Source organism: Xenopus laevis, chromosome 4S (assembly GCF_017654675.1).
Source record: "Xenopus laevis strain J_2021 chromosome 4S, Xenopus_laevis_v10.1, whole genome shotgun sequence".
In the NCBI taxonomy this organism is placed as follows: domain Eukaryota; kingdom Metazoa; phylum Chordata; class Amphibia; order Anura; family Pipidae; genus Xenopus; species Xenopus laevis.
This window is the reverse complement of record NC_054378.1, coordinates 19,222,596-19,366,704: the sequence shown is the minus strand read 5'-3', so window position 1 is coordinate 19,366,704 and position 144,109 is coordinate 19,222,596. Positions and strand designations below refer to the sequence as shown.

Here is a 144,109-nt window from a genome sequence, read left to right as displayed (position 1 = left end):
AATAAACACAATACAAATATGTTCTGAGCTGTGAGCGGCCCCTGTCTGTATCTGAATGTTTTTTGTAGATCCCCATGACTATACTGTCTATTCAGGTTTAATTATTAATCCCCAGGTATTGACTCCATATGTCCCATAACAGCTGTGCAATTTCTCAGGCCCGAGTCCCAGGGTTTTCCTTGCAGTTATTATTTCATTCTGGTTGTTCTTTCACTGCTGTACTAATGCCGGTGTGCCCTGGGTACCCCTAGAACTATAGCAAGGTGACTGTTACCCCAATGTTTCTATATTTCTGTAACCTTGTTATGACCTAAGGGGCCAGCCTGAAGGCCCATTAGAGGGAAATTTGGGGTGAGTGTTTATTTGTTTCCTGGGTACCCCTGGAACTATAGCAGAGTGACGGTTACCCCAATGTTTCTATATATCTGTAACCTTGTTATGAGCTAAGGGGGCCTAGCCTGAAGGCCAGTTAGGTAGGAAATTTGGAGTGAGTGTTTATTTGTGCCCTGGGTACCCCTGGAACTATAGCAGGGTGACTATAGTCCAGCAATAAAACAATCTCTCCTGGGCTTAGTGAGAACAGTAACCACTTCTCAAGCCAAACACAAAAGTTAAAGGAACAGTAACGTCAAAAAATAAAAGTGTTTTAAAGTAATGAAAATATAATGCAGTGTTGCCCTGCACTGGTAAAACTACTGTGTTTGCTTAAGAAACAGTAGTATTGTTTATATAAATAAGGTGCTGTGTAGCAATGGTGGCAGCCATTCAAAGGAGAAAAGGCTCAGATTACACAGCAGATAGCAGATAAGCTCTATCTGTCTAATGGTGTTATCTATTATCCATTAGTTAACCTGTGCCATGTAGCCATTTTTCAATTTCCGCCATTGCTACACAGCAGCTTGTTTATATGAACTATAGTAGTGTTTCTGAAACAAACAGATCAGTTTTACCAGTGCAGGGCAACAGTACATGATATTTTCATTACTTTAAAACACTTTCATTTTTTGGTGTCACTGTTCCTTTAACAAAAGTAGTTCTAGTTCAGCCCCTTGTTTTATTTTATTTATTCTGTGTTCTCTTCCTTTCGTGTGAGAGCAAATTAAAAACTATAGTTTCCCTTTTAATTTCACCCACTTTCCCCACCTCTCCCTCTGTCTCTCTCGCCATCTCTCTATATTCTCTATATATAGTTATGTCCCAGCCTATCTGATCTTAGTTTTCCCCTAAGGTAAGGAGCCCGGAGCAAGCCTAGACTTGGAAGCACAGCTCATTTGGAAAATTACGTCCTAATTGCTTGACATGAAATATGATCGCTCTATTATAATGGATTCAAGATGGTCTGTACAGGATATGAGTAAAGAGCAGTGGATCCCTCACACTGAGAGAATTCCTTCCCATAAATTTCCCAGCCCTCGTTCTCTTCCAGTGCCGGCTCCTTCAACCTCCAAGCTTTTATTAGGGCTGAGCAAGACTTTCTGCACATTTTCCCTGGCATGCAGGGAGTTTGCTCATAGCCTGTACAGAGAAATCCCATAAAACTATGGCAGCATAGGTATTCCCATTGTACTAAACACAATTCAGCAGGAACAGCCCCCTAAAGCTCGCCACAGACGCAAAGATCCGATCGTACGAATCCTCGATTCATACAATTTTTGTACCGTGTGTGGAGAGTCCCGAAATTTTTCGTCCCATGGAGATCGGTCGTTTGGGCGATCGGCCAGATTAAAAGATTTCTGTCGGCGGATGATAATATCTCTGCATGTATTGCCGATCTGACGATTTTAAGTTGGAGACTGTCAACAGCTTTGTCGGACATAAACTTTCGTACAATTGCTGTTAGGGGAAGAACATCGGCTGATCTGTTCTTTTACTATTTAAACTGAAGTTTAGTGGCGGTTCGGGAGATGGGGGAAGTCTGATCGTTCGAGGATTCGAATGGTTGGATCTTTGCGTCTATAGCCAGCTTTAGTTTGCTCATAGCCTGTACAGAGAGATCCCATAAAACTATGGCAGTGAGGTATTCCTTGTACTAAGCACAATTCAGCAGGAACAGCCCCCTAAGTTTGCTCATAGCCTGTACAGAGAGATACTATCAAACTATGGCAGCATAGGTATTGCCCTGTACTAAGCACAATTCAGCAGGAACAGCCCCTAAGTTTGGTCAAAGTCTGTACAGAGATACCATAAAACTATGGCAGCATAGGTATTCCCCAGTACAGTGTCGGACTGGCCTGTCGGGAAACCAGGGAAAAACCCGGTGGGCCCCGACCCTCATGGGCCCCGACCCTCATGGGACCCCTCTTCTGATATAGAAATGGCACAGAAAAAAAAATTCCCGCTCCGCCCAGCAGCTGCCGTTCATGCATGTGTGCCAGTGCACATTCAAGTGTGTTCTCCTGAGCGGCGCCTAACAGCAGGGGGCTGGGGGGCCGGAGGGGGCCCTGGACAGCGGTCCTGGTGGGCCCCGGGCCCCCCAGTCTGACCCTGCCCCTGTACTAAGCACAATTCAGCAGGAAAAGCCCCTAAGTTTGCTCATAGCCTGTACAGAAAGATCCCATAGAAATATGGCAGCATAGGTATTCCCCTGTACTAAGCACAATTCAGCAGGAACAGTCCCTAAGTTTGCTCATAGTCTGGACAGAGAGATCCCATACAACTAAGGCAGCATAGGTATTCTCCTGTACTAAGCACAATTCAGCAGGGACAGCCCCCTAAGTTTGCTCATAACTTATACAAAAAGATAAAACTATGGGACTGTGTGCTTTCCCTTTTATTCAACACAACTTTCATGACGATCAAGAGAAGTAATGGCTTAAGTTCCCCCACAAGTGACAGCAATGTTTTGGGAAAGTCTTGGAGCCAGGAAGATTAATGGGATGTTCCTGAGAAAGTTTGGGAAAGTGCCACATTTCTATGGGAATGTCGGTGCAGGGCTTGTTTAGAAGCTCACAATGTGTTTGAGCTCTGGGCCGGAGTGCGGGTGACGCGCATGTGTCACCAAATGGACATTTGTCAACCCGGCAGAGCATAGTGGGACTTCCAGTATCTTCTATAGATAGATATATATAGGATGAAGTACTTTCTAAACCACAACCATATGCCTTCAAATCCCCTTCTTTTGGCCATGGGGTCATGGACAAGAAGTCAATTGCACAGTCCCATTGACCGTCTTCTCACAGACAAGCAATCTATACTGACAACATGTTCCCAACCAGATTCTCTAAGGGAGTGACCCACTAGACAGCCCCAGTCACATGGCTGACTCCCTAGGGTGCTATTGAAATCAATTTGAATGGTGTAAAAGTTGCCCATGTGACCCCCTCAACCTACAGCAGTAAGACAGGGACCATACACTGTAAGTGGCTGCTCTTTGCTATTTGAGATAATGAAGAAGAAAAACACCCAAGGCCTCTCTCTCTCTCTCTCTCTCTCTTTCTCTCTGATCTTCTCCTGCAATAAGGAGGAAACCGTTGGGCCGCAGCCAAGTCTTGTATAAAAATAAATGTTTCCGAGAACTTTTCGTTTTATTCAGCAAAAAACCCACATCTGGAACGTTCTTATTTGCTAATGCAGCGCCGTCCAACTGGGAAAGCTCAGCAGAAACACATTTTAATGAAACTAAATTGCCCCCCTCCACCCCCATCGCTGTAAATAGAGTGTGTTGTAAATAATCACGGAGCAAGAAATAAACGGAGAAAGGTGTTTTGTGGCATTGACAACTACAGACGGAAAAAGGAGATAACCCTGTGTCTTGGATATAATCCTGTGGGTAATTATTTAAAGGTGCACCTTGGGGGCCGAGCAAAGAAGCATATGAAACACTCACACAATGGGGTTCCATGAGGAAATATTGTATATAAACATGCAAGCTCCATCAGTCTAATATTTTGTCCTGCTCATGCTGTGAGGCCTGGGCTGCAGGTACCATTGGTTGTGCCAGGGGAATCTAGTAGGGTGAGCTTTGGCATGGGGCCCTATATATATAAAAATATGACTCTGATGGCTGCTAGCTGCAGTATTGTTATTAATCGTGATTATACAAAACTGTATTGAACAGTGTACAGAACATAACAAATGTCTCAATACACTCTGCCTAATAGATACCTTGACTCCCCAAAGACCCCGATTTTCCTTGGATGGGGAACTAAGAATGGCCTTTCTGGTACCTTTTTGCAGGTAAACAATGCTGCGACAAGGATTCACCTTCTTATTCACCATTCTTTTACTCAAGGTTCATATATCTTTCTTACAAATGTATTTGCTGAAATGTGCTAGGAACCAGCTAAGGTAAACTATATCCTCTTGTTACATATATAAATATATTTTCCTTTAAACTTGCAAATAAAGTATGCACAGCCTATCTGAAGTTATACAGATGATAAGGGGCTGCCGTATTGCTTGTTGCTTCTGCTGAGCATTTCTAATTGTTACAAATTAGTTGTATTTGTCACCTGTTTTATGTGTTAAAGGGGCTTTCTCATGGAAAGATTTGGTGTGTCCATTTGTTGCCCTGGATACTTCTGATCCTTACCTATAAGTCTTTACCTGTAAAACCTCCTAAAATAGCTTGAGCTTAGGGGCAGGCTGGAGGAACAGGTTAATCCCTACATATAAGACTTTACCTATAAGACCTCCTACATTAGCTTGAGCTTGGTGGCAGGCTGGAGGACCAGGCTTATCCCTGTCTACACAAATATAACTATAAGCCCACCTACACTATATTGTGTATAAGGCAGGTTGGAGAACCAGGCTATTCCTAAGTCTTTAACTAGAAGACCTCTAATATTACCTTATTATAGGGCAGGCTGGAGAAATAGGTTGATCCCTACTTATAATACTTGTACTTATAAGACCTACTACATAAACTTGTGCTTGGGCGAGCTGGAGGACCAGGCTGATCCCTACCTATAAATCGTAACCTATAAGACTTCCTACAGCAACTTGAGCTTAAATGCAGACTGGAGGATCAGGCTAATTCCTACCTATAAGACTTTTACTTATATGACCTCCTACTCTAGCTTGAGCTTTGGGCAGGCTGGAGGACTACTCCCTACTCACTACCCAGACCCACTACCCAGTCTTATGACCCCCTGATACCAGGGATCACTCTGTTAGTGGATCAACCAATTAAAGGAAAAAATTTGCCAGATCATCGAGGGTGAGAAGGGGGCACTTAGACCTGCAGCTGAACCCAGGCAGGGTATCTGTGAACCACCTGCTGGTTGGTGAACCAGGAACCTTCTATACAGAACATGACTGCTTTGCAGGTATTCCGTGGGTACCTGACCTGCTGCAGGTTTATACCAGAATGTGATATTTTATATGAGAGAGATTTTCATTCTACAGTTCTTTAGGGAGGCATGAATCACATTTTGACCTATTTATTCCTCTGACCCCCTGATACCAGGGATCACTCTGTAAGTGGATCAACCAATTAAAGGAAAAAATTTGCCAGATCATCGAGGGTGAGACGGGGGCACTTAGACCTGCAGAGAGAGATTTTCATTCTACAGTTCTTTAGGGAGGCATGAATCACATTTTGACCTATTTATCCCTCTGGTTACGTTTTGAAGCACTGTATTCTACACAGCAGCTTCATTGCCTGCACCATTTCTGTCCCCGTGGCTACACGGCAGTTTATATATGTCAACTATATTCACGTTTCTGAAGCAAACACAGTGAAAGGTAACCGTACGTTATATTTCAATTCTCAGAAAGCCATTTCATTGTTCATTGTTACTTGTCCTTTAAAAGGCACAATGACCCAGGGCTCGGCGACAGACAAATCAGTGGGCCACCGATACATATTCTCCAGATCCAACTTGCCATTGTAGTTATTGGGAATCGGTTTCTCGAATTCAATACAAGCCCATTTCCTTTATAGGAGATGAAAAGATGCTTCTCTTATACTTATGTATTGTAGGCTTTCAGGCTGCTTGTTGCAGTGTTGTTATTAGTTGTGATCAAACAATATTGTATTGTACAGTGTACAGAACATAACAAATGTCTCAATACAATAGATACCTTGACTCCCCAAAGACCCCGATTTTCTTTGGGTGGGGAACTAAGAATGGCCTTTCTGGTACCTTATTGCGGGGGAACAATGGTGCTGCAAGGATTCTGCTGGCAGACTTATTCACCATTCTTTTACTCAAGGTTCATATAACTTTCTTAGGAATATGTTTGCTGAAATGCGCTAGGAACCAGCTAACGTAAAGTATATCCTCTTGTTACACACATATATATATAGAGATATAGATACAGTATATATATATATATATATATATATATATATATATATATATATATATATATATATATATATAAATATATATATGTATATATATAACAATACTGCACAAAATGACAGCACTCCAAGGAAGTTCACAGCGAGTCGATGTTGCTAAAGTGGAGGTTTTTATTGAAGATCCAACATTTCGGTTCCTTACTGGAACCTTCGTCAGGGATAATAACACACAGTGCACAAACAAACAAACATTTAAAGGCCAGAAAATGGCGCCAAAGGGGCTGTCTTAGAGCGCCCATCAATCATCATTAACTGTACATTACAGAGTAACACACAACCGCTTTAGTGCCGAAATGCGGAAATCAGTATGATATGTAGGAGTGATCCTGGTGCTTAACGTCCGTGCAGCTAACCCCCAGATGGTGTTGGGCAACAGAGCGATATACAGTGAGAACCTGTCCATCGTACAGTCTCAATGGGCCGGAAGTGAATCACCCTGTGGAACTACAGAGCAGAGAGACGCTCGCTGCGTTGCTAGGCAACGCGCCTAGAGTCAGCGTATCTCAGCGCCTGCGTGGATAGCAACCGATAGAAGCTCGCTGTCACTCCTGCCCTGTGAGGTGGAGTGAGCTAGGAACCTGGTACTAGGCGGGGACACAGGTGGACCACGATACGGAGCCCAGTCGCTCCCGACCGGGCCCCGTCATAGTCCACCCCCATCACCGCCGTCATTGGCGACGGGCTGAGCGAGGGCATTATGCGTGCAGGCAGCACTTGCGGATACTCCTGCCATATGAGGTGGAGTGTGATAAGAGTCTCAGGTGGGGCTACAATGCAGGCCGGATCATGCTGCACGACCCAGTCGCTTCCGACCGGGCCCCACAACAGTCCGGCCATGCCCCCACCGTCACAGACTACAGGCTATGTTCAACCGTGCTTTGCGGTATTGCCCAGGTTTGGTGCCAGTACACGTGTAGCGCAGCCATCTCGCTCCTGAGTCCGCTACCCACAGACTGCACTAGGTAAAACACTGTAAGGAAAGTAATTGTAACCTATGGGGGATTAGCGATATGCACACACCAGTAAAGCAATGCACAAGAAGTGTGCAGAAAGATACTCTTCCAATTGGCACAAATGTAAGTAGGGTTAAGGTGTTACACCCACCTGTGTTGTTACAGTATCAAATCTGAAGGGCTTACACGCTACAACAATAGTATCGATAAAGAACCTTAAAAGTTACAATACTATTGTTGTAGTGTGTAAACCCTTCAGATTACATTTGATGCAATGTACGTTTAATGAATTTCTAATAAATTAATTTTAATATTAACATCGGTGTGCGTGTAACCACTGGACTTCTATATATATATATATATATATATATATATATATATATATATATATACATATATATATATATATACATATATATATATATATATACATATATAGAGTAGAGGGAGTGGAGTGCACAACCATAAGAAAAAATCGATACCTGGGTGCTAGTCCATAACATATAGAACAATACTGCACAAAATGACAGCACTCCAAGGAAGTTCACAGCGAGTCGATGTTGCTAAAGTTGAGGTTTTTATTGAAGATCCAATGTTTAATGAATTTCTAATAAATTAATTTTAATATTAACATCGGTGTGCGTGTAACCACTGGACTTCTGGATTCACGATCTACACACAGCACCCGAGTTTGGATCCATAACGACGAGTGCGGTCCTTAATGGTGGATATATATATATATATATATATATATATATATATATATATATATATATATATATATAAAGGGAAAATAGCTGCAGTTACTTACTGGAGAAAAAGCCTGGGTGCACACTGCAGAAAAGTCATTTAGAATATAATTTATTAAGCAAGGCACTCACAGGTCTTAAAATATGGTGAAAAAGAGATAACGGTCTCAAGGAAGACCTAAACTTTGGAATAACAAATAAACTTTATCTCTTTTCACCATATTATAAGACCTGTGAGTGCCTTTCTTTACATGATATATATATATATATATATATATATATATATATATATAAATCACTGACTCAAGTTAAGGCTGAGACTTGAGGCTACTGGAGAAGACACATGAGAAGACAAGACCAAGACAGGATAGAACACCTGATGCACCTGATGAGACAAGATCAAGACAGGACAATACATGTGATGAGACAAGATCAATACAGGACATATGATGAGACAAGACTGTACATATGGGAAAAGAAGATTAAACCAGACAGTAATCATCACAAGGCACACAACAAGACATGACAAGTCCAAGGGAAAACAGCACATATGCAGTGCAAGACGCTTGAGGAAACAAACCCAAGACATATGTGAAGCAAGACCAAGACAACACAGTACTCATGAGGAGACAAGAGCAGGGCAAGTGCACATCAAAAGAAGAGCCTAAAATAACACAAGAAGACAAGATCAATATGGACTATTACACAAGCGACTCATGCCTGTCCTGAACATAATCTGAAGGTGCAAGCTGTGGCCAGAAACCACTGACCTATCACTAGAGGCTGATAAAAGTTGCTGACTTTGCCCTAAAGACAAAGGCAGCTTTATACCCCATCTATCGGGCCATGGCCTGTCCAACCAATATTGAACCTCCTGTTTTCTATTGAATGGGTGAGAAAATGCCATAGCATGAGGACCACTCTCTGAACAATGAACAATGATAGAGAGCTGGAGGGAGAGGACTGCGTGTTTGCACAGAGCATTTCTGGAAAACTGTAAAGAATTAATAAGACTTCAGAAAAATCATGATGGTTTTCATTAGCTTTTTGGACGCCTTCCACTTGTGAATCTTTCCATGCGGGATCTAATTATCTGCAGCATGAGTGAGCTTACTCTGTGTTTAGTGCTGAGAGTATGGAAATAATAAAAGGGGGTTTCTGTAAAAACAGGCCAGCCAAAGGCTCCATCCCATTGGTCCATCCAACATGTTGGAGCAGAAGCTCAGTATCGTCTCCCCCCAGAACCTTCGTGTTTCTTGAATGTTCCTGTCACTAGTGTTTCAGTCTGGCAGCTCAGTGATCCAGGAGCATCTGAACTGTTACAATTTGCTACATTTAGTTGATACATTTCTCAGCAGTATCTGTGGAATATTAGCAACTATTGTATCAATTCTAACAGCTGCCTGTAATGAAACTCAGGGATTCTGCACAGCAGGGAAAAAGATAAGAAATGTATCGACTAAATGTATCAATTTAGAACAGTTCAAGAGTCAGCGACTCCCCTCCCTGTCTTAGAAGGTGAAAAATGAATCTCTACACTTCAATAATAGAAAAACAGTCACAAATTGTTGGTATTTTCTGGTTGTTCTTGTGGGATCAAAAGAAAGGACATTACCTTGCAACCTCTAAACTGATTATTATCCACTGTTACTATATCTCTCCCTACTATACCTGCTATCCCACAGTCACACTCCCTTCCCAGAGACTATTATCCCACTGTTACTATAGGCACCATCTCTCCCTACTATACCTGCTATCCCACAGCCACACTCCCTTCCCAGAGACTATTATCCACTGTTACTATAGACACCATCTCTCCCTACTATATCTGCTATCCCACAGTCACACTCCCTTCCCAGAGACTATTATCCACTGTTACTATAGGCACCATCTCTCCCTACTATACCTGCTATCCCACAGTCACACTCCCTTCCCAGAGACTATTATCCACTGTTACTATAGGCACCATCTCTCCCTACTATACCTGCTATCCCACAGTCACACTCCCTTCCCAGAGACTATTATCCCCACTGTTACTATAGACACCATCTCTCCCTACTATACCTGCTATCCCACAGTCACACTCCCTTCCCAGAGACTATTATCCCACTGTTACTATAGGCACCATCTCTCCCTACTATACCTGCTATCCCACAGTCACACTCCCTTCCCAGAGACTATTATCCCACTGTTACTATAGCCACAATCCCTCCCTACTATACCTGCTATCCCACAGCCACACTCCCTTCCCAGAGACTATTATCCCACTGTTACTATAGGCACCATCTCTCCCTACCTGCTATCCCACAGTCACACTCCTTTCCCAGAAACTATTATCCCACTTACCCATCATTATTTATTTCAGTTAACTGAATCTGTAAAAGCAAAGCCAGCTAGGTTTAAAGAAGGCCACATAAAAATTACTTTATAGTTCATGCAGTGAACTCAGTGCTCCATGTTGAGGAGTTCTTTTCCCTGTAAACTGCCATCCAAACATGAAATAACTAAGGACAAGCCCAGACATCTTTCAGATGACAGAAATCAGGGCCACTTCGTAAGACGAACTGCAGGAAGAGATTTTAAATTGAAGAAAATTGAATTGAAGAGAAACTATTTAATATCCCATTGATAAAACCAGGCTGCATTGCATCATCCCTCAACCAATTTGTGCAGCCAAACTCTCTTCTGATCGCTCCATTTTGCCCCATTACAATGTCTTATTAAATAAAAAGGGACCTGACAAAAGATTCTATTTACTGGAATTAGCCGGTAGGGAAAGACAGAATATGCAAGGATAATAGAAAGAACGTCTGCTCTGTGACAGTTACATGGAATTGGTATAATAGCCCCCGTGATTCTGTCCATGGCCTGAGTTCTGTTCCAATATGGTTGTCAATAATGTTTAACGGGACTGTACCATTGAATGCATAGGGTTATTTAATGTGTTAGGCTATTGAGCCATTTAGAATTTCTAAAATTCTCAATTTTTGTTGGGAATCCCTGTGCCATTTAATGTTGAGGCTCTCCCACTAAATGGAAGGGGCTATAGTCAATAAATGATGTGTGTCAGTAGGCTGACTATGAGCAAAAGAACAAGGGTACTGACCCAATATAAAAACCAAATACTCTCTAAAGCTACAAATACATTTTTACTGATACTTCAGATTATGTACAGTATCTTTCTATTTAGGCCTCTCCTATTCATATCCAGTTTCTTATTCAAATCAAGGCATGGTTGCTAGGGCATTTTGGAGCCTAGCAACCAGCTGGCTGAAATTGCAAACTGGAGAGCTGCGAATAAAAAGCTAAATAACTCAGAAACCACAAATCATACTAACAGTTAACTTAAAGGTGAACAACCCCTTTAAAGAAAACATACAACATTCCACATCTAGGATTAATTCTCTCTTTTTCTCGGATGGAGAAAATATATGTGGGACCCTTTTAATGAGCTGGACCTAAGTAGCTGATTGGAAAACTTTTTATTAAGGAGTAAATTATTTCATCACAAGTCACGCATCATCATGACCACAAATGAGTCAAAGTATCAAACAGAGAGTGAGGCTTTATCAGTGAGTAATGAGGAAGGTGATGTCATTGGGGAGAGTTAACCATTAACTTTGCCTGGAAAAACACAGGACACTCTGGTGTTTATGTTAGAGGTTTCTAAACGCACACACTCCTTCTTAGTCAGCACTAGTGGCCCTACAGGAAGCATCTGTATACCTGTATTTATACATATGGGAGGAGGTGCCATATTGTTTCCCTTAGACAGTACAGTATGAGGGTATAGCTTATTGTGTGCCCAGAACATTCCTTCTCTGTATATTTGTATTTATACATATGGGAGAAGGGAGGTGCCATATTGATTCCCTTAGACAGTACAGTAAGAGGGTATAGCTTATTGTGTAAACAGAACATTCCTTCTCTGTATATTTGTATTTATACATATTGGAGGAGGGAGGTGCCATATTGATTCCCTGAGACCAGGGATCCCCAACCTTTTGAACCCTTGAGCAACATTCAGAAGTAAGAAGAGTTGGGGAGCAACAGTAGCATGAAAAATGTTCTTGGGTGCCAAAGAAGGGTTGTGATTGGCTATTTAGAAGCCCCTATGTGGATTGTCAACCTACATTGAGGTTCTGTTTGGCAGTACACCTGGTTTTTATGTAGTCAAAACTTGCCTCAAAGCCTGGAATTCAAAAATAAGCACCTGCTTTGAGGCCACTGGGAGCAACATCAAACGGGTTGGAAAGCAACATGTTGCGCACAAGCTACTGGTTGGGGATCACTGCCTTAGACAATGCAGTATGAGGGTATAGCTTAGTGTGTGCCCAGAAAATTCCATCTCTGTATATTTGTATTTATATATCTATAGGTAGAAGGTGCCATATTGACTCCCTTAGACAGTACAGTATGATGCTATAGCTTATTGTGTTCCCAGAACATTCCATCTCTGTATATTTGTATTTATACATATGGGAGAAGGGAGGTGCCGTGTTGTTTCTTTTATACAGTATAGTATGTGTGAATAGATTATTGTGTGGACAGAAGACATTCTCTAAAGAATTTAACAGACCAGTACATGAAAAGTGAGAGTATTCCTTTAAGACCAGAAAAGCAGTATATGGCAGTTAAAAACAGCCCCTTCTGCTGGTCAAAGACACAAATTGCAGCTTGCAGAAAGCAAGGAACACGGGCACTTTAAATCTCTCTGTGCCCCTGTAGCCAGTTCTTCCTTGTCCTTGGCAATGGCAGCTTTTCTTCGGTTTCCTTCTGTGGCTCCGGGTCTTTTCGTGGCTTTGGGTCTTCGTTGCTTCAGGTCATAGTGGTCTTCAGTATTTCAGGTCTTCGGCTCCTCGGGTCATCGCCGATTCAGGACTTTGGCGCTTTGGGATTCAGCACTCATGCTGTTAAGGGGGTCATGGTTAATTCACAAAGTGTAGCACTGTAGAGTGGCAGCCAATTGCCAGCTTGGCGACCTGACAGGGAACCGCATCTTATCTTTCAGTGTGTGAAAACAGGGCTTTTTAAAAAATGAAATGTGACTCCTTAACTCTAGGATTGTGTAGCGCTAAGCTCTTTGGTACCCTTCATGTGCTATTTTCTCAAAAGAGGTCTTCACCATGGACCAAAAGCACATATTAAAGCAATATTATTACTGGGTATCGCAAACTGCTGCTCACAGTTGGTTCATCTTAGATGTTTAAAAATAATCTGGAGGAACACTCTGCATGCCTTTGAGATGGTGAAGACAAACAAATTTAAAAGATATGCAAGTATTCACACACAGAAGGAATATAAGTTACTTTACTGCAAACCAGTCTGATCCCATAGGGCCTAAACCCTAATAACACATATAAATAACCCCTTAATACATGGCACCCTCCCTTTAAAAACATTAACCCTTCCATATCCAATCAAAAAAATATCTATAAATAGCTAAACCCCAAAGTAAAAAGTGTTATGGTCTGACACCCCTCTCACAAGAAAAGTCGTACAGTCCAACAGCCCCTCAAGAAAATTGCTATAGTCCGACACCCCCTCAAGAAAAGTGGTATGGTCGGAAACTCCTCAGTAAAAGTGGTAGTCTGACACCTCCCCATGAAAAAAGTGGTACAGTCCTGAACCCCCAAGAAAAAGTGGTACGGTCCGACACCCCCTCAGGAAGAGTGGCACTGTCTCACACCCCCCTCAAGAAAAAAGTGTATGGTCTGACACACCCCAAGGAAAAAGTGGTACAGTCCAATGCCTCTTCACGAAAATTGGTATGACTTGAAACCCCCAAGTAAAAAGTGGTACGGTCTGACACCCCTTTCAGGAAAATTGGTACAGTCCAACACCCCCCAGGAAAATTGGTATGGTCTGGCACCCCCATCAAGAAAAGTGGTACAGTAAAACACCCCCCCTCAAGAAAAGTGGTATCATCCAACACCCTCAGAAAAAAGTTGTACAGTCCAACACTCAATATAGAAAGAGGTACAGTCTGACACTTTTCTTTGGAGATTGTCTGACCATACCACTTTTCTGGAGGGGGTTTCAGACTTACCACTTTTATTGAGTGGGGTGTTGGACCATACCACTTTTCTTAAAGGGGTGTTGGACCATACCACTTTTCTTGAGGAGGGAGGGGGTGTGTCGGACTTTATTGATGGGGGTGTCAGACCGTACCACTTTTCTTGGAGGGGGGTGTCAGACTGTAACACTTTTCTTGAAGAGGGGGGTGTTGGAGCGTACCACTTTTCTTGAGGGGTGTGGGACCGTACCAATTTTCTTGAGGTGGTGTGTCGGACCGTATCATTTTCTTGAGGGGGGTCAGAACATACCAATTTTCTTCATGGGATGTCGGACCGTACCCCTTTTCTTGAAGGGGGGGGTCGGATGTACCACTTTTCTTGAGGGAGTGTGTAGGACCATTCCACGTTTCTTGACGGGGTGTCGGACCGTACCACTTTTCTTGAGGGGGATGTTGGAACGTACCAATTTTCTTCATGGGTGTGTCAGACTAAACCACTTTTCTTGAGGGGGATGTCGGACCGTACCAATTTTCTTGAGGGGGGTGTCGGAACGTACCAATTTTCTTCATGGATGTGTCGAACCATACCACTTTTCTTGAGGGGGGGTGTCGAAAAGTACCAATTTTCTTAATGGGGGTGTTGGAATGTACCACTTTTCTTGAGGATGGAGGGGGTGTCGGAACGTACCAATTTTCTTCAAGGGGGTGTCGGACCGTACCACTTTTCTTGAGGGTGGGGTGTCGAAGCGTACCAATTTTCTTCATGGGGGTGTCAGACCGTACCACTTTTCTTGAGGGTGGGGTGTGGGAATGTACCAATTTTCATCATCAGTGTGTCGGACCGTACCACTTTTCTTGAGGGGGGTGTCGGAACGTACCAATTTTCTTCATGGATGTGTCGAACCATACCACTTTTCTTGAGGGGGGGTGTCGGAAAGTACCAATTTTCTTAATGGGGGTGTTGGAATGTACCACTTTTCTTGAGGATGGAGGGGGTGTCGGAACGTACCAATTTTCTTCATGGGGGTGTCGGACCGTACCACTTTTCTTGAGGGTGGGGTGTCGAAGCGTACCAATTTTCTTCATGGGGGTGTCAGACCGTAGCCACTTATCTTGAGGGTGGGGTGTCATACCGTACCACTTCTCTTGAGGGGGGTTGTTGGACCGTACCACTTTTTTTGAGGGGGTGTCGGACCATACCAATTTCCGTTATGGGGCTGTTGGACCGTACCACTTTTTTTGAGGGGGGGTGTAGGAACGTACCAATTTCCTTCATGGGTGTGTAGGACCGAACCACATTTCTTGAGGGGGGTTTAAGACCATACCACTTTTCTTGAAGGGGGTTGTCGGAAAATACTAATTTTCTTAATGGGGGTGTCGGACCGTAGCCACTTATCTTGAGGGTGGGGTGTCATACCGTACCACTTCTCTTGAGGGGGGTTGTTGGACCGTACCACTTTTTTTGAGGGGGTGTCGGACCGTACCACTTTTCTTGAGGGGGGTTTCGGACCATACCATTTCTCTTGAGGGAGGTGTCGGACCGTACCACTTTTCTTGAGGGGGTGTCGGACCGTACCACTTTTCTTGATGGGGGGTGTCGGACTGTACCACTTTTCTTCATGGGGGTGTAGGACCATACCACTTTTCTTGGGGGGTGTCGGACCGTACCAATTTTATTGAGGGGGTGTTGGACCGTACCACTTTTTTTCATGGAGGTGTCGGACCGTACCACTTTTTTTGAGAGGGGTGTCGGACCATGTCCCTTTTCTAAAGGGGGGTGTTGGACTGTACCACTTTTTTGAGGGGGGTGTCGGACCGTACCACTTTTCTTGAAGGGGTGTTGGACTGTACCACTTTTCTTCATGGGGGTGTCGGACCGTACCACTTTTCTTAAGCGCGGTGTCGGACCTTACCACTTTTCTTGAGGGGGTGTCGGAACGTACCAATTTTCTTGAGGGGGGGTGTAGGACCGTACCACTTTTCTTAAGGGGCAGTCGGACCATACCACTTTTCTTGAGGGGGTGTCGGACCGTATCACTTTTCTTAAGGGGGTTGTTGGACCGTACCCCTTTTCTTGAGGGGGGGTGTCGGACCGTACCACTTTTCTTAAGGGGCAGTCGGACTGTACCACTTTTCTTGAGGGGGTGTCGGACTGTACCACTTTTCTTTAGGGGGTGTCGGACTGTACCACTTTTCTTGAGGGGGGTATCGGACCGTACCACTTTTCTTGAGGGGGGGGTGTCGGACCGTACCACTTCTCTTGAGGGAGGTGTCGGACCGTACCACTTTTTTTGAGGGGGTGTCGGACCGTACCACTTTTCTTGATGGGGGGTGTTGGACTGTACCACTTTTCTTCATGGGGGTGTAGGACCATACCACTTTTTTTGAGAGGGGTGTCGGACCATGTCCCTTTTCTAAAGGGGGGTGTTGGATTGTACCAATTTTTTGAGGGGGGTGTCGGACCGTACCACTTTTTTGAGGGGGGTGTCGGACCGTACCACTTTTCTTGAAGGGGTGTTGGACTGTACCACTTTTCTTCATGGGGGTGTCGGACCGTACCACTTTTCTTAAGCGGGGTGTCGGACCTTACCACTTTTCTTGAGGGGGGGTGTTGGAACGTACCAATTTCTTGAGGGGGTGTCGGACCGTACCATTTTTCTTGAGGGGGTGTCGGAACGTACCAATTTTCTTGAGGGGGGTGTAGGACCGTACCACTTTTCTTAAGGGGCAGTCGGACCATACCACTTTTCTTGAGGGGGTGTCGGACCGTATCACTTTTCTTAAGGGGGTTGTTGGACCGTACCCCTTTTCTTGAGGGGGGGTGTCGGACCGTACCACTTTTCTTAAGGGGCAGTCGGACTGTACCACTTTTCTTGAGGGGGTGTCGGACTGTACCACTTTTCTTGAGGGGGTGTCGGACTGTACCACTTTTCTTGAGGGGGGTGTCGGACCGTACCACTTTTCATGAGAGGGGGTGTCGGACTGTACCACTTTTCTTCATGGGGGTGTCGGACCATACCACTTTTCTTGAGGGGTGTGTTGGACCGTACCACTTCTCTTGAGGGAGGTGTCGGACCGTACCACTTTTCTTGAGGGGGTGTCGGACCGTACCACTTTTCTTGATGGGGGGTGTCGGACTGTACCACTTTTCTTCATGGGGGTGTAGGACCATACCACTTTTTTTGAGAGGGGTGTCGGACCATGTCCCTTTTCTAAAGGGGTGTGTTGGACTGTACCACTTTTTTGAGGGGGGTGTCGGACCGTACCACTTTTCTTGAAGGGGTGTTGGACTGTACCACTTTTCTTAATGGGGGTGTCGGACCGTACCACTTTTCTTAAGCGGGGTGTCGGACCTTACCACTTTTCTTGAGGGGGGGTGTTGGAACGTACCAATTTTCTTGAGGGGGTGTCGGACCGTACCATTTTTATTGAGGGGGTGTCGGAACGTACCAATTTTCTTGAGGGGGTGTAGGACCGTACCACTTTTCTTAAGGGGCAGTCAGACCATACCACTTTTCTTGAGGGGGTGTCGGACCGAATCACTTTTCTTAAGGGGGTTGTTGGACCGTGCCCCTTTTCTTGAGGGGGGGTGTCGGACCGTACCACTTTTCTTAAGGGGCAGTCGGACTGTACCACTTTTCTTGAGGGGGTGTCGGACTGTACCACTTTTCTTGAGGGGGTGTCGGACTGTACCACTTTTCTTGAGGGGGGTGTCGGACTGTACCACTTTTCTTGAGGGTGGTGTCGGACCGTACCACTTTTCTTGAGGGGGGGTGTCAGACCGTACCACTTTTCTTGAGGGGGGTGTCGGACCGTACCACTTTTCTTAAGGGGCAGTCGGACTGTACCACTTTTCTTGAGGGGGTGTCGGACCGTATCACTTTTCTTGAGGGGTGTCGGACTGTACCACTTTTCTTGAGGGGGTGTCGGACCGTACCACTTTTCTTGAGGGGGGTGTCGGACTGTACCACTTTTCTTCATGGGGGTGTCGGACCATACCACTTTTCTTAAGGGGGTTGTTGGACCGTACCATTTTCTTGAGGGGGTGTTGGACTGTACCACTTTTCTTCATGGGGGTGTCGGACCGTACCATTTTTCTTGGGGGGTGTCGAACTGTACCAATTTTATTGAGGGGGTGTCGGACCGTACCACTTTTCTTGAGGGGGTGTCGGACCATACCACTTTTCTTGAGGGTGTGTCGGACCGTATCACTTTTCTTGAGGGGTGTCGGACCGTACCATTTTTCTTGAGGGGGGTGTCGGAACGTACCAATTTTCTTGAGGGGGGGGTGTAGGACCGTAGCACTTTTCTTAAGGGGCAGTCGGACCGTACCACTTTTCTTGAGGGGGTGTCGGACCGTATCACTTTTCTTAAGGGGGTTGTTGGACCGTACCACTTTTCTTGAATGGGTGTCGGACTGTACCACTTTTCTTGAGGGGGTGTCGGACTGTACCACTTTTCTTGAGGGGGGTATCGGACCGTACCACTTTTCTTGAGGGGGGTGTCGGACTGTACCACTTTTCTTCATGGGGGTGTCGGACCATACCACTTTTCTTGAGGGGGGTGTTGGACCGTACCACTTCTCTTGAGGGAGGTGTCGGACCGTACCACTTTTTTTGAGGGGGTGTCGGACCGTACCACTTTTCTTGATGGGGGGTGTCGGACTGTACCACTTTTCTTCATGGGGGTGTAGGACCATACCACTTTTTTTGAGAGGGGTGTCGGACCATGTCCCTTTTCTAAAGGGGGGTGTTGGACTGTACCAATTTTTTGAGGGGGGTGTCGGACCGTACCACTTTTTTGAGGGGGGTGTCGGACCGTACCACTTTTCTTGAAGGGGTGTTGGACTGTACCACTTTTCTTCATGGGGGTGTCGGACCGTACCACTTTTCTTAAGCGGGGTGTCGGACCTTACCACTTTTCTTGAGGGGGGGGTGTTGGAATGTACCAATTTTCTTGAGGGGGTGTCGGACCGTACCATTTTTCTTCAGGGGGTGTCGGAACGTACCAATTTTCTTGAGGGGGGTGTAGGACCGTACCACTTTTCTTAAGGGGCAGTCGGACCATACCACTTTTCTTGAGGGGGTGTCGGACCGTATCACTTTTCTTAAGGGGGTTGTTGGACCGTACCCCTTTTCTTGAGGGGGGGTGTCGGACCGTACCACTTTTCTTAAGGGGCAGTCGGACTGTACCACTTTTCTTGAGGGGGTGTCGGACTTTACCACTTTTCTTGAGGGGGTGTCGGACTGTACCACTTTTCTTGAGGGGGGTGTCGGACCGTACCACTTTTCTTGAGGGGGGGTGTCGGACTGTACCACTTTTCTTCATGGGGGTGTCGGACCATACCACTTTTCTTGAGGGGGTGTTGGACCGTACCACTTCTCTTGAGGGAGGTGTCGGACCGTACCACTTTTCTTGAGGGGGTGTCGGACCGTACCACTTTTCTTGATGGGGGGTGTCGGACTGTACCACTTTTCTTCATGGGGGTGCAGGACCATACCACTTTTTTTGAGAGGGGTGTCGGACCATGTCCCTTTTCTAAAGGGGGGTGTTGGACTGTACCACTTTTCTTAAGGGGGGTGTCGGACCGTACCACTTTTCTTGAAGGGGTGTTGGACTGTACCACTTTTCTTCATGGGGGTGTCGGACCGTACCACTTTTCTTAAGCGGGGTGTCGGACCTTACCACTTTTCTTGAGGGGGGGGTGTTGGAACGTACCAATTTCTGAGGGGTGTCGGGACCGTACCATTTTTATTAAGGGCGTCGGAACGTACCAATTTCTTGAGGGGGTGTAGGACCGTACCACTTTTCTTAAGGGGCAGTCAGACCATACCACTTTTCTTGAGGGGTGTCTGACCGAATCACTTTTCTTAAGGGGGTTGTTGGACCGTACCCTTTTCTTGAGGGGGGTGTCGGACCGTACCAATTTTCTTAAGGGGCAGTCGGGACTGTACAACTTTTCTGAGGGGGGTGTCGGACTGTACCACTTTTCTTGAGGGGGTGTCGGACTGTACCACTTTTCTTGAGGGGGGTGTCGACCGTACCACTTTTCTTGAGGGGAGTGTCGGACGCGTACCACTTTTCTTTAAGGGGCAGTCGGGACTGTACCTTTTCTTGAGGGGAGTGTCGGACCGTATCACTTTTCTTGAGGGGGGTGGTCGGGACTGTACCACTTTTTCTTTGAGGGGGGTGTCGGACCTTACCACTTTTCTTGAGGGGGGTGTTGGAACGTACCAATTTTCTTGAGGGGGGTGTCGGACCGTACCATTTTTCTTGAGGGGGTGTCGGAACCGTTACCAATTTTCTTGAGGGGGGTGTAGGACCGTACCACTTTTCTTAAGGGGCAGTCGGACCATACCACTTTTCTTGAGGGGGTGTCGGACCGTATCACTTTTCTTAAGTGGGGTTGTTGGACCGTACCCCTTTTCTTGAGGGGGGGTGTCGACCGTACCACTTTTCTTAAGGGCAGTCCGGACTGTACCACTTTTCTGAGGGGGTGTCGGACTGTACCACTTTTCTTGAGGGGGTGTCGGACTGTACCACTTTTCTTGAGGGGGGTGTCGGACCATACCACTTATCTTGAGGGGGGGTGTCGGACTGTACCACTTTTCTTCATGAGGGTGTCGGACCATACCACTTTTCTTGGGGGGGGTGTTGGACCGTAACCACTTCTCTTGAGGGAGGTGTCGGACCGTACCACTTTTCTTGGAGGGGGTGTCGGACCGTACCACTTTTCTTGATGGGGGGTGTCGACTGTACACTTTTCTTCATGGGGGTGTAGGACCATACCACTTTTTTTGAGAGGGATGTCGGGACCATGTCCCTTTTCTAAAGGGGGGTGTTGGACTGTACCACTTTTTTGAGGGGGGTGTCGGACCGTACCACTTTTCTTGAAGGGGTGTTGGACTGTACCACTTTCTTCATGGGGGTGTCGGCACCGTACCACTTTTCTTAAAGCGGGGTGTCGGACCTTACCACTTTTCTTGAGGGGGGGTGTTTGGAACGTACCAATTTTCTTGAGGGGGTGTCGGACCAGTACCATTTTATTGAGGGGGTGGTCGGAATCGATACGCAATTTTCTTGAGGGGGTGTAGGACCGTACCACTTTTCTTAAGGGGCAGTCCAGACCATACCACTTTTCTTGAGGGGGTGTCGGACCGAATCACTTTTCTTAAGGGGGTTGTTGACCGTACCCCTTTTCTTGAGGGGGGGTTCGGACCGTACCACTTTTCTTAAGGGGCAGTCGGACTGTACCACCTTTTCTTGACGGGGTGTCGGACTGTACCACTTTTCTTGAGGGGGTGTCGGACTGTACCACTTTTCTTGAACGGGTGGTGGCGGACTGTAACCACTTTTCTTGAGGGGGGTGTCGGACCGTACCACTTTTTCTTGAGGGGAGGTTGTCGGACCCGTACCACTTTTCTTGAGGGGGGGTGTCGGGACCGTACCACTTTTCCCTTAAGGGGCAGTCGTAGTACTGTACCACTTTTCTTGAGCGGGGTGTCGGAGCCGTTATCACTTTTCTTGGAGGGGCGGTGTTCGGGACTGTACCACTTTCTTCATGGGGGTGTCGGACCATACCACCTTCTTCCTTGAGGGGTGCTCGGGAGCCGTACCACTTTTCTTGAGGGGGGCTGTCGGACTGTACCACTGTTTTCTTCATAGGGGCGTGTCGCGACCAATACCACTTTTCTTAAGGGGGTGTTGGACCGTACCATTTTCTTAAGCGGGGCTGTTGGAACTGTACACTTTTCTTCATGGGGGTGTCGGACTGTACACTTTTCTTGGGGAGGTGTCGAACTTACCAATTTTATTTGAGGGGGTGTCGGACCGTACCACTTTTCTTGAGGTGTGTTCGACCATACCACTTTTTTGAGGGCTGTGTCGGACCGTATCACTTTTCTTGAGGGGGGTCGGGACCGTACCATTTTTCTCTTGAGGGGGTGTCGGGACGTACCCAATTTTTCTTGAGGGGGGGGTGTAGGACCGTAGAACTTTTCTTAAGGGGGCAGTGGGACCGTCCACTTTTCTTTCAGGGGGTGTCGGATGTACCACTGTTTCTTCATGGGGGGTGTCGGACCTACCACTTTTCTTAAGGGGGTTCGTTGGACCGTACCATTTTCTTGAGGGGGTGTTGGACATGTACACTTTTTCTTTCATGGGGGTGTCGGGACCGTTAACCACTTTTCTTTGGGGTGTCGGATTGTACCAATTTTATTGAGGGGGTGATCGGACCGTAACCACTTTTTAAGGGGCATGTCGGACTGTTACCACTTTTCTGAGGGTGTGATCGGACCGCTACCATTTTTCTTGAGGGGGTGTCGGAAACGTACCCAATTTTCTTGAGGGGTGGTAGGACCGTAAGCACTTTTCCTTAAGGGGCAGTCGGACCGTCACACTTTCTTGAGGGTGTGTCGACAATGTACCACTTATTCTTGAGGGGTGTCGGACTGTACCCACTTTTCTTTGAGGGGTGTCGGACCGTACCACTTTTCTTGAGGGGTGTCGGACTGTACCAATTTTCTTCATGGGGGTGCGGACCATACCACTTTTCTTAGGGGTGTTGAGACCCGTACCATTTTCTTTGAGGGGGTGTTGGACTGTACCACTTTTCGTTGACGGGGTGTCGGACCGATATCACTTTTCTTGAAGCGGTGCGATCTACCATTTTAATTAGAGGGTGTGTCGGACCGTACCAACTCTTTCTTAAGGGCAGTCGTGACGTGTACCACTTTTTTGAGGTGTGTCGGACCCGTTATCACTTTTCTTTAAGGGGCAGTCGGACCGTATCACTTTTCTTAAGGGGGTTGTTGGACCGTACCCCTTTTCTTGAGGGGGGGTGTCGGACCGTACCACTTTTCTTAAGGGGCAGTCGGACTGTACCACTTTTCTTGAGGGGGTGTCGGACCGTTTCACTTTTCTTAAGGGGCAGTCGGACCGTACCACTTTTCTTGAGGGGGTGTCGGACCGTACAACTTTTCTTGAGGGGGGGGTGTCGGACTGTTTACACTTTTCTTTCATGGGGGGTGTCGGACCATACCAACTTTCTTAAGGGGTTGTTGGACCGTACATTTTCTTGAGGGGTGTTGGACCTGTAACCAACTTTTCTTCATGGGGGTGTCCGGACCGTACCACTTTTCTTGGGTTGGTGTCGGTCGTACCACTTTTCTTAAGGGGGGTGTCGGACCGTACCACTTTTCTTAAGGGGGCAGTCGGACTGTACCAATTTTTATTGAGGGGTTGTGTCGGAACCGTACCAACTTTTCTTGAGGGGGGTGTTCGGACGTACCCAATTTTTTGAGGGGAGGTGTCCGGACCGTAAACCCGACGTTTTCTTAAGGGGCAAGTCGGACTGGTAGACCACTTTTCTCTTGAGGGGCGTGGTCGGACCGGTAATCACTTTTCTTGAGGGGGTGTCGGACCGTAACCACTTTTCTTGAGTTGGGGTGTCGGCTGTTAAACCACTTTTCTTGAGGGGGTTGTCGGAACGTACCCCACCTTTTCGTTGAGGGGGGGTGGTCGGAACTGTAAAGCCGCACTTTTCTTCATGGGGTGTCGGACCATACCACTTTTCTTGAGGGGGTGTCGACTGTACGCACTTTTCCTTGAGGGGGTGTTCGGACTGTATAGCCCAACTTTTATTGAGGTGGGGGGGGTGTTCGGACTGTTACCACCTTTCTTGAGGGGGGTGTCGACTGTACCAACTTTTTCTTCTAGAGGGGGTGTCGGTACCGTACCACTTTTCTTTGAGGGGGGTGTCGGACTGTAACCACTTTTCTTCATGGGGGTGTCGGACCATAAACCACTTTTCTTGGGGGTGTCGGAATCGTACCACTTTTTTCTTGAGGGGGTGTCGGACCGTTTCATCTTGTTTCTTAAGGGGCAGTCCGGCCGTACCACTTTCTTGAGGGGGTGTCGGACCGTATCACTTTTCTTAAGGGGGTTGTTGGACCGTACCATTTTTCTTTAGGGGGTGATGGAACTGTACACACTTTTCTTACATTGGGGTTGTCGACCGTACACTTTTTCTTAAGGGGGTGCGGACCGTACCACTTTTCTTGAGGGGGTTGTTTTGGAACGGTAACCATTTTCTTGAGGGGTGTCGCGACCGCGTACCATTTTTCTTGAGGGGGTGTGTCAGAAATGTACCACTTTTCTTAAGGGGCCAGTTGGACTGTACCAGCTTTTCTTGAGGGGGTGTCGGACCTTACGTAACCATTTTTCTTTAGGGGGGTGTCGGAACCGTACCAATTTTCTGAGGGGTGTAGGCACGTAGCAAGCACTTTTCGTAAGGGGCAGTCGGACCGTACCACTTTTCTTGAGGGGGTGTCGGACCGTATCACTTTTCTTAAGGGGGTTGTTGGACCGTACCACTTTTCTTGAGGGGGGGTGTCGGACCGTACCACTTTTCTTAAGGGGCAGTCGGACTGTACCACTTTTCTTGAGGGGGTGTCGGACCGTACCACTTTTCTTGAGGGGGGGGGGGGTGTCGGACTGTACCACTTTTCTTGAGGGGGTGTCGGACTGTACCACTTTTCTTGAGGGGGGTGTCGGACTGTACCACTTTTCTTGAGGGGGTGTCGGACCGTACCACTTTTCTTGAGGGGGGGTGTCGGACTGTACCATTTTTCTTCATGGGGGTGTCGGACCATACCACTTTTCTTAAGGGGGTTGTTGGACCGTACCATTTTCTTGAGGGGGTGTTGGACTGTACCACTTTTCTTCATGGGGGTGTCGGACCGTACCACTTTTCTTGGGGGGGTGTCGGATAGTACCAATTTTATTGAGGGGGTGTCGGACCGTACCACTTTTCTTGAGGGGGGGTGTCGGACTGTACCACTTTTCTTCATGGGGGTGTCGGACCATACCACTTTTCTTAAGGGGGTTGTTGGACCGTACCATTTTCTTGAGGGGGTGTTGGAATGTACCACTTTTCTTCATGGGGGTGTCGACCATACCACTTTTCTTAAGGGGGGTGTCGGACCGTACCACTTTTCTTGAGGGGGGTGTCAGACTGTACCACTTTTCTTCATGGGGGTGTCGGACCGTACCACCTTTCTTGAGGGGGGGTGTCGGACTGTACCACTTTTCTTCATGGGGGTGTCGGACCATACCACTTTTCTTGAGGGGGGTGTCGGACTGTACCATTTTCTTTAGGGGGTGTTGGAATGTACCACTTTTCTTCATGGGGGTGTCGACCGTACCACTTTTCTTCATGGGGGTGTCGGACCATACCACTTTTCTTAAGGGGGTTGTTGGACCGTACCATTTTCTTGAGGGGGGTGTTGGACTGTACCACTTTTCTTCATGGGGGTGTCGACCGTACCACTTTTCTTAAGGGGGTGTCGGACCGTACCACTTTTCTTGAGGAGGGGGGTGTTGGAACGTACCAATTTTCTTGAGGGGGTGTCGGACCATATCATTTTTCTTGAGGGGGGGGTGTCAGAACATAACTCTTTTCTTGAGGGGCGGGGGGTGTCGGACCGTACCACTTTTCTTAAGGGGCAGTCGGACCGTATCACTTTTCTTAAGGGGGTTGTTGGACCGTACCACTTTTCTTGAGGGGGTGTCGGACTGTACCACTTTTCTTGAGGGGGTGTCGGACCGTACCACTTTTCTTGAGGGGGGGGGTGTCGGACTGTACCACTTTTCTTCATGGGGGTGTCGGACCATACCACTTTTCTTGAGGGGGGTGTCGGACTGTACCACTTTTCTTGAGGGGGTGTCGGACTGTACCACTTTTCTTGAGGTGGGGGGTGTCGGACTGTACCACCTTTCTTGAGGGGGGGTGTCGGACTGTACCACTTTTCTTGAGGGGGTGTCGGACCGTACCACTTTTCTTGAGGGGGGTGTCGGACTGTACCACTTTTCTTCATGGGGGTGTCGGACCATACCACTTTTCTTGGGGGTGTCGGATCGTACCACTTTTCTTGAGGGGGTGTCGGACCGTTTCACTTTTCTTAAGGGGCAGTCGGACCGTACCACTTTTCTTGAGGGGGTGTCGGACCGTATCACTTTTCTTAAGGGGGTTGTTGGACCGTACCATTTTCTTGAGGGGGTGTTGGACTGTACCACTTTTCTTCATGGGGGTGTCGACCGTACCACTTTTCTTAAGGGGGTGTCGGACCGTACCACTTTTCTTGAGGGGGTTGTTGGAACGTACCAATTTTCTTGAGGGGTGTCGGACCGTACCATTTTTCTTGAGGGGGGTGTCAGAATGTACCAATTTTCTTAAGGGGGTGTCAGACCGTACCACTTTTCTTGAGGGTGGTTGTTGGAACGTACCAATTTTCTTGAGGGGGTGTCGGACCGTACCATTTTTCTTGAGGGGGGTGTCAGAACATACCACTTTTCTTGAGGGGGTGTCGGACCGTATCACTTTTCTTAAGGGGGTTGTTGGACCGTACCATTTTCTTGAGGGGGTGTTGGACTGTACCACTTTTCTTCATGTGGGTGTCGACCGTACCACTTTTCTTAAGGGGGTGTCGGACCGTACCACTTTTCTTGAGGGGGTTGTTGGAACGTACCAATTTTCTTGAGGGGTGTCGGACCGTACCATTTTTCTTGAGGGGGGGTGTCAGAATGTTCCAATTTTTTGTTGGACCGTACCATTTTTCTTGAGGGGGGTGTCAGAACATACCAATTTTCTTAATGGGGTGTAGGACCGTACCACTTTTCTTGAGGGGCAGGGGGTGTCGGACCGTACCACTTTTCTTAAGGGGCAGTCGGACCGTACCACTTTTCTTGAAGGGGTGTCGGACCGTACCACTTTTCTTAAGGGGGTTGTTGGACCGTACCACTTTTCTTGAGGGGGGGGGTGTCGGACCGTACCACTTTTCTTAAGGGGCAGTCGGACTGTACCACTTTTCTTGAGGGGGTGTCGGACCGTATCACTTTTCTTAAGGGGGTTGTTAGATCGTACCACTTTTCTTGAGGGGGGGGGGTTTTTTGACCGCACCACTTTTCTTGAGGGGGTGTCGGACCGTACCACTTTTCTTGAGGGGGTGTCGGACTGTACCACTTTTCTTCATGGGGGTGTCGGACCCTACCACTTCTCTTGAGGGAGGTGTCGGACCGTAACACTTTTCTTGAGGGGGGTGTCGGACCGTACCACTTTTCTTGAGGGGGGGTGTCGGACTGTACCAATTTTCTTCATGGGGGTGTCGGACCATACCACTTTTCTTAAGGGGGTTGTTGGACCTTACCATTTTCTTGAGGGGGTGTTGGACTGTACCACTTTTCTTCATGGGGGTGTCGGACCATACCATTTTTCTTAAGGGGGTGTCGGACCATACCACTTTTTTTGAGGGGGGTGTCGGACTGTACCAATTTTTTTGAGGGGGTGTCGGACCATACCACTTCTCTTGAGGGGTTGTCAGACCATTCCACTTTTCTTGAGGGGGGTGTCAGAACGTAACAATTTTATTCATGGGGTGTCGACCGTGCCACTTTTCTTGAGGGGGGTGTCGGACCTTATCACTTTTCTTAAGTGGGGGTGTCGGACCGTACCACTTTTATTGAGGGGTGTCGGACCGTACCACTTTTCTTGAGGGGGGTGTCGGACCGTACCACTTCTCTTGAGGGGCGGGTGTTGGAAAGTACTAATTTTCTTCATGGGGTGTCGGACCATACCACTTTTCTTGAGGGGGTGTCAGACCGTACTACTTTTCTTGAGGGACGGGGGGTGTCGGACTGTACCACTTTTCTTAAGGGGTGTCGGACCGTACCACCTTTTAGAGGGGGGTGTTGGAACGTACCAATTTTCTTGAGGGGGTATCGGACAGTACCACTTTTCTTCATGGGGGTGTCAGACCATACCACTTTCTTCATGGTGGTGCCGTGCCGTACCACTTTTCTTAAGGGGGTGTCGGACCGTACCACGTTTCTTGAGTGGGGTGTTGGAACGTACCAATTTTCTTGAGGGGGTGTCGGGCCGTACCACTTTTCTTCATGGGGGTGTTGGACCGTACCACTTTTCTTGATGGGGTTGTCGGACCATACCACTTTTCTTTAGGGGGGGTCAGACCATACCAATTTTCTTGAGGGTGTGTGTTGGACCATACCACTTTTCTTGAGGGGGTGTCAGACCATAACACTTTTCCTGAGGGGGTGTCGGACCATACCACTTTTCTTGAGGGGGTGTCGGACCATTCCACTTTTCTTGAGGGGTTTTTAAAACATACCACTTTTTTTTGGTTTTTTTTGGATCGTACCACTTTTCTTGAGGGGTGTTAATAACATTGGTGGCCAGGGTTTCCCCATACTTTACTTACTTCATTAACAGCCCCCAGTGCTGTAAGGAAAATGCAGACTTCAGAAGGGAGGGTTAGAGCTTAGGTGCCTCTTTCTGTACTGCCGATTGGTCACTGAAGTCTAAGCTGGCCATAGACACACAGATCCGATCGTACGAATCGAGGATTCGTACGATTTTCGGATCGTGTGTGGCGTGTCCCGACTTCTTTCGTCCGGCGGAGATCGGTCGTTTGGTCGATCGGTCAGGTTTGATTTTGACCCGACCGATCCCGCCGGAACCCAGGGCACATCGTAATCGGATCGTTCGGCCATGCGGCCGAACAATCAGATTACACCCGATATAGCCATGTTTGTTAATGGCATATCGGGGAAAGATCCGCTCGTTTGGCAATGTTGCCAAACGAGCAGATCTTTGCATCTATGGCCACCTTAAGTCCCTGTACAGCTGCACAGGGATTGGATGGGTTAAGTTTGAACTTCCCCTCCAGCCTATACAATCTAGCTTCCCTGGACTTAGACTTTAGTGACCAATAATCAGTAAAGAAAAGTTGCTAGCATGAAAATGATGTTGACGTGTGAGCTCCTGCCCTTCCTTTCTTAAAGGGGAACTCCTCAAAAACATAACAAACTTTCTGAAAAGTAAACATAATTTCAAGCAACTTTGCAATATACATCAATTAAAAAATATGCAGACTTTTCATGATTTTTAATGGTCTCTGACAGTTCCCTAAGCATAGCCCCTGCTCTTCTGCTAATCTTTCTGACTACTTTGCTAAGCTGGCTGACTGACTACTGTTACTTTGTATCAACAGCCAGCTTTGGTCAGCCTGCAACCTCCAAACCCCACAATTCCCTGCACACGTGATTTCAATAAGGAAAGGAACATCACAGTGCAATGCATTGTGGGTTATGTAGTTCCTGCATGCTGTCTGTATGCTGTGGGGAAGTTGTTACAATTTATAACAGCAGTATTTTAGTCCATCCTTTCCTGTCAGGATTTCAAATGATGCAAAAAAAGAACTGTTAAACAGCTGGATTTCAGCATAGAAAATTGCATTTAATTACAGTTTTTTAAGAAACAGGTAACTGTGATGGGTATATTAGGGATTTCTGTGTTATGTGGGCATCTTTATCAAATTTTAGTTTGGAAGCCGGAGTTCCCCTTAAAGTCTGCAGCTCTATGACAGCAGGGGGGCCTGGCTGAACAAGTAAGTGTGGCAAGGCTGGGCCCCCCTAAACCACAAAAAATTCACAGGGCCCGGGACAGCTGTCCCCCCTGACGGCAGCCCTGCTGCAGCTGAGCTTGTTTTCATCTTTGTGAAGGGGTATCACACACATGTATGTAGAGCAGTATCCATGTGTGTAGGTGACTACACGTGTGCATATGAACACGTGAAGTGTGCGTACAAAGGCTGAGTCCTAATGAGGAAGAAACCAGAGATCTGCCCCTGGCTAATCTGATAAACACACAGGTGCTTGACTGTCAGCTACTGAACCTAGAGATAACACAGGAGCGAGTGAATGCCCTCTGGCCCCGCACACCCCCAGCCCGCATCTATATGAAGCAATGTGGCGTGCAAAGCTGTGAGTGTGAGCCTGGTATCACAGTGGGGGATCATATGAATGGAGGCGTCACATTGCACAACTCTACTTTACTCTCCTTTAGCTTAAAGGTATAGAAAGGGCCCTTTGTGTTCCTGATGTATGAGCACTTCCTGAGCAAACAGCAATGGCTTCCCGGCTGTTGTTAAACAAGTGACTGTATTGGAGCATGCTGGGAGAGAGGGAGTTGTGGCGCAGCAACAGATTAATTGTGCCTTATGTAATTAAAGTTCAGAGTAGAAACAACATTCCGGCTATAGGTTATGGGGCATCTTTCTGCCATAACCCCTTTATCTTAATTTCCTTTAGTTAATAATAATGCCGGCAAATACTGTTATCTGTATATAATGTACATCATTGCTTTTGTCTGTCCTTCTCTATCCTCTGCTTCTGTCACTTGAAACAATGTTGCAGAAATAATTTCTCCTCCGAGTCTATCACATGACTTTGCTATTTTGTTACAGGAGTTGGAACCAGCAGGGCAGAGAGTAACAGATGTTGCTTTCAATTGCAATTATATTTATGCATAACCTTCAAACAAATATAACATTATACTGTATATCAGGTGGTTCTTTGTTTAATTAGGCACAGGTAGTTATTGGGTGGATATCACCTTTAATTTGGGTTGGGAAAAAAAGAAACATTGGGGAAACAGTCACCACCCTGCTATAGTTCCAGGGGTACCCAGGGCACAAATAAGCACTCACCCCAAATCTCCCCCTAACTGGCCTTCAGGCTGGACCCCCTTAGCTCATAACAAGGTTACAGATATATAGAAACATTGGGGTGACGCTGTTATGGTCACAGAGATGCCAGTGTTACAGAGCTACAAGTTACACGCAGTCAGGAGGAGCAGTGCAGTAAACAGCAAGCACAAATTGAACGTTGGAAAATGACATAATAATAAAGTTACGTTCCTTAAGACAACTTATAAGGTTTCTATCCCATGTAGACATGAACATTCCCACTATGTTCCTCCGCAAGTCTCCCCAGTCTCTATATCTCCCCCAGATCCAAGCGCTCAGCCATTACCCCCTCTCCTTCCCCACCTGTTGCACAAAGTGAAAGAGTTTCCGCGACCCCCTCGCTTCCCGCCCAGACAGCTGCCGTCCCGCCCCCATAACGTCACCGGTCACGCCTCTCACTGGGAGGGAGCTGAGGGAAAGCCGCCGGACGTCATAGAGTCCCCGCTCCGCCCCTGCTGCTCCTCCCCCTCCCTCTCTGCTCCCTCCCTCCCTCCGCTAGTTCGGTCCTGACGTTCATTTCATTCCTCTCCTCATTCCGAGCATTCCTCGCATCGCTAGCGCCGTGCACACTCACCCTGAGCGGCCCAGCCCTGTCCTCCCCTCCCCCTGGGACCCCCTGAGTCTGCACAGCACCCCCAAGCTGCAACCCCCCACCCCACGCACCACCACCCAAAAATAAGCAGCTCCCTCCCCAACCCTATGGAACAATAGCACAGAGTGGTACAAGTGCTGCTGCCTGGCACTGGGGGCTCAGCTGACCTTGCTGGGTAAGTGACATGGGTGGGGTGGGGGGAGACTACTGGGGAGAGTGGGGGGATGTGGGGGTGCTGTTTTTGTTCTAACATGGGTGGGTGTTTTTTGGGGGAAAGGGTTAAATGGGAGAAGGAGTTTGGGGGCAGATCTGTTTGTACTTTTGTTTTGGGTGGGTGGAGGTGTAGTTGAAGCAACACTTTTGTCTCTCTGGTTTCAGGCTGAACTGGGGGTGCTCAGTAAGTTTGTGTGTTTGGGAGGGAATCAGTCCTAGGAAAGATCCCAGTGGAAGTTGTCAGGGCCGGAGTTAGAGGAGGGGGGGGGCTGGAAATGTGGGGCCACATGTTGCCTCCCCTGTGTCCCCCAGTAATGCAGAGACTTGCGGCAAATGTCCTTCCTGCCCCCCTAGAAGTTGTGCTGCTACAGACGCCTGCGCCCCCCCTTTGCACTCGCTCAGCTGCACTGACATTACCAGTCCCAAAAAAAAAAAAAAATGAACATTTTTCACATTTTTTCGAGAAGGAAGAACTTAGAACCGCCTGGGAGAGGGGGAAAGCCCCCCCCCTCATGCTGCAGTTGCCTCTGCATTCAAACTGGTCTCCCCAGTAATCTCCCGGGCACTTACTGCCCCCCCCTCCCCTGGGTGAGCCGGCGCGCACCCCTGCATTAGTGGAAGAATGAAAATCAAAGATACTTTCATGTCCCCCTTTTCCAGGGCCGTTCCTGCCGCTGCATCTTTACAAGTTCAAGTGGAACCTTCTCTGGAATCGGCACAATCGCTGGGTGCAGCAAGGGACCCGAAGAGGATTCCAGCCTGCAAACTTCCCTCTAGGTAGGAGAAAAAAAATCCCCTGAAAAATAAACAGCTGCTGAACTACAACTGGCCATCGGCGCATATTGGGAGTTGTAGTTCGGCAACAGAAACATCCCTGTGTTGCTTTATCTTTGGAATTTTCCACTGCCTGAGGTTTTATTGCCAACATAATCCGCAGCCCTGTGTCTAATAAGGCAATGTTAACCCCCGGCGTGCCTTTTCTGAGTGGATAACCAGAATTCCGGGGGCTCACTAGGGAATTCACAATAACCATAGAACTTTCAAAATGCCAAAATAATTATTCCTGGCTTTAAAATATTGATATGCTGTGGGCAGGTATTTGCTTTCTGTTTGTACAACGCCACTGCAGCTGTTGGCATAAAGTCATAAGGAAAATTACAAATAATAATACAGGCCGGCGGGCACCTCGTTAGATGATTCTGTGTCTAACGTGGCCTTTAAAGTAATTTTTTTGTCCTCTTAGGACTTAATGAGTCCCTTATTGATTGGTGTCATAATGAATCTTTCCATTGCTAATTATCACTGGTCTTTATCAACTCCCGGGAGGCTCGGCTCAATGAGTGTCCGTCTTGGAGACAAATTAGAGCGGGCCCTTGTGCCTTTAAATAGGCCCCCTGCAGAGGGGGGAAATATTTAACGTTGAAGGGGGTCGTAATTAACAAATGCCCTTAGAATTTCTTTGACAACTTGATGAAATCTGTATTAAAATTCAGCAAGTGTCGTCCAGTCCCCCCTCCAAATCCATCATGCGGGATAGGGAAATATTTCGCTTTCAGTTTCGCTAAATTAAGAATTCCAAGATTTTATCCCCCCCTTTTTTTATGATTGCATCAACATAATGTCGTTTTAAATTGCAAAAACTAATATAGTGTTCCCCTTAACAGCAATGCCCCCCCTCGTTAGCGGATGTGTTATTGGGATCTCCCGGTATAAGTGTTACTGGTTCCCGCCTCCGACTTTTTTGATCTTTTATCTCCTCCCCTCCCATTTATTTATTTAAATTTTTCTGAATTAGATGGAATATTTAGAATTTTTCTGAGGTTTTGCGTGATTCAATTAACCTCCCAATTCTCTAATAATGTGATGTTTCAGGTTACATTGTATCTGTGTGTCGACCGCTTCTGGGTTATAAGGTTAATGGATAATTTCAATATAAATCCTTGTGGATATTGTGTTAGTGCATTGCGTATTGTATCCGTGCTTGCGCTGCGTGTCCTTGTACGGGCTGAAATAAAAGAAAAAGTGCAGTTCCGCAGGGATTCCCAGCTTTTTTATTTTGTGCCATCGAAAAATGTGACATTTATAGACGAAAAGATAATTTCATGAAAGTATTTTTGGAGCTGTAGAATCAATGGATTTCACTTCCCTCTAACCATGTGTAGTGTGTCTAGTAAGGCAGAATAGTGGCTGGAAACTACACAACTTTGGTGTAGTTATGTGAGTAGTAAGGTGAAATAATGTCAGGGGTAGGGGGGCTGTAACTCTGCGATAGAACAAGCAAGGTGGTATCAAGGAAAAGGACTCTATTTGTAGGATCATCATCATTTATTTAGATAGCACAGTGCTTTACATTAGATATTGCATATAGTGGTATGGGACTTGTTATCCAGAATGCTCGGGACCCAGGACTTTCCAAATAACAGATCTTTCTGAAATTTGGATCTTCATACCTTAAGTCTACTAGAAAATCATGTAAACATTAAATAAACCCAAAATGCCGGTTTTGCTTCCATTTAGGATTAATTATATATAAATTGGGAATAAGTACAAGCTACTGTTTTATTACAGAGAAAAAGGAAATCATTTTTAAAAATTTGGATAAAATGGAGTCTATAGGACACTGCGTTTCCGCAATTTGGAGCTTTGTGGATAATGGGTTTCTGGATAACAGACCCCATACCTGTAGTTAAAGAGGGGTTGTAGGGAAAAGTAGCTGTAACTGTGGGATAGTGTGTATAGTCAGCGCTGTGAAACGTTTGCGCTATATAAATACATGTTAATAATGTTAATAATATAATAAGGCAAAAAGGGGGTGTAGAAGAAAGAGACTAAGTGTGGAATAGTGTGTATAGTAAGGCAACTGGGTGTAGGAGAAAGAGATTTATTGTGGGATAGTGTGTATAGTAAGGCAGGGGGTATAGGGGAAAGAGGCTGTAAATGTGGGATAGTGTGTATAGTAAAGCAATGGGTTGTAGGGGACAGAGGATGTAATTGTGGTATAGTGTGTGTAGTAAAGCAAGGGTTTTAGGAGAAAAAGGCTGTAATTGTGGGATAGTGTGTATAGTAAGGCAGTGGGCATAGGGGAAAGAGGCTGTAACTGTGGGATAGTGTGTATAGTAAAGCAATGGACATTTCAGGAAAAGAAGTGTTATTGTGGGATAGTATGTACAATACATCTCCCAGCACCCTCTGACAGCCCTGTGTCCTGGCTCATGTAAGGTAAGCCCTGCATAAAGAATGAAATTTAATTCTGATTGGATTCAGTTGGTTGGTAGAATCACCAATAAGATAGCTGGCATGAGCCCTTCAGGGGTCACACGTTGATATAGAATGGCCCAGTGATGTCACAATGATACTTGCTGTTTACAGAGCGGGTATTTAGGATGCCATTTGTCACTGCGATTCCTTGCTGCGCCGGCGGCTGATTGGCCAAACATTTACTTAAGGAGACTAATCTGTTTATTTGCAGCCAGGTCCGTGTCATGTTTGTGGTCACAGTCGTCACACGGGGCAGCCAAACCAATGAATTTCACTTTATTCCCCGTCTCCGTGTTTATCTGGCCAAGCGGAAGCGGCTGCTTGTGAGCGAGGCATTCCCACCAACGCTTCCATGATGCAATCTGTTTATTCCCCTATTCATCCCAGGCAGTGAGATGAGACACATGGGGCAGATGTGCAGTCTGCAATCTAGTTTCATTGCTAACCATGCAGGTTTAATATACAGGTATGGGATCCATTATCCAGAAACCTGGTATCCAGAAAGCTCAGAATTAAGGAAAGGCTGTCTTCCCTAGACTCCATTTTATACAGATAATCCACATTTTTAAAATGTATTTCCTATTTTTTGTAATAATAAAATAGTAGCTTGTACTTGATCTCAACTAAGATATAATTAATCCTTGTTGGAAGCAAAACCAGCCTATTGGGTTTATTTAATGCTTACATGATTTTCTAGTAGACTTAAGGTATGAAAATCCAAATTTTATAAAGATCCGTTATGCAGAAAGTCCTGGGTCCCGGGCATTCTGAGTAACAGGTCCCATACCTGTATATGTATTTATAAAATATAAAGGCGTTGTAGGTGCATGGAGCAGGATTCCAGTAGCTGTGGGATGGAATTTAATCGAGCAAGTCTATAGGAACTTGAGTAGAAACCTGTTGCTGCCAATCAGATCTAATTGATCTATTTCAATAAAGAAAATTTCTGATTGGTTGTTATGCTTTACAAAAGATTATTTTGTGACATGGCCAGTGTATCTGCTGTCAGAGCAATGCATTGGCCTCCTGGGGGTAATTTCCCCTACATGTGTCGTTATTTTTACAGGTTTTTTTTGTTTTCTTTTACAACAATCGAAACATGAAAGTCGAAACATGAAAGGTTTGAGCAAAAAAAAACAGAACAGAGAAAATATGTCAGTAATTCCATGGGAATGTAGTAGCTTTGCACATTAACCCAAAGATTTTGTGTTTTGTAGTATTTTGGGCTCATGGGGGGGGATGTAGAAATGAGTGCAGGGTTAACCCCGACGTGGCTGTGTTACAAGCCGTGAGAAAACAGAGCGGTCGCCTATGGCTTTGCTTATGAAACTGAGGCCTGTTGGGGTTTGAAGGGGAGATATCATATTTTAAAAAATTCTGACTCTCAAACAGCATTTTCTTGTACAGAGACGAAGGGTAGGGGGGTGCTGTGTGGCTGTTTCTATTGACCAGCTGGCTTGTCTCTGAATGGAAAAAGTGAAGCGGCAGATTTCGTTTGAATTGTGACCTTTCAAGTGCACTTTTTAGGACAGAGGGTGGGGGGGAGGGAAAGTAAAAAGAGCGCTGGTTCTGAAGGGGGAGTGATTAGACCTATGGATCAGTTGGCTCTTCAGTCTTTGAGTGTTTGGAAACCCGGGCAGCAGAGATTGCCGCAGTGACTGCGGTGCTGCTTTGCACTGAGATGGTAAAAAGCAGCCAATGCTTTGTAATCCCATAAATCTCGTTGTATTACTTTATGGATATGTGCAGCAGAATTCTCTGTTTTGCACCTGGGATCTGCCACCTGTAGAATCATATGTGACCCTAAGTAAGTTAGTGGCTTTATTATGGACATTGTCTTCCCCCCCCCCCAAGACAGCTGTTTCATGTTTGCACCATCAATTATTTTGGGGGCCAGTTCTCTGTGCAGTAAGTGTGGTTGCAGCGCAATGTGCTCCACTTCTCCGTCCCTAGATCTGTAAAGCAGGACCATGTTGCAGCAGAAAGGGCAGATAAAGCCGGGTAATTACATGCAGAGGCAGCCCAGCTGATGTCCTTATGTACTCGCAAACAGACTTATAGGAAGGAACAAGGGGATGGGATTCTTTTTTTGTTGCCTTCGCAACCCAAAGGCATTGTGATATACTCTCCTGTTGGCTTGCTGATAGTATAGTATTCCTTCTGCTATGCATTGGAGCTGCCATATTGCTTTGCTGGACTGAGCTGTTGCCCATTTGATTGTCTTCCCCGTTGACAGCCACAGTGATGGAGCAAATTGGGGGCATCTTTGGACAGCTTAAATTATGCAACTGCCTCTGTACTTGTCACTAAGTATATGACCTTGTGCGCTTGTCACCGTTTAGTGCCGTGGCTGTTGCACACCAGGTTACTTTCCATTAAATAACATTGCAAGCGGGGTCGATTTTCTGACAGATACTGATGGGGCAAGACTAGGGTTGCCACCTTTTCTTGAAAAAAATACCGGCCTTCCCATATACACTATGTATCTTTTTTCCCTATTAATAACATTGGGATCAACTAGGGATGCACAGAACCCAGGATTCAGCCAGGATTCTGTCTTTTTCAGCAGGATTCGGATTCGGCCGAATCCTTCTGCCCAGCCGAACCGAATCCAAAATCCTAATTTGCATATGCAAATTAGGGGCAGGGAGGCAAATTGCGTGACTTTTTGTCAGAAAACAATGGTTTCACCTTCCCACCCCTAATTTGCATATGCAAATTAGGGTTCAGTATTCGGCTAAATCTTTAGCAAAAGATTCGGCCGAATCCAAAATAGTAATGTTTTCCCCTTCCCACCCCTAATTTGCATATGCAAATTAGGGTTCGGTATTAGGCCGAATCTTTAGCAAAGGATTCGGGGGTTCGGCCGAATCCAAAATAGTGGATTTGGTGCATCCCTAAGATCAACCATCATTTTTACCGGCCAGGTGGCAACCCTAGGCAAGACCTCCCGAGGAACCCTATATGGGCCAGCAAGACTTTGTCTGCAGTTCTTTCATTGATCCCTGTAACTCTGGGTCCAGTGTGACATTCCCCTATTCCTCCTCCCTGTACCCACCTTCCCACCCAGGCCTTGGTTATTCTCCCCAGGATAAGAGCTTTGTTCCATTTCCTGTGTATTTGTGCAGCAGCCAATCACTGAAGAGATTACAGTGTAAAGGTTCTTTCTTGTTACAATGTATTGTTCTGTCTTTCCTCCCTGAGTGACACGGAGTACTGCAGAGATATTTGTCTCCTTTCCCTTGGGACGGGACCTACCCTGGGCCCCACAGGCAGGGCCACTGTCTGAAGTACAACTGAATGGTCAGGCCTCGCTGTGGGTGCCATTTTGCCTTGGCAGCCTATCAGGGAGCAGGAAGAACCCTGTTTAATAATAAATGCTAGCGTCACAATGCCCTGGACCTAAAATTCACTGGAACCCCTACAGTGTTCTCTAATTGATGGCAACCCCCTACCCTCTGTTGTTGTTGTTGTTGTTGTTGTTGTCGTCAAATTATAACTCCCAGCACTCCAACTCATTTTTCCCCTCCAAACTCCCTGATCTGTAACTCCAGCCCTGCCCCCCTTCTTTCTCATCCACCCTGTATTATTCGGACTGTGAAGAAAGGGAAAATGACTTCATCTGTGCTGGCACTCACGGGGCCGGGTGCACTCGCAGGCAGAAGGAATAAAGAGGCCAGGTGTTTTTACACAACCACCCCCCCACCCCGGGGCTGGGACTTTCATTGTCTAAAGCAGATTCTAGTTCTGGCAGGGCGGCTAGATCCATTAACTCTGTCAGTGACAGATTCCTGTAGCCTCAAGCAATTCCCCCCATCCCCCCCATGTTGTATTCTGGCGCCGAGCAGGTGCGAATGTTTGACAGAAATAACTAAGAAGGAACCCTCTTGTGCTGTCAGATACAATCTGAGATTCATGTATATTGGAAAGTTGTTTATAGTTACAGCTACAAAAGTAGTTGTTTTAAAGTTCCCCTTTAAAGGGGCGATTCATTCTAAGCAACTTTTCAATCCTTTAGTATGTTGTAGAATAATTAATTCTAAGCAACTTTTAAATTTTTTTGCTTTTTTTTTTTTTAAAATAGTTTTTAAATTATTTGCTTTCTTCTTGTGACGCTTTCCCGCTTTCAAATGGGGGTCACTGACCCCATCTTAAAAACAAGTGCTCTGTAAGGCTACACATTTATAGTTAGTACTACTTTCAATTGAATCATCTTTTTATTCAGGCCTCTCGTATTCATAGGCCAGTCGCTTATTCAAATCAATGCATGGTTGCTAGGGTCGTTTGGACCCTAGCAACCAGATGGCTGAAAAGGCAAACTGAAGAGCTGCTGAATAAAAAGCTAAACAACTCTAAAAACGCAAATAGTAAAAAATTAAAACCAATTGCAAATTGTCTCAGAATATCACTCTCTACATCGTACTAAAAGTTAAATTAAAGGTGAACAACCCCTTTAAGAATACTGCAAATTCTTAGGTCACAGTATTATTTAGGGCACATTTATCTTTCCATGTCTGTAGGTATCAGGAGCGGAATATTCACCAGTGCAAATATGTACTTAAAGACTAATGTTACACAGGGGCCAGTGTGGCCCTATATTAACCTATTGCTTGATGGTGCTGTCTTAAAGCAGGACGGGGTCCGGCTGGCCGTTCTCATAGCCACACTAATGACATCCCGGTATTTTAATTAGGGATGCACCAAATCCACTATTTGGGATTCATCCAAATCCTGAACCGAATCCTAATTTGCATATGCATTTTTTTACTTCCTTGTTTTGTGACAAAAAGTCACGTGATTTCCCTTCCTGACCCTAATTTGCATGTGCAAATTAGGATTCGTTTCAGCCAGACGCAAGGATTCGGCCGAATCCAAATCCTGCTGAAAAAGTCTGAATCCTGGCCAAATTCTGGATTTGCTGCATCCCTAATTTTAATTAGCTGCCTGCTTACTTACTAAAGTTTATCGTTACTTTCAGGACTTTAGGCTTAACCTGGAAAACCAAAAATAAGATTTGTAACCAGAGGTCAATTGTTTGGCTTTGCATAATTCATGCCATTTGGGTTTGGTGCCTCTGCTTGGCACAAGGAACTCTTCTCAATATTCTAGCAGGGAACGGTGGGTAGGACTGTACAATAAATAGACCCTGGCATCACAAGAAAGGTTGTTTAAAGTGACATTTTGCCGCTGTGTGTTTAAGATAACATTTATAAAGCATTTTTAATACCCCGGGAGACGAAAGCAAAGAAAACGAAACGTTTAGAAATGCGAAATTCCTGAAATCTGTGCCTGTAGAAATATGACATGAGAGTGGGTCTCGCTTTAAAAGAGCTAGGAATGTGTTAAACCCTCCATACCAGACAGCTGCTTCTGGGGCTGACATCTGCTTTTCTCTGCCTTCACCTGGGGAAGAAAGAAAATGCAGATTAGAGGGGCACGCCCCCTCACCCCAGAGCTCTAAAAAAAAAAAAATGCCACCGAGGACTTGTCAAACAGCGTTCCTGCTCAGCCTGTCGGTGGCGAGGGGCCATTGTCCGTGCAACAGTAGGCTCAGGAGCAGCGGGCAGCATATGGTCCCTATATTGTGCAGATAAGTTATCTGCTAATTGTTAGCATTGTGATAGGGTTCATGCTTGTCTCACTAGGCACCGTGCTGCCTCTGTCCTGCGCCTCTCTCCATCCTTCCTGCACGGACTTGCCTTTCCGAGCTGGATTTTTTTAAAAATTGTATTTGCATTAAAGTTTGTTTTCTCTTGATTTTTTAGGAGCCTGCACCCGATAACCTATATAGTCCATAATAAGTGTTTTTTTTTCATTATATATTACTATAAATAATACTCGAAGCGGTGCAAAGAAATCTTGCCTTGGTGCATTGGGTGCCCATTCCTGGTGCGTTGGCTTCCTTGTTTTGTGATGAAAACTCGCGTGATTTCCCTTCCCACCCCTAATTTGCATATGTAAATAAGGATTTGTATTCAGTTCGGCCAGGTATAAGGAATCATCTGAATCCTGCTGAAAAAGGCCAAATCCCAAACTGAATCCTAAATTCGTGCATCCCTTATATATGGTATATTTTTCCTTTTCCTTTTCTCCAGAGATTCTCTTTCTGTTCTACTGTACTTAAAGATCAAGTATCTGTTATTTCCCTTCCATAATGAATCACATTATAAATGCAAGTTGTTTATTTTCAATCGCTGGTGTCTGGTTTTTATTTTACAGTTATGCATCCAGGCGGCTTGTAAATAACAGGCAATAGAATGAATTATATTATAGGGTTATAAATATCTTGTCTCACTATCATTCTGATTTTTTAGTTGCCAAGAGTCAACTTCTCTAGCAACATGCAATATTGAAAAGAAATTCAAATTATTTCAAAAGACCCAGAGTCAACCCTGCATCATGCAACAGTTGGGTTTTGTCACTGTGTGGGTGCTGCCCTGCTGATCTACATCTTCTGCTGCTGTGTGAATAAAGCAAAGGGAGCACAGGGACCCCTGTAAACTATCAAAAACCTAGATAGTGAAGGAAGGTATTTATCTAAAAGAACTATATTATGGTTGGTCTCTGATCTACTGTGTTTGTACTCGGTGCAAGAAAGAGTTTATTAACAGCCGCCAACACCATCTTGGGGGCCTGTCAAAGAACCCATTATTGTCGGAAGATTGCTCAGCCTCCATAGAGGAACCTCACATCTTAGTTATGTGTGTTTACTAGAATTAGATGTTTATTGTTGTCTTGTTTCTATATATCTGTAACCTTGTTATGAGCTAAGGGGGCCCAGCCTGAAGGTCAGTTAGGGGGAGATTTGGGGTGAGTGCTTATTTGTGCCCTGGGTACCCTGGAACTAATAGCAGGTTGTCTGATACCCCAATGTTTCTATATATCTGTAACCTTGTTATGAGCTAAGGGGGCCTAGCCTGAAGGCCAGTTAGGGGGATTTGGGGTGAGTGCTTATTTGTGCCCCTGAAACTGTAGCAGGATGTATAGTAGTGTAACAAATTATCAGGAAAAACAGTAGTTTCAGAAACAAGCATCAAATTCATAAAAAATCATTCATTTTTCTTTTTAAAATTAAGTTGTTAAAAATTCATGTTTGGTTTAACCCCAGTTAATTTGGTAGTGTTGCCCAAGTAAAAAAAACAAACAAGGACCCTTTTTCAGAGCAGTAAATATTGTACTGTAAACATTTATTTTATTTTAATTCAAACCCCCCCCCCCCATTCCCCAGAAGAGCTTCCCAGCAGTGTAAAATTTTCTTGTCAATGTGTTTTCCATCCTTGGGCACAGACTCCCCCTTTTAGTTTCCATAGCGGTGACATCTGTTTTACAAGAATTCCGGAGTCTCGGAGGTCTCTGCCTTTTCACTGTCTCCCGAGACCAGGATTTTTTTTTTTTTTGTGAAAGCCAAGTTTGTTGTGGGGGGGGGGGGGTTATTTCTTTATTTCTCCTGCCTTTGACCTTGTTCTTCCTCTCTCAGTCTCACTGTCCCATGGCAAAACCTGTATTTTTCTTTAATAAAAGCACAGTGTAAAGATTTCCCAAGCCTCCTACCATCTGCTGGAATACTTATTACAGTCCGGCTCAGCAATAAATGTGCCCTTTATCAGGCCCATAAAAAGGTTGGATTCTTTAGTGTCCCTGAATCCTGCTGAATCACGCTGAATATATGGACTGGCGACACACAGTAGCGCAGGGTTTCTATGTTTTTTGGCTACTGGGAAAGTGCTATTTTTTTTCCCTTTGGTATCCTGGGCGACTGTCGGCATGCTTTTTGCCCTGTGGATTAGAAAGCAGAACTTGGAGATCGGTTTAGGGAAGGGGGACTGTCCTCCAACCTCAAACATGAGCTATAGCTTAAAAGGATTCCCCTTTCCTGTGCCCCAAAGTGAGTCTTGCTGTGTGTCAGTGCAGTAAAGCAGAGTCTCAGCACAGACTCTCTACTGAATACTCTTGAGCTCTCTGGGGAAGGCGGACAGCAAGGGCTGCAAATACTGTTACTCGTTTTCTGTTATGAGACAATTTGGCGCAGTCCTGGTAGTTCGACATCAGGAAACCAGGAGCAGTTTGTAATGGTGTAGAAAGGGAATTTGCTCCCAGTCGCCTGATATCCCTCCTGCCATCTTATTAAAGGGATTATTCACCTTTAAATTAGGGATGCACCGAATCCAGGATTCGGTTCGGGATTCGGCCAGAATTCAGCCTTTTCCAGCAGGATTCGGATTCAGCCCAAATCCTTGTGTGTGGCCGAACCAAATCCTAATTTACATATGTGTTACATAGGTGTTAGAAGGGAAATCACGTGATTTTTCGTCTCAAAACAAGGAAGTAAAACACTCTTCCCACTTTTTCCTTTCCCGCCTCTTAATTTGTATATACGGATTCGGTTCTTTCATAAAGGATTCAGGGATTTGGATTAGTGGATTTTGTGGATCCCTACTTTAAATTAACTTTTAGTATGAGGTAATTTGCAGTTTCAGCAATCTGGTTGCTAGGGTCTAAATGACCCCATCAATCCTGCATTGATTTGAATAAGAGACTGGAATATGAATAGGGGAGGCCTGAACAGAAAGATGAGCAATAAAAAGTAGCAATAACTATGTTGCCTCACAGAGCATTTGTTTTTTTTAGATGGGGTCAGTGACCCCCATTTGAAAACTGGGAAGAATCAGAAGAAGAAGGCAACTATAAAAAAAGAAATAACAATGGACAGTTGAAAGTTGCTTAGAATTAGCCATTCTATACCATATTTGGCCGAATACCAAACCAAATCCGAATCTTAATTTGCATTTGCAAATTAGAGGCGGGAAAGGAAAAAGTGGAAAAAGAATGTTTTACTTCCTTGTTTTGAGTCACGTGATTTCCCTTCCCACACCTAATTTACATATGCAAATTTGGTTTGGCCACAAAGAAGGATTCGGCTGACTCCTGCTGAAAAAAAGGCAGAATCCTGGCCAAATCCCAAACCGAATCCTGGATTCGGTGCATCCAATGAAATTTGTTTATGTGTATGAGCCGCTTGTATAATAGCACCAGATTATATATTTGGAAAGTCTACCTGAACCTGTTCCTACCTGCCCTTCCTGTTCCCAGGCTGTGCCGCACGCTTTGCCGGTGCCATAAAAGAATAAGGCATTGTTTATTACACTCGCCATTGCTGTGGTGCCAAGTCTTTATTTTACCAATGTTAAATAAACAGTGGTGTTATCTTATCGCACATAGTGCGTCTGGAAACAAACCTGGGAGATTGGTGTAAACGCCTTATAGGCTTCAGTGAGATTTACTGTTCTCTCCCTCCCCTTTTAAAACATTTTACAAAGTGTAGCACCAGTACAACATGTAAACTTTAGCCTGCAGCCTTGTGCCTTTATATGGTCACAGAACAACCCCTCAGTGACTTCTAATATCCTTATCATTTACAGTAGGGGGTACATTATCCCTTATAATACATGAGTGATACTCAGAGTGCCCTGTATAACTCAGCCTGCAGCCTTGTGCCTTTATATGGTCACAGAACAACCCCTCAGTGACTTCTAATATTCTTATCATTTACAGTAGGGGGTACATCTACCCTTATAATACATGAGTGATACTCAGAGTGCCCTGTATAACTCAGCCTGCAGCCTTGTGCCTTTATATGGTCACAGAACAACCCCTCAGTGACTTCTAATATTCTTATCATTTACAGTAGGGGGTACATCTACCCTTATAATACATGAGTGATACTCAGAGTTCCCTGTATAACTCAGCCTGCAGCCTTGTGCCTTTATATGGTCACAGAACCCCTCAGTGACTTCTAATATCCTTATCATTTACAGTAGGGGGTACATTATCCCTTATAATACATGAGTGATACTCAGAGTTCCCTGTATAACTCAGCCTGCAGCCTTGTGCCTTTATATGGTCACAGAACCCCTCAGTGACTTCTAATATCCTTATCATTTACATTAGGGGGTACATTATCCCTTATAATACATGAGTGATACTCAGAGTTCCCTGTATAACTCAGCCTGCAGCCTTGTGCCTTTATATGGTCACATAACCCTTCAGTGACTTCTAATTATCCTTATCATTTACATTAGATGGGGTGCATCGACTCTTATAATACATGTGTGATAGAGTTCCCTGTATAACTCAGCCTGCAGCCTTGTGCCTTTATATGGTCACAGAACACCTCAGTGACTTCTAATATCCTTATCATTTACAGTAGGGGGTACATTATCCCTTATAATACATGAGTGAGTGATACTCAGAATTCCCTGTATAACTCAGCCTGCAGCCTTGTTCCTTTATATAGTCACAGAACAACCCCTCAATGACTTCTAATATCATTACAGTTGGGTAAGAGCACATTTTCACCATTAAAATACCACTGACGTGGGATTCTGTAGACAATGCAGAATCAACATCAGGACGTCTGATCCTTTTAGTAGGAGGCAGAATACATTGGCTTTGATATCTCAGTCAATTCTATTGGTATGACTGACACCTTTTGCCGGCAAATTATTCTATTTGCTGTGATAACTCTGTAGACTGCCCATTTCATTGGCTGTCCCTTGTATCACTAAGAAACACAACAATTCTTCCAAATGGCTCTTCGTAGTGTGAACATAACAGTTAAGACAAAGCACAGGGAAAGGGCAAAGTGCTCTTGGCTCACAGTCAGTTTATGGCTCCAGGCCTGTGGCAGTTACTTAGTAATGACGTCTATGGACAATCGCCAGAATTTTTGCTAGTTTATCCCACTAAAGCTTCTCTTGCATGATGGATACTGATCAGCATTCCCTGAACAAAGGCAACAATGTGCTTTTATGTGTCTGTATCACTCATGTATTATAAAGCATAATGTACCCCCTACTGTAAATGATAAAGATATAAGAAGTCACTGCGGGGTTCTGTGACCATATAAAGGCACAAGGCTGCAGGCTGATTTATACAGGGAACTCTGAGTATCACTCATGTATTATAAGGGACATGTACCCCCTACTGTAAATGATAAGGATATTAGAAGTCACTGGGGTTCTATGACCATATAAAGGCAAAAGGCTGCAGGCTGAGTTATACAGAGAACTCTGAGTATCACTCATGTATTATAAGGGATAATGTACCCCCTACTGTAAATGATAAGGATATTAGAAGTCACTGAGGGGGTCTGTGACCATATGAAGGCACAAGGCTGAGTTATATAGGGAACTGATGAGTATCAGAGTAATAGTCCTTAAATACACATGACCATTAGTGCGGAGGGAAGGGTGTGTATTTCAAGTGTTTTTGCCTAAAGAAGTCAAGGAATGGATATATGCCTGGTTACTTAGATAACGGATATATACTTTAGTGAGAATTCCATGAAACACATTTAAATCACTCTCCTCGAGTGAGAATATGTTCTGTACACAAGCAATAAACAAACAATCCAAAGATCCTGCGGAGAGGACAGCTGCTCAGTAGTCGTAATGCGGCGCGTTCTCCTCTGCCGCCGCTAAACATACTGCTAAAGACGTAAGCTGCAAGCTTAATATCCCTTGGATGCGGTTGTCTTTATTTTGGAGTTGGGCTAATAGAGATAATTAGTTGAAATTACAAGCAAGAAAAAGAGAAAAAGAAATGCGGAATGTGAGAACATTGGGGTAATTTGTCAGACAAGCGCACAATCTGTCAGTGCCGTCGCTGTGCCTAATTTGCACAATGTACACATTCCCTTCTTTCTCCCAGCTGCTCGCAAATTATATATTAATTTCTTAATAATGGATATCCGAGGCAGCCTCCCCCAGCCTCGCCGCTGATTAAAATATTGCTGTAGTTATTTCCCCTGCGCAAGGGTATCATTAGCGAATAGAACGGCGAGCCCACCTGCCGCGGGTTTTGTAAGGAATTCAGCAGCGCCGATTGGAACGGGGGAATTTTCTGCTGATTGTAATTTGCGCTTGCACCGGCGTCCTTGTTCCAACTCTTTGTGTCCGTGGATTGGGGGGAGTAGTTGGACATCAGATACCCTGGAATTTAACCGCTGGTAAAAATAACTCAAAATGCTTTCTCGCTATAAGTCGCCGATTTTTTTTTCTTGTTTCTATGCTCGTTCAAGGTGAAATCATAATTTAGGGAATGAAATGTATTCAAGTGTTTTTTCAGTTTAAGGGATTCTGTCGTGATTTTTATGATGCAGTTTTTCTTTCTAAATGACACTGTTTACACTGCAAATAATTCACTTTACCATGTAACATTTCATTCCTGAACCAGCAAGTGTATTTTTATAGTTTTATTATTGGTGTGTAGGTGCATCTCAGGTCATTTTGCCTGGCCATGTGCTTTCGGAAAGAGCCAGTGCTGCACTATGGAACCGCTTTCTGGCAGGTTATTGTTTCTCCTACTCAATGCAACTGAACTTTAAACGAAAAAGCCGTTTTTTTCGCTCTACTGCGCATGTTTTTTCCCCCGGGAAATTTAAAAACCAAAGAAGCAGGAAGAGGATCGCTCAGTGGTGCTGGCAAGAAGAACCCCGGGCCGTTGCTGTTTTCTGCTGATAGGAGCACCAGCCTGGGGTGTCCTGTAAGTAAAAGTAGTCACTTGGGGGTGCCTAAAGTTAGGCACCCCAATTGTAAAATTGTATTCCTTCTCCTTTAAGTCTCATGGCGAGTCTGTGTTTTTTTGGATCAGAGCCTGCACATTGGGCAGTGTTGAGCTAAAAACAATTGCCACCACTTTGGGTGCGGGTCGGCATTATCCCATCCAACAATAGCATATTAAAAGTGAATATATTGGGTTAACTTTCCCTTTAATTCAAATGCTGAAGATCAAAATCAGTAGGGAGATTATTTTGGGCCCCCGGGTACAAGTTACTTTCTGTGTTCTTTTAGAAGCAGTTTTCATCCCCCCCCAAACATATGACAAATGAAGGGGGTCTGAGGTACATTGCCCCTCTCCCCTGCCCTAGGACTTTATCACCCTCCCAGTCACATTCATATTTCTTTGAAACACCACCATTTCTCCAAACTCGCTCCAGGCCGCTAGGATGACTTTATAAGGAAGAAAGGAATTTTTTGTTTATCTTTTTTGGACAGACGGCTGCTGAATATTTAATAGCGGGAGCCGAGGGATTTTTCTCAGGAATCTGTAAATGGTTTCAGGAAGAGGCCGAGAACAATGCGGGGCGAGAGAGGTGCTCAACCTGCGGCCCCGCTCGGCTGTTGTTGAACTACAACTCTCTTAGCACGAGCCATACTTTCAGAAGCCGGGAGTTCCAGTGCACGTTGCCTAATTATGGCCACTGCCGCTATGGATCACTTTGTAGTGGACAGGGGTGCTGATAGAGATAGATGTGACTCAGGAGTTATATACAAACTGTTTCAGTGTATCACAGCATGGGAAGTTCAGAAACCAACCGTTTTTGCTTTGAGGTGTCCAATGGTTCCTAGGAGGGAAAAATATTTTTTTGACAATCTGCCCTCCATGTAAACCGATCTGAGTGTCCCGTGATCAGAAACATATTGGAGTCTGTTCGTTGCCCATGAATAAGTCATGAGTCAGTTCCTGAAACCGCTCGGTGTCTTCAAGTTCTGAACGATGACCTCAGACAGGAAACCCAGAACTCAATGACTTCCCCTCGCAGCACTGATTGTGGAAGTGCGGTTAGTGAGTCTGCTGATTCGAAAAGTAATCCGGACGATAGCTCTTCTCTCTTTGTTTGTATTTATACAGTGGGAGCTGCCATATTGTTTCCCTTTGGTATAAGGGTATAACTTGTGTGCCTAGAACATTCTTCTCTGTGTATTTGTATTGTCATATATACGAACTAGCTGCCATAGTGTGTAGTTTCCTTCCTATTCTGTTATACAGATAGCTAGAATCTCAGCCATAAAGCAGGACAGGACTGCTGCTTAAAATGGGAATCAGATAGGATCTGTGCAGCCACTGGGACAGAAAACTCTGTTATACAGATATCTAGAATCTCAGCCATAAAGCATGGCAGGACTGCTGCTTACAATCTTACAGAATACTCTGTTATACAGATATCTAGAATCTCAGCCATAAAGCAGGGTAGGACTGCCGCTTACAATGGGACAGAATACTCTGTTATACAGATATCTAGAATCTCAGCCATAAAGCATGGCAGGACTGCTGCTTACAACGGGACAGAATACTCTGTTATACAGATATCTAGAATCTCAGCATAAAGCAGGACAGGACTGCTGCTTCCAATGGGGATCAGATAGGATCTGTGCAGCCACTGGGACAGAATGTTTGGTTATACAAATAGCTAGAATATCAGCTGCCATAAAGCAGGGCAGGACTGTTGCTTCCAATGGGGATCAGATAGGATCCGTGCAGCCACTGGGACAGAATGCTCAGTTATACAGATAGCTAGAATCTCAGCCATAAAGCAAGGCAGGAATGTTGCTTTGGGAGAGGCAGGTAAAAAATGTAATCTCACTATACTTTTTAACGGAATAATAAAAATGACTCTTTTACAAACTGGTAAGTCAATAAAATGTATTTTCCAAGCCCAGTTGCACATTTTCCCCCAAGGTCAGATATTTCCTCTGACCGTTTCCCTTTAAAAGAGATTCAGCCGTAATGAAATAGACATACCTTATAAGAAAGGCCTTCCAAAAAAATAAAAGGAGAGAGCCTTGAATATTGAAATACTTGCTTGTAATCTCCTAATATAAAGCGCATGTAATGATTTCATTCTTTATACCAAGGCCAGATTGGTCATGAAGGTTTTATTAAACCCGGCGCTGGAAGGGACAAACTGATCAAAGAGGTTTTGTCGCACAGAATTGAACCTTTGACTGACAAGGGCACTGAGTAATAATGGCACCTACAGCGGCACTCACCTTGTACATGGGTTAACTTTCAAGGGGAAGCGCTCCTCTGTCATGTTCATTGGTTGGTATAAGGCTGCAAATTCCATGGACCGGGCTTTATTAAAGGGTAAGGCCACCCAAATTGCTTTGCATAGTATGACATTTTCTTCCATTGTGCAACTTCCCAATATTCATTCATTCCTCACTGAGTTTATAAATGTAATTTCTGTTGAACGCAATGTCTGTCCCTTTCCGTTCCCTGCTCCTGACTCTTGAAACAGTGTATTCCTTAAAGGGGTCGTTCACCTTTAACTAAACTTTTAGTATGATTCAGAGAGTGATATTCTGAGACAATGTGCAGTTGTTTTCTTATTATTTGTGGTTGTTATTTGACTATTTTTATTCAGCAGCTCTCCAGTTTGTAATTTCAGCACTCTGATTGCTAGGATCCAAATGACCCTAGCAACCATGGATTGATTTGAATAGGAGAGACCTGGATAGAAAGATGAGCAATGAAAAGTGGTACAGGTATGGGAGTCATTATCTAGAAACCCGTTATCCAGAAAGCTCTGAATTACAGAAAGGCCTTCTCCCATAGACCATCCATTATCAATCAAATAATCCAAATTTTTAAAAATGATTTCCTTTTCCTCTGTAATAATAAAGCAGTACATTATACTTGATCCCAACCAAGATATAATCAATCCTTATTGGAAGCAAAATCAGACTATTGAGTTTATTTCATGTTTACATGATTTTCTAGTAGACTTTAAGTATGAAGATTCAAATTACGGAAAGATCCATTATCCAGAAAACCCCAGGTCCCGGGCATTCTGGATAACCGGCCCCATACCTATAATAACAATGCATTGGCAGCCTTACAGAGCATTTGTTTTTCTTACATAGGGTCAGTGACCCCCATTTGAAAGCTGGCAGAAGAAGAAGGCAAATAATTCAAAAACTATTAAAAAGAAAAAATGAAGGCCAACTCAAAAGTTTGTTACAACAAACATATAACATACTAAACATTCTATAACATACTAAAGGTTAACTGAAAGTTGAACCACCCCTTTAACTGATGGCCTCTACTAGATTTATGGGACCTGTTATCCAGAATGGATGGGACATGGGGTTTTCCAGATAACGGATCTTTCTGTAATTTGGATCTTCGTGCTTTAAGTCTACTAGAAAATCATGTAAACATTAAATAAACCCAATAGGCTGGTTTTACTTCCAATAAGGATTAATTATATCTTAGTTGGGATCAAGTAAAAGCTACTGTTTTATTATTACACAGAAAAAGGAAATCATCTTTAAACATTTGGATTATTTGGATAAAATGGGGTCTATGGGAGACGGCCTTTCTGTAATTCAGAGCTTTCTGGATAACATGTTTCCGGACAACGGATCAAATACCTGTACTTTGCTTCTGGAGTTCGAACCACCAAGACAGGGAAAATATATATATATATATATATATATATATATATATATATATATATATATATATATATATATATATATATATATATATATATATATATATATATATATATATATATATATATTCATAACCATTTATCAGATTGTCTCTCCTGTTCCCATGTCTCATCACATTCAGGGAACACAGTCAATGTTGATACCGAAGCCTCTGGTGATGCATAAACCCCCCATTTCCCCATTCTATGTAATGAATAGTCATGAATCTGGAGGCACTCGGGAGCTGTCATGTTTGGAAATAGCTTGTTTACGGCGTGATTAGGGGATAAATGGAAATGTAAAGAAAGCCTTTCATCCTTCGAGCCTCTGATCATTTTTAATTGGATGTTGGCAAATTTGCCCTGGCGTTCAGAAGCACCATGTTTGCCTTGTGATAAATACAGATTGGCACAGCTGACTTTGGTTCAAGTGTTGCAATATTTAACCTGGGCCGAGAAGCAGGGACCCATTGGGAACATGTAGTTGAGGGGGACTGTATAGATGGTGGGGGGGGTGCATGCTGAAAGACCAGGGGGCTCATTTACAGTGACTCTAAGGAGTGCAGATTTGTGCCCCATAGTGTTCTTTTCATAAGCAGTTAAGTGTGGCTGCCTAGGTTAGACCCGTGTCCCGCAACCGGCATACTTACCTGATTGGACCCGCTACCCGACCTGCAAGTACCTGATCCGCAACCCGATTCACGACCCGCTGAGCATCAAGAAACAGGAAGTGCTGTCATTGTAAACCAGAAGTGACATCATGTCAGAGGCGTGATCAGAAAAAAGGAGTAAAACTCACTATTGAGAAGACCCGTGACCCGCAAACCCGGAGAACCGCCGTCCCGCGTCTGTACCCGCTCCCGAAACTTCTACCTGCAACCCGCCGGGTACCGCAGGTTTATACGGGTAACCCGTGGATACCCGACCTGCTGCAGGACTCTAGCCTAGGTGCCGTAGGACAGGTGGAAAGTACAGGGCTTTGTTGCAGCCGGTGCCCATTGGTGTTCCCTAACAGCTCCTCTCAAAAGACATGCAAGTAAAGTGGTGGGAGGGGGGAGCCCTACATCCCTTCCTGCTTTGAGCCTTGTTACTACAGAGCTACCGGATGCTAGCAGCACTGTATTTATGGGGTAAACTCAACCACCAAGACCAAACCAAAAGTTGCACCTGTTTTTTGCACTCTGCCTGCATGTAGTAAATTACCTCTCCTTGATGTTTGTTCAGTTTGACCTGCTGCAAGGACCAAAGATTCCCACCCCAAACTTGTTACCTTCCTTCTCTTTCACTTTCCGCCTGATGGTCCAGGCCCTGGGCTGGCAGGACCCATAAAGCCCAGGGCTTCTGTGTCCCACCAGCCTAGTCTGACACTGGATCACATAAAAACCTGAGGACACTGAACCAATGGCTCGATATGGTTTTGGGTAGAGGGGGGTTTTCCACCAACCCAAGATTTGTACGAGCTTCAAGCTGATGCCAGTCAATAAAATGATCATTTTTGGGTCTATACACTGGACCATATTCATTTTATTAATGAAACGTCATTTAATTCTAAACAGAATTCCAGTATACATTAATTATAAATTGACCGTAATCTCTGCTGGAAGCAGTGTCTGTCTGCCCATACTCTCTGCATCTCTTGTTCTCACCCATGAAGCAATGTAGCAGAAGCCAGCTGATTTAGAGACCTGAAGAACTGATTCTGCTGTATGGCTTTAGCAGACTCATTAATATCAATGTATGTGGCTTTAAAGAGTGTAGGGCAAGGTCACACTGTTCAGGGATCAGCTGGGGATATATCTGCAAGGAAACCTTCCACTATAATGAATAAAGAGCCGTCTGGTTGATTAGATTGCTTTTTGCTTAACATCAATATATTATTGTCTTGCACATAAATGTCTATTGTAGCATACTCCTTATTGTCTGCTCATTGACAAGGAGCAATGAATACATTAACTTATAATAACACTCTGCTCCGACTCGATATCATCGTATGATAATGTTAGTGACATGAGTATTACAATGTATCAGGAGTCTGTTATTTAATTTAGCCTTGTACCAATGGCAGCCCAAACTTCCCACCTAGTTCCCCTGGCCAACCAACCAGCAGGTAGGTGCCTGGCAATGCCCAGGCCAGCAGGTAGGTGAGGAAAAATCAGTAATGTCATTCTAAGCAGCAGCGCTGCTTTCAGGGCCAGATTTACATAATGGGCACCCCTAGGCCCACTGCCGTTCGTCGCCCATGTCCCCTCCCCTTTATCCGTGCAAATTTTCACCATCAATGGGGATTGGCACATGGAAATTAAAAAAATTATTGTATCTCCAGCGCATCCCCAGTGTTTTTAAACCAATTTGGGTGTGGTTGGGCAGCATACCGCCCCCCTAAAATCCTGCCGCCCTAGGCCCGGGCCTAGGTGGCCTTTCCACAAATCCGGGCCTGGCTGCTTTATGGCTACGATATAACAGCATTCTGTCCCAGTGGCTGCACAGGTCCTATCTGATCCCCATTGGAAGCAGTAGTCCTGCCCTACTTTATGGCAGCTGAGATTCTAGCTATCTTTATAACAGAGCATTCTGTCAGTTAACGAGTAGTGTGAATAAGAAAGCTTAGAAAGGAACATGGAACAACTCGGTTTTATAAACCGAAAGCTGGATATATCTAGTGGGAGAAATGTATTTCTTCCTAAGTAGAAATGTGTAAAAAGTGAAAAAAATTAAATCAAATATTTGTGGTCATCCATGTCCTTTATGTGTTAAATAAATGGAAAATTAATGTTTTCTTTTATCCAATTGCTGAATTCACGTTGCACATTTATTGCCCTTGTGCATGAGGAGTAGAATGGTTACATTCCATAGCCTCAAACACAGATCTGACTAATTAGCCAAGCTCTTTGCAGTTACCAACGAATGCACCCGACTAACAGAATGTCCTTATTTCCTTTATTAAATGGCCCTTTTTGTCCCAAAGATATTATCATAGTAACAGCACGGTTACATAAATCCATGCCGGCGATGCTGCAAGCTCATCGCCGCGGTGAGCGCTTTGGAGACCTGCGGAATGCCATTATACTCCATTAAGAATGGAAACGAGCTCTTAAGTCTTTGGTGGATTTTTTTTAGCCTTTTGTGATAAAAAATAATTTGCTGGGTGCCAACAGTCACTAATCAGCAATTCATTCATTTAATATTAATGCTATGTGTGCCTCATTCATGTAGCCATATAATCATCACTAATTTAATATTAATCAAAGTTATTTGATGTTGTAGTAGAACTACAATTACCTGTGTGTGTGTGTGTGTGTGTGTGTGTATATATATATATACACACACACACAGAATTGGGATACATTATCCAGGAACCCATTATCCAAAAAACTCTCAATTACAGAAAGGCCATCCCCCAAAGACTCCATTATAATCAAATAATCCAAATATTTAAAAATGATTTCCTTTTTCTCTGTAATAATAAAACAGTATCTTGTACTGGATCCCAACTAAGATATAAATAATGATTATTGGAAGCAAAACCAGCCTATTGGGTTTATTTCATTAGTGATGTCATCAGTTATAAACAGAGCTTAGTGATGTATTTTTTTTGTCACATGACTCACTAAAACTTGTGTATTACAGGTATAAGACATATTATCCAGAATACCTCAGAGTTTCATGACCTGTATATGTTCTAAGTGATCATGGAACTCCTCTGTAATATATAATACCCTTATATCCTTATATTTTACAACAGGTGGTACTTTATTCACTTTAAATTCACCCCCCCCCCCCACACACACACACACAAAACCCGGGCTTCCTAAATCACTGACTGTTCTGACTATGAAAGTAGTTGTCCTTGTAGTTGTCCCCTGCCTGTTTCAAGCCGAGACGCTGTTCATCTTCCCTTCTGTCAAGTGCAGATTGCAAGTGATTGCAAGTACAGATGTGAATCTGCACAACAGACCATTGTTTGGGAGCCTGACATTTGTACAGTGTTCAGCCACCAACACCCCAAACTTCCCTATGACTCACTCCTTTTACAAACACGGCATCTGTCGAGCCATTTCTTCCATCTGCTGACAGACAGGCTCAAGGTTTCCTATAAAACAATGATGGTTTCTTCCCTTTGTTGTTAGGACGAAATTGCTCCAAAATGGCAAATTGTATTGGCCATTTCATATTTTATACGAGGGTAGGAAAGCTGCTTTTGTACTCTCTCTTAGGGTTAAGGAATCGGCAGATTAGGGACCCTGTACCCCAGCCCTTGCGCATTCATAGAAACTCTGTGCCAGTTGGGTATTTAATTTCCCCTATAGGGTTTCCGTTTTATGTGCTGCCTTCTGTCTCATCCCTTTAAATTATTCATACCGTGCCCTGTTAACCTATGGAGGGGCCCGCATTTACCTTTAAACAATTTCCTATTTGATATAAATAAATAAAGTGCCCCCTTTTGAAGTCAGATCTCCAGAAAAGGGTTCAGTGCAGTTCAAAGTGATCCGGAGGATTCATTATAAATGAGCATTTCAGCTATTTATAAGATAAAGTTCATTGCACTGTCTGCAGGGAGAAATCCATTCCACTCATTGTTTTATGAGCCGACCATGTTCCTAATCCCTTTACGATGCTGGGAAATGAAGCCCCCCCCCAGGCTAAGGTGGTCACGTGCTCAATAAAAAGTGTCTCCCGATAAGCCACAAGTGAAGTCACCTTGGTACCAGGCCAAGTGCAACAGGCTACTGGTTTTGTTCTCTGCCGTCCTGCCTCTTCCAAACTTTATATTAAAAAAGGAGTAGAAATCTGCCATTAATTGCTCTATTATCCCCACTGCTTCTATAGGCACCATCTCTCCCTACTATACCTGCTATCCCACAGTCACACTCCCTTCCCAGAGACTATTATCCACTGTTACTATAGGCACCACCTCTCCCTACTATACCTGCTATCCCACAGTCACACTCCCTTCCCAGAGACTATTATCCCACTGTTACTATAGGCACCATCTCTCCCTACTATACCTGCTATCCCACAGTCACACTCCCTTCCCAGAGACTATTATCCCACTGTTACTATAGGCACCATCTCTCCATACTATTCCACAGCCAGACTCCCTTCAGCTACTACATGCCGCTAAACTGCCTGCACAGTTAAACAGACATGACTTTGTATTGTACTTTTCCACATAATCTTTTCTAAGTGTTGTTGCCCCAGACTGAACCCCTGAACTAAGCTCTGCTTACCAGACTGGTAAGGTTAATCAGAGCCGTAACTGTGCTAAGTTTGCCTTTCGGACTGGGAGCGTGAGGCTGTACTCAGCTGCTGTGCATTGTGGCGGCCAGGCCCGGGATTAAACCCAGCACTATCCATTTGGCAGCCAGATGCAGACACAAAGGGCTTTTCGTCAGACCCAAGAGCGGCTGAGTAATCTACTGCTGCATTTTTTTTTTCTTTCCAAAAATTACGTTATGTATCTTGAAAAGATTTGGCCCATGGATGGTTGAATGTGAATGTATCAAGTCACAAGTTCTTCTGCTGAAGTTTTAACCCTTAATACCCGCAGCTGTTGTAAACTGTAAGTCTCTGCATTCTGAGCATGAATACCTAGGCCTGCACCCCTACCCAACCCCTATTTTACCCCTCTTCTTCTTGCAGCGCCCCTGGATTCAATAAGCAAGAACTTCAGAACACAAAAATCTGCTTATTAACAGCTTAACAGCAACTAGTATGATTTAAGGCGATACTGTGCTCCCCCCCACCACGTGTTGTTCCATTATTGGGAATGACCATTATTTCTTTTTGGGGTTACTGACAATGGAGAATGCTGCTGGCATGGAACAGGTTAATGGTTTAAGGCAACAGGTTACTCTGTAGAAGTGTGAGATTCGGGGCTCTTTTGAAGCTAGAAACACGCAAGGGGTCACTGTAAGAACCAGGCGGGGTTACGTGTCGCTGCCGGCATTTGCCCGAAAGATTAAACTTGATTTTCAAGTTGAGCTTGAAGAACTCTCCCATAGCAGAGATTCCAGAGAGTGCACCATTTTAGGGCAAATTGGCATCAGGAAGGGGAAGTGTTCTAAAAAAAAAAAAAAAAAAAAAAAAAAAAAAGGGAGAGTGAACCTTGAGCGGTCCTTCTTTGTTGAGCCATGTTCTAAATAAACCAGTGTACACATGTATCATATTTTGTTGAATATTTTGGAACATACCATACATTTTGGGGGAACATTGTAAAATTAAAGCCTGATAAAGATTGAACAAACTGCAGGCAGTCATTAGCGATGAGTGAATCTGTCCCGTTTCGCTGACAATTTTTCAAAACTGCTGAAAAAAATCACGAAATGGCAAAAAATTTGCGAAACGCATTGAAGTCTATGGTCGTTTTTATGCACAATAATTTTACCGAGCACAACAATTTTTCTTGCTCCAAATGCATTAAGTGGTTGTTCACCTTTGAGATAACTTTTAGTATAATGTAGAGCAGGGATCCCCAACCTTTTTCAACTGTGAGCAACATTGAGATGTAAAAAGAGTTGGGGAGCAACACAAGCATGAAAAATGTTGCTGGGGGTGCCAAATAAGGGCCATGATTGGCTATTGATAGCCCCTATGTGGACTAGCAGCCTACAGGAGACTCTGTTTGCCAGTACATCTCTTTTTTATGCATCAAAACTTGCCTCCAAGCCTGGAATTAAAGAAAAAAACTCCTGCTTTGAGGCCACTGGGAGCAACATCCAAGGTGTTGCTCACGAGCTACTGGTTGAGGATCACTGATGTAGAGAGTGATATTCTGAGACAATTTGCAATTTGTTTTAATTTTTTATTATTGAAGATTTTTGTTATTTTGCTTTTTATTCAGCAGCTCTTCAATTTGCATTTTAAGCAATCTGGTAACTAGGGTCCAAATGACCCCAGCAACCATGCATTGATTTGAATAAGAGACTGGAATATGAATAGGAGAGTCTTAATAGAAGGATCGGTAATAAAAAGTAGCAATAACAATACATTTGTAGCCTTACAGAGCATTTGTTTTTTTTAGGAGACCGAGACGCCCATTTGAAAGCTGCAAAGAGTCAGAAGAAAAAGACAAAGAACTATAAAACTATAAAAAAAATAAACAATGAAAACCAATTGAAAAGTTGCTTATAATTGGTCGTTCTATAACATATTAAAATTTACTTTAAAGGTGAACCACCCCTTTAAAGTCAGTGGGCATTTTGTCTTATGGCGGACTTTTGTCATAATGCATTAAAGGGAATGGGCATTTTTCCCTGTGACTTTTTTTATCCAAATGCATTTAAGTCAATGGGCGATTGTTCTCAGCTAATTTTTCCACTGCTAAGAGATGGTTCGGAATTTTGCAACAAATCCATGGTTGGCGAATACATTAGCTCATCACTAGCAGTCATTTCTTGCCGAAACATTAAGGCCACAGGTACTTTACTGCTGATGCCGTCCAATGGAAACCAGTGATGGTCAAAAGGTGACTTTCCTCCCACCCTCCCTCCCTCCCTTCCTTCCTTCCTCCCCCTCCTTCTTCCTTCCCCCCCCTCCTTCTTCCTTCCTTCCTTCCTTCCTTCCTTCCTTTCCCTTCTTTCTTTGAGATGGGGTTAATTATATTATCTGATCATGCTGTTTGCAAATAAACTGCAAGATAATGATTGCTCCTTGGCTTTAACCCCAACGTATCCCTTGAAATAGGTGCTGCGGCTTCCAACGCCGCCCACCCCCACTCGACCCCTTTTCTCTTTTCACCTTTTAAATACCGTGTCTGAAAGCACCTGCCGGTGATAATTGGACTCAGGGCAGAGACTGTTTCATTGTGAGCGGCGCTTAGGATGCCAGTTATTTTTCGCCTTCCTGCCGGGTTAATACACTTGGTGGATACATTCCAGGGTCTTGCCTAATCCATAAACTGCCGTTAAATCCGGAGAGGGGAGGAAATTATAATGAAGTCTTGCATAATGGCCTAGGCGGCGGCCAACAGTTCCTAGCATTAAAATAGCGCCAAAATTAGCAAAAATGGACTGTTAAAGGGGGGCCTATTATAAGATTTCCCCTTTAATCATTATTATGTATTCCCATTGGTTAACCTGGCTGTGGTCCTGGTGTTGTTGCTGTGGGGTGCAGTATGCTAGAAGACCTGCCTCATGCAATGAAAATAATAGAGTTTAAGCTCCTTTTACTTTCGGATCATGTTTTTTAGGTTTATTGAATGACAGAGGTTTTAATTAGTTGGTGTGTATTCGTAACCCGCCGCTGCAGGACAACGTGTTTGAACTCTGAGCAGCACCTTACCATACACACCAGTGTAGGTAGAAACTTATTATTGCAGAGATCCTGTAAACCAAAAAACAGATTGGTGGGATATAGGGACACATCTGCCGACCTGATGTCCCGACTGAAGTTGCCAAGAGGGGCGGGTTGTTTGCACAGGTCGTTCTCATTATTTGTAGAATTACCAAAGGAAAATAAACTATAGGAGGCTGCATTGAATTTTAATAAAGTTTTCATATTTCTCATTTCTGCGGCCCTCAAGAAAGATATTTTTTATTTATTGGTGCTTTTATCTATATTGATACAGGGTGATTATATGCCCCCCCAATCACTTCTCTTCTCATTGAAACCATATTCACTCAGATCTTTAATTGCCTTTATTATTATTATTGTCACTGTACATTCTCTAATTTCCTAATATATCCCATTTACTATTCAAACCCTGGCAGCATTTATTCATTTTGTTGTCACAAAATGCTGTTTTCTGCCTCAAGTTGAATGTTTTCACATATAGGTCAAGAGGAAGGGGGATTCATAATGCACTGGCTCTTTGCGTCACTTAATAACCCCACAAGCATCATTGTAATCTCTGGAGCTGCAGAGTCTAACAAACCATCTCCCAGTGTCATTAAACGAAAGAAAAAAAATTCAGAAGTGCTAATTAAGATACCAATGTCCTACATCTCTTTCCATCATTTACCAGCATTGAGCCTGAATCTGTTTATTTACTGAAATCCTTTTTTGCCTTCAACTCAGTAGCCAGAAAATTAGGTATTTGCATTATTGCGATTTAACTGTTTATTCTACTAAACTCTACAATATATGGCCTTCATGCAATCAGGCTTTTAAAGTCTGTCCCTATATATTAGGTACCTATCTAGTGCTACCAATCCCTATTTCTATAGGGAAATGAGAGCAGAGCAGACAGTAACCCTTCCAACACTTTCCTCTTGTCTCTATAAATTGGCACCTGTCTTGTTTATTGTAATACTGCTGTTGGACAGCAAAGGGGGTCATTAACCCAAAAGGTCACAGGACCTTTAACATTTTGGAATGCTGCTGTAGGATTGCCTGCTCCTTAAGACTAGACACACAAACTTGACATGCTACATCACTAAGTTGCAGTTAATTTACTTGTTTTCTGTATGCATGCACAGAAATCAATATTGTTCTATGCGGTAGGCTGCACTAACGGATAACTAGCCATGCAGCCTGGGCATCATTTTATACGTATCTAGCTGTTAAACAATGGGAACTATAAACTTTACTATTGTGATGCCACCAGGTAAACATAAGCATCGAGCTAGCATATACTGAGTTAAAATCTGAAATCTCTCGCTGTCTGTTTCCTTGTCTAGGAAGCGAGTCTTGGCTCTCAGCTGGGGGAACGTTTGAGATGCGTTTCAAATTGGTCAAGGCTCATAGATGGCGCGGCTGGTGCCCCCCTGCTCTGTATAAAAACCCATCTTCCCCTTTGTGTGTGATCAGATTGGTTCCCTCCGCGCCGTCCCTGCGTGGAGCATATGCTTCACACTCCACTTGATTGTCCGCTCCGCAGTGATTGTCAGACGCAGCTGTTTGGGGGCGCGATGCGAGAATGTCTCCTGGTAGTCGTGAAATAAGAGTAGCGCGTCCTGAGCTGTGATGTGACATTAATACCCTGTCTGTGGAAAGAGGGAACCTTACCTCTCCTAGCAGGTGTGAATATATAGCACCGGCATCTTTTATTTATTTGCGTCCTCGCATTCGCCGCCGCTGCTTGACAACGAGTTAAAGGGATTTTGTCATCAGGAGGAAAAGTGGAGTCAGACAGTAAATAGACTAGGATCTAATGCAAAGTAACGTGGTGTAATCTAGGGTGACATTACTGCTGTATCTCCAAAGGACTGGTCTCAAAGGCTGGCTCTCTATTGTGGTAGTCATGTTCATGACCTAATGTTTGTAAATGCATCAGACCATTAAATGCATGGGAATGGGGGTGCTACAGGCTTTTCAGCACTGCTGGCTGGAGATGCCTGGGGCTGCTTTAGATATAACAGTGGGGCTCATTTTTTAACACTGGGCAAATTTGCCCATGGGCAGTTACCTATAGCAACCAATCAGTGATTAGCTTTTTTGAAGCCAGCTGCAAGTAGAACAATGAATGCAGTAATTTGATTGGTTGCCATGGGTTACTGCCTATGGGCAAATTTGCCCAGGACAATCAATGGTGGTTTCAATGCCCCAGTTTTGTTATCAATAAAAAGCGCCATGTCTGATGTGCACCAAGTGTTTCAGCAGCTGGCAACGGCTAGGAACTGGCCTATTGAATGTAGCAATTGTGGTTGCTGTATGATATCTGCCAACTATAACCCAACCCCCCAGTCTTAACCAGCATGAACACTGAAAAGTTTGCTTTTATTATTTGCTCATGATAACAGATGTATCCCATAATATCTTATCTTTTCTGTGTCCCCCCCAGGTTTCTCTTTGTGCAGAATCCAGGCCTCGGCTTGGATTTCCCAACCTCAATCATGGAGCCGAGCAGTTGGAGCGGCAGCGATAGTCCTGCCGATGACATTGAGAGGATGAGCGATTCGGCAGATAAACCCATGGACAATGACGCCGAGGGGGTCTGGAGCCCGGACATTGAGCAGAGCTTTCAGGAGGCCCTGGCCATCTATCCCCCCTGCGGCCGTAGGAAAATTATCTTGTCTGACGAAGGCAAAATGTATGGTAAGTCCAGCCAGATGCTGAGTTACATTGTATTCTATAAGTGGATATAATGTATTACTGGGAACACTGGTGTTGCACAAGGTTGTGTTCATTAAACTGTGAGGCTGGAGCTGTGGTGAGCGGAGTGGGGGGTTCACCTTTAAGTTTACTTTTAGTATGTTATAGCATGGCCAATTCTAAGCAACTTTTCAATTTGAAAACCAATTGCAGATTGTCTCAGAATATCATTGTCTATATACTAAACGTTCTCAAAGGTGAAAAAACCCCTTTAAGGTACCCATACACAGGCCAATAAAAACTGCCGAAAGACAATACAGGCAGCTTATTGACCTGTGTATGGGGCCCACTTGTGTGCTTGCCCGACTGATATCTGGACAAAAATTGCGGGAGTCACTGTAATATATATTGCTCGGGACACTGTTGCTGGAGCAATGGTGGGCGGAGCTCGGCCTGCAAGACAGTTAGGGTGCCCATACACGGGCTGATAAAAGCTGCCACCTTCAGTGGCCTTCTCCAATATCTGGCCAAAAATTGCATATATTGGTGTGGCCATTGTTGCTTATACTGCTGGGGTCACTGTTACATATATCGCTGGGGACACTGTTGCTGGAGGAGTGGTGGGAGGAGCTCAGCCTGCAGAACAGTTCGGGTGCACCCACACCGACTGATAAAAGCTGCCAATAATGTTCCCAGCTTATTATGTATGGGGCCCTCCATTGGGCTTCTCCAACCGATATCTGGCCGAAAATTGCTTGTATTGCTGGGGTTACTGTTACATATATTGCTGAGGCCATTGCTACTTATATTGCTGGGGTCACCATTACATGTATTGCTGGAACCTCTGTTAGATATATTGCTGGGGTCACTGTGTTAATTAAATGCTGCACATTACAGAAAATCTAAAGAGATTGGTGGGTAAGTTATAGCAGATAGTTTATATGGGATGATTTTTATATCCTGGTGGCACACATTTCAAGTGCCATAGGTGCTTTGTGTTTTTGGCAGAAGACGACTGAAAATGGGAGCATATCAAGCAATTTAGCGCTTAAGACCAAGCTATTGTCTGTAACCTGGCAGGAATACGGGAGCCTGTGTGTAAAAGTCAATTAAGGGAAAACACTGCTCCAATTTTACTCTTAATTAAAGTGTTTGGAGCTGGAACCTTGCACACAGAGAAGAATATTTCCTTTGCTTGTGGTTCTGCGAGGAACAGCTTGAGTCTGAATGAAGCTGCTCCCCCCCCCCTGCATGTGGCCATATGACTGAGCGGCAGGAGAAGCCAATTTCTGAAACTCTCTAGACCTGTTCTGTTTGATTGCCAAGTGACCCAGATTGTGAGGAAGAGAGAGAGAGAGACATTCCTGAGTTTTCTTGCTTCGTGCAGAACATTGAGAGTTTCTGTCCGCCATATGAAGGTTGCTTCTGATTGCTGGCTGCTTAGATGGGGTTGGGATGCCTGGCTGTCGGCTGTTGGTTGAATATCGGGCACAATATTTTGCTCATTTGTCATTTGGGGTACTCTTTTGTCCCCAAAAGCAGCTCTGAAGCTGTTGGCCAAGACTAATGCCCACTCTACCTGAGCCTGAATTCAGCACTGCTGTGAGCATAGAATTGACTTGGATATACTCCCCCCCCCCAACCATTATACCCCGCTACAGAACTAGGCTAACACTTTTCCCCATAGTTAACATTGGGAAATGTAACATTTATGGCACATGACAGTCAGGTCCTACACTGCACATGGAATTTTTCTAATAGTGACTGGTCTATAGAACCAGTTTCAACATTTTTCATCTGTTATTAGCCTCTGCTTGTCTCCCTCCCATCAGCCTCCACTTGTCTCCCTCCCATCAGCCTCCACTAGTCTCCCATCAGCCTCCGCTTGTCTCCCTCCCATCAGCCTCCGCTTGTCTCCCATCAACCTCCGCTTGTCTCCCTCCCATCAACCTCCGCTTGTCTCTCTCCCATTAACATCCGCTTGTCTCTCTCCCATTAACATCCGCTTGTCTCCCTCCGATCAGCCTCCACTTGTCTCCCTACCATCAGAGCCTCAGGTCTTCTCCCTTTCAAACTCCGTTCCCCATTATCAGCCCTGGTCTCATTTTTTACCTGTTACCAGCCTGCTATCCAGTATAAAGTCTGTTCAAATGTATCTATTATTAGACTCTTAATTAAAGCCTCTTCTGTCCTTAGCCTCTGGTCTCTGCCGCTACTACAAACCTCCATTCTAGCATGAGTATGAAGATCGTTTCCCCGTTGTCTACCTTCACTCTCCCATATCTGAAGTACCACCCCATGTTATCAAGTGCACTTCTAAATTTTAAATTCCTCTTTCCTTATCAGCCTCTTCTTTCCTGTATCCATTATCGCAAGCACCTCTCATCATTATCTACCTCTCCATGTACACAACTGCTCTCCTCTGTTTTTAGATCTTCTCATCATTATGAACCTCTGCTGTCCTCAATGACAAACTTTGCCTCCAGTAATAAATGACCGCTATCTTCAATGCCAAGATCCTTTCCGATTATCAGCCATGACTTTCCTTGATCTCCAGTGTCTTCAGTCTTTGTTTAGGGTGGTGGCACACATGGAGATTTGGGGGGAGATTAGTAGCCCAGCGACAAATCTCCTCTTCTTCGGGCGACTAACCTCCCCAAAATGCCTTCCTGCCGGCAAGAATGTGAATAGACAGTAGGATGGCATATGGATCACTTTGGTTTCCCAAAGATGCCCGAAGTTTCCTCGTGTGGCAGCTTCGGATGACTTCGGATAATGAAGCGATCCGAATGCCATCCCACCGGCAATTCTCATTTTTGCTGGGCGACTAATCTCACCTGAATCTGCACGTGTGGCACCACCCTTAAGCTCTTCCTCCATACAAACCTCCACTCTGCTCAGTTCCTAACTTATTTGTCAGTCTCCACTTTCTCTGTTTTCTTCTCTTTCTCTGTTGTCACTGTTAGCCTCTTCTCTCCATAGTTTGTTTCCTGTCCCTACTATCCCTACTAGCTGGGCCAGTAAAAGCTATTGATTTGGTCCCTCCAGACCAAGTTGGCTGCTTATTGGCCATATATAGGGCCCACTGATGGACCTGTCCAAATGATATCTCCATGGGACCCCACTGTATGATCTTATATTGGTTTCCAGGCCAATGATAGTATTAAGGTGGCCATAGATGCACAGATAATATTGTACGATATTTTCGTACAATATTCAGTGCGTGTATGGTGCGAAAAGAGCCAACTGATAATAGGCAGAAGACTTGAATATCGGTCGGCTCATCGATCGGGCTGGATGGAACATTTTAATTGGGTGCCTTTGAAAGCACCCAAACATTGGCCATTGTTAGTGCTGAATCGTCAGATACAGGTAGAAGTCTATTGTTTCTACCTGTATATCTACCTGTATATCTGATGATTCAGGTCTTGAATCGAACGAACGATCTTTCTTGGAAAGATCGTAATTGTTGCGTCTATGGCCACCTTTAGCCTGATTTTGTTCCAGAGCATTGGTGGCAACATCTAGCCATGATCATTAATTTGGAGACCTCACCAACTGAGTGTATCTCGCTGTGTATGATTGTACCCCAACCTGCACTCTCTTTTCTCTGGTTCCTCGCTGTACTCACTTGAGTTGTGGCTGGGCTTCATGCATTCTGGTGACATTCATGAGGGCCACCTGCTATATGCAGCAGACCCATGCCAGTGTTGATGTTCTGTAGCTTGTCTTGGCATGAGGTAGCTGTGTTTGTCACGGTTGTGGTGGATTATAACTGCTCTCCATGTGGTCGTTTAATCATTGGGCCTTTGGACTTGCGGATACAGATGAGGAGGAAATTCAAGTGCCCCATCCAAATGAGAGCGGAGGCAGATGGCTGCAGTCTCGTTCTGCTCTCCAGCTGAGCTTTGGTGCCCAGTGTTGCATCGCTTTATCAATCCATTACCACTTGCTGTGCTTAGTGAACTCCTCCGGCCTGCCGGGGGTGGGGATGAAAACTGAATTTTAAAGGATAGGTTGTGGCACAATGCCCAAATAAGGAATTATCTGCTCCGCTCTGATCTGCACAAACGTCTCGTAGAACCCTCTTCCCAATGAAAGAATGGGACGTTTTAAGGAATGAAGCAACTAAGTCCATATTGCGTCAGTGCTAGCTAACTAATATTTCCATGTTTTATGTTTTGTTTCCTCTGACTGCTTTATTTACTCTGCTTTACAGTCGGATTTCAAGTCCAGCTCACTTCCAAAAATGTAACCAACCTGTGGCCTATCCCTCCTGCTGCTGTTGAATATAAAGGCATGGGTGGTCAGCCTGTAGCCTCTCACCTGTTGTTTAACTGTAACCCCCAGCACCCCCAGTTTTCCACTTCTTGAAATTGTAGTTGGACAACAGTTCAGAAGTAAGTCTTTCAGGCAGAGGGCTACGGTCCGTGGGAATGTGTACAACAGCAGTGGTGTTATTCTACTCATTCCACGCAAACTTTCTTTCACTTTCCCTTCTGCTTATTCTCAAGCTCCCATACACCCCTACCCACTCATGTTTGTTACATACACCAACCAAATTGCATTAGCGCAGTTGCCAATACCGACCAATCAGGTCTTTTAACTTGTTCAAAACGAACAGTTGAATAGCTGACATTGGCGAATGCAAGTTTGTGCTTCTGTTTGTCAGCCACAGCTTTTCTTTTTTAAGATTGGCAGTTTCAGCAGTCAGAACCAGCAGTGCAGGGACTATAAAAATACATAGATACCGTTCATAGTTTTTCTTTTAAGAAAAGCAAGTTTGTTTCTAGGTTGCTAGGGTCCTTGATCCTTTAAACCAGATAGGCATTTAATAACTTAATATCCAAGAGCACAATAAACAGGTAAAAACTGGCAAAATAGCTGACTCATTTTCAAACATGAATAGAGTGACTTACATCCCCCTAGAGGGCTTCTGGTCATAGTATGGGGAAGTTATTTAGGTATGAACATTGCTGCCCAAAATGAATTCCCTGTCTCTCATCCCGGCTGCAGTTCCTTCTCTCAATAACTAACAGTAGGAGACTGGAGAGAAATCTTGCATGCGGTACAAGGGGGCAGCAGATGGTGGGGCGGCTGCTTGCATCTGGGATCCCTCCCGCCCTTTTCACTCATGGGATGATGTAATGGAAAGAAGGATTTGTTTCCTCCTTTGCTCTGATTTGCCGTTGCACTCCCAGCGCGGGCCCCGGGGCTGCCGTACACCTCAAGGCCTTCAGCCTGTAGCTGTCATGTCCCCCTTAGAGCCCGGTCCGGTGCAGGTTTTGCAGCTGCTGTTGGCTGAAGGTTTGCAGGGTCTGCAGGACGGGGATGTCTGGGAGTTGGGAGGGTTTGCAGATTTCACCTGGTCTGATTTTCAATCTCTTAAATCAGCTGTTCAAACTGCCCTGCAACTCCCATCACCCTGTTGCTTTCCACAGCTCCCATCTGTGTTGCCCTTGTAGCTGTTACTGATGTGCAGCTACTGCGACCCCCCCCATGTGTTACTAACTGAACTCACCTCACCCTGCTCTCTTATCTGACCACTTGCCCTTAGTTCATATCTGCCGTATGCATCCAGTTTACCACTTCCCTGGCTGTCTGTCATTTGTTTGTCTTTCTCCATATTTCATATTTTCCCTGGAATTGAGGCAGCCCTGGGGCTGGCAAGAAACATCTGCTGCTGCTGCACAAACGGAAGACAAGGAGGTCCAGAGAAAGGGCTTACTCATCCCCTAAAAGTCTCTCTGGCTGCCCCTGTGTAACTCCTATGTATGTTTTCGGACAGTCCCAGGAGAGCCAGCAGAACAGATAGTCAGGCAGTTTTGCCTATTGCAACATAGGAAGTTCACAATCACATATGTAAGTGATGTACTTTTGTGGTGAATGCATGTAAGCACACATTCACACATTTTAATGGTACAGGTATGGGACCTGTTATGCAGAATGTTCGGGACCAGGGGATTTCCTGATATTGGATCTTTCTGTAGTTTGGATCTTCATACCTTAAGTCTGCTAGAAAATCATATAAATATTAAACCCAATAGGCTGGTTTTGCTTCCAATAAGGATTAATTATATCTTCGTTTTGGTCAAGTACGAGGTACTGTTTTATTATTACAGAGAAAAAAGTAATCATTTGTAAAAATTTGGATAAAATGGAGTCTGTGGTAGACGGCCTTTCCGTAATTCAGAGCTTTCTGGATAATGGGTTTCCTGATAATGGATCCCATACCTGTACTGTATTGTGGAACATATATAGAATAAAAGGTTAGATTCAAGACCTGTCTTGCCTAGACTAGAACTCAGGACCTTGTGGGAAGCTGACTAGTGCCTCTAGTGGCTGAACCATGGAACTACTTTTTTTCCCCAGTAATGAAATCGGGAATTTAAATTCCCAAATTTCCAGCTCTTTATTATAAAACTCGAAGATTTTGGAATATTTTTTCCCCAAACGACCCTGAAACATCCCAAATGTATAAATGGTGCTTGCCAGATGTGGTGGTGGGGATCAGATTTCATGTTTATCCACCTGTTATTGCAGTCACTGGGCGGAGATATGTTATTGTCTCTCCCCCCCACCCCATCTTGCAGCAACCTATACAAGGCTGCCCGCCGTCACCCGATCCGAAAGGCACTGTAACTGGGTAGGGTGCAGTAACCGTAAGCCGATATTTCAAGAGAAAGAAAATCGTGGGCATGTTTATCATAGCTGGAAAAAGGCAGCGGTGAAACCTTAATAATACTAAATATAAAGGTGATGAGGATTAGAGGTAATGGGAGCTGAGGACAGTTTGTCCGCCTGGGAAATCAGAATGCTTGGATCACGTTGAACAACAAGCTCCTCAGTAAAGATCATTCCGACTAGAATGCCATCCCCGCGGCCCAGTCCAGTACTCCTTCATCTCAGGGCGGAGAGTGACACATGGGGGAATGAAGGACTTAGAGCAATGTTAGCTATTTTAGGAATTGTCTATGCTCCTTTCGTTATAGTCTATTACTAGATGCCTCTACACCTGTCTGGCGCTTATAAGGTTTGAGTGATCTCTATTTTTATATACACCCGTTTTCAGACTTGCTACCCTACTGAGCAAACAATCTAAGCCTCATGCCTGTATACAGCTGCAGGTCTTGACCCCTGCTTTCTCTCAGGTTTGATTTTCGATCTTAGATCCTTCGGCCTTCATAGCTGAAGTTATGATCGTTGACCACGAGGGCCAAACAGTCTGATAAGCCCAGGATTCATAATTTGGAGACAGCACTTTGTATATAAACAGACATGGACTGATTTAAACTGCCAGTTTGGATCAAGTTGGCAGTTTATTGGCCCATGTGTGGTACCAGCAGACGAGCCAATATCAGGCCGGGAATCGGACAGATATTGACCATCCAGGTTTTATTTTCCTGTCTTGAGGACCGCACGGGCACTTTGATGTGGTCTTCTGATGGCCTGCATAGTTGCAGTTATGATACGATCATTGACCCAAGGGTCAAAAAATCAAATCAAGCCATTATTGCCCACACGTGAATGTTCACATGTACAGTTGGGACCATAAATATTTGGACAGAGACAACCTTTTTCTAATTTTGGTTCTGTACATTACTAAAGTCTTTTTTTAACACAATCACTTCATTTCAGGGGCTCAAAAGTAATTGGATAATTCACTCAATGACTATTTCTTGGGCACGTGTGGGCAATTCCTTCTTTATGTCATTATCAATTAAGCAGATAAAAGCCTTGGAGTTGATTTGAGGGGGGTGCTTGTATGTGGAAGATTTTGCTGTGAACAGACAACATTGCTCCTGGGAAACACAAGAAGGCAGAAAATTAAACAAATTTATTTTTAAAATGTATTAGTAAAACCATCCAAAAATAGCCTGATTTGGTGCTGAACTGCCACTCCATGCTTTTAAGTTCAGTGTGGTTTCCCCCGAAGCCATCGCTACCAATCTCATTATCTAGTTTGTCCAATCTTTGTCTCAGGGTGTTACTTCTCAGGGCTTTGGAGATTTGTAGGTAACATTCATCGTGGACTGGGATTGTCAGAGCTCCGTTTCCGGAAGGTTCTGTAATCAGGTTAAAGTTGTTGGATGAGTTCGAGAACGTTGGGAGCCGGTGACTGTAGGGGGTGGAGGTGACATTGACAGATCATTCTCTCATGATTGTAACCCTGGGGCAGGTGCACTCTCAAAATGTTCTTGTTCAGTCGCATTCCATTCCGTGGGAGTTCACAAGCAACGTTGTCGAGCATGAAATCAAAGGCTGACAAGTGTCCAGCCGCCTCTCGCCGGGGAGCTCTAATAGATATGTTTGCGTATGGCTGGCGAGCCAATGGGTCTCATTGCTGATGAAATGGATAAGCCTCTGTGCTGGGGAGTTTTGGGGTAAAAGATTCATATTGTGAGGTGCCCTTTTTCTGCACTTTATCTGTATTTAAACCCAAAGAATCAGATTGCAGGGTGCAAGCATTTTTTATCGTTACACAAAACCTAGAAGTCAGACTGTGGGGTGCCCTAAAGGTGGCCATACACGATGAGATCCGCTCATCTGCATGGTCACCAAACTAGCGTATCTTTCCGCTATATGCCCACTAATGGCAGGGCAATATCAGGTTAATCCGATTGGATTAGAACAAAGAGAATGGGTGCCGACAGGTCGTATGACTGCATCAACAAGCCAATGTGGTCCTTGATTGCAGGAAAAATCAAGGACTACTTTTGAACTGATATCGATCAGGGGACCCTTCTGAAGCCCCCATACACAGGCAATAAACTTCCAAATCAGTCTAAAGGACCGATATTGGCAACTTTAATCTGCCCGTGTATGGCCACCTTAAAAATTATAATGTGGGTGCCAGTGCTTAATTCTTGTGTACAGAAACCCTAGAAATCAGATGGTGCCTTCTCTGTAGAATCCCAAATAATATAGATTTCCGAGACACCAACATATTATCCTTTAGTGCGGATACATTTTCAATCAGGTTGAGGGTCCCCAGAAAGGAAAAGAAGCTCCAAAACTAGGGATGCAACAAATCCATTCCCACATTGAATCTAAACCCTGAATACCGTCACAGCTATTGGATTAGTGGCGGGGAACTACCGGGGGTGTTGAGGTGCGACTGCACCAGGGTCCGTACCCCATCGGGGCCAGCCGGCGGTTCGTGCACACACGAATTTACGAGAACATCTTTACTGGAGGGGGGGGGGCTGCATGGCCTGCACCCGGGCCTCGCGCAGTCTAGTTAGGTTATGGTGTTGGATATGACCAATATATGCATTAGGAACGTCCGACCTGCAGTCTCCCAGCTTTTGAGGAATGAGGGCAAATTATTTTGTTTCATTGGTGAATAAGAAGCTCTGCTGCTGGCTTAAACTTATTGAGTAAATTCCTGGAGCTGTATTTGTATGCAATAAATTCTATTTCAAAATGATTCAAATGGAATTGTAATGCTAAAAGTAGGGATATTGCGATTTAAAATAAGGCACATTGCTGTTATTCCCTAATAAGTCATTTAGTGTTTTTACAAATTAATTCTGCGTCACAATTCGATATACACTAGGGATTCTCCAAATCCACTATTTTGGGATTCGGCAGCATCCTTTGTGAAAGATTTGTCCGTATAACGAACCCCAATTTGCATATACAATTTAGGGCTAGGAGAGGTTAAAAAGAATTACACAGTTAAAAAGATGTTTTGCTTCCTTCTTTGTGTGCCAAAAAGTCACACAATTTTAAGGATTCAGATTCGGTTCGGCTAGGTACTTGGATTCGGTCAGATCCTGCTAAAAAAGGCTGAATCCTGCACAATGGTGATGTGCGGGTCGAGAATTTCTCACCCGACTCTAACCCACCCGCTCCCTACCCGCATCCGACCCGGGCCCGCTCCTCCCCTTTATTTATAGACCCGCACCTGCCCCGCAGTGACGTCAAAGAAGGGGCAGGGCAGACGGAAGTCTATAAATTCTGGCGCCGGAAACCGGCAGTACTAGGTCACGGGGAGAGCAGGAGAAGAGCTCCACCTGCGACCCGCGCATTTTGTCCAGGGGTCCTGCGGGCACATCACTACTGCACAACTAACTTATTTGCAACTGTATTTCGTTTTCAAATGCAAGCTCCCACGCATCAGTGTCTTGGATATATCACACGTGGTCTAGGCGCACTGAGGAAGCTGGGATACATGCTTAAACATTTCATATCCATTATGTAATAATACTAGTCAGGCTCTCCTCCGCAGTGGTACGCATGACTAACTGCATTTATGTGGTATTTACAGTGTCTTTGTATCTGAATTATCTGCTATTTGTGTGTGAAAGTTACTGTATTTTCACTGCACAGACAAATGGTAAGAAACATTCAGAGAGGGCAATGGTGCAAAAGCCGCATAGTATGTATTTACATTCCTACCCTCACAGGGGAATTTGAGCAGTTTCTTTTGGATGAGAATATGATTTTGTCTCACTCTCTCTCCCGGTGCAAGGAAGGATAATGAGTTCCTCCTTCTGACCTGTGCTGGTGGCACCCAGCATGCCACTTTGGTACATGCATACTTTCATTTTTTTATAGTTATTGAGTTTGACTTGATTTTTCTTGTAATCCGCCCGGCAGAACAAGATGTATTTGGCCCAGTATAAATACTGAAGGACAAAGGAAAGGGCCCTGCCAGGGAATCACAACCTCCCATTCCAATCTGACAACACCTTAATCTCATTTGTCCTATTGTGCCGGACGCACTAGCACCATTGCTTTATTTCCTACACATGGAGATGGAACGTTGCTGTCTCGCTGATGTGATTAAAGAATGTTGCCTGATCAAAATGAATAAATAGCAATGTTGTGTTTCCTAAGGCGCTTGTGCGAGGATAAGGTAATATACCCCCGGTATTCCAAATATGAGAGGTGATCCGAGATTGCAGGAAACGTTAAGCGATGCCAGGCGGGAGTTGCCACTCTCACTGCCCGTAGGCCATTCTTCTCTTAGCCAAATGCAGTTAATTAACCTCTGTCTCCACAGCAACTGTCTCATCATCAGTAAACAGTTATTTAGTTTTTTCTTGGAGTGATAACCAAAAAGCCATACATTGCTTATTATCCCTCGGCAATCCCAGTGCTTCTCTATATATTTATCTGTGTTTTTTTAGGGACGTAGATAAAAGGTAGGAAACTGTGGCATGTTCATGGGTTCATCCCAGACTCACTGAAGCTGAAAAACATGTTGAAACAGAAAAAGAAGATGAGAGAGAAGAAAATAAAACCACATTATTTGGGTATCCTGTTACCTGACTGCTGCTTCCAATGGGGATCAGATAGGATCTGTGCAGCCTCTGGGACAGAATGCTCTGTTAAACAGATAGCTAGAATCTCAGCTGCCATGAAGCAGGGAAGGACTGCTGCTTCCAATGGGGTTCAGATAGGATCTGTGCAGCCACTGGGACAGAATGCTCTGTTGTACAGATAGCTAGAATTTCAGCTGCCATAAAGCAGGACTGCTGCTTCCAATGGGGATCAGATAGGATCTGTGCAGCCACTGGGACAGAATGCTCTGTTATACAGATAGCTAGAATCTCCGCTATGAAGCAGGGCAGCACTGCTGTGCATAGGTCTGATTCCTGAGCTAATTAAGCAGTGCAGTACATGCACTGATGGGGCATGCAAGCACAATATATTGACAGCACAGCTTTGAGTATCACACCTTGCATATTCCTATTCTTGGCATAAGCCAGACAGGGAGGAAAGTATTTGGTGACGTCAAGCAGGTACGTTGGGTTGAGTTCTGCTCACATGGCTGTTGATAGTTCTGGCCTGCTGAGTGTCCTGTAATCACATCGTTCACAGTCAAATGGGAGTGACCGCAGCTTCAAACTGTCAGGCTTTCACTCGCTTTATCAGATTAGTTGAAAAATTATCTCGGGTGGAATTAAATTAAACTCTGTAATTCTAAAGAATTACATAAAGATAATGTTGGTTAAATAAGAGCAAGTGGCTTTGAAGTCCTTAAGTTGCTGCCTGTTTTGAAGTTATTAACATGAAATAGCATTAAAAATTATAAACCAACAGCTGGCGCTCAGAAAACAGCCACACACTTTTGCCTTGATCTGAGCCTAGATGCATTTGTAATTAATGCTGGGAAGCTTTCTGTGGCTGAATACAGACTGCGTTTATGCAATTAAGTCTTATATATTACTGTAGGGTTGTTTCTTTGCATTGCTAAGTTGTCTTATTTTAGTCAAGCCATAAGGGTCAGTGCTCACAGGCAGATTCAGGGAGATTAGTCGCCCGGCGACTTCAGGGCGACTAATCTCATCGAAACTGCCTTCCTGCCGCCAAAAATTTAAATCGCCAGCGGGACGGCACTCGGAAAACGAATCACTCCGAGTGCCATCCTGCCGGCGATTACATTTTAGCCGGCGGGAAGGCAGCGGAGGCAGTTTGTCGCTGGGCGACTAATCTCCCCCAATCTGCCTGTGTGCCCTGACCCTAAAGCAGGGCAGGACTGCTGCTTCCAATAGGGATCGGATCTGTGTAGCCACTGGGACAGAATGCTCTGTTATACAGAGAATCTCAGCTGCCATAAAGCAGGGCAGGACTACTGCTTCCAATGGGGATCATATAGGATTTTTTTATTTGTAAAAACTTAACAAATTATAAAATCTTTCAAATCAAACAAAGCAATACATAATATTCAAACTATTTGCAAATATGAACCAGTTTGGGATAAAGCATTTCCATACATGCTCTCCATTCTCCACACATTCCAAAAGACAAGGAACTTGCTTACAGTCATACTGAGGTGATGGTACAGCCTATAATATTTAAATGTTACTGATGCAATTTCCCCAGTATAGTTGGTACAATCTTCCTTAAAGGTAAAGATAAGGACAAGGGAATTACAGATTTATATTCCTCCATTTTGAGGATTTTGAGGTGCAGCGTTTGATCTCCCGTTCCTTCAGGAAATCCAAATCAGCCACCACAGACTTCACTATCAGGTCAATAACAACATCTTCTTGGCCAAAGGATCTCCTACAGATGGTACTTCATCACTGATATTATAATATACATTGTTCCTCTATTAAGTGGGTGCTGGGTAGACAAAATGCCATAGACCGCGTCAGCATAAGAAAGTTGCCTAATGTAGGGAACCTTCAGAACCTCTGTCAACTGACACCACACAGATTTTGTTACAGGGCAATTAACTAGAAAATGTTCCATGGTCTCATCAGTGGCACAGCCCCATGGGCACTGTCTCTCAGCAATGTTTAAGTAGCTCACATTGCCCCGAACAAAAAGCCTTCCCGGAAGAGCAAGCGAGTTAAGATCAAAGTATTTGGGGGACAGCCTTCTGTCATTGAGCCACTGGAGACTTTGACAAAGAATGTCCCCAACGCAGTCTCTCAAGGCTAAGGGAACAGCAAAATAGGTTCCCAGGATCCTGCAATATGTCTGCTTTCTCGGGACAGAACCCAGTTCCCCAGTTCCGACATCCCACTTTCTCAAAAGCTTCACCCCCAATTCAAGATGCGGAGGGAGACAAAAACCGTGCACATGGACCTCCTTCACACTACTGCCGAGCACCCAATCTCCCACCAGAGGCAATACCCAACTTCTGATGCTACTCTCCCACAGAGAATCAGTTCTTTGGCCCAGGCTCCCAAAGTTAAACTTCAAGAAAATGTATCCAAAGAAGGCCACTGGACATAACATCCCCAACACTCCCTTTTTCCTTTGCAGGTAAGTAATGCCCATTTATACTGGTTTCAGCCTGTTCCCCCAGATTAACTGGAAGAAAAGGCTGTGGATCCGAGCATTGAGAGCTTCAGGCAGTGTATACACGTAGGAAATAAACAAAAAAAATAGGGGCCAGGTAAGTCTTCACAAGCTTCACCCTTTAAAAAGCTTACTGCCTATTTGTACAAAGCCGAGAGCCATCTAATGAATATTCCCCGGATGCCATACTTTGTCAAAAAGGCCCACAGTTATTCATTATCCACTCGATCAAAGGCCTTAGCCTGGTCCAGAGAAAGAAAATAGCACCTAATGTTACGGACTTCTTCTAAGGCTTCCCTTATAATAAGGACTGCCCCAAAAATGCTCCGCCCTTTCACCGTGCAAAACTGGACAGAAGATAATAAAGTTCCTGAAAATAAAATCAGTCTCGTAAATAGTATTCGTGCGAGAAGCTTCCTATCGGTGTTGAGAAGGGCAATTGGCCTCCAATTTTCAACCAACTTTGGATCCTTACCCTTTGACAGCAAGATCAAGGAGGATTCTCTCAGAGGGGTGCAATATACCCCCTTCCAGGCAGTCTCTAAAGACCTCTACGAAAACCGGAGCCAGCTGATCCTTAAACTTTTTATAAAATTCTACTGTAAGGCCGTTCGGTCCTGGAGCCTTCTTTTTAGCAAGGCAGTCGATGGCAGCTTTGACCTCGTCCTCCATGATCTCAGCTGTCAAAGGCTCAATGTCCAAATTGATTACATCAGGCCCTGGGGTTGCTTCCAGGAAGGATGAAGTCCTCCCCTTATCCAAAGCCTTGGCCCGGAACAGAGAAGTGTAAAAGTCTTTCACTATCCCAAGGATGCCCTCCCTTGATGTTTGCAACTCACCCTTGGGATCAATTAGACCGGTAACAAGTTTTCACCCAACATTTTCTTTGCAGTTTAAAAAGGGGTTCGGCGAGTGAAAACTCCCGTAGAGATTTGTTCCTAGCTGTACTGCCATTCTCTGATCTGGGCTTTTCACCCCATTTGATATAGAGGGCTCCAACTTATTTATGAGAGTCAGGTATTTCTTATACCTGTTGCCCTCCCTATGTATAGATAGTTTTCGGAAGAAAGCCCAGCATGAGCGCTTAACACTCTCACACCACGATGACACAGAGTCGTAAAAACCGATTCTCCCAAACTGGTGCTGAAGAAGAGCCTTAAAAGACTGCTAAACTGACTCGCCCTCCATGGAATCGGTGCTAAGCCGCCACAGACCCTTACCCTTCTCTGTAACAGACAAAGTGCCCAATGTAAAGGAAAAAGTCATATGGTCTGAGTACTCAACCTCAACTTCCCTAACATCAGCAAACTCCTCACCCATGTGGACAAAAGTCATATCCAGACGGCTACTCCTGTCCCCACACCTGTAAGTATGCATCGCTCTCTGGCTTCCCTGGGTGGCAACATCAACCAATCTGACTTGCTGAATGAATGGTTTAAAACCTACCTGATCTTCCTGAAAGATCTTCTGGCCTAAGGACTTCTCCTTCTCCTGTCTGACATAGACTGTGGCCAATAAACATTTATAAGACGAAAACGTCTGCCATTTATAGTCACATCCAACAGCAAACAGTGCCCCACCTGAAAAACACCTCAGTGTCTGAGTTGGCCAAGCTTTCAAAAGCTGAGTTTTGACGCTACAAACATTAGATGTTAGAAACCTAATTGGAGACAATGGCATCATGAATATTTGTCATGGATTTGCCTTTCCTTGCCTTATCTGAAGAATCAACTGCATCCCCATATCTCTTAACTTGATTCACCTCCTGGGCACGAGCTGCTGATGCGCTTCTTTGCTTCCTTTTTTCTGCCACAAACTTTTCCACCTCCATCTCACTTTCACTGCTGGTTTTCCCCAGAGGCATTCTTGGGGTCCCAACAGATGAGGATCTTAGTCTTGGTCTTGAAATTTCAGCCACAGGGCTAGGCCCCAAAGCCTGGGCCTCAGTTTGTGGATACCCCGCCAGCCCTATCAGAGCTCTCTGATACACTACCTCTTCCACTTGGGATCAGATAGGATCTGTGCCTTTGCAGCAGAATGCTCCGTTATAAACTAAAGTATAAATTCCCTGTATTTATACTATATGTGTAGCTAGTGATAGAACATTTTTCTATGATTTTTGAAGCAGGCAGTTACATGGGCCCCCGACCCCCAATGAAAATATATTGAGATGGAATTCACTCTAGATAACCGTGTTCCTGTCTTAACTATAATTCCCAGGATTAAGCATAAAATAATGAGTGCAGTGCATTTCAGAGAAATGGTTCTCAAGGGCTCCTTTACTTTATTTGTGATGCATTTTGGAAGAGAATCATAAAAAAGGGAGAAATCTTTTAGCAAATGTCAATGTATAGAAAGGCAGTGTGGCCTATTGTGTCGGCTGCTGAACGAGACGATTTCATGTCAAAGCTCTGACCAGTTTTGCGATAATAGATTTAATGGCGACAATAAGCCCTTGTGTGTGTAGAGGTTTACAATCGAGTTTGCAAGTACCCACGCATTGTAATTATTAGGTGCCAACAAAGATTTCATTTGTTTGTCACAGCACAATGTGTGTTCTTGAAATGTCAATACATTTTGCTTAACTTATAACAAAAAGAGTTGGGGGGGGGGATATTAGAGTTCAATTTGTGCATAAATACTTTTCCTTTTATTTCTCCATCGTAAAAGTCTGCCTTTTTGTAATATTATATATAATATATTCTAATCGTTACTAGAATGCGGGCCCCTCGCACCCCCCACAGGGGGTCACAGCCTCAAGGCCAGTTAGGGAGATTTAGAGAAAAGTTAATTTGTTGGCTTAGATACTACTTGGAAGGCCAGTTCATTTGGGCTGAACATCTATGCATTGTTCTTGATATCCTTGGGCCCATGACTGATACAACTATGCCTTCATGTATTTCTAACCTTGGTTTTGTAAGAGGGGGCCTTAACAAATAACAGAACCACAGAAGGAGGGCATAGCTTGCTGTTCTTCTTTATAACAGTATATTTGGCTGGTGCCATATTTTCTCAAAACATTCCTTCTCTGTCTATTTGTATTTATAGGGGTTATTCACCTGTGTAGAGAGGGATAGTCTGAGACAAATTGCAGTTTTTATTTTTGTTAATTTTTTTGTATTTGTGGTTTTTAGCTTTATTCAGCATTTTTTCGGTTTGTAATTTCAGCAATCTGGTTGCTAGAGTCCAAGTCCAGATTTGAATAAGAGACTGGAAAATGAATAGGAGAGGCCCTGAATAGAAATTTAAGTCAAAAAGTAGCAATAACTATACATTTTCAGCCATACAGAGCAATTGTTTTTAGAAGGAGTCAATGACCACCTTTTGATTGCTGGAAACAGTCAAAAGAAGAAGGCATATCATTTTAAAACTATAAAGAAGAGAAGGATGATGGGCAATTAAAAAAAAGTTGCTTAGAATTAGCCATTTTCTGTGAGCTTCTAATTCTGATTTTCTTTATGCTTTTTAAATATCCCTTGCAAATGAGTGCTTTTTACCTCTACTGTTAAATACAGGATTGCACCGGGCCAGCCCAGACCTGCCCCCCCCCCCCCTCAGCTGCCCCAGAAACACCGGTTCCTGTGCTGCTGAAGCATTTGCACATGCGGGTGAGAGTTTGGAAGTCGGGAGGGGGTCCCCAGGGACTGCTAGGAGGGCCCTACATTTTGCTGCCCCAGTAGGCCCCCAAGGCTCCAGTCCGACCCTGGTTAAAGACCCTTTCAATGGCAGACCCCTGTTTTGGGTAGTTATAATTGGATGACTTGGCTTTATAATATGTTAGCCCTGACAGTGACACTGCCCATCTGACTCGCTGTCCCCTAACCAGATTGACTTTCCTTCTGTGTTTTACTTGCGAGGGCCGTTCTGCAGCAGCTCCCATTTTCCCCATGCGGGTGTGGAATCTATTATCCAGAATGCATGAGAGATTTCCAGATAAGGGTATTTCTATAACATGCTGCCCCATGCTTGTCAAAAACATTAAAATAATGTAGAACCCGATGGCAATATTTTGCCATCAACAGCTGCTTTCCTAATAAGTCCCTTACCTGTATAGATATATTTGGAAAGAATTAATGTGCCACTAGAACATACAAGTCCTGCAGCAGTACACTGAGATTTACAGTACTGTCCCTGCAGGACAAATTTCCTTTATAAACCTCTCTTGTCCTGAAGGCAGAACAGTTAGTTCTTCTACCTGTCATGGTTATTTAAAAAAAAAACAACAACAATATTTCTCAAACTTCTGCTTGAAGCATAATCTTTGGGGCCCCTAGACCCACCCACTGTGAATATTAGGCTTACCGTGCTTTATAATCCTGTTCTGTGACATTCGGCCTAGTGCGTAAATGAGCAGCTGCCGAAAGGCATGTTTGAGTCCTAATTGCTGTCTATTTTAATAATCAGGTTAGGTTTAGTTTAGTGCCAATTCCTGATTAAGCCAGAGTCCTGAAGGTTCAGACCTGTAAAACAAGCAGAATGTATGTTGCATTTTGAATCTGCCATGTTTACTCTTTCAGTACCCTTGTTCCTCAGCAAGCAGTATGGCAGCTCCCACTAAAAGTAAAGGGATCATTCACCTGTATGATAACTTTCAGCATGTTATACAATGGCTGATTCTAAGTAACTTTTTAATTGGTCTTCATTTTTTCTTTTTTTTTTTTTTTCTTTATAGTTTTTTAAATTATTTTCTACCTTCTTTTGACTCTTTCCAGCTTTCAAATGGGGGTCACTGACCCCATCTAATAAACAAATGCTCTGTAAGATTACAAATGTATTGTTACTTTTTATTGCTCATCATTCTATTCAGTCCCTCTCCTATTTATATTCCAGTCTCTAATTCCAATTAATGCATGGCTGCTAGGGTAATTTGTACCCTAGCAACCAGTTGGCTGAAATTGCAAACTGGAGATCTGCTGAAAATAAGCTAAATAACTCAGAAACCACAAATAATAAAAAATATGAAAACCATATGCCTCTCTACGTCATACTAAGATTTAATTCAAAGTAATTCAAACAACCCCTTTAAGTGAATGAAAATGTGCCTGCAAATTGCCTAGGATGATCATATGACAATAGCACACCAGCCATTCAGCAAAGCATTACTAGTTATCCCTTTAAGATTTCATATTTCGATGGTGAAAGCATTTGTCCCTTTGCACCTTCCGTGGGGAGTTGGAGGGAACTCTATTGCCTGGACGGTTAATGCTCCAAATCCCTCAGTGGGGCACAAATCAGCAGAACTAAGTAAATACTAACTTGATTTCATATGGTGCTTGTGGAAATCCCTTGTATTCATTGCAACCCGTCCAACCGGCTTCTCCACAGGGGCGGAAAAGTTGATGTCGCCGCTGACACGTCACAGGGTGTAATCGCATCTGTCAGCTTCATGTCTGCCCTTTAATAATAACTGTATTGGGTACTGTATTTGTCTTTCTACACAGCTGGAGAGAGAGAAATATGATTTTAAATTGTAAACTCACTGCTGCTCTCTGGAGCAGGTATAAATGGTTAAGTTGAAAAATTAAACTTATTTCTATGGAGGCTTTCTGTCTCTGTTGTCTACCCCAGAGTCCTGCAGAGGAAGTTATATTTTGGCCATCTTGTTTGGCGTGTGAGGTAAGATGGGATATTACCCAGAATCCCTGGCAGTGAGGGAAGAACTGGGTGCTGTGGGATCATGGAGTAAGGTGGGATATTACCCAGAATCCATGTCTGTGAGGGACCATGCCCATTTTTGTGGCCACACACCCTAATTACCATGTCCATTTTACAAAATGTTGCAGGTTATGAAAGTTTGAACATATTTCTATGGTTTTTATATGTTATTACAGTTGTGCTAATGAAGGTGAATTGCCCTTTAAGCTGTGAGTCTTCGTTCTTATCTAATCTTATCTTATCTAAAACTTAAGTATCTTAAGTATGTATTCTGGGCTCTCTGCCAAGTACCAATTAAGTTAGACACTTTGTATCTTTTTCTGGCTGTTCAGTGCAGCAGAAACTTAGGACATTTCAGTACAAATCAGGGACTGCGTGTTGGGCTGTCAAAAGCGGTACTGTCCCACTCAAAACGGGAACAGTTGGGATGTATGTTTTATCCAGAATCCCAGGCTGTGAGGGAAGAGCTGGGTGTTGTGTGATTATGGGGTGAGGTAGGATATTACCCAGAATCCCTGGCTGCGAGGGAAGAGCTGGGTGCTGTGTGATTATGGGGTGAGGTAGGATATTACCCAGAATCCCTGGCTGTGGGGGAAGAGCTGTGTGATTATGGGGTGAGGTAGGATATTACCCAGAATCCCTGGCTGTGAGGGAAGAACTGGGTGCTGTGTGATTATGGGGTAAGGTGGGATATTACCTAGAATCCCTGGCTGTGATGGAAGCGCTGAGTGGTGTGTGATTATGGGGTAAGGTGGGATATTACCCAGAATCCCTGGCTGTGAGGGAAGAGCTGGGTGCTGTGTGATTATGGGGTAAGGTGGGATATTACCCAGAATCCCTGGCTGTGATGGAAGCACTGAGTGGTGTGTGATTATGGGGTAAGGTGGGATATTACCTAGAATCCCTGGCTGTAATGGAAGCGCTGAGTGGTGCGTGATTATGGGGTAAGGTGGGATATTACACAGAACCCCTGGCTGTGAGGGAAGCGCTGTGTGATTATGGGGTAAGGTAGAATATTACCCAGAATTCCTGGCTGTGAGGGAAGGAAACACTTGGCAGATAGTGTACAGATATCTATATTTCAGTAGAATTTTGGTTGGCAAGACCCATATATTATAGAAAATATAGTGTATCTAAAGCCCTAGTTAACTGTTTTGTTTTTTACAGAATTTCCATAGCGACAAAGTGCTAATCTGTTTGTGTTACGCACCACTGACTCGGCTTAAGAAAATAGACAAAGTAGGCAAATTCTTTCTGGAAAGGGCTGCGGTCACAAATACAATGTTGTTATATCTGGGGGGGGGGCACAGTGTTCCTAGTAGACACAATTCTCATCCATTTGTCGTTTTTCCTCTAGAACCCCCTGAACTCGCCAGACGTCCTGTCAAGGAATCATTTATTTATTCACTCGCCGCTTCAAGCATTCAAGTTGTATTATTCGCCATCATGCGCAACTGTACAAATAATCACTACAGCTAAAGCTAGTCCAAGGCTTTCATTTTCTGAATATAATATGGCAACTGCTGGAAAATGAATTGTGGTAGAATAGTGGCCTTGCAGAACAAGTGTTTTTGGCTGCCTCCCCAACTATAAAAAATTAAAAACCTATAAAATACCAATATTTAACTTAAAGATATTATATATTTTTTTCTAACAGTGAATACAATAACCAGTCAAATGTGTTTCCTCTTAAACAGGTGACCAGTGAATGCTCCCTGCTGATTGGTGACCGTGGGTTTTTACTAGACCCGGCACATCATCTTAGGGGTCCTGTGACACTTGTCTATATTGCTTAAAGGGGAAGTATGGCTTGTTATTGAGTTGCACGTGTTTCAGAGCTCAGATAAGATGAAGCATCTGACACTTCTGGAAGGTGTTTAGTTCTAAAATTCTAAGACTGTGAGTTTGCCTTGGTTTTGTGACTTGCAAAAAGTTCTTTAAAAAGCCCTTTCTATAGATAGCAGTAGAACAGCCCCATCTGTGGATATACCACTGGCAAAAGAAAACATATTTTTGAAAAAAGCATGGTGAGTTGTGATGTGTGGGCTGGCCTTTTACCCGGGGGTCAGGTGGGTTCGGGCCTAACTTGGAACACACCGTAGGCGGGTTTGGGTTGAGCCTGTTCTCCCTGTCCGTGACCCTACACTGCCGGCTTCTGCCCCTTTTCTGCCCCTTTTGTGACATAATCTGTGGGGCGGGTCTATAAATAGAGGGGGGGCGCTGGATGTTGGCAGGGGTTGGGTGCGGGTCAAGATTTCTCGCCCCTCACATCACTTATGGTGAGTAATATTAAGGGGTTGCTGCCTGTGGTTTAGTAGGTCCTTATCCTGCTTTGTTTAGTCAAAAAGTCACATACCAGGAAGTAGGAAGTACAAAAAACATACATATTTTGACTTGATCCATGTTTGTTTTAGTAGAAGAACGGCTAATGTTTATTGATACTGTCACGGAACATACAAGATCTTATCTCTTATCTTGGAATGGTCCAAATCTGCCTGTAAATTGATTTCTTTTGAGATTATCAGTGTCTTGATCATTTTTACTTTTGAACCCTATTTAAAGGATTCTTTAGACCTAACAATTAAATGGTTAATTATTATTATTTTTTTTTAATGTTTACACTTTCTTTAACAACGTTTTCCAAATTTGCAAGTCATTTTTAAATTTTTTGCTATATTTGGCAAAGTATCTGGTGCCCTTTCACAAGCTGTCTAAAGGGGAATAAGGAGAAAATGATATAAATATTATGGTGTTTCTTTAACTGGAACTGAATGTTTCTTAGGGCCAGAGGCTCAGCACTGCATTCTTTCTCCATATAAATCAGCTTTAAATGCATGTAAGGGGAACATGCATTAACGGCGCAAGGCTTGGCTGCACGCTGAGAAACAATATTGAATTTTTCAGAACAAATGTTGCATTAAGGGATTTTTAGCTGTGATGAGAGCAAGAGTATATTACTGGGTACTTAAAGGCTCAGAACAGAATCCATTGTGGTGCACCCTAAGGATGTCACAATGGTGCGTTTAGCAAATTGTTTTCTTTCCCCTTTTGTGCTCCCAAGCAACTGTTTAACTCAACTGGCGCCAAATGCAGTGGCATTTTCTTATGTGAGGAACATGGGAAAAATAGAGCATGGGAGTTTTATACAGCCTATATTTTTTTGCATAAAGCTATCGTTTTGAGAAATAATATTGATTAAAGCGAAAGTGGGCCTTTTTGTGAGAAGACTTTACTCCCCATTTTACTTCTTACACACTGATAGGGTCACCATGGTCTCCATGAATATAATTAAAAATGGAATTAAAACAAAGGTCACTTATTGGTTCAAAGTAATTTTGGGGTTACAAAAACATTGTTTTCATTAGTACAGCATGATGCTATAGCATATACATATAGTTTATCCATATAAATATTATGATATTATTATTAATACTCTGTAATGAATATTAGGACCAAACTGAAATGACATGTCATGAACCCACTGTTGGCACAAGCACACACACAATGGCATCTAATACCACTGGTCTGTCAGTGCTTAAATGTGCCCCAGTGTCTCAGCCACTGAGCCCTTGTATTGTGGAGGGTAGGACTAATGCCTGTGTTCCTATAATATAATATTCTCTTTCATACCAGAGAGACTTGTGTTTTTCCTTTGAGCGCCAGGGAGACTTGAGTCCTGGGTCAAGCACAATTGCTTTTCAGACAGCCGTCTGTGCTAGCGCGCGGTACATATTGTGCACATACTCTGGGTACACTGGGCATTTCAGAAAGGTCAAGTGCTATTTGCCATGTTATAAAGTGCTGGAAGATTTCCTGCCATTCCACAAACACTCACAATATTGTTCGGCAGCAGGCATTCATTGGTAGCGTTGGTCCCATGTTATGTTGGCATCAGACACTTTATTAGTGCACCCTTTGCACACTGGTTCAAAGCTTGATATTCATCTTCTTCTTAAAGCGAAACTGCCTTAAACATTCTCCAAGACTGCTGCAGATGTTGAATAATTGTCTTTTACAAATAGGTTTTATTATTTATTTTTTTTGTATACATAACCACGAAATGGATTGTGTGCTGTCTCTAGGGTTGCCACCTGTCCGGATTTCAAACGTACAGTCGGTTTTTGGAAGGGCTGCCCGGGTGATAATTAGGAAATCTGGACAGGACATTGAAGTGAATGACATGGCGATCAGCCAATCGCTGATTGCTATGTCATCAGTCCCGCCCCCCCATGTCAACCACTTTGCCCCCGACATCATCTGGTCCGCCCCCCAATATCATTGGCCTGCCCCCTGCCTGTTTTCCATAAAGGAAAATGGTGGCGGCCCTAACTGCCTCCCCTGTTGCAGCTGAGCCTTTTCCTGCTTGTTGGCTAACTTGTAATGGAATCACGGATATCACTGTGTGGAACCTTGCTGATATGCTTCTACTCACAGTCTGGGACGCACAGCATGATTGAGTTGGTTACACGTTGTTAGGTGGAGAACACAAAGTATGGGAACAGTATGGGTAAACATGCATACATATATATGAAGCTGTTTTAATGACCTTCCATGCTTGTGTGATGGTTATTGCTGGTAGCATGAAACTTCACAAAAGCCTTCCGACATTTATTGTTGTTATTATTTTAATTATTATTGCATTCATTGCATAGTCAGCTTCCTCCAACTTGTAAATATGCAAAAAGACCTTGGGTCCAGGGTACGTTTAACTGAAAATGAGATAAAGGAAAATAAACCGTTTTGAGAAGCAAATCTGAATGCTAAAAATTAACAAATACTTTTGTTTTTGTTTTAATGTGTTTATTGTCTGTTGCATTTTGTTTGCTCTCGGCGGAAACTGGAAGGACATTTTTCCCATTAAAGAATAAAGAAAAATCCATTTCCTTGTTATAAGCAAAAATAATGAAAAGGTTGTCTTGAACTGATTTTTTTTTTCAGAAATCAAGGTAAAATATCTTTTTCGCAACAATGCGCAAACAGGGAAAAATAATGGTGACTTTGGGAAAAGTGCGTTTGTGGGTAATGCTTTCAAGGCCTCTGATTTAATACTCTTCTGATTGTGCTAATCACTGGTAACAATATGCTTGTCACATCTCCAAACTGTTACTGTCGATGCTGCGATCGTTGTATAAAGATTTTGGGAGTGCGGCGACTTGCAGGCTAGAGCTTCTCCTCTCCATTAGCGTGCGAGACGCTGCCTTATTCCCTGCGAATGCCTGGGAAAGGTGGACCCGCTCACTGCAACGTGCTACTTCCATTTTAACAAATAATCATACGTTTGGGTTTTCATTTACACACTCTGCCAATTGCTAACTAGTTTCCAATTCCAGAATTGATTGTCACAGATTGAAAATATTGATTTAACCCTGTGTCTGATTGGTGCAGAATGGCCCTGCCAGTGCCGCTTTAGCACATTTAAAATTGCTTGGCTCTAATTCCAGGGTGACTCGCTAATAACACTCACATTTTGGCTTTTCATCTGGTAAAATTATTGTGGGAATTATCAGCGTTGATTCTGGTTCAGTGGAAAGTGGTCTTCATTGAGTCGCACCAGAAAAAAATGGGCGCCTCTCTCTTCCATACACACTGATACAGCCTGATCTGGTTAATTGACAGAATGATTTGGGTCATAATGGATGGAATTAATTACTCCCTCACAATCCAGCAATAATTGACTGGACAAGCCGGTTTATTGGGAACGAGCAGGGAGTGACGATCTAAAGCGAATACGTTTAGGAATAATGAGGGCACATTCATGGGCATACGTTGAAGCAGTAACGCAATTAGATTCTCGTTAGTAAGGATTAGCTGCGTCTCAGGATGAACCGATTCCCTGGAATATTAAACCAGTTCAGGGTTTATAGTTTGTTTCGAAAATAGTTGGAATTAAAAAAAAAAAACATACAAACATAAATACAACTCATTATATGACCAGAACTAGTATCAGACTAATTAAGATTTAACAAGATTTTTTGAGGCACACAGGTGAAAATGGGCAGTTGCATGGGCCCTACAGAAAAACAAATGGTTTTGTGGCTCTAAGCAAATACCCAAGTTGACCAATAAAGTCACAGATCCAGTATTTGACTCTTACTTGCTCAGCAGATAACTTGGGGGTTAGTCTATTTGTCTGCTGACTACATATATAATTTTATGTAATCCCCCACCCTATCTGCAGTAACAGCCCAATTTTTTTACTGTAGTTGACCTGGATCCAACACAATGACAGTATTGGCTAGGGTTGCCTTTCGCCTGGACAGTCTGGTTTTTGGAAGGGCTGCCCGGGTCAAAAGTTCCAGTTCCATTGAAGTGAATGACGCGGTGAACAGCCAATCACTGATCGCCACTTCATCAGTCCCACCCCTGATGTCACACTCCAGCCTCCTCATGTCACAAACCCCACCCCTTGATGTCGCTCTCTTCCCCCCCCCCCAGTCACTAGCCTGCCCCCTGCCCGTTTTCACACAAAGGAAAAGGTGTCAACCCTAGTATTGGCCTGTGTGTGTGGGAGCATAAACCATTGTGGCATCACTACTGGCTGGTGTCCTGGGTTCAGTTTGTATATTCTCTCATGCTTGCGTGGGTCTCCTCTGGGTACTCTTGTTTCTTCCTACACTCTAAAAACCACAAAGGCAGGTTAATTGGCTCCTTTTAGATTTGTGTATTGTGAAATAAGGAACTCGTATAGTAAACTCCGCGGTGGCAGGGACTCATGCGATTATTGCACATTTTCTCTAAAGCTCCGTATAAATGTGTCAGAGTATCAATTAAGCAGTAGCAGCCAGTACCTTGATGCAGTGGCCATTGCAGTGACCAAACCACTCATATAGCCGTAAGGAGATCGACTTTATTGCCTGCAAGGCAGCACACCTCAGCCATTTGTATTGTCATCAAGGGGCTGAGTCCTTGAGGCCAATTCTTCAGGGTCTCCACCAGGAGAACAATACAGCATTCTGTTATTTTAACAGTGCGGACAGATTTCTAAACATGAAAAAAAGAAAATATGTGCTAAAAATCCATTTTAGTAGAAATTTTTTTTTTTTTATTTATTTGAAATGATAAAGCTTTCACACATATTTGCTTTTTTATATAATACATTAAAATAACATGCGATGCGGGGAAACATTCCAGTGGACAGAGAGGGAAAATACAAGATGTAGCCTTTATATACCCTGAAATGCATTCTGCTGTCAAGGTTACAAAAATGTTTCACATTTTTTATATATATATATATATATATATATATATATATATATATATATATATATATATATATATATATATATATATATATATATATAGTTCCCTCCTAGAATGTACATTTACCGCTGTGTACCATAAAGGTCAGCGTGCACTTCATTTTGACTTCACAATTGTATTGTCCTTTAACTAAACAATACAGTATGAGGGTATAGCTTATTGTGTGCCCAGAACATTCCTTTTCTGTATATTTGTATTTATACATATGGGAGAAGGGAGGTGCCATACTGATCTCTTAGATAGTACAGTATGAGGGTATAGCTTATTGTGTGCTCAGAACATTCCTTCTATGTATATTTGTATTTATACTTATGGGTAGGAGGTGCCATAATGATTCCCTTAGACAGTACAGTATGAGAGTATAGCTTATTGTGTGCCCAGAACATTCCTTCTCTGTATGTTTGTATTTACACATATGGGAAAACGGAGGTGCCATACTGATCTCTTAGAGAGTACAGTATGAGGGTATACAGTAGCTTATTGTGTGCCCAGAACATTCCTTCTCTGTATATGAGGTGCCGTAATGTATATGAGGTGCCGTAATGATTCCCTGACAGTACAGTATGAGGGTATAACTTATTGTCTGCCCAGAACATTCCTAAAACTGTCAGCTGAAATTTATGATGTGGCCAATCATGCAAAATATGCTGGTATAAGTCCCGGATGCATCACATCCCTACAAACAGTATGGCAGCTCTAACATTGATTTAGGAACACAGTGAAGCGCTGTGCAAGCAGAAAGTTCTCCCTGTACAGAGAAAAATTCTGTGCATTGGAACCGAAAGCAAAGTCTCCCGCATAATTGAGTATAATTTAGCTTGCAGGGAAGAATGCAAGCATATCGTATTTATTTATAACCTGCGCTGCAAGCAATGCAGTTGGCGCATTTTTTAAATGTCTCTGCCCTTCGCCATAGGCACTGGGAACCTGTCTGTACACGCAGCAGATCTCAGGGCTTTGGCAATTCCCTCTGCTAGTGACTCTTTGTTATTCAGTTTTACTACTAGCACTGGTGCGCTCAGGGCCCACTAACCCTGCCTGTCTATTGGGAATATAACCGTAATTCCATCGCTTCTGTTGTTTCAATTGTAGTTTTGTCAGGTGGAAATATTAAGAGCAGAGTTTCCCTTTTAACTCTGCAACAAAGGTGTTGCCGGCTGTACTCGTTTCAGCCCTGCATAAGCCTCCATTGTCTTTGAGTGGTTGCCAACTAGTTTCCTTATCACCTTTCCCCATGGCTTCTATGGGGGTGTGGTGTATTGGTGGTTTAACTCAAGGTTTTCTCAGAGCCTGTGCCTCCAGAGAGATGTACCATAAATCTAGGGCAGGCCCGGACTGGCAATCTGTGGGTTCTGGCAAATGCTAGAGGGGCTGCTATAAGGTCCCATTGAAAGTCAGTATTTAGTGGGCTGGTGGGGGCTGTGTGGGCCTCTGTTTGGGCTGATTGTGCCTCTGTGTACCTTAAATGCCAGGGCCTATTTTAATTCTCAGTCTGGACCTGATCTAGGCCGTCATAGCTGTGCAACTGTACAAAGCACTACTGATTGGGAAATTTAGGTAACAGCAGTGTGCAGTGGATATCAGCGGTGCATTTGCCTTATCTGCTGCTATTTTGTACTTTTGTAGGCTGATTGCTGAATGCTGAGAGCATCTTTGCACTTGCAAAATGTGACACTCATTGGATTGGCAGTTTATAACCTCTGCACTGCTGGTTATGACTCCTGAAATAATGTAGCAGATTAAGCAATCTGAAGGAGAGTTTACTTCTCTTGCATTGTTTCAAGAGTCAGACGCAGAAAGGGAAACATCTATACTGCAATTCAGCAGTGAATGTGCAATATCCTGTTTTTCCTGCTGCTTGCTCTGCTGTTGTGGGCAGCTTCCCCTTTAAATGGCCTTGTAAAAGCTAAATTGGATTTGACGGGGAGCGAGGTGTCAGATGCTGTTGGACAGGTTTATAAAATATGCACGGCTAGCCTTTTGTAGGCAGGATTTAAATGCCAATTGCCAGGCTCCAGGATTTCCAAAGATTATTGTGATTAAGATTAAACCATCCTGAATAATGCGGAAAAAGGGAGTCGACGGATCGCGCACAGCTGGTAGGCAGCTTCCATGGGGGGGGTCACAGCCAGTTCAGCCTGCTGTTCACCCCCTTTTGATTGGCAGCCGTGGAACCTTAATATATTTCTACAAAGACCCCGCCATGCTCCGTGCGCTTTTCTTATTTAAATCAGAGTTACAATCTATAAAATATATAAAGGACGCCATTCCACGGCCGATTGTTCTGCTTCAGATCTTTGCTGATGGTTTCATTTGTAAAGAGAGAAGGGAAGGATAATAGCCCTGACTTGTTCTGCGTAACCCAAGGGGGGGCTTGTGTGCTGCTAGATAAAGTCCTATTGCCCGTTTCCTGCCTTGTCAAAAATAAAACTCAAATTACTATAGGGCTAGTTCCCCTTTAAATTAACTGTTTGTATGAAGCAGACGGTGATATTATGGGGTTATTTGCAACTGGGCCTTCATTTTCTTTTCTTTTTTTTTTTTGTAGAGCAAATCTCCAGTTTGGAATTTCACCAGCTATTTTGTTGCTAGGAACTAATTTACCCTAGTTACCAATCGTTGGTTTGAATAAAAGACTGGAAGAAGAACTGAAAGTGATAAATAACAACAGTATAATTTTAGCTTGATCTATTGTAGAACAGTCTTTTTCTTTCTGTGTGCTGGGTTCAGAAACCTCAGCTTGAAAGGTGGAGACAGAAGAGGCCAAAACTATTTTTAAAGAAATGAACTAATTGAAGCTCTTTGGAATAGGACATCATATAACATAGTAGAAGTTTACGTAAATGTGAATTTCCCCTAATATTTTATGTGCCTTTGCCTTTGTGTTAGTTGCACATTGTTTCATCAGAATTCATATATTGATATTTTAAATTGATAGACATAAATGGGCCAATGAAATAGTATTTCCATGAAAGGGCCAATTACATTGTATTTACATGAACAGGCCAATTACATTGTATTTACACGAACGACCAATTACATTGTATTTATGTGAATCCAATTACATATTATGTATTTACATAACTAATAGGCCAATGACATTTCACATGGGTCCCTACAGCACCTGTTTTCTCTGCATGCCTAGTTAAAGGGATAAGACTAAGGCAGTGATCCCCAACCAGTAGCTCGCGAGCAACATGTTGCTCTCCAACCCCTTGAATGTTGCTCTCAGTGTCCTCAAAGTAGGTGATTATTTTTGAATTCCTGGCTTGGAGGCAAGTTTTAATTGCATAAAGACTATGTATAGAGCCAAGTAAAGCCTCCTGTAGGCTTCCAGTCCACATAGGGGCTACCAAATAGCCAATCACAGCCTTTATTTGGCACCCCACGGGACTTTTACATGCTTGTGTTGCTCCCCAACTCTTTTTACATTTGCATGTGACTCACGGGTAAAAAAGGTTGGGGACCCCTGGACTAAGGTATTATATGGTTGTACAGATTGAAAGAAGTGTGTGTGGGCTGGCCCAACAGCTAGTGTCCTGCATCGGGTCGGTAACCTGCAAAAAAAGTGGGCACCCTGTGGAATGAGGGGAGGATTTTCAGGTGTGGGTATACCCGCGGGTTGCGGGTCTCATAGAAATTTCTTATCTCATGTAATATTGTTTTTATTTTACTCCTTTGAAAGTTTTACAAAACTTGTTTCTGTCCCCGGCCACTTTTGATGACGTCACTTCCGGGCTTGCAGCACTATCACTTCCTGTTTGATGATGGTCGGCGGGTTGCGGATAAAGCAGTTGCGGGTCAGGTAGTGGATCAAAGTGGGTTAACATGCGGGTTGAGGTTCGGGCTGTGGGTCTTAGAAATTGGTCCCTCGCAGGACTCTACCGACAGCTGCAGGTCAGACGATTTTACGTTGATTTCTGCACACCATCATCGAATCTCAAGTGGGTTCGGGTTGAGCTCTTCCTTCCCCTCTCCCCACCTGCAACCTTGCTTTTGCCACGCTCCCTTTTTTGACGTCATAGCAGGGCATCTATAAATTCGGAGGCAAAACACAGTTAAAGCAAACAGCAGTAATCTAACTCTGCTTGCTGTTAAGGAATTGAAATAAAGTCCCCACAACATGAAATGGCCAGATCATCCCTTTAATTGGGGAAATCATCAAGTAGAGTAGACAGAAAGTCAGTATGGGCATTTACTGAATATTCAAAGTAAAGGTGGCCTCATTTAAAGGGATAATCTGGTGTTTCACAGGGACGAGGTGGCTGCAGACAGGATAAGGTTTCACTTGTTTGATCTAATTTAACATTGGAGCTAGTTATGATCACACACAGACACTGACCTACATGCTTTGTAGTCACCTTTTAACTTCACATAATTACCCCGCCCTTTTTATTATTCACACAAGTTTTAATAACACTGTTTTTTTTTCTTCTTCCTTTGTCACATTAGTGGTTCTGATTTCATATATTTAGGGCTCCTGCGTTCCTGTTTTACAGATCTCAGTTGCACATAGTGGCAGCTTTTACCATGGAAAATCTAAAGCTGCCATGATTGTTGTTGTAAGGATCAGGACAGGTAATGTGTATTAGTCAGTGGGAATAGGCTTCCTGTTTTGGGTTTTGCACTATTTGCCATGCAGTGGGATTCAACCAGAGACCTTTTCTGAACAAACTCAATGAAATAAGTGTGTGCTAGCTTTTTTTTTTTTTTTTTATAAATTCTTTATTTTGGTTTTATATGCAACACCAGACATACATGAGTAAAATATCACCATTTGTAAAGAAATATAGCAAAGTGTGCTAGCTTTTTCCTATAAAATGTTGGCACTCTAGGTATATATTGTGTGTTCAGAATAATAGCAGTATACGAATAAAACTCAAAATCCTTATAAAAGGTTTTATTTCCACGCACACAAATGCATTGGGAACACTGTACATTCTATTGCAAACCATGAAATGTATCAAATTTGTGTTATTCTTTTACAGAAAGTAAATAAAAATGCGATATTAGGCTGTTAAAAAATAGCAGTCCCTGTGATCTTTTTTACAAACTCAAACATTCACTGTATAAATTGAAACATGTGTCAAGCTGTTGCTTTCTTTTGAATGATGGAACTAATATTGAGTTGTGTAAGCAGTGTTTCTGAGAACTGCTGCACATCTGTGTTGCAGGGACTCAACCAACTTCCAACAACCTGTTCCACAATTCTTCTGCATTTCTTACTTTTGCCTGACAAACAACAATTTTCATGTCATCCCACAAATTTTCAATTGGATTAAGATCTTGTTGGTTTGGAACCAAGATGTTGCTGGTTTACTGGTGTGTTTGGGCTCGTTGTCTTGTTGAAACCCCCATTTCAAGGGCATTTCCTCTTGGGCATAAGGCAATATGAGCTCTTCAAGTATTTTAATTGAAACTGATCCATGATGCCTGGTATGAGGTAAATAGGCCTAACACCATAGTATGAGAAAATCCCCATATCATGATGCTTGTGCCACCAGCTTCAATCTGTACTGTGGTTTGAATTCAGCGTTTGGGGCTTGTCTGACAATCTGCGGCCCCTACACCCAAAAATAACAATCTTGCTTTCATCAGTCCACAAAATGTTGTGCCATTTCTCTTTAGGCCAGTCAGTGGGGGTCATTTATCAACACCGGCAAATTTGCCCATGGGCAGTAACCCATGGCAACCAATCATATTGCTGCATTCATTGTTCTACTTGCAGCTGGCTTTAAAAAGCTATTCACCGATTGGTTGTTATGGGTAACTGCCCATGGGCAAATTTGCCCGGTGTTGATAAATGAGCCCCAGTGTGTTATTTGGCAAATTGAAAGCTCTTCAGCACATCTTTTTTTCAACAATGCTACTTTGTGGGGGCTTCTTGCCACTAGCTTGGCTTCACATAGGCACCTTCTATTTGTAACAGGTAACTTTACTCCTTCTTTCATCTTCCTGGAGCTCATCATTGGCCTTGCCAATTTTGGCTATTCTTCTATCCATTCCAATGGTCGTTTTCCCTTTTGTTCCACGGCCTTCAGGTTTTGGTGACATTTTAAAGCATTTGAGATCATTTTAGCTGAGCAGCCTCTCATTTTCTGCATTTCTTTATATGTTTTCCCCTCTCCAATCAAATTTTGAATCAGTCAGCTGTTCTTCTGAACAATGTGTGGAAGGAGCCATTTGAGTGAGAGTTTCAGAGAGAAATGTACTATAACCAGCAGCACAACATTTGCACACCACCAATCGCCCACTCGATATTCCCCTTAAGAAGCCGCACTCACAGGTCTTACGCACGTTCAAACTTGTTCATTTTAGAAATACACTAATGTTTCGGCTGTTCTCCAGTCTTTCTCAAAGTTACAAAACAGAATAAAATTCACCCTGACATAAAGAATAACTGGAGTGAATCTCCATCCTCCACCCCTTTGTGACGTGTCTCCACCTCCCCCTGGGCTTCCACTGATGACATAGACTCACCCATCTATATGTATCAAGACAAATTACAAAAATATAAAATACTTCCTCTTACTGTATATCTAGTAACATTGTTGCTTTCACCAGTGATCAAAAAGTATCAATATCAGCAACACTGTATCGTGTTCACCACTGATAAAAAAATAGAAACAGTCCTGGACAAAACCTTATGCTCACGGTCAAGTGTCCCTTGTGAATAATCTAATCCGATCGTGACCCACCACTACTTGTATTTAGCAAGTTATCAGTCCTTACCTAAAAGTACGTTATCCTCCTGTTTAGTTCTATGCGCAGTGATGAAACAATAGTGATCGCCTGGTATATAATCATTGCGTAACCCCAATAGACACCTCTTGCATCCTGAAACGTCGACCAAATAAACAAGCTTCAATTCTGTGTCTTTGAATCATTTATTGAGGCTTGTTCCAAATAATAGCAGTGTTCCAAATATATATAGCTTTGATGTGATTAGCTAAAAAGGAAAAAGGGAGTAAGAAAAGTGAATATCTAAGATACCTGCCATAAAGCAAGGCATAGCTGCAGCTCTGGGGTCCTATGTTAAACTCCAGCCAGTGCAAGGAACTTGTATGTTATCCCTGTGCCTGTGTGGGCTCCTCTGGGTGCTCTGGATTCCTCCTCCAAATATATACAGGCTCCTGTTAAAATTGACCATGGTTTCATAGGGTCTTTAGATTGTAAGCTCCGCTGCACACAAGAACTGATGTAAATGACATATAATCTGTTGGTGCTAAATAGAGAATAATATAAATATGATTTCCTCCAAAGCTGCACAACTTTGCTCAGTTCTTCCCATGGTTTTCAGAGATGAGGCAGCACTTTTATTGTCCATTTTACAAACTCCACGGCAGTCGGCCTTATCTCCAGGGCTTCATCGGCCTAAACCATTTGGCGTCCACGCTGCATGCGCTTGTGTTATGGCTGCATGTTGGACTCTTTTCACTATTTTAGAGGACCCTTCCCCTCCTTTCCCATTTAGCGTTTAGCATATCACACAGCATAGGCTCAAGCCAACCGATCCCTGCTGAGCTGTGTTTTTTTGTTTTTTTCTCTCCTGTCCGTGCCATGAATGGAATGAATTATTCAGCAGTAAGCATGCTCTGAGTCGTCCATTTGGGCTCTTTGATCTGCAAAACAGGAGGTTGCATGAATGCCCTTATTGTCATGTGATGTGTACACAGTGTGTGAGTGAATTATTGAAAGTAGTAAGGCCTGCACCTCATCTGGTGGAGATTACAGTGCGGGCGTGCTGGGTGAAGGCCTGTAATTGAAAATCCCCAGATGCTGTTTACTTGGCTGGCATCACGTGGCCTCCTGCTTGTCTTAACTCCTGCACAGAAGGTCCCCCGGTGCTAACTAGGTGTGCTTACCTGAGCACCTGCTTGTGCTACTGCCACTCGCTGCCCCTAGATTATGTCTTGGTCTTCAAATAAAGAGCAGCAGGCTTATTGACCCAAAGACTTAAGTTGCCGTTGAACTGCAAAGTATTTTCTGGGTAGGAAAGCTTCCTTTGCTAAGCCGGGTTTACTTCGGAAACAATGTGATTTCCTACAGGATACTTTCTTTCACAAGTCGTTATAAAGGATTTATGCATCCGGGCTCTACATTCTATTGTCTGATAAACTGGAAAACGATATGACTAGAAACCGTATCCTTCTCCTTGTCTATTTTGTAGCCCTAACAAGTAGCTGCTACTAGTAGCTCTGTGTGTCTTCACCCATAGGGACCTTATTGGTCAGTGTATGGGGGACTCCGACAGGCTTCCCCAATCGACAACTGGCTGAAAACCGGCAGATATTGATTGGGCAGATTTAAAAATCCCGTCTGATCGAGCAGTGTCGGACTGGGACACCAGGGGCCCACCAAAAACCCAACACCCTTAGACCAGGGGCCCACTCTAAGTATTATTTTCTTCCTTTCCTTAGTCAACCTCTATTCTCCTATTCTCTTTTCTTTCCATACTATAACATATTATTCCATCTATTTAGCCTCTTTATTCTCATAGAAATATGGAATGGCCATGAAATAAGCCAAATGTTTAGAAGCAGGAGGGCCCACTGACACCTTGGCCTACCAGGAGTTTTCCTGGTATCCTGGTGGGCCAGTCCGACACTGTGATCGAGGAGCGCATTGGTTAGTTTAATGCAGTCCTCGGTATTATCAACGCTGTGATCTGATCATTGAGCCCTAGGGCCCACAATCGGATCAGTGGGCGTATCGGGGAGAGGTCCATTCAGTTGGCAAGGTCTGCATGTATGGCCACCATTAGAATGTAAGTTCACTGTTGCAGTGACTGAAGTCAATGAGGAATAGTCTCTGTAAAGCACTACAGTATATGTGGGATCCGTTATCCGGAAATTCTGAATTACAGCAGGCTCGTCTCCCATAGACTCCATTATATCTAAATAACCCAAATTTTGAAATGTTTTTATCTGTAATAAAAAGACAGTTGCTTGTACGTGATCCCAACTAAGATATTATTAATCTTTATTGGAAGCAAACCCAGCCTATTGGCTTTATTTAATGTTTTCAAGGTATGAAGATCCAAATTATGGAAAGATCCTTTATCTGGGAAAACCACAGGTCCTGAGCATTCTGGACAACAGGTCCCATACCTGTTATAATAATAATAGTAACATAGTTGTATGTGATCTCTTTAATGTGACTTTTGGCTCAGTGTATCTATGTGTTGGAACTTAAGAGGAAAATAACCCTCCCCTACCAATCATGTTAAACATATCTGCACGTGAGCTCCTATAAAGATTATTTTAATTGGTTTAAGCCCCAGCGTTCTCTGCAGCCCATCATAGTCGCATGTTTTGCATTGTGCTGCATTGTTGTGGAATCAGTTCCGTTCGCACAGTGCACGCTGGGGATTTTGGTTGAAGCTGTTCTGTCCACAGAGAATTGCACTCATTCACCTGCTGTAGGTCTGTAGGGTAATGTCATTGGTAATGTCAGCGACTGGCATCCATGGTGAACTTGTTCGGTAATAGTGACGAGGGAATAAACAGTGTTTACTATGATATGCGCGTCACTTTTTAATCATGAAACAAAATTTATAAACAACAAAATATTCTGCCCGATTCTAAGTGTTTTTTCCTCTTCTCTCTGTATCCTTTATTTCAGGTAGGAATGAACTGATAGCCCGATATATCAAATTAAGGACAGGGAAAACGCGGACCAGGAAACAGGTAACAATGTGCCACTCGCTGTTTATGTTTTGTCCTATAAACATCAGCATTAAGCTGATACTGAGAACCTCATTGACCTTGTACTTGGTGTATTATGATATAAATCAGTGGGCCTAGGGGGCCATGTTATTTCACAACTGTTCTCTGGGCCGTGTCCAGCTGTGATTTCATTGGCTTAGACAACTAGCAGCAGTCAGTTTGTCAGGAGGCCACTGTAAATCGGCTCTACAGATATTCAAGAAATAATTGCCCAAGGGGGCAAATAGCTTTATAGCATAGATCAGGACTGTCCAACTGGAGACCATATGTGTCCCTTTAAAGGAGAACTCAACCCCCCCCACTAATAAAAACCCCTACCCAGAACCCTACATAGTCCCCCCTGCTCCCCCCCCCCATAAGAACAGCGGAGCTCATGGCCGCCATCTTCCGGCTTTTCGGATTTCGTTGGGTCCCCTTCCTTCCCTTTGGCAACTTCTGTCACTTTTGGTGTATGCTCAGTTTCTATGACCCAAAAAAACTGCTCCAACTCATGCGCTTATATAGTGCTCACTTCCCAAAAAAAATCCAGAAGATGGTACCCATGAGCTCTGCTGCGCTTACTCTGCACCTATAGGCGAGTAAAGGATTAGGGGCACTTATAGGCGTTTTTATCTATGCAGGGGGAGGAAGGACTATGTAGGGTACTGGTAGGGGTTTTATTAGTGAGGGGTTGAGCTCTCCTTTAAGGTAATTTTATAGCAACAGTTTTAACGGGTCCACTGCCATGTTTGTATGATAAATAATTGTCCCACTACATGCAAAACGTTGGACAGCACTGGATATCTTACATTTCTCTGTACACAATTGATAAGCCAGTGAGGCATACAATATCTCCTAGTCTAGTTGTTCTTTATCATGATTTTTTTTTACATTACATCCCCAGAACATAAAACCAAAAGCTTCCCTATTTGCCTTTATGTTTTCAGGGGAAGGTTGCTTTAAAATGCAACCCCTGATTGTTGTCTTGGGTCCTTTAGCAACTTCCATTTCTTTACAAAATGACAGAAAATACTCTATACCTATGCATTAGAACTGCTTTAGAAATGGCTCTGGGATATGTTGGCATGTCATGTTTATAATTATCAACAATCACGTTGGCTTTAAGGCAGCGCTGCATAATTGCTGCAGATTGCTAGCTTTTTCTCAGAGATGCAAAGCCCGGCTATTTATTTAAATTACGGATTTCTGTTAGTCATTACGCAGCCTAATTGTCCGAAATGGGAACGCAAACCTTCACCGTCAGAAATCTACAATCTACGAAAATGGGCGAATTACCAAATATCTAAGAATACCACATTAAAGGGGGAGTGTATGCACATTTGTGAGCAGAGTTTAGCTTTTATTTTTCCTTATAACGGCACAGTACAAGAGCTCAGAACATTCTGTCTTTGTGTATTTGAATTTATACGTATGGAATGGAGCTGCCATGTTTTTTCCTGTAGTACAGTAGTACACTGTAGTTTATTTTGTGCCCAGAACATTCCTTCTCTGTATATTTGTATTTGTTCACATGGGTGGCATCTTCCCTTAAAGAGATACTGGCATCTTCCCTGAACTTCCCATTATAGAGCATATTTCTATCTGTCAAACACAGAACATGCATAAAGTCTGAATTTATGTACATGAGTAGGCGCTGCCATATTTTTTTCCCCAGGTACTTCCTTTAGACATTATTAGGGATGCACCGAATCCAGGATTCGGTTCGGGATTCGGCCATGATTTGGCCTTTTTCAGCAGGATACGGCTGAATCCTTCTGCCCAGCCAAACCCAATCTGAATCCTAATTTGCATATGCAAATTAAGGGCAGGGAGGGAAGTCACGTGAGTTTTTGTCACAAAACAGGGAGGTAAAAAATTTTTCCCCTTCCTACCCCTAATTTGCGTATGCAGATTCAGTTCGATATTCGGCCAAATCTTTTGCAAAGGATTGGGGAGTTCGGCCGAATCCAAAATAGTGGATTCTGTGAATCCCTAGACAGTATAACACTGTTTCACGGGTGTTCCATTGGAACCTGTTGAAATAAGACATTGACCCCCAAACCCAAGTATAAATGCAAATTTTTAGAAATAAAGATGTTTATATAATATGCTATGCTCTCATACTCTTTAAAGGAGAACTAAACGCCCAATAAGATAAGCCCCTACCTACTACCCTAGGTAGTCACCCCTCCCTGCTCCCTCCTGCATAGTTCTTACCCCTAAGTATTTGCTCACTTATCGGTGCAGAGTAAGCTCATGGGCGCCACATCTCCGGTCTTCTTCTGCACTTACTTTGCACTGATACATGAGCAAACTCTTAGGGGCACTTTCAAGGGGTAACGAACTATGCAGGGGAGAAGCAGGTAGGGCAGACTACCTTGGGTAATAGGTAGGGGTTTTTCTAATTGGGGGCGTTTAGTTCTCCTTTAAGGAAAACAACATGCCAGCCCCAAGAAATTAGCTTATAAATTAGTTTGACTTGTGTAGGATTAACCTGCTGGGTTATTGGCTCTGCATTGGTGGGGGGGGGGGCTGTTCGGCATATTCTACTTCCCTTCAGTGCACTGCCTGTGCCCCAATATTTGCTTTTTGCTCTCTGCTAAATTCTTTCTTTCTCTCCCCAGTGTAAATTTAAATACAGTCAGCCTCATGCAAAACCCAGCCTACAAGATTTGCAGGAGACATTTGTTTGCTCTGCAGATATTTTTTGTGTGTGTGTGTTTGGGTGGTGCAAACCATTGTCAGGATGTCAAATGTTTTGTGCACAGACCTGAATAACCAAATTTCATTGATCCTATGTTGTCATACATACAAATTGGCTAACTAGCACCTTTGTCCAGTTTTAAATTGCATTTTACTTTGGCCTCTTTCCTGATTTTGGGTGAATTTTCTGGTCCTCCCACCGGTTCCCAAATGGCCCTCCTCTTTAGAAGAGGTTAAGAACAAATACAAGATGTGGTTTTGGCGTTTGAAGATCCACATTATGGAAGTATCCATTATCTGGGAACCTCCGGTCCAGAGCATTCTGGATTACAGGCCCCATACCAGTATTCACACTTGTGTTTCAAGGGTGTTTCATTGAAACCTGTTGAAATATGACATGGACCCCCAACCCATAAGAAATATTTAATAATTTAATAACAACCCCAGTGTATTAGCGATGTCTGGGTTGAATATTTGACCTGACCTGGCTGATTTATATACATTTGTCTACCTGACCCTTATCTGACATCAACGAGGGGTGAGCGTAAGTATATAAAAAAAAGTGCCACCCCATCACTTTGTGGGGCTTGGAACAGCACAGAAAGGTTGGGGAGCAGATAGGCTGGTGGCATATTTGCCTTACGACCCATCTCTGGGCAATTGGCCGAACCAAACCTACCCGACCCTTGTGTCCTGTGGGTTTTGGCTCGACCCACACATCACTACAGTGTGTAAACTATTTTTTATTTTTTTGCCACAACTGAGCCGAGTGCTTAAATGTTTGTTTCTGTATGATGCACGCTGCTTTCAATAACATTATAGAGGTACCCAGTATTTTTTTGGAAACTTCACATCACTAATAGAATAATATGTTTATTTAAGCTGCTGACTTAATATGGCACCAGATTCAATTTACTTTCCACCCAAACCAGCTTTGGAGAAGGGCAGGGTGCCGAGTTCCTCCAGATTTAGCGCTCGGCTGCCTTTCTGTGTTTGTGTGCACTTTACAAACAAAGGCTCCTTACATCGTCAGGCCTCTTATGTTTCAGTACATAGTAAAAAGCAAGAGATGAGTCAGCACAAACATCAGGTCGGGGCTGCTGGGAGTCTTTTCACGCTTTTCCTTTTCTTTAAAAAAAAAAAATCCATTGGCTCATTCTGAAAAACCAGCCTGCGCTTCATTAAAATGCGTTCAGATAAATTAGGAACCTTTCCTGAGGACTTTGCTGCAGATTTACAGCGATGCTGTAGGAAACGACCTTACGCCCTATGAACACTAGAGATTTTGTTGTTCCCTCTGGTAGCCATTGGCACATATTTCCATATTTTAGAGCACAGAAAGAATGTATCATTGGGATTCTTGCAGAAGCCAAGGAGTCACGTTCTAATCTTGGAAGCATTACTTCAGAGAGGTGATGCCTATTTGGCACGGGAGGCCAGCCTATTTAACAGCTGAAATCACAGTTTTGGAGGATCCCCCCACACACACAAAATTGTACCTGTAATTTAATTGTATCTGTATGCATTTTTCAGGGACAATTATCTTACTAATGTGATCATGCTGATCTGTGTTTAAAGTTACAATGGAAATAAATGTATCTTTTTACAATTCCCTGGAGGCATATAGAGTTTCTATTTTTTTACCTCCCAATAAAAGCTTATTAAATATGCAGGGTCGGACTGGGGGCCAGGGGCCCACTGACACTACTGTTTCGGGGCCCCACTCCACAACTGCAACCCCCCACGCATACCTTTTTCCTGTTCACGGCTGCGGCTGGGAGTAGGGTTGCCACCTTTTCTGGAAAAAAAATACCGGCTTTCCAATATATTTATCTTTTTCCCTATTAATAACTTTAGGGTCAACCATCATTTTAAACCGGCCAGGTTGCAACCCTAGCCGGGAGGGAGGTCATAGGGGCAGCGAGACGGGGCCGACAAGGGCTGGGGGCCAACCGGGTTTTTTCCTGGTGTCCCGCCACCCACGTCTGATGTGTAAATATGTAACAAAGTCAATAAACAAAAAGGAAATACATTCTATAATACAGTATAGGTACCCCTGCATCCCCAGGCCTCCAGTCATTTATACAAACAGTTTACAGCCCAAAAATGCCCAACTGTGCAGGTAGTTTCCATTCATATGAATGACAGGCAATAAGAGGAGGAGGGGGAAATATACCCAACTTTTGGACATGACCTTATTTAGTTGGACTTATGTTAAAAAAAAATTCCATTAACTTAATCTGAACTACCAAAAGAAAATTAAATTTTTCTGGATTTCCAGAAAAATTCTGGAATTTTCTGGATTTCCAGAATCCATCCTTTCAATATGGAACAAGGTGAGGGAGTGGCTGAATGACTGCCAGCCTATGGGGATATGGACCCTGTGAGTCAGATGTTTCCTCTAAATCATTTTGTCGTTGTTTAGAACAAAAATTATACATATATATGATCATGTTAATGTTTTTTTACAGGAGATCAAATGAATGCACTCGTAAAAAAAAGAAAATATTTTGTTTGTTTAACGGTTATCTTTTTTTTTTAAGTTGCATGTTCAATGTATTCCTTTATAAAACTACATAGTGTATATTTAATTCAAAACCTTTTGTAAAGCACTTCACACTGGTTTTTGGTTAATGATTAAATGTAAGCAATGTAACACTGTTTTTTTACAGTTTGATGTACAGTAATTAAAGTGTCGGGCTCTCTTTCAGACCAGGTTTTGTGTAAAGTGTCCTTTAAATGTAAACCCAACTTCAGTAGAAATACATAAAGTTTTGTTTATATATTTATTCATGATGTACTGTCCAGTTACTGAATTCCACAATATTTTACATCGAATGAAACATTTGGAACGAGTTATTCCAGTTATTTAATCTCCGAAATATACTTTAAAGCAAAATAAATTATTTCCCTTTATTCTTATACATATATATTTTTTTATTACTTTTTTTTTTTAAATCTAAACCCCGTAGGTGTCTAGTCACATACAGGTCTTAGCAAGAAAGAAAGTTCGAGAAATCCAAGCGGCCATTAAGGTACGTCTGGCTGGCCCGGCTTTAAGGGCTTTTTAATATCCATGGTTACAGGCTTTTTTTTTTTTTTTTCCCCCCTTTGTTTTCCTCCCTTCCCCTACCCTGCAGGTGTCTAGTCACATTCAGGTTCTTGCCAGAAGGAAATCTCGTGATTTTCATTCCAAGCTAAAGGTATGCGCTTCTGTGCTTTTGGGCTTGTGGTTGCTAAGCATTGCACTTCCTGTTTGCCATGGTGATCGGTGAATGCTTTTTGTGCCGTGGTCCTTGTAACCTAGTTTCCTTGCATGTGAGAGCTGTTTACATTTCTTAATACCTGCTCTGTTATTCCTCTGCCACTCAATTTACAATATATATACAGTATATATATATATATACATAGAGATATATCCTTTTAGTCAGCTCATTGCACACCTTAAAGGGGATGTAAAGCCAAAATTAAAAAATAATGCAGAATGACAGAAACAGTCATTGCAATCAACTTTCCATTAGATATTTATTTAAATTTTTCATTGGTTTGAAAGGTATTCGTAATTGTAATTGCTATTAAAAGCGGCATCTGTCCGGCCATTTCTATTCTATGCCCTGGTGTTTTTGACATTTGAAACAATGTAACTGAAGATAAACAGACCTGCGAAGGCTGGCTCCTGCTACATTGTTTTGAGTATGTTGGTTTGCTGTTTTCACCTGCAATTCCACTTACGAATAACCTTAAAACCATTGAAGGTTGCGTAGATTTTTTTTTAAATTAGGCATGAATGTATTTTTGGGTAACATCCCCTTTAACTGAAATTGATCCCTGTCCCTCATACAGAAATAAAGTTTTACCCTCTGATCTGACGTGTCATAAAGGAGAAGGAAAGGCTCTGTGATTGTATTTGGGGGTGCCTACCTTTTGGCACCCCAATTAAAAAGGCCTTTACTTCTTTAAGGCATTTTTGTTGGAAAGAGCTTAAGAATTTCTGCATTTTCTTTTCTTTTTTTTTTTAATTTTTATTTAAAATAACATTTAAATGCTACCATGGGATCTGGTATCTGGAATGCCAGAGACCCGGGGTTTTCTGAATAATGCATCTTTCCATAATTGGAAGCACCGTGCCTTCAGGCTACTAAAAAACAGAAAGAAAATTAAATTTATAGTTTCAAAAAACGACTATAGGATTGTTTTTGGATTTTTGCAGCTTTATTATCAAGTGCAAGGCCTGTTAAATAGAGAAATGGGTTTATGGAACATAAAGGAGCAGAAAAAGGTCGTGTTTTTCTACAGGGATATTTAGAATGTTAAAAAAAAATTCTAATAATAAATCAAAACGTTACACCCCGTTAGTAGCAACACCATCTTTTAACATCACATTCAACATCAGTGAGCTTCTTTTTTTTTAATTACTTCATCAGTCTATGCTTTTCATTTTCCCCTAATAACCTCCCCCTTTAACCTTTTCACTGCCTGAGGCACCTTGCAGTTGATGGCATTTAGGAAAGCTTGGCTGTTGGAACATTAACTGCACCTCTCTTATGGGTCACTGTGGCTTGTGGCCCTTCTTAATTGAGAAATTCCGGTGAATGAGCGGAAGTGGCAGATAAGCACCCCCTGGGATACAGGTCTCTTCTGTCGTCTGTTGTGGCAAGCATGTGGACCCTAATACAAGCATGGCTTATTGTGGCTGGCTTATTATAAAGGCTGCGCAGGCTCAACAGATGAATAAAGAAACTACAAGTTTTTGGGGTCTTTTGGGCACGCTTAACCACTTTGCTGTAAAGGGAAAGGTTTTTTTGGGGGGTCCTCTTGCCTTACTCTTTTTAAACCTCGTGGAATGCGTTGGGTTGCTTCTCTTCTTTTATAACCCTTTATGGTGGCTTTTTGCATGTTGCACAGCAGAGCTTACACGCATTAAAGAGCTGAGATGAACTCCCCAAATTACATGGGGAAAGTTCATTTAATGGAACAGTAACACAAAAAAATTAAAGTGTCTTAAAGGAATGACAGTATAATGTAGTGTTGCTCTGCACTGGTAAAACTGGTATAGAAACTCTACTATAGTTGATATAAACAAGCTGCTGTGTAGCCATGGGGGCAGCCATTCAAGCACAGGATACACAATAGATAACAGATACGTTCTGAAGAATCCCATTGTATACTACAGAACTTATCTGTTATCTGCTGTGTATCCTGTGCCTTTTCTCCTTTCATATTTGAATGACTGCCCCCATGGCTACACAGCAGCTTGTTTATATCAACTATAGTAGTACTTATCTGTTATCTACTGTGTATCCTGTGCTTGAATGTCTGCCCCCATGGCTACACAGCAGCTTGTTTATATAAACTATAGTAGAGTTTCTGAAGCAAACACGCCCGTTTTACCAGTGCAGGGCAATCTGTACATTATGTATTCATTATTTTATTACACTTTAATTTTTTGGTGTTACTGCTCCTTTAAGGTTATTTTTATTTTAGCCCCATCCAAACAAGCGGGCACATGACCCTTCCCAAATTCTTCATTGATGTACTGTATTTTTTTTCCGCTCTAATGTCGACGGAGTGGATAAACTGCAGAAATTGTTTTATGATTAACAATGTGCAAAATATATTAAACCTCTAATGATAATCCTATTTTTCTTGTTTTTGTTTTTTACCCCTTCACTGAGCAATGGTAAAAAAAAAAAAAATCCCTTTGATGTGAATGGAGTTGTAATACAATGAGAGAGACGAGATTAATTACTGCTCATTAGGCTGCAAGTTGGAACAAATATGCATGTACATTCTTTTCTTAGCCTTAACCATTAGCCGGATAAAATAAGCTTTTGTTTGCCCATACTGCCCTTCGTAAACTAGATACTCTAGATTTAAAAAGAATTGCATTTTTTAGTTTTCAATTCATTCTTTTTTTAATGTGCGAAGCAGCAGTTATGATGTCACAGTTTGCATCTCCGTTGCTACGTGGTTGCCCTACATCTCCTGGTTGTTAGGTTAAACACTGTTGCCCTATTTTCCTCGACTTTAAATATTAATCTTCCTTTATGTGATAATTATATACTTGATTAGAATTCTCTTCCCAAGGGGCTGTTCTAAGTCTGACTGCTAATTAGGCACTATCCTTGTCTCTCTACAGGTTTGCATCTGCCTCTCTTCATTTTAGTATTGTTAAGATGACCTCCTTTCATCTTACTAGGGGGCTTGGGGTGTTAACTCTAAAGAATAAAATCATGTTGCCTTTCAAAATTAAAAAGATGTTTCTTAAACATTTTGAAAGATTTTTTTTGTCATGTCTAATATGCTCATGACCTATTATCCAGAAAGCTGGGGGCGTTGAACCTAGACAGTCCTGAGAAAAATAATGTTGCTCATAAAATATTAACTAAAAATAAAATTTAAAAAAAAGTTTCTAGTTTTTATTTTTTGAATGTTTTATTTTTTAAAAAAGCATATTTTTTACAATCTATTTAAATAAATTTTTTGTCGTTTTTTTGTATAGTTTAAATACTTTTAAATTTTTTTTAGACACAGATTTCCAAAGATAAAACAATATATAGGTGTTCATGGCGCACTGGTATGGGACCAGCCATGCAAAAAGCTCAGAAATCCATTGATACTATTTTTCCATGTTAAAACAAATAATTATACTCATATTGGTGGCAAAGCAATCCCATTAGTTGTTTTTATTTAAAGTTGGGGAGGGTTATTTATTAAAACCTGAATTTTACTGATTATTTCAATAAAAAAAAGTCCAACCAAAATTTATTATTAAAAAAGCTTGATTTAATTGGTTCGGATAAACCCCAATAAATTTGAGCGAAAACCTCAATCATGCAATTTTTTCTGAGCTCAATTTTTTTCTGCCATTTTCCTGAAAAGCCTACAGTTTTTGGATTATTGCCTGAAAAGGTCGGATTTTCAGGCTAATTCCATTGCCGACTGTAGAAAGTTCAAAATAGTATAGGTACCTATGACTTGTACACAACTTCGGCAGGTCTGAGATGGCGGATTTTAGGATTCAGGCTTTTTGCTGCATTGGGCTTTAATAAAAAAACCTGAGTTTAGTAAATAACCCCCTAAATATTTTTAGCAATCATAAGGCACAGTGCTCACGCTTATCCTGAAAAACCCAAGGATTCCAGATATCGGATCCCACATCTGTATTTGTTATGAAATCATGATAATAAGATTTAATAGCAGCAGAGGTATTAAGAAATGTTGTCCGGCTAAATATTTGTACCTGCTCCCTTACCAAATGTCATTGTGTCGTGCACAAGTAGATGTGTCTGTTAACTCTTTGTGATGTGATTTAACTGTATGTTGCTAACTGTAACCTGAACATGTAACTGTTTTTGGTGTTTTTATTTTGTTTGGCTCAAATGATATAAAAACCAGTCAGAGAACGTTCACCTTACCCAATATCATGGTAAATATGCCATAAAGAAGTCCCAGTAGGACCAAAAAAAAGTGATTTGCATTATGTGTCATCAATATAACATATTTACTAATTCACTATGCGGGGGGGGGGGGGTAGTGTTGTATGTAATCATTGTAAAGGGGATGTTTACCGTCCAAACACTTTTTTCAGTTCAGTTGTTTTGAGATTGTTCACCATAAACAAAACTTTTTTCAATTGCCGTTTTCCCATAATTTAAAGGGGATGCTCACCTTTAAATTAACTTTCAGTATGATGTAGAGAGGGATATTCTGGGGCAATTCTTAATCGGTTTTCATTATTTGTTAGACCAGTTCAATAGTTATAACTGCCAATGTAAACTTGAAAAAACATAAAAAACAGATCTTCCCTTCTAAAGGTCTGTGTGTACAGAACCCCTAAACAAAAGGTCCTAGCTTAATTCTGCACTGAGCTTCTGTTCTCCAGCCATTGGCAAACTTCTACTACTACAAAATAGTCAGCCCCCCATTGCTAAATTATGGCCATTGCTCACCTGGAAGTCTGTGCATCTTATACATAGCAGTTCCCAATATAGAGGATTGTGAAATTCCAAGCCCAAGATCTGCTTCACAATTTGGCCAATGATACAGGTTTCCCTACTGGATTTTATATCTATAGCAAATACCTTCCTCTCCGATTTTTTTCGCAAAAACCTTCTAACGCACAATTTGTATTGTATCTAGGTGACAAACATGGTAAGTTATTGAATGGCCCCACCGTGCCCGATTGCCCCTTTGCTTGGCACAGTGTTTGGCCGCCGGCTTTTGTTTGTAGATTCTGCTTGCTCTCTGTCCTTCTCCACCTTGTTAAAAGCGTTGGCAAGATCACTGCAATAACTCAGCATTGACAAGACTGGCTCTCGCTGACCATTGGCCAAGCTAGAGAGTAATAAGCGTGCATGCTTTGCCAGAACGTCTCTCTACTTGCCTGAAATATCAGCTTGCTATGGAGAGCTTCCCTCTTGCCCCATCATGCACCAGCATTTCCACATACACCATGTATCCATCTCTAATGGCTCGTCTCGTCTTGGCTGTATAATCCTCATGCCCGAGCTGCCCTCGTTTTTTATCGGTTGGAAAAGCAGAGGTCACGGTATAATGAAATAACACCTAATGAGAGGGACACCTACTTTTTTGAATTGAAAATTCAAAATCCAAATTTAAAATTTTCAAGTTTTTTGATGGTCAAAACTGTCAAATTACACTAGGGAGTTATTCTACTTTGATTCGAGTTTTTTTTTAAAAAAAAATTTAATTTTCAAGATTTATCATACTTTGGCCCTTAAAGAATTCAAATTGCAAATGAATTCGAAATTCGACCTTTGATAATTCGAATTCTTGTGATTTTTTTTTTTTTTAATTCAAATATACTCATAATTTGACTGGGAGGTTATTTAAGAAAAAAATTGAATGTCTAATATTCGATCGAATGTTTCGGACCCGAAATTATTTGAATCGTATTCGATTCGTATTCAATTAGTACGAATCAGGTTTTTCTCCCGGAAAAAAAAAATCGAATGTCATGAAGGCTGTTAACATCAATGACTCAACAGATCTCTGCCATTGACTGGCACATGAACTCAGCAGGTTTTAGGTGGTGAATATTCGAATTCGGACTGTTTCCATGGTCAAGGTGTGATAAATCTCACATTCGAATTTACATTCGAATAGCGGGATAAAGATTTGAATGTGTGGATTTTGAAACTCGTAAATTAAAATTTGAATTCAAATTTACTATTCGACCCTTGATAAATCTGCCCCTATCTATAGTATGAAGCAGGCCATGTTGCTGGCTGACTAGGCTATTCCTGACTGGGCTGGCAGCTATATGGGGCTCATACTGTGCCCTTTCTAGACTGGTAGGTAATTTGCTTACCTTCAGATATTGATAAGACAGGCTGGAAAGTCTGTTGGGTGGAATTGCATAAAGCTGTGTTTGTGGATCTCATACTTGCAAGGCCCCCAGGCCACTCCAGTTATTTCTACAGCCTGTTGAGTATGGCTTTAGTTGTCTAAGAAAGGTGATGCCTCTGACTTGAAGAAAGAGAGCCTGCCCAGTAGTTTAGATGGCCTTTAGGGTGTTTAATGTTTCAGCAAGACCCTTGTGCCTTTTCCTTCTCTGGCACAATTGTGTGCAGTTTACTTACCTTTCAATAATGATTTGCGACAGTTGCAGTTACATGGGAACTATGGCATCATCCCATTTGTACTTTTCTGTTTGTTGTAACTATTTTAGCTGTAGGTAGCTCAGGAAGGACAATGAATAACTATTTCTAGACTGTAGGGAATTGGTGTTTGGGACTCCCGTGTCCCTCCGTTAGATGCATGCTAGCTTCACTACGTTTTGCCAACGGCTTCTCATGTTTAATACCCACGCTTAGAGCTGCCCACTCCCCTGCCGCACAGCACTCAGTAACCGCATGCAAACTGTTATGTTTAAGGATCAGACATCAAAGGACAAAGCACTGCAACACATGGCGGCCATGTCATCTGCTCAGATCGTGTCGGCTACTACAATTCACAACAAGCTGGGCCTGCCCGGAATCCCCCGGCCTGCCTTCCCTGCTGCTCCCGGGGTAAGTCTGCTCTCAGGAGCTCCTAAAGGAGAAATATCTTCTTTTACCATAGTGATAGGGAAACCTTGTTTATGGTCTCACTGAAGCCATTTAGCATAAAAATGATAGGTTCAGGCTAAAATAAGGGACACCTTGTGTGCAGAATGGGCAATAAATTTAGTGGGATGTAGTGGAAGTAATGGGGTCACTAGAAGCAGCTGCTGTGCCTGGGAAAGGGACATTTGCATCTTATATCCTTGTTAAAATGTTGCACATTCCAGTGTATGACCATATCCACATACCCTTCAATCTGGGATTGACCAGGCAAAAATAAAACTATAAATCAGCCTTTCACTATTAATCCCCTTAAGTGCCAGAGTTGCTGGGGTGGGATTGCCATAGGATGAGTAGTGTGCGCTGGTATGCCCTGCAATACCCAAGGGAATAATAATACATTTAAAGCGGAGGTCCCCAACCTTTTTTACTCGTGAGCAACATTCAACTGTAAAAATAGTTGGGGAGCAACGCAAGCATGACAAATGATCCTGAGTGGTGCAAAATAAAGGCTGCAATTGGCCATTTGGTAGCCCCTATGTGGACTGTCAGCCTACAGGAGGCTCTGTTTGGCAGGACACCTCGTTTTTGTGCAACTAAAATTTGCCTCCAAGCCTGGAATTAAAAAATAAGCACCTGCTTTGAGGCAACTGGGAACAACATCCAAGGGGTTGGTGAGCAACCAACTCACTGGTTGGGGATCACTGGTTTAGAGGGTTGCATCTGAGTTATTTTATTCTACTGACAATGGCTTTCCATTCTGTCCTCAGTACTGGCCAGGAATGATCCAGACGGGCCAACCTGGTTCTTCCCAAGAGTAAGTACAGCACTAATCTTTCTGCTGTTGCCCACAAAGACTTGTACCTTTTGGGTGCCGGGTGCTTCTAACTGGCTCACCCTTATGTGCCATCATTAAGGATTTTTATTATTTATTTTATTGCTCATTAACTCCTATACAGCACAATTATCTGCATAATGCTTATCAGAAAACGACATTTAAAATATATTTTAAAGATATTTATTATGACTCTTTGTTCTTTTCTAGTGTGAAGCCATTTGCTCAACAAGCCTATCCCATTCAGCCAAGCGCCACCGCACCAATTCCAGGTAATGCTTCTATTCAATGCACATTGCTCAGTCAAATCGCATCCAGCTTCTACTGGACTCACAGGTAGCCTTGGTACCTAACCTCTCCTGGATGTCACTATAAACAGGAAATGTTATTTTGTTTTTGTTATGTTTTACTAAAAATGAAGGGCTGTACCATAACCTGAGTGCTCAGGAATGGTGCCTTCAAAGTCAGGAATTCAGTGCTTTTCTACCTTAAACCTGACGGTAAACCTAACAGTTGGCCACTAGCCTAAAGTAAGAAACTGGACTGGTTTTTGAGCACTGGATATGTTATTGGCAGATATGGCCACTGGCAGGCAGGGCAATGGTTTCCCAGACACACTAGTTTTTCCTTCGAGTGTAGACATTTCAAGGAACACTTTAAATTCCTTGTGATTTTCCCCCTGAGAGCCGAAGCACAGGTGCGCTGCTAAGAAGCTTTAATTGTACCTCCAGGGAGGCGCTTTGCTGTGCAAAAAAATAAGCCTACACCTGATTTCTTTGTCTGCTCCGTCTGTTTTTGAAATGGTGAAACTACCCAACATTATTACAAACGCTGTTTCCCAGAAAGGTGTGAAAATCTTTGTTTAGTGCTATTTACTTTTTTTCCTAGATAATGTGCAGATGGGTTTTATATTTGTAAATGGAATTTATATTCCACTTTTATTGTTTTGAGATACAGAATATTTAAAGGGATACTGTCATGGGGAAACATTTTTTTTTTCAAAAATGCTTCAGTTTTCAAAAGATTTTTTTATATTCAATTTTGAAATCTGACATGGGGCTAGACATATTGTCAGTTTCCCAGGTGCCCCCAGTCAATGTGACTTGTGCTCTGATAAACTTAGTTACTCTTTAATGCTGCACTGCTTGTTGGAGTGATATCACCCCCTCCCTTCCCTTTCCAGCAGCCTATCAGCAGAACAATAGGAAGGTTACCAGATCGCTCCCTGGTAGATAAAAGAACAGCACTCAATAGTAAAAATCCAAGTACCGCTATGACTCCTTCAGTTACATTGAGTAGGAGAAACAACAGCCTGCCAGAAAGCAGTTCCATAGTGCAGCAATGGCTCTGAAGCACATGACCAGGCAAAATGACCTGAGATGCACCTACATACCAATGTTACAACTAAAACAATAAACTTGTTGGGTTAGGAATGAAATTTTATATGTTAGAGTGAATTATTTGCAGTGTAAACTGTGTCCTTTAGAAATAAAAATGACAGAATTATTTCTAAATGTTTTTAGTATACAGTTATGACATATTTCATGCACTAAACATTCATTCTCCAAATGTAGGCATATGAGTGGGAACTGCCTTATTGTTTGGTATGAGGGTATAGCAAATTGTGTGCCCAGAACATCACTAGGGTAGTTACATATTTGTCATGTGTAAATAACCTTTGCCAAGTCCTTGCTCTGCAGAGTTTTCAGTTTTGCTAGAATTTTGCATGTGACTGGTCCTACCTACCCATGTTATAGAATTATTTATTTGTAGCAATTTTTCAATTGGTCTTCTGTGTTTTTATAGTTTTGGAATTTGTCGTCTTCTCATTCTGCCTCTTTCTGACTTTTAAATGGGGGGTCACAGACCTAGGCAACCTTAAAAACTATTGTGTGAGACTACAATTTGTTTGTTATTGTTACTTATTTTATATCTTATGTTAATATTTTGGCCTCTCTTATTCATCTTACTGCCTCTCATTAAAACCGCTGCCTAGTTGCTAGGGTAAATTCAACCAGACAGCAGCTGAATTCCAAACTGGAGAATTGCTGAACCACCATAAAAAAATGGAAGACCAATTTCATAATTGTCTTGGAACAGCACTGTCTGCATCTTACTAAAAGTCTACAAATCTAAAGGTCAACTCTCAAGTATTTAATTAATGATAATCATAGCCCTGACCATTTAAGGCAGTTATATAGTATAATTAAAGCCATATGATGACCGTTTTCTGATTTTCTTCAGACTGTATTGATGTTCAGCCGTGATTCCCTGTTTCACATAGACATATATTCTGTTTCAGGATTCGAACCTGCCGCTCCCCCAGCATCCTCTGTTCCAGCATGGCAAGGTCGCTCCATTGGCACAACCAAACTACGACTGGTGGAATTCTCAGCGTTTTTAGAACAGCAGCGGGACCCTGATGCAGTAAGTGCTCTTTAATCTTAACACGTGTCTGTGATTTTCTGTAATATAAGATTTGGAGTGAGTGTTTATTGACACCCTGGGTACCCCAGGAATTATAGCAGAATCACTGTTACCCCAATGTTTCTATATAACTGTAACCTTGTTATGAGCTAAGGGGGCCCAGCCTGAAGGCCAGTTAGGGGGAGATTTGGGGTGAGTGCTTAATTGTGCCCTGGGAACCCCTGGAACTATAGCAGGGTGACTTTTATCCCTATGTTTCTATATATCTGTAACCTTGTTATGAGCAAAGGGGACCCAACCAAAAAGTAGCTAATGGTTATAGTAGAACTATATTTCTCCGTACATGGTTGGTATCCATAAAGCTCTAGCGCAGTGATCCCCAACCAGTAGCTCGTGAGCAACATGTTGCTCTCCAACCCCTTGGATGTTGCTCCCAGTGGCCTCAAAGCAGGAGCTTATTTTGAATTCCAGGCTTTGAGGCAAGTTTTGGTTTCATAAAAACCAGGTGTACTACCAAACAGAGCCTCAATGTATGTAGACAATCCACATAGGGGCTGCCAAATGGCCAATCACAGCACTTATTTGGCACCACAAGAACAGTTTTCATGCTAGTGTTGCTCCCCAACTCCTTTTACTTCTGAATGTTGCTCAAGGGTTCAAAAGGTTGGGGATCCCTGCTCTAGCGGGTGCTCATCATTCAGACAATTTTGGCCTTTCCCACATAAGATGCCCATTTTGTATGGGGAAATACATTGCCCTGGCACCTGTCTGTTTGGCAGAGGGCATGGGCAGCTGAGTATTGATTTAGGATCTCTAGGTATGTAACGCTCTAGATGACATATAGAATATCAGATTCCGAGGGATTCCTCAGTGCTCTGCTCATCTTCTGCTTACACGATTATTGTTGGTAACAGGGCTTTTGTTACAGCCAGGGTCAGACTGGGGGGCCCGGGGATACTGCCCCCCTCCGGCCCCCCCCCTGCCATGACGGCGTATGCGCCACGTATGTGCACATGCACGCGCACCGAGTGCGCACAAAAAAAGGGTTGCGCCATTTAGAAGCAGATGTGGGTGCGGACCTGGACTGGCTGGGCCTACAAGAGCTGGAGGCCCACCGGATTTTTTCCCGGTGCCCCGCCGGCCCAGTCCGACCTTGGTTGCAGCCCTATGACTGCTCACATGGTTCCCAATTGAAATGACTGCATGGTTATGGCCATTTTTTACTGAACAGGAGTTAGCAGCTAGTAGGGGAGAACAGATACTTTGTATGTTATTCATAACAGTTGGCAGCTTAAGTCTAAGATAAATACTTTGTATATTTTTTAGCACTGTCAGCTGCTAAGGCAGAGATTGTTGGACTTCATCCAGCTCCATGAAGCTCATCACTGTGTTCCTGCACACGTTTGGTTAATATAATATATTTTCTCTATTTATCCTAATGGATCTGCTAGTATAACACACCCGTGGCTCCCAGAAAAATACAGCTATTTAGACATTGGAAGGGGTGAAAGTATCAGTTTATATATCCACATTCAGCCCTTGGAGAGACCCAGCTTCAGACCTTCATTAGGTCACCGCCAGGCAAGTCTGAACGAAACTATTTTAATGGGCTGAACTCAGGCAGAGCTATTTCTAGAGGAGTGGGATTAGTCACATGCGAGGCCCAGGATATCGGACACTCTCTTTGCTTCTTATTCAGGGTCACAGATGTGTTGAAGCTCATTCCATCACGGCATGCCATCCTTACATGCTCTGTTCTGTGGGCTGCCACAGTAATGCCATGTACGGTATGCGGGCACTGCAGGAGAAAGTTTTCCCTTAAGGGAAAGTCATGGGAAAAAATAGTGCTAATAGTTAATAGTGCTGCTCCAGCAGAATTCTGCACTGAAATCCATTTCTCAAAAGAGCAAACAGATTTTTTTATATTTTATTTTGAAATCTGACATGGGGCTAGACATATCATTAGTTTCCTAGCTGCCCCCAGTCATGGGACATGTGCTCTGATAAACTTCAGTCACTCTTACTGCTGTACTGCAAGTTGGAGTGATATCACCCCCCCTCCCTTTCCTTCCCAACATCTTAACAACAGGACAATGGGAAGGTAACCAGATAGATCTAAAAACAGTACTCAATAGTAAAATCCAGGTCCCACTGCAAAACATTCAGTTACATTGATTAGAAACAGCCTGCCAGAAAGCTGTTCCATCCTAAAGTACACCAGGCAAAATGACCTGAGATGGCTGCCTACATGCCAATATTACAACTAAAAAAAATACACTTGCTGGTTCAGGAATGGAATTTTATATTGTAGAGTGAATTATTTGCAGTGTAAACTGTCATTTAGAAATAAAAACTACATTATAAATCCCTTTAACATCAGAGCCTACTAATATTCGCAAGTTCTAACCTCTGACCAATAAGAGAATTAAAAATATTCACAGATACTGCAGGCAGTTAGCCCGGGAATAACACAACTCATAGCCGGTCTGAGAAATAAAACATTTCTATATACAGCAAATAGGAAGAAAAAAAGGGACACAATCCCTACATGGATTTCTGTGCCGGTGCTGTTGGGCACCTTCCTGTTCTGTAGGAATGCCAGCTGGGGCTGTGACTGGCACAGAACATGATGGATTAAGGGTTCACCCATGTGACACTTAAACATAAATAGAAATGTGAATCAAATACACTTGCCATGTCTTGACACCTGCCCCCTTTTACTGGAGGCTTAAGGGGCTGCATCCATCATCGGAGGCAGTTGGTCTTAAAAATAAATATTCAGGTCATCAGACCTGTGTCCAAGCCTTTCCCTCCCCTTCATCCTCTCTCCTGCTGGGGGTGCTGAATGCATTTACTGGTCTTACTAGGAATTCTGTTGCACAGACTTGTGTCTGAGGAGCATGAGAGGCTGATGAAAGGGAACCAACTTTTTTAATTTTTAATGGGAAGACCACCAGTATGGGAAACCAGTAAGACTGGCAGGCCTCCATCATGCTGGCAGGTGGGACATATGTCCATATGTCGTTGTTGTTGCATCATATAATTACTGATATTTTTGGAACTCCAGGATCTGTGACTTGCAGTCTTCCAGCTGTTGTTCAACTAGAGCTCCCCCAGCTAAGGGGTGTCAGAGGTTGTAGAGTGTTTCAGTGTAACAAAAACTTGATAGAACCCACTCCTGTAAATGCTGCCTGCTTTGGAATAGTGCCCTACTAGCCTCTGCAAGGTCACACACAACTAGAAGTGTCACTGGCTCATTTGTCACTTAGCCACGTGTTACAGGGGCCACATTTTTTAACCTTTCATCTGTGTCTCTTGCCAGTTCTGACACTCCTATCCTTTAACATTGAGTCTCTGTTAAAGGGATTCTGTCATGATTTTTTATGGTGTAGTTTTTATTTCTAAATTACACTGTTAACACTGCAAAGAATTTACTCTACAGTATAAAATTTCATCCCTGAACCAGCATGTGTATTTTATTTTGTTGTAATATTGTTTTGTAGGTGCATCTCAGGTCATTTTGCCTGGTCATATGCTTTTTCAAAAATAGCCAGTGCTGCACTATGGAACTGCTTTCTGGCAGGCTGTTGTTTCTCCTACTCAATGTAACTGAATGTGTCTTAGTGGGACCTGGATTTTACTATTGAGTGCTGTTCTTAGATCTACCAAGGAGCTGTTAATCTGGTTACCATCCCATTGTTCTGCTGATGGGCTGTTGGATGGGGAAGGGAGGTGATATCACTCCAACTTGCAATACAGCAGTAAGGGTCTGGCCACACAGGCAGATTTAGGGAGATTAATCTCCCAGATCTGCTTTCCCCTGCCTTCTGCCGGCTAAAATGAAAATCACCTGGGGGCAGACACTCAAAGCACTTTGTTTTCCGAAGTCGCCTGTAATTGTCTCACAAGGAAATTACAGACGACTTCGGAAAATAAAGCCCCGCGAGTGCCATGCCATTTTTCATTGTAACGAAAGGCAGGGGGAAGCAGTTCCGGGAGTCGCCCCAAACAAGAGGCGATTAATCGCCGGACGACTAAATCTCCCCGAATCTCCCAGTGTGACCTTACCCTAAAGAGTGGCTAAAGCTTATCAGAGCACAAGTCACATGACTGGGGGCAGCTGGGAAACTGACAATATGTCTAGCCCCGTGTCAGATTTAAAAATTAAAAAAAAAAAAAAATCAGTTTGCTCTTTTTAGAAATCCAAATTCTATTCTGCTGGATGAGCACTAACTGTTGTGTTTTGAAAACAACATGTTTTCCCATGACAGCATCCATATAAATCCTATAGGTTCCTAAATAAAGCTTTCATAAAGACTTACACCTGGCATCAGTGTACAAAATAGTGTAAAGTAGGGTAATCTAAGAGTATTATTATTATTACTTTATTTTTTCCTGCTAGGATTGTTTAACTTGGATCCTATAGGCTTATTGACAACACTGGTGCCTGGGAGAAGGTTTGTTACTGTAACGGAAATGGCACACGGGGCAATTGGGATTGTTATATCATTCCACCAGCAGGAGGGTGGTCCCCAACTTTGGGCTGAAATCTCCAGACAGTGCCCAGTGTTCTCCCTTATTCTGACATTTTGTCTCTTCATCTCTCACAGTACAACAAACACCTCTTTGTGCACATTGGACAAGCAAATCATTCTTACAGCGATCCGCTGCTTGAATCCGTAGACATTCGCCAGATCTACGACAAGTTTCCAGAGAAGAAGGGAGGACTGAAGGAACTGTTCGGGAAGGGACCCCAAAATGCATTTTTCTTGGTTAAGTTCTGGGTAAGTCAATTAACCACGGTGATTGGAGAGTCTGTGTAGTAGGGGTAACAGCAAGCTGAGATTGGGCCCTCTGGCCAATGCTACAATATGATTGGCTGTTGATGTCCAGGGTTTAGGGTTAGTGGCCCCAGAAGATTCAGAGATGGGTTGCAAAGGGGACTAGAATTGTAGGTGAGGTACCAATACCAACCTGGCATCACCAAGTTCATTCAGGGGAAATGGTTTTTGTTTTCTTACTCTTTTCAGGATCATTTGTAGTCATGCTATCTGTAGAGCGGAGACATATTTGTTTGACACAATAGGCTTAAATCAACAAACATCAGACTGTTTATTAGTGTTGGATCTGATTTTATTTGTTGATCAAAAATCTCTTGGCAAATAATTTTTTTTTTATATAAGCATATTACCGCATTCCGTAAACTTGACCCTTCTGGTGTAAGAACTAAACCCATTATATTATACACAGCTTTTCTGTTATCTCCTGTGTAATCATGTGCCCTTTTACCGTATTCCAGCTTGAATGGCTGCCCTCCATGGTTTACCCACCAGCATAGTTATATAAACTATGAACAGACATGGAGTACAGGCTAACCGAACATAATATTTAAAGGACCAGTAACATCAGAAAATGCAATTATTTTAAAGTAATAAAAATAAAATGCAGTGTTGCCCTGCACTAGTAAAACTGCTGTGTTTGCTTCAGAAACACTACTTTTGTTTATATAAATAAGCTGCTGTGTAGCCATGGGGGCAGCCATTCAAACGAGAAAAGGCTCAGGTTACACAGCAGATAAGCTCAGTAGCACATAATGTTATCTGTTATCCACTAATTATCCTGTGCCATATAGCCTTTTTTTTTGGAATTTCCGCCATTGCTACACAGCAGCTTGTTTATATGAACTATAGTAGTGTTTCTGAAGCAAACAGATCAGTTTTACCAGTGCAGGGCAACACTACATGATATTTTCATTACTTTAAAACACTTTCATTTGTTGGTGTTACGGTTCCTTTAACTGGATATAAAATACCCTTCATGTTTAAGTGTCACTGGTCCTTTTATAATAGCTTAAAAAAGTGGCTTATGTAAAATTTTTCAATTGTTTTATTCTACATCGCCATCTAGTGGTTTTCAGTCATTATTAGCATTACACAATAGATTCATGTACTGAAACGATTGTCTTGTGGAAACCCTAGACTTCTGCATAAAGCTGTCAAATACAGTTAGCATTAGCCTGCTCTTCCAGTGTTATTTCCTGGTGTCATGTCACTGTGGTAAGAACATACTATTTGTGTAACATAGCTATTTTTGTTTGGGATCTGTTATCGTAAAACTCCAAATTATGGGATGGCTTCCTCCCATACTACTAAGATATAATTAGTCCTTATTGGAGGCAAAACATTCCCATTGGATTTATTTCATGTTTAAATGTTTTTTTAGTATACTTAAGGCATCCAAAATCCCAGGACCCAAGCATTCTGGACAATAGATATCTGTATAGTATTCCATCACAGCTGTGTAAGCAGCAGTCCTGCCTTGCGTTATGGCTGGTATATTGTATAACAGAGAATTCTGTCCCAGTGGCTGCACAGATCCTATCTGATTCCCATCGGAAACAGCAGTTCTGCCCTGCTTTATGGCAGCTGAGATTCTAGCTATCTGTATAACAGAATCTGTGCAGCCACTGGGACAGAATGCTCTGTTATACAGATAGCTAGAATCTCAGGTGCCATAAAGCAAGGCAGGACTGCTGCTTCCAGTGGGGATCAGATAGGATCTGTGCAGCCAATGGGACAGAATATTCTGTTATACAGATAGCTAGAATCTCAGCTGCCATAAAGCAGAACAGAACTGCTGCTTCCAATGGGGATCAGATAGGATCTGTGCAGCCACTGGGACAGAATGCTCTGTTATACAGATAGCTAGAATCTCAGCTGCCATAAAGCAAGGCAGGACTGCTGCTTCCAATGGGGATCAGATAGGATCTGTGCAGCCACTGGGACAGAATGCTCTATCTGATCCCCATCGGAAACAGCAGTCCTGCTGATCAGGGGTGAGAATTCTCCTTATTGTTTTGTGGGGGAGGCCGTGGAGTGTTGCATATTTGTAACTCCTCAGAAAGAGTAGTGGAGGGGGGATGGATTCTGTAATGAGATGCCTGTGTGTTTTGGTAGGAATTTGAATTGCAAACAGCAGTAGAAAGTGCCGGCACTAGCAATCAGGACAAGCTGCGGAGCTGTTTGATGTGGTGCTTATTTATGAAATTTAAATTGGACAAGGATCCCATTGAATGGACGATTGCGTATGAGTGCCGACAAGCGGGGGGGACAAGGCGCTGTTTTGTAGAGAAAATGAATAATTAGCCGCAATATACTGGGTTTATTCATACAGATCATAACAAGGTGCTGCCGTTGGAAGGGGGTGTATAAATAAAATGACCTTTGAAGATGAAAGAATCTTGTCAGGCTCAGGTGTGTAGAGAATACGGGCACATTCACAATCATTTTCATTATCACTGGATAATAGACAACAAAATAATGCTACTCTCACAAAATGGGCTTTGAGTTAATTAAATAGCCATTCATATGTAAAACTGCAAACACGTGGGGGGGTATTCAGCAGCGCGGGGCCTCTCTTCCAGCTCTGCAACTCCCAGCAGCCCCAAACAAAGGAACAGTAACACCAAAAAATTTTAATATTTTAAAGAAATGAAAATATAATATACTGTTGTACTGCACTGGTAAAACTGATGTATTTGCTTCAGAAATACTACTATAGTTTCTTTAAACAAGCTGCTGTGTTGCAATGGGGGCAGCCATTCAAAGCTGGAGAAAAGGCACAGGATACACATCAGATAACAGATAAGCTCTGTAGTATACAATGGGATTATTCTGAACGTATCTGTTATCTATTGTGTATCCTGTGCTTGAATGGCTGCCCCATGGTTACACAGCAGCTTGTTCATTTAAATTATAGTAGAACTTATCTGTTTGTGTATCCTGTGCTTGAATGGCTGCCCCATGGTTACACAGCAGCTTGTTTATTTAAATGATAGTAGTACTTATCTGTTATCTACTGTGTATCCTGTGCTTGAATGGCTGCCCCCATGGCTACACAGCAGCTTGTTTATATAAACTATAGTCGTGTTTCTAAAGCAAACACACCAGCTTTACCAATGCAGAGCTACAACACATTATATTGTCATTCCATTATATCACTTTAATCTTTTGGTGTTACCGTTCCTTTAATTCTATGGCACATGCTGCATATTAACTAATGCAGCCCTCTGGAGGAGAAACACAGCAGCTAAAATGCCCTTTCCCAGTCTGAAGCCACTTTCATTTCATTTGGAAGGGGAACCCGATGCTTTAGGTGCCGTCAGGTGGGGAACATACAGTAACTGGCACCTGTTTCCCATGAAGGAGATTGGCTGTAGGCAGGGAATGGGGCCTTTGAGCACTGACATTGCCCTCAGAGCAGAGCAGTGGTCAGAATGTGGTGTTCCACAGATTGGACATTCAGTATGACTGGCAGGCTGGGGATGGTCCCTTGGGTGCCCTGTAGATTTAGGTATAATTCAGACCTGCAAGCTAGGGAGCCTCAATGGGTTCAAGGTGCTCACTGATTGCCTATATCAGGTGTTAAAAAGCAAGGGTGCCCTGGCGTGTGTATGTTTTGTGCCACTGTTCAGTGCATACATCAGAGAATGAAGAGACAATATGTATAGTATCTGTAGGCCGGTAGCTCCCTCGCCGTGTAAATAACAGAAATTACAGGACAATTTTCTGTCAATGTGAATTTTTTTTTTCTTGAAGGCTTTTTTTTTTTTGTCCCATCATTATTTTTTTTTTTAAGAGACAAAAACGAACAAAATATTGAATTTCTCAGACTTTGGCTGTTGAGTGGAGGGCGGCTGCTGCCTGTTATTACTTCTCCCCTCGCGTGTTCCAATTGTGATTATCACCCAATTCTTCTCTCCTGAGCTCCGCAGGTTTTCGGCCGAGTGTTTTCTTACTGCCACATCAGCGCCGCAGATCAATACGCCTTAAGCACGGAAGAATCTGACACATTTTAAGTGGTGTTCTATTTCCCCTCGTGTGATTGTCCGGCAGCAATTTCTGCGCCTGGCTGGGGAAAGAAAGGCCAGGTAATGGCGAGGAGGTGTAATTAGGCCATAGGGAAGGCTTCCAGCATGACGCCCTCCTGATTTACAAGCCCACACTCTTTCTACTCTCCTTTGGGTTTTAGAGAACAGTGGCACATTTACTGAGCTTGATTGGCCATCGCATGCTAAGGATCATTGTCACAGGGACAAAAGGCTGAGCCACTTGTGCTGTCAGTCTGTATATTTATTGCTATTATTGATGAACACTTGGACTTTATTCTCCAAGGTGGGAATGGAAAGTTCCTCCATCACTAAAAGACTTATTGCCTTACTTTGTTCTTTAAAGGAAAAGGAAAGGCTAAAATTAAGTGAGCTTTATCAGAAAAAGTCTATATAAATACACCAGTAAACCCTCAAAGTAATGCTGCTCTGAGTCCTCTGTCAAAAGAAACACTGCAATTTTTTTCCTTTTATTGTGTATACATGGGCTTCTGTATCAGACTTCCTATTTTAAGTATTAACCTCCAGGGCTTGGAATTGAGCATGCTCAGTTTGCTCCTCTCTTCCACCCCTTCCTGTTGTAATCTGAGCCCAGAAGTATGAGTAAGCAGGGAGAGACTCAGGCAGGAAGTGAAGCCACACCAAGCTAATATGGCAGTTGCTATCCTAAACAAATAGAGCTTCTACAGTTGTTATGGTAAAGCATTCTTCAGAATGAATAGTGTTATAGCTTGCACTATTGTGGCTAATCTATTGGCAATACTCTGCCTCAGTAGCTTTCCTTTTTCTTTAAAGCTCAATGGCTTACTTTGCAGTTTCAGCCTTGCATAAGCAGCCATGGTTCTCTGGGCACAGTCCTCCCTGTGTCATTCCATAGGCTCGAGTGCTGCAGTAGGTCAGGTAACCTCAACAAATACAGGTTGGAAATATAGGTGCAGGTAAGAGTGACTGCGTGGGACTGGGTTGGGGGCCATTGGGCTTCTGCACCAGAGGTCTCCACACCCCCTTCCCAGCCGCAACCCCTCTCTGATAAGCCCTCCCCCAGGCAGGTAGTGGGTCTGGATCAGTAGGACCACAGCAGCTTGGGCCCATCTGTTTTTTCCCCAGCTTGGGCCCATCTGTTTTTTTTGTCCAGTTCAACCCTGACGGATGATGCTGAGGCCTTGATGGTGTCGCTGCTAGTGTATGGAATTGTTATTCCTAAGTTCATGGTGGTCAGCAGGTAGTCACGGTGTTGTGAATAAAGCTGTATGTAATAATAAAACAGTACCTTGTACTTGATCCAAAAGATATACTTAATCCTTATTGGAAGCAAAACCAGCCTATTGGGTTTATTTAATGTTTACATGGTTTTCAAGTAGACTTAAGGTATGAAGATCCAATTACAGAAAGATCCGTTATCCGGATAACCCCAGGACCCAAGCACACATATATATATATATTTGCACCCAATCAGCATGTGATCATTCCCCTTTGGACCGCAGCAAACCACAATATGGATTTTAGACAGTGACACGCATTTCATGCGAGGCGGCAGCACACCTGTGTTAAAGATTGATTTGGTTTGCTTTGCCTCAACCAAGTTTTCTGAAATCATTTGCTGTCCTAGTTCATCTGAAGCAGGTCCCTCCAGCCAGAAGTCAGTGTAGATAATCCTGCTTATTATCCTATCCTACATGGCGTAGCTATAGAGGGTTTCCTGAATGTATGATTACAACCTCTGCCATAAAGCATGAAAGTGCTGTTGCAGAGACTGTTACTTGAACTCCAGGAAATACATCTCCTCCTGAAGTACACTAAGGACTATAATGTTTTCCTGCTCATTAGTTTGAGACAGATCACTGTTCCTCCTTGAATCCGTCGAATCATCTCTCTTCCCTTTCATGCTCATTCTTACACTCTTTGTCTTTTTGCTGCAGGCGGATTTAAATTGCAATATTCAGGATGACACTGGGGCGTTTTACGGTGTCACAAGTCAGTACGAGAGTTCAGAAAACATGACGATAACCTGTTCTACTAAAGTCTGCTCGTTTGGGAAACAAGTTGTGGAGAAAGTAGAGGTATGAACTCATGACTCTTTCAAATATGGCAGGTAGGGCACTTTGCCTGGGCCTTAGGGTGACCTAGGGGAGACCATTTTGATGATTTCCAACCTCTCTCTCTCATTTACTAGTTTTACAAGAACAGTCCCCTAAATTTGCTCATAATCTGTAGAGAGAGAGATACCATACAGCTATGGCAGAATAGGTATTCCCCTGTACTAAGCACAATTCAGCAGGAACAGCCCCCCTTTTGTTTGCTCATAGCCTCTACAGAGAGATCCCATAAAACTATGGCAGCATAGGTATTCCCTTGTATTACGCACAGTTCAGCAGGAACAGCCACCTATGTTTGTTCATAGTCTGCATAGAGAGATCCCATAAAAAGTATGGCAGCATAGGTATTCCCCTGTACTAAGCACAATTCAGCAGGAACAGCCCCTAAGTTTGCTCATAGCCTCTACAGAGAGATCCAAAAACTATGGCAGCATAGGTATTCCCCTGTACCAGGAATAGCCCATACATTTGCTCATTTGTAACTCCTGGTGCCTTTTCTCTCTGCAGACAGAATACGCAAGGTTTGAGAATGGCCGATTTGTATATAGGATAAACCGCTCTCCGATGTGCGAATATATGATAAATTTTATCCACAAGCTAAAGCACTTACCGGAAAAGTACATGATGAACAGCGTCTTGGAAAACTTCACTATTTTATTGGTAAGGAGACTGGGTGCTACTGGGAGTTGCATTGTGACTGGCACGGCCGTGGGCGCTGATAATCTGATCCTGCTAAAAATATTCTGTTGGTAACAGGGCCAGAAACATTGCCCTCTGTTTGTCCTGTTCATTGAATTTCTTTACTGCCCAGCTGTCAGACTCATGATGGTGCAGCTGTTCCAGCATGCCCAAAAGCATTCTGGGAGGGCTGCAAGTTGGGCAGTCCTATATATATATGAAACTGATGCCCTGCAAATCTGCTGGAAGGCCTTCCCTGAATTTAACACCCCTTCCCTGCTGGTAGAGCCTCTCTGTTACCTTTCACTTTCCTCGCTGGAGCTTCAAGGGATACAAACATCACACAGATACCTTTCCCTAAGGTTTTGCACCAAAGGCAACTGTCAGCCTTCACTCCAATACATTGGTCTCTCACTTCTTCTGGAAGCAGAGCTGCCCCTTCCCATTAAGGACATTGAAGCTTGTTACTAGTCCTACTGGTATATCTCTGACTCAGATATTTAGAAACACTGCCATAAAGCAAAACAGAGTTTATTTCTAAAGAGGAATCAGATTGTCCCATGAAAACATAGAACTTTATCAGCCATGATGTTTAGCCAGTACTGATCCCTGTGCCTCCACCAACCCATATTCTTTCATGTATCTCTGCTATAACCAGGCGGAATCCTTCCATATATCAGTATCAAGTCAAATTATTACTCTATTACTAATTCTTTACAGTAGCACAGCCATACTTTCCCATATTCCCAAACCATAACCAATCAGTACTCATTCATACGATTATACCATCACCAACTGCCACTCATTCATGCTTTAACTAACTAGTACTCTTCTTCACTATCTGTCCTGTACTCAACCAATGTCATTTTTATGACCATACTTAACCTGTACTCTTGCCCTGTATCTGTACAATAGCCAACCAGTACTCCTTCTTATGCCCATAGCAACCAGTACTCCTTTATATGCCCTTAGCATCTAGTACTCGTGTCCCATATCTGTGCAGTAGCCAACCAGTACTCATTCATATACCTTTAGCAAACAGTACTCTTTCATATACCCTTAGCAACCAGTACTCATTCATATGCCCATAGCAACCAGTACTCCTTCATATGCCCATTGCAACCAGTACACTTGTCCCATATCCGTGCAATAGCCAACCAGTACTCATTGATATATCCTTAGCTACCAATACTCATTCATATACCGATAGCAACCAGTACTCTTGTCCTATATCTGTAGCATAGCCAACCAGTATTAATTCATATACCCATAGCAACCAGTACTCTTGTTGAGTATCTGTAGCATAGCCAACCAGTACAGGAGCACAAAGAGATTGAATAAGTAACTGCAAACAGTTTGGAAGAGGATTGAGTTATTGCAATGAGCCCTATTAATCTCTACTGTACAAAATGACTAACATTGCTCTCTATTCAGGTCGTCACGAACAGAGACACACAAGAGACTCTGCTCTGCATGGCGTGTGTTTTCGAGGTCTCAAACAGCGAACACGGCGCACAGCATCACATCTACAGGCTTGTTAAAGATTGAGCGACCCTCCCTACGGTCGACCCCCTACCCACGTACACACTACAGAAACCTTCACAGTGGAAAACAGACTTAAACTCACACAAGTGGCAGTGCCTCTGTCTCACCCAGCAAGTTTCAGTGAAGTCTCTTTGAAAATCTGTTTATAATTCATTGGTAGCTGTGAAACGTTACGGTTGTAAAGATTTTTATTTCTTTTTTTTAAAAAAATTACTTATTTTGGGAGTTGACACACTGCAAAGACACGCTGAGCCTTGCAGAGCAAACGCACAGCAACGCGTTTCACGGCGACGCTACATCGTGCAGAATCCTACTTTAAGTAGACTTTGTACTGGTGGATGGAGAGAGAGAGAGAGAAAGATAAAAAAACAAAATCAGAATTTTTTTTCTTTTGAAAAAAATTCAGCCTTTTTAAACTTTTCACTTAAAAATATGACGCTTGGACAATTCAAGCACGAAACGCTAAGAAATGGTATGAATGTAAGGAGACATTTGAGAAATGTTTCTTTTTAACTACCTGAGGGAGGGGCATACAGAATGTAATTCTCTAAATTATTTTAAAAAGAGGAAAGAAAAAAATTGTTTTATAAGAAAAGAAAAAAAACAAATTGTCAAATATATTGTTTGGGATGTACCTGTCACTTACGGGGGTTTTTATATTTTTTTCTTAGTTGAACTAATCTAGTTCTGATCACTATTATAAACAGGTACCGCAGCCAAACCAGCCCTTCTGTATCAAACTGTACTGTACTAGCGCAAAGATCTCGCTTTTCTTTTCTTTGTTTTTTGTTTTTTTTTTAGCATCTTAAAGGATAAGTAAATCTTTAAAATAAGTGAATGTAAAATTCACGAGAGTGAGTTTTGCAATTTACATTCATTATTTATTTTCTTATAATTCCAAGATATTAAGGGATACATGTACTGTTAATATGAATGAATTTTGTTACAACAGCGCCACCTGCTGGTCAGTTTCCCACCAGTCTGACCACCAAATAGTCAAGGAAGATGTCAGGAGAAAGAAAGAGGCTGCTCTGATGTTCTTCTGCTTAGGAAAAATGTTTGAAAGGTTTCTTATTTTATTTCTAAGCAGAAGAACATCAGAGCAGCCTCTTTCTTTCTCTTGACAACTTCCTTGACAAATGGCAAAATGCATTCATATTAACAGTACATGTATCCCTTAATATTGTGGAATAAAAAGAAATAATAAATGCAAATTGCAAAAGTTCTTAGAATAGCCCCGTCATCAATTTTGCATACACTTATTTTAAAGGTTTACTTATCCTTTAAAAAAACATTTATGGAGCCGATTGTTTTTTTTTTTAATCTTTTAAACACCCCTTCCCCAAACAGAATGGAGTGAAATCATCAGCTGAAATTCTGATTTTATTAAGGGTTAATAAATTGCACCTGAATTAAAGGGGATATGAAACCAAATTTTGCCTGACAAAAGAAAAACCTAATTCTAAGCAAGTTACAATGTGCAATGATTTAAATTCAGTCATTGTTAAAAAAAAAATGAATCAATGTATATTGGAAAGTTGCTTAAAATTTACATTTCTACCCCTTTTGGTAGCTTATATACAGGTATGGGGTCCGTAATCCAGTAACCCGTTACTCAGAAAGCTACAAATTACAGAAAGGTCACCTCCCAGAAAACCCATTTTATCTAAATATCTAATCCAAATATAATTAATATTATATATAACCCAAATGTTTAAAAATGATTTCCTTTTTTCCTCTCTATTAATAAAACAGTCCCTTTTACTTGATCTCAACTAAGATATAATTCATCCTTATTGGAAGCAGAACCAGCCGATTCGGTTTATTTTATGTTTACATGATTTTCTAGTAGACTTAAGGTATGAAGATCCAAATTACATAAACATCCATTATCCGGAAAACCCCACGTCCCGAGCATTCTGGATAACAGGCCCATATACAAAAAAATAGCAATCTTATTTTATAAATTTTGGAATTTTTTTTTACTCTAAATATTCTTTGTTTATTCGAGATTGCATTAGATTAAACTCATGGTAGGACTCCAATATATGGAGAACTCATGAAACTGAAACAATGAAAAAAGTTTTATTCAGTCAAAAACATTTTTTTTATTTTCCCCCCACCATTTATTAAAAAGGGCCAGTATGCACCTAAAAACACCTTTGCCAAAAATGAGTACAATTTTGTAACAAAGTGGTAATTGAAAATTGGGATTTTTTGCTAAACTTCCCTCCCCATCACTTCCTTTAAAAATAGGGCAATTTGTTCAGAGTTCCATATCTAACTTTTTACAAACAACTCCTTTCTTTGCCTAAGCTCCATCTTTTAAGGACCTCATTATCAGGGGCTTCTTAGTGGACTGGTAATTTGTTTTCATCTTCTTGACAGAACCAGGAAGTGCTAAAGTGTTTTCTTGTGTAGGGACTAAACCATAGTTTAATGTTAAGTAAAATATAAGTATTTTACTATATATATTCATTTTGGATATACAGACCATTAGATAAAAAAAACAACTCACTGCTCTAATCATAATTCCTACACATGCAATTAAAACAATTTCCCTGATGCACCATTTTTTTTTTTTTTTTGCATTAAGCTTATAGACCGATGCCACTGGTTTAAGACGTTGCTCTTGCGGTGCCTACTACTCTTCCTTTAACAGCGCTTGGGCAGGGGGTGGAGTTTCACTCCTTGTAGTGTGAATCCTTAACATACAATGGGAGTGTTCCTGTAGTATCTGCCCTTTCCCTGTTGTGGGTGTTTGTACTACAAATGAATGAAATTAGGATTAGTTGATCATTTCACTCCAATTTTTGCACAACCCAGTCAGTACAAATTTGAGAATTCTGTTTTAATACCAGCTTCTTGAAAGATGTCTTCTCGTGCTTACTGTATCTGAACTGCCATTCCATTGCTCTATATATATATATATATATATATATATATAGAGATATATATATATATATATATATATATATATATATATATATATATATATATATATATATATATACACACAAGATCTCATGGACTGCAGTGAATACATAGCCTCTAGTTATTGGTTTCCTATAGATGTTTTTAGCTGCTTCGTGTCTTATTAGTGCATTCCCTCCTACTGTTTTTTTCCTGCTGCGAGTCTTAGACAGAAGAGCTGACTCAAACCAGCCTTTCTGCCCAAATATCTTTTTGAAAAATTGAAATCCCATCCAACGAGGACCATATCGGCCCCATTTATGTGCTCCTCTCCTAACGGATCTGCATAGGGCTCCATTATGGCTCCATCACAGAGGGCCAAACAATTGAATTTGTGTTGTGCAGAAGTCTGCCTGTTTTGCCTCCTCACCAAACAGGTAGACCTTGCCATGTATCAGAAGCTATAGCTTCAGGCAGCAGGTGATTTCCCTGCTGTAACAAACTGATTCCATACGGCAGTTATGACCAACTGTCAGTTTGCAGCAGGAACAAAAGTTTGGCTAAATGAGTGCATTAATAAACCATATGATAAACTAATATTAATACACACTTTTTTTTAACCCTCCCCTATTGGTTGGGTGCATTTTTACAGCCATGGCAGTTCCCTATCAAGTGTAACCTTCTGGGGAAGAGAAACTTTGGAACCGAATCAGGTGGATTTTGTGTCATGTCTAAAAAGTTGTTTTCAAATGGCCTCAACTCAGCACACGTTCATCCTGAAAAGCCTTAAATCCCTTTAAATATTGTTTTTTATTGTATCACAAAAGCAGAAAAAAAAATCACAAAATGTAGCCTTTAAACTGTGAGCTCTTTTCTAAGCTGGAAGAATTTCACCCATTAGCTGTGACCTGTTTTATAGATGAGCTGCCAAAGCATTTGAAGCTGTGCCTTAGAATTTAATCTCGGATATGTCCTGAGCAAGAACCAAACAGTCCACGCAGAGTCCCAATAATCCTGTTGTTTTTGCCAATTTTAGTTTTTTTTTGGCTAAGGGTGGGGATTTTATTTTGGGAAGCTCTATGTCCCTGCTTAGATCAGGAAGTAGTGGGATATTCTGCTATTTATATGTTTTACCTTCCCACATTTACTGATTTCTTTAACATTTTTTTTGCAGAAAATACATTTTTTTTTATTTATAATTTGGCACAAAAAATAGTAACATTTTTGCCTTGAGAATTGCCTTGTTTTAAGTCACCCTGTTTGGCAACAACTCATTACCCTTTAAAATAGATTAAATTAACAGCACCACATTAGTCAGGCAGAATGTAAAAGTTACGATTTGCAGGCTGTTTTCTGTGATTTGATGACATCTCTGGTTCAAATTGATTTGCTTTGTTGCTTCTCACTTGTTAAGGGTGGTCTAATGAACCAAACTTGCAAAAACAACAAAAAGTTAAATTAAAAAATGTAATTGCAACATTACAATTAAACACAAAGGTCCAATATATTCCTATCAAATTATCTTCTCTGTGCTCTTCAGAGTTGACAGTAAACCAAAACTGTAGGTTAAAAAGCTGCTGTTCACATACAAAAATATCTATGTAAAATTTCAGAATTTTGTCAAAATATATTGAAAATTAGAAACACAAGCTGGTACATGTAAATCTATTTTTAGCCATGGTCAGGGTCTGTAAACATGTATTTTAAAATAATAAAATATAGAGTTTATCTATACACAGAAGACAATGAGTGAAAGCTCTTCTAAACAAATATTAAAAAACATTACTGAATATCCAAAACACTACAAAACTAGTCATAATCTCCAAAAAAGATATTCCTTCTCATTTCTCTTAAAAATTTTAACATAATCAAAATTTCCAGATTTTTGTAAGTTAATAGGAAATATCTCAGGATTAGAAACCAGACCAGATTTTAAAAAAGTTTTAAAAATTTAGTGGAAAAGTTTCCATCCACAAATATTAAAAAACATTACTGAATATCCAAAACACTACAAAACTAGTCATAATCTCCAAAAAAATATTCCTTCTCATTTCTCTTAAAAATTCTAACATAATCAAAATTTCCAGATTTTTGTAAGTTATTAGGAAATATCTCAGGATTAGAAACCAGACCAGATTTTAAAAAAGTTTCAAAAATTTAGTGGAAAAGTTTCCATCCACCTATAGAAAAGCTGGTGTGAGTTGCAAAACAAATTGAAGGATATTTTATTGTATTTCTGGTCAGAAAATATTGTAAGTTTTTTTAATGCTCATTTAAGATCCTGTCAAATTAGAAAACTGACATTTGAACAGTTTTCCCAGTCTCCCAACATATGTACAAAACTTTTTATTTTTGATGCTTTTCTAATTAAATCTTTTGTCTACATTTTTTTTCTATTTATAAATAACTTTGAAGGGAGCTGAATGTATAAGAAAACAATTTAAATTTTCTATCCACATTTTTTTTCAAAGATACATTTTTGATAATTCAACTAAATTCCCAGTACAATATTTTCTTCTTTGACTAAACTTTTTAGAAGCTTTTGAACCAAGTTATTGTTATGTCGATCCAAGTCTGCGGAAGTGGGAAAAGTTACTACTCTGGCCAATATTGAAATAGAAACTTTTTTTTTTGTTTGTTTTACCGCATTGTAGTTCTAGCAAGGGTGCTGTTTATAGTGCCAGTCTCGGGCTTTGCACGATCAACCCATTTAGGTGCCAAAGTCATTTTTTATAATGCTATATCTGTGCCTGGATAGAATTTTGTGGCCTTGCCTTGCAGTGCCTGTTAGGTACAATGGCACTTGGGGCTACTTTGATTGCCACATATTTAGGTAGCACAATGGAGCACCATTTGCCACTGCCCTTAGGAATGGCTTTTTCATTTCAGATTCCTTACAATTCCTTTTTTTCCCCTAGAAACCCATGCTGCTTTCTAAACTCTCCTGACCAAGTGATTCAGCAAACTAGCTTAAATGTGCCTTTCATTTTGTAAACGAATTCCAGCTTAAAAAAGTGCCGCCATAATTTTAGACCAAAAAAAATATATATATATATTGACGGATCACCATTATGCCTTTGGTTGGATGGTTTGGTGAAAGCTGCTAGCTCCTGCGGGCATTGGTATTGCTGCATCTGGCAAATCTCTCTCTGGTGTAGCCATAATTCCACAAGGAGCTTCTATTTTCACATTTTGTTTCATACCAATGTGGGATAAACATTTTTGGGTCAACAAAAACATCTATGTGGCAGTGGGTCTGTAGACACTTTTATCTTTCCATTCTAATGTCTACTACATACCCATGGCTGTTGGGATAGAGGCAGTTGTAAATGAGTAACAGCTGAAGGGGGCCCAGTGAGACATGACTACTTTATATGAATATGGGATGGGTTCCAAAAAGTATCTTTGACTCTAGGTTCTGCCACCACCAAAGACTGTGTATATAAAACACAGGAGTATTAATACATTAACCACAAAATCTATATAGACAAATCCATGCAAGAAAGCTTATCAGGGTGTATAGAATCCCACATTAGGGTTCCTCCAGGATCCTAAATTCAGTGTTCAGGGGTCCCTTCAATATTTGGAATGTGGTATCATTTGGAATGTGGTGTCACATGGTTACATTGTGCCTGTTGCAGCCTGCTGTACATATGAAAAATAGTTTGGGCTTTTTAAGAACTTACTGCCCCACCTATGTGTAGTTATGAAATATTGGGCATCCATTGGCTAGTTTGGACTTTTTTTTTCACTGTACCTGAATTTAAATGTTCCCATTCAGCTTTAATTTGTTAATTTAGCTTAAAAAGTTGTCTCCTTTGTAGAAACCAGCCTCCAGGAATCAGATTATGAGACCAGTTTGGTTTAAAATAAAAAATAAACTAAATATTTTATTTCCTTCAATTTAATATAAAATTTAAATATAATTATATAATATTAAGGTGACACTTTTCTTTGCCATCAGTAATTTTTTACTGTTTTACTAGATGTTCATTCATTAGGCGCGGGGCTAGTGGCCTCCCATACCAAGTGAATATTACATAAGTTTTGAGAAAAGAAAAAGTAGTGTTTTATTATGTGGGAGTTTCAGAATTTAAATTCCACATGCCTAATTGCTTATTAAAAAAAAGTAAAAGCACAACTGTTTGTACAAACAGGGACACTAAAAACTCTGAACAAGGGGATTATTTCCCACCACTGTGTGTGCTGTTGATGTAAAATACACAATCACCATATAGTTCTTAAATACACTACAGAGATACATGATTCCCCTTCTTAATGGGAATTTTTTTTTTTTTACTGCTGTAACAGACTTTAAAAAAAAAACATTTTTCTTAAAAAAAAATTTGTGATTCACAGAGCACACCATTTCCTTTACATATGACACTAATGTAAAGGGTTACATTTGTCAGTAGATAGAACATATGAACTGTGATGTATAAAAGTAGAAAAACTTTAAAGAAAAATAAATAAAAAGTTTTAAGGAAAATAGTTGAGATTCTTCCTATGGAAGTAATTTCTTTTAAACATAAAAAATTGCTTAGAGATGTAAAATTGTTCATGTTGGGTGCGTTTGAACTGTTTAAGCAGGATCATACGATAATACAAAAATAGAGGGTTTTTCGTATACTATATTTAATATCGGATCTGTGCCGGGGCATTCTAGGTTTACTTAAACCTACCCCTAAAAAATGACATTTGCTCAGTCAGGTCAAAAATTGTCTTTAAAGCCTTCACATTCTTAAGAAACACCAACAGAGGTTGATGTTCTAGATTCTTCATTCTATTACGTGTATTGGTTCTACCAGCTAATTTTATCGACCCCCCAAACCCCAAGACTTTTCTGAATTTGTGCTTATTTTCTTACTCGTTTTTCTGCATTGTTTTATTACCCGGCTGAATCAGAGACTCCCATCGAAGGAGGTCAGCCACGAAGGTTCCAACGAGAACCGGTTCTATGTTTGTGCAACCGTACTGTTATCTTTTCCCAAGTTTCAATGTTCAATTTGTAACACAGAATGTGCCTGAAATATAATCAAAAATTTTATAACGTTCTAACCTGAATAGCCTTCTCTTTAATCATAGTTACGTTGTGTATAAACCATTTCTATGTTCGCACTAAAACGAGTTGTCACTTTCTGTTTTGTGTATTGTGTACAAAATGGTTGTGCGACATAAGCCTTTTTTTCCCCCCTATGTGGTCAGTGGTTCGTTTTTTATATTGCACTGCTGGGGGGTTTGTTGGTGACAAGGTTGCCTTGTTGGTTTCTACTACCTTTTTAAAGAAACAAAAATGCTGTTTTTAACCTTTGAATACCATTTTTAGACTTTTGTCAAGGCCTTATCCGTCAAAGCTTTTAGCAGTTCAATATATATATAAATATATATATTTTGTGTTGTTGTTTTTTGTTGATACTGGTACCTTTTTTCGTTAAAGAAAATGAAAACTGTTTCAATTGTCGGCTTTAAAGTGAAGTTATCTTAGAAAAAATAGTAATATGAAATTATAGGGATTGTGTGCGGATTTTTTTTTTTTTAACGGTGCTTTGTTTAAGAAAAACATAAATTAAAAACAGACAAAAAATGTATTCTAGCTTTTTTCGCGGTACGTGTGATTTACTTTAATATCTATGACAGTTAAGTGCAATTATTTCATCACTCTAAAATGCTATTTTTGTGTCAGTTACTGCAGGTGTTTTCATGTCTTTGCAAAGTGACCGATTTTGATGCCTTCTTGATAGTGGTAGACTTTTTTGTAGCTTTTTAGAGAATTTGTATTCCTACAGTATCAATTGAAAATAAAAACCCATTAAATTGTTCTTGCGTCTGCTCCTTTTTTGCCTTGTAAAAGAGGTTTAGCTTTGTCCAACTGCAATGCAACTTTGTAGGTAGGTTGGAAAAGAGAATTTTTTTAATTATAAAATTTATATAAGTGACTCTAACCATGCACTAGGGAGAGAGTACAGAAATTATAGTGCACACAAAAAAATTTGTGAAAGAAAAAATGGTACTTGTTATTTTCATTAAAATATTTACATTTTATTGTACATTCATTTTAATTCAGATTAATTAAAATTAGTATTACATTTTATTTACCGTAGTCATTAAAACATTTAATACATTCATTTAACTAAATTGAAATGAATGTTTCATTACAAATAATTTATATTGAATGTTTATATGACATTTAATGTAATTTAAATAATGCACTTCTTTTACTTTCATTTAAAATGAACGTTTATAATAATATTGCATTCATTTTACATTAAATGTAAACTAATTAACATATAGTATTTTACTTTAAATTAAAAGTTTTTATAGTAATATTCAATTTATTCATTTTACATTAAATGTAAAGTAATTAAAATATTGCATTTTTCTTTGAATTAAAATTTATAGTCCTATTTCATGTTTTCATTTTACATTAAATGTAAAATAATTAAAATATTGTATTTTACTTTGAATCAAAATTAGTGTTTATAGTAATATTTACATTTTAAATATGTAAAGTAATTAAAATATTGTATTTTACTTTAAAATTAGTGTTAAATTTAAAATAAAATGTATTGAATCTATCAATTTTACATTCAATTTGCATTTAACTAAAAATTTGATTATAATGTAAAATAATTCAAACCAATGTAATTTATTAATGCTGATTTAAATTTGAATTTGTATTTAATTTTAAAGTAATTAAAATTCACTTTTATGTGAATTTAGTTATTTCATAGTATTTAATATTAATTTGAAGCCATTCATATTGAATGTATTCATTTTATTTTACGTTAACATAAGGTTTTATTATGAAGAAATTAAATGCTTCATTTATTCATTTTACATTACATTTTTAATTGAAACTTTAAATTAAAATTAGCATTTCATTTTAATATAAAGTCAATTTCAATATTAATTTTTTTACATTAGATGTACATTTTGAATCAGTTTTCAACTAGTATTTTTATATTTTAATTAAATAGTATTGCTTTTAAATTTAAAGCAGTTTATATGTAATATTATTTTACTTATAGTGAAATAAGTTCAAATTAGTATTCACTGTACACAGGTTTTAGAAGTCCAAATTCCAAGTTTCATTGCAGGATTCAGATTTACCCAAATCCAAGCCTCATGACTCATACCCAGACTTTACCTCGATTACATTAAAGGAAGGATGAATTTACTCCTTTTAGACGTCCCATTGTAGTAGGTGATCCCAAAAACATGCATCGTCCTAATTCACAGTCTTCAAGATGCTCAGTTGGTTTCAATGTCCGACTATATGACCTAGTTGTAATACTGGTATTTTATCACCAGATGGCGGCATTGTAAATGTCAATTTCTGTCCACATACCAGAATCGGGTCCTCACTCACTAACATAAGCAGTTACCAGGTGCTGGGAGTTGTACAAACAGCAGATGGAGGTTGGGCAGCTAAAGTTACCCAGCCTGTTACTCTCGACAGGTTCTCTAAAGAGATCTTTCATTATTTGGACAAAATATGCTGAGACCTCGATACTTTTGAGAACAAGTGAATTCAATGTATGAGAAACTGCAAGTCTATAGAAATAATAAGGAGAATGAATAATAGAGACCTCAATATATCCAAGGACAGATGGATATCCGAACTGGCCTCCAGCATGGAGGCCAGTTCGGGGGAGATTTGGGGTGAGTGCTTATTTGTGCCCTGGGCATACACAATATAACTGTTGCCCTCAGGCTAATTAAACACATGTATTATGGCACATGTTCCAGTAGGTTCCTGGTGTGTCAGATTTGGGATGAGTTACTGGGGATTCTGGAAGAATAGATCAGATTCAGAAATAAATATTTCTGGAAAGGAAAACAAGTGTTACAAAGGATTAAAGCAGAGGGGGCATTACATAATACTGGGCACAACCTCAAAATTCTGGAGGCAAAGGAGATCACTCTGACTTAACAATGGTACACTCTTCTATATTTAACACTCACAACTGTCTGTCATACCTGGTCACTCTACCAAAACACTTCCCCCAGCAAGTGATTCCTCATTGTCTGTGGCACCGTCATGAGCAGCACCCACATCAGGCTTTGGTGAGACCTAGTAGATTCCAGAAAGACATTTCGGAGTTCAACTATATCAGTCAGGATACAAGGAATATCTTCTTGCTCGTTACTGGTGAGTTTTATCCTTTTCTCTCCATTCTCAATGCATTCATTATACCAGTCATGAAATTCCCCCTTTTGCTCAGTATAGAAATAAAGCTGGGCAGGACTAATGCTTCCAATAGGGAATTCAGTTAGGAATTGTTTTTATTTAGTAAAACTTATTTTACATTTACAATAATAATCATTAGCTCAGCTAAATCAAACTGAATTTAGACTATTCACCACCAATAAGCAATTAGTCCATGAATCTTTGGCCTGGCTGAGCAGACCCTCTCAGAGTCCTTCATCTGTCCATTATTCCCACCCAAAAACCCAACCCTGGCAAAGTCTTTCCCTTTGTCCATGAAAAGGGGTTATCTTCCTCCCCACCCACCCACCACCTTCACCGCCACAAACCTGACCACAAAGTCCGGCTTTCTATTAGTGGGCCATCGCACCACCCTTTCCACATACACTCCCCCAACCCAGGACAGATATAATGCTGATCCAAAGAGCTTGCAGAACTTGTCAGCTAATAAGCATGAGCTGGTGGTGTTACTGTGTCTATTGTTTTCCTCCCTCTTGTGTATTAAGGTTATAGGCTGCTCCATCATGATTGCTTGTGAGGATGTGACAAACACCCTCTCTGTCCTGATCATTGGAATGTTTTGCACCTACACCTTTCTTCCTGACAGGCTGGTCACTCCCTTCACTTCCTCTTTTCTTTAAAGGAGAAGGAAACCCCCCTGGGCACAAAACCCCTCCCCTGTGTTGCCCCCCCTCCTCCCCCCTGGCCTACCTGTCCCCCTGGGCAAATGCCCCTAACTTGTTACTCACCCCTCTGCGCAGGTCCTGTCCATGGAGTTCACAGTCGCCATCTTCTCCCACGCGCGTCTTCTTCCTGCTTTGACCGGCGTCTTCTGGCGCATGCGCAGTAGGAACATTTACCGGTACGGCTCTACTGCGCATGCGCCGAATGTCACAAAGTTTTCCGATTTCACTTCGTGCGCAGTAGGAACATTTACCGGTACGGCTCTACTGCGCATGCGCCAAATGTCACGAAGTGAATTAGGAAAACTTTGTGACATTTGGCGCATGCGCAGTAGAGCCGTACCGGTAAATGTTCCTACTGCGCATGCGCCAGAAGACGGCGGTCAAAGCAGGAAGAAGACGCGCGTGGGAGAAGATGGCGACTGTGAACTCCGTGGACAGGACCTGCGCAGAGGGGTGAGTAACAAGTTAGGGGCATTTGCCCAGGGGGACAGGTAGGCCAGGGGGGAGGTGGGAGGGGGGCAACACAGGGGAGGGGGGAGGGGTTTTGCACCCAGGGGGTTTCCTCTGTATTCTCCTGTTCTTTGTCTTCTGCTCTCTCTATTCCCTTTTTTTCCTTCTGCTCCTCTCTTTCCGCTCTGTCTCCCCAGGTCTCTGACTCCTTCTCCAGAACCACAAATTTATTTTTGGTGGTGATTAAGAAAGAAGTAGGAGAACCTTCCCTTGGGTCTAACAAGTCAGCATGCATTTTGTTTTTATTATTCCTGTTGACTGTCTGCCAACTATTCTCATCCTTCTTACCTTTCTATTAGTATTGTTCACTGCTTTCCCACTTATCTCTCTGCCTGGTTTTGTGTTCTCCTTTCTGTTTGTTCTCACTGTTTTCCCCACAGGTTTCTTTGGAACAATATTACTCTGTGAGTCCCTCACTTCTGTTTCACTTTCCTCACTGGTCTCTCTTTCTGGTGTTACAAAATCCTTCCTCATCTCTTTGGCAATCTCTGGGAAAAGGGTGACTATATTATGGTAGGCCTCAGGGCAACTCCTATGCATGTGTCTAATTGATTATAGAGATTGCACCTGACATTTACACATGCATCTACAACATGTGCAATTGCATTACATAGGGCGCACCTCAGGGCTGCATATGAGCTGGCCAAATGGTTACTTGCTCCACATTTAAAACACCTACGGGGCTGCCCAACATAAAAACAGGTACCTCGTTCTTTCCCAATGAAACAAGAATTGGTTCGGTGCTGTGGAACATTACCCATCCTCATCAAAAATCTTAACTAGAGGTGTAAGGACTGTACATTGCCTTTGTCATAGGGATTACCACGAAATGCTCCCAATTTTGGTTACCTGCCCTTTTGTGCATATTATAAATTCGCCAAAAGTGTTCAAGTGCTTCCTGAAGCTTAAAAGTGACATCAAAATCAATTTCGGATTGTGCAGCTGATAAATCCCCAGGCCTGAAACCCATACTATCCAGTATGACTGTTCTTACAAGAAACCTTCTAGATGGAACTTGTTCTTTCTCCCCATCCCATTTAATTTTTACCCAATGTTTCCTCTTAAAGGGTTGGTTATCATGGGATACATCTGGGGTTGCAAAAAGCCTTCGCTTTCCCCAAATACTGTTTGCAGTTTCATCCACCCTTCCTACCTGAATAGATTCTACCTCCACTCTCTGCTGTACCTGACCTGACTGATTCGCTATATGACCAACTTGCTCCACCTCTACCACCACCTCCTGACTCACAGACTCTTCAGCTGCATTCTCTTGTTCAGGCTGCACAACCGCACTCTCACTCTCACTTCTGTTTGTTCAGCCGCACTCTCACCTCTGCCTTTTCATCTTGACTCTCTCTCACTTCCATCTGCTCACACTTAATTCCCATCTGTGGCAGGTGCCACACTCTCAGTCACACTCTCAGTCACACTCTCAGCCACACTCTCAGCCACACTCTTAGCCACACTCTCAGCCACACTCTCAGCCACTTCATTCCGCACACACAAAGGAGATTCTTGAGCTGTCACTTCCATTTATTCTTCAGATTCTGGGCCAGTCTCAGCTGCTTTACGTGAGACCTTCTTGCCCTCTGTTTGGTTCTGGCATTGGACACTTGGATCTTCTGATGGTCTCACTGCTGCTTTGGGAAACTCTGGAAAGTCCTGATCAGATGAAATCTCATAAGTGGCTTGAGCCGAATCCTCATACCATAGCTTAGGTCTTCTGCTGGTTTGTGGAAAATTCACTTTGAAGCTTTTCAGTTCTTTTTTTCTTGCTCCTGAATCTCCTTCTCATCAAAAGCCATGTTCTGCTGGGAAGGCAATGGTTTTGCAAACTCTGGTTCACTATTAGAAGTGGCTGAACTTTTGGAGGTACTGGATTGGGTCTGGCGCCGCCCAGTAGCAAGATGTGGATACGCTGCATTATAACCAGAGCGCATTGACTCAAACCTTTGCTTGTTCTGATAGATTTCTTTCCACAGCCTGACTGATCTGTGCAGCCACTGGAACAGAATGCTCTGTTATACAGATAGCTAGAAAGAATATCAGTCAAAAAGCTGATCAGGTAAGGCAATGGTAGCACTTTGGTATAAGCTTTCTGCTCTGTGCTTATGAGATATGGGGAGGTACAGTGACAATACAATGCATTTATGTCCACCTGAAAAGTTAAGTGAAATATTGAGTCAATGTCCCACAAGACAAAGCAGAATCAAATTATCTTTATCGGAATGTCAGTTCATGCGCTGCTGCTTGGAATGCCTACGGCTGATGCAACACGGCTGATGCAACAATGGGAGTGCAGTAGATAAGGTGGTTTGTCTGGGGCAGTGCAAGGAGGCACATTGTACCCATACACTAGTTCATTGCATGAAACCTCAAAGTAACATAGGAAACGTGTGTGTATAATTATAATAAGGAGCTTTGGAAGTGTGTGGCTAACCAGACTGGGCCTTTGTCAAAACAGCAGCAACCAACCCCAACAGGAACACCAAAAGAAATAACCGCCCGAGACACATAGTAGGCAAAACATAGTCATCCCATATGTAGCTGGAGGAGAAACTCAGGAGGATTTTCAACAGATACCACTTCCCTGTGTTTTTCAAACCTAGCAAAACACAGAGACAAAAACTGGTACACCCAAAGGATCCAACACCTAAAGAAAAACAAAGCAACGTGGTATAAGGAGTGCACAGATCTATACATCGGGGAGACAAAACAACTGCTCACCAAGCGAATGGCTCAGCATAGGAGGGAGAACTCTACAGGACAAGACTCGGCTGTCTTTCTACACCTTAAAGACAAGGGATGCTCCTTTGAAGATAGCAATGTCCAAATATTGGATAAAGAAGACTGCTGGTTTGAAAGAGGCGTGAAAGAGGCGATTCATGTCAAGGTGGAGAAACCATCCCTGAACAGAGGCGGGGGCCTTTGACACCACTTGTCTGGCAGTTTCAGAACACTTCACACATTCATTTATGCGACTCTCACAAGTAATACCTGTTTCTATGAGTTACATGGCACATTGGATAATCCTATCGCAGTAACTACACAGAATCAACACCTCTGTGAATTTTCTCTGAAGAGTTACAATGTGCCATTGTGATTGGATTAGTGGAAGAGTCTATATGTCAAGAACTTCCCACACCAGTCAGTTGAACTGAAGAAGCTGCTTGGATGAGTAGTGAAACATCTTTAATAATTACTCACCAAGTTCAGTTTTTTAATTAATTACTAATATTAGCTAAATATAACCATTTTTTATCATTTTGTACTGAGACTCCAGTGTGTTGAGGACTCAATGTTGACTTACTGTATAAGTTAGACATTTATGAATGGTGCTGGCAGTAAATAGAGGTCAGTTTGGCTTTAGAGATTGGGAAACACCTTTATAGTGACTATGATCCACATGTAGAGACTATGTTAAGAATGTGACACCTTCATGGGAAACAGTTAAAAAATCAGCTGGCCTGAACAGTGGAAATGATGCTGCCAGGGAGTTTGGGTCAATAAGGACTGGAGGTTTCAAATGAGTAAAGCTGGAAAGTTGACTATGATATGAGTGTAACAACTAGCCTAGGGAAATAGAGGCGACTGAATGAGGCCTTGGCTCAGTGAGAAGTCCTCTCCTATCCCAGTGGTCCATACCAACCTTGGTCAAAATAATGGTCAGCTGTTCTTGCTACAAGGTCAATGTCATAGTATGGCCCTTCTGCCTGTTACTTTAACCACACAGAATTGAGAAGGTCTCACATACAATGCACTCGCCCCCCTGAACCAAAAAAGCCATTGTACGGCCAAATACATATGCAAATGTGACTCCTATTCCAGGCAGTAGATGCATTGTCAAAGTATTACATGACACAAACAAATGGAGTTTACAATTTTGAGAAATTGGACATACAATTTTGAGAAATTCAGAAATGAGAATCAGAGCCATGATAACACAATAACCTCACCCCACGGCTCTTAAGCCAACATTGTTCTCAGAAGGAAAGCTTTAATTTATATTGCCTTATATGAGTGCCTGCTCTACATTTGTTTGGGTTCTTCTGTTTAAGTTGAGCTGGTAGGTCCACCTTAAAGGGTTGACAGTGCTTGTTAGTAATATGGGCTATCCAAGATGAGTGATAGACCCACATTAAAAGGTTCTCTAAGTGTTTGACACTGCTTGAAGGTTGATTGGTATCCACAATTGCCACACTGATCAAACAAAGGGGGACAAAGTGCA

The 144,109-nt window shown here is 42.5% G+C and overlaps 1 protein-coding gene across 6 annotated transcripts; it reads left to right on the top strand.

Moving 5' to 3' along the window:
• The first annotated feature begins 31,089 nt into the window (after window positions 1–31,089).
• Window positions 31,090–128,158, top strand: tead1.S (TEA domain family member 1 (SV40 transcriptional enhancer factor) S homeolog). Of its 6 annotated transcripts, XM_018259264.2 has the most exons (15): window positions 31,090–31,393; window positions 32,092–32,208; window positions 61,689–61,942; window positions 98,243–98,307; window positions 104,001–104,063; window positions 104,169–104,231; window positions 109,171–109,182; window positions 110,928–111,062; window positions 111,866–111,912; window positions 112,141–112,202; window positions 114,233–114,357; window positions 118,968–119,141; window positions 125,164–125,304; window positions 125,848–126,000; window positions 127,453–127,764. In XM_018259264.2, exons 3-15 carry the CDS (start codon window positions 61,741–61,743, stop codon window positions 127,564–127,566), a joined length of 1,356 nt encoding a protein of 451 aa, XP_018114753.1. In that variant the 5' UTR covers window positions 31,090–31,393; window positions 32,092–32,208; window positions 61,689–61,740; the 3' UTR covers window positions 127,567–127,764.
• Window positions 128,159–144,109: the final 15,951 nt, after the last annotated feature.

Coding starts and splice junctions, on each gene's coding strand:
- tead1.S (XM_018259264.2), top strand. CDS start 61,741: ATGGAGCCGAGCAGTTGGAGCGGCAGCGATAGTCCTGCCGATGACATT. Junction 98,308..104,000: donor AAACGCGGACCAGGAAACAG/GTAACAATGTGC, acceptor TAAACCCCGTAG/GTGTCTAGTCACATACAGGT. Junction 119,142..125,163: donor TTTTCTTGGTTAAGTTCTGG/GTAAGTCAATTA, acceptor TTTTTGCTGCAG/GCGGATTTAAATTGCAATAT.